The 138,948-nt window shown below is 40.4% G+C and overlaps 3 protein-coding genes across 6 annotated transcripts; all 3 read left to right on the top strand.

The window, feature by feature from the left end:
- The first annotated feature begins 3,192 nt into the window (after positions 1-3,192).
- Positions 3,193-10,202, top strand: LOC115587261 (E3 ubiquitin/ISG15 ligase TRIM25). Its single transcript, XM_030426997.1, has 7 exons — positions 3,193-3,613; positions 5,094-6,043; positions 6,165-6,260; positions 7,439-7,687; positions 7,791-7,813; positions 8,321-8,475; positions 8,645-10,202. The coding sequence occupies exons 1-7, from the start codon at positions 3,364-3,366 to the stop codon at positions 9,187-9,189; spliced, it is 2,268 nt and encodes a 755-aa protein (XP_030282857.1). The 5' UTR covers positions 3,193-3,363; the 3' UTR covers positions 9,190-10,202.
- Positions 10,203-32,716: 22,514 nt separating this feature from the next.
- Positions 32,717-76,042, top strand: LOC115586727 (tumor protein p53-inducible protein 11). Of its 4 annotated transcripts, none has more exons than XM_030426025.1 (8): positions 32,717-32,873; positions 39,595-39,683; positions 62,112-62,251; positions 67,429-67,487; positions 67,661-67,709; positions 68,825-68,921; positions 71,558-71,659; positions 73,437-76,042. In XM_030426025.1, the coding sequence occupies exons 3-8, from the start codon at positions 62,123-62,125 to the stop codon at positions 73,568-73,570; spliced, it is 570 nt and encodes a 189-aa protein (XP_030281885.1). In that variant the 5' UTR covers positions 32,717-32,873; positions 39,595-39,683; positions 62,112-62,122; the 3' UTR covers positions 73,571-76,042. The 4 variants fall into 4 exon arrangements, with proteins under 4 accessions (XP_030281885.1, XP_030281884.1, XP_030281886.1 ...); XM_030426024.1 differs by having other exon boundaries at positions 39,595-39,718; XM_030426026.1 differs by lacking the exon at positions 39,595-39,683 and having other exon boundaries at positions 32,726-32,873.
- A 2,223-nt stretch (positions 76,043-78,265) lies between these two features.
- cd82b (CD82 molecule b) lies at positions 78,266-102,602 on the top strand. The gene is made up of 9 exons (XM_030426522.1): positions 78,266-78,422; positions 84,194-84,266; positions 85,467-85,539; positions 91,685-91,809; positions 93,118-93,192; positions 95,352-95,450; positions 97,235-97,408; positions 99,382-99,465; positions 100,616-102,602. The coding sequence occupies exons 2-9, from the start codon at positions 84,204-84,206 to the stop codon at positions 100,691-100,693; spliced, it is 771 nt and encodes a 256-aa protein (XP_030282382.1). The 5' UTR covers positions 78,266-78,422; positions 84,194-84,203; the 3' UTR covers positions 100,694-102,602.
- Positions 102,603-138,948: the final 36,346 nt, after the last annotated feature.

Genomic DNA, 138,948 nt, shown 5'->3' with positions numbered 1-138,948 from the left:
TGCAGCATTTAACTTGGGAAAAAGTCTTTTTGGGTCAGTGTGCATCACATGATATTGTAATTACACTATGTGCTGTTCCTGGGGCTTGGAAGGGAGCTCCGAGAAAATTAAAGCTAGAGGGTTTCAAAAGAGATTGAGCTGCACTATGGGAAATGTGGGATCTTGTAGTTTTTAATATTCAGTATATACTATAGGCACTAAATGTCAGGGTATCTCAACCTGTTTTTCTGTCTCTTACGAGTTCTCTCACTTTATGGAGGTGCTTTACAAAATTGCTGGAGTGCCCCTTTAAAAGTCCAAATATGGTTATATTAGGTAGGACATTTGACAGTTATTGGGGACATAAATGATGATGATACTCCCTCTGCTATAGACGGTTTATACCAGGAATTAAAACAGGTCATTTGGAGCAATTGGTAACAATACACAAAACAGCTACATATGTACTATAAATATAAATACTATGTTTGACAGGCTGCAAGCTGGCTTCATGCTCATATATCTGCCGGCAAAGCCCACAACATACAGTTAAAAGTTCTACAAAGGCCAGTATGAGGACATTGAGTTTGAATATTTTCAAGGTCAGGAATAAATACACTTCCATGCCTAACAATGGTGCAGAGCAAATTGATGTATTTGTTGTAATAACAACATTCTTAGCATGACTGTTTGTTAAAATGTACGTAGCCTTAATGGGTTACAGAGAGATTACATAAGAAATTGGTGCACAACACTCAAAATGTGTTTGAGGGCAGAAGAGATGAAGAAAGAAGCAGAAGACAGCCAGCACACTTAACTGCTTGATGTTGCGCCTCTATTATGCAAGACAGGACGCTGGATGTTGCCACAGCCTGAAAGCTTTGAAAGAGCGGATTGCGGCTTTGAGAGGAAGAGTGGAGTCTTTTCTTCAGCTTAAAATAAAACAGAATTCTTTAATTTACCTTTCATTTTAATGCTAACCGTCACTGTGATGACGTTGAAAAATCAGAACATGAACTATTTAGAAGAGCTTACTTTTAGCCACCATTCTTATCTATTAGTGCCTGGAAACACGAGTAAGAGAGCACAGTTTCTTTGAGACAAAATTTGGTCTTTGAGATTATGAAAGATTAACATCTCACAATAGCCTTTTCATTCAAGTCACATGTCTCGACCACCATAAAGAAAAGAATGCTGTGGGGGAGAGAACCATGAGGGGGGAAAAAGGAAAACACCACACTGAGCAGTTTTCGTCTGCAGCTGATGCTTTAAGGCAAAAACAGCAGCAACCCATTTCTTGACGCTCAGATGCGTTTGTCATAAGGAACAGAAAAAGCATAGTTAGAAGCTGTGTGTGGTTCATGGTCCTCATGGGAGTCCTTTAGGGTATCCTGGGTGTCATACGAGGAAAAAATTCATTTTGTCTGACAGCATTTCATTGCCGCACAATGAGCAAGAGCGTGAAATCACAGCAGTATTTAAACTTGAGATTTGAAAGTGTTTGAAACTGTTATGCATCCTGTTTTTAATCACAATGGGTAAATGTAAAACAGGGCCCCATAGGACAAACCCATCACACAATGATGAAGTCATGACACAAAAGGGTACCTGGGAAAAGTAATATTCTAGCTCTAAACGCTGTTTTCCCCCGCTGCGTCTCTGATATCCTGACATTTTCACACCTAATGCGGTGAATTAAGGATTTGCTGTGCACAAAGTTGTTGATTATTGGATAAGTGGAAAAATAAAGTGGTTTGGGGAGTTTAATTTGGTTTTCCTGTTGAGTTTGAGGGAAGCATGATTAACGACAATCAAATGAAAGTTTCTGCAAATGGAGTCCGGTGGCTTTAAGCGAGAGCATTAAAGTCTGTTTCGAGTTCTAATTCTTTAACAAGAAGGTTTATCGCTCTGGGAAACCTTTCCATAATGTTGTCACACACTTAGAATAGCAGTATGAGCGCGTCAGTGGCAAAAAAAAGCAACAAGCATTAAATGGACGTCCTTTAACAGCAGCTAACATTAGCATTCCACCACTTTAACTAACAATACTGTCTGATAGTGTCACAAGGCATGATTGGAAATGCATGAATTTATTTTAAAAATATAAACACACATCTTGGACACGTATTAAAGCCTTGAGGTGAAATGCACTGGATGTAATCAAACGTTAAATGTTAGCTAGGATGTGGTCGAATGCTAATGTTAGCTGATGTCTAACAGTAGCTGATGGGTTATCAAAAATGTGGTTTTACCTTGAAATATGGCCATATGTCACTCCCAATTTCCACTATCCATTGCCTTTGCAGTCGACATTCAACCAGGAAGCTGTGAAATAGTAACAATCTGTTAGATTCCCTAAGTTTATATGACTTTCAACCTTGAACAAGGCAGTCATGGCATCAGAGGAAAATAGCCATGTGAACATGGTCTATTAATCACTTAGACTAAAAAAAAAATAGGGAAGTAAAGTGGTGTGGCGATGACGTATTTTTTTAGGCGAACCTTGAAGTTAGCATCACCTGGTTCCCTGACAAAAAGCCTATGAGATCTCTTAATTGGATTTTGGCAATATCACTGAAAATAAGCTCCGTGACATGCAAAAGTTTATGGTACTTACACCTTTATTCAGCAAGATAATCTACACTGATGAACCCCACCTTTGTGTTTTTTTCAATAAATTACATAATGAAACATAAATTGAATCGCTAGAAGTAAAAAGGTAACGTTAGGCTATAAACTGACTACGCTGCACTCGCATGACTTAAATGTCACCACCACTAAGTGTCTTACTACACAATTACTACACAGGTTTTCTGTAAATTGATCAATGTACACGTTGCACACATTGAATTAGAACAATTTGTAACTTAAGTTGCCTGTAAAGATGCAGAGAGTAGAAGAGTCTCTGTGCACGGTCTGTTGTCCCATTTAGTCAACTAAGACACTTAACTGTGTTAATATTCAATTGTGGGACATTTAATGATATATTTCAGAACAAAACACCTGAATATCTTAAGCCTGTGACCCCATCTCAAGATTTTAACCGAAGACCAATTCAAAAAACTCATTGAATTTGAGACAAGGGACAGATTTCTGGGTTTTTAGGACAACAAGCTAAAGCACTCTTTGGTCAACGCTGGACCAGTTACAGTACGTGTTGTCACCATTAGTCACATACACAAAAAATAGGGACCCAGTTTGAAAAATACCGAACTTAACCTTTAAATACTTCCTCTACCTGCCACTTCCAATTCCTCTCTTTAACAGGACTGTACCTTTAAGACGTGCACCGCGGGGGGGAGGAGGAGCGGGATTCAAACCGTCTAGCCCCGCCTCTGCTGTCTGTCATCGCGGAAACAGAAACTAAACATCAGCCAAAACAAAATGGGTGCATCGCTGGACACTCCGGCGAGGTGTCCCCTGTGCAACGAGCTGACAGGGTCCCCCGTCACCCTGAAATGCAACCACCGCTTCTGCCAACGATGTATCGGAGACTTGTGGAGCGTCACCCCGAACGGGCCGTACCACTGTCCGGAGTGGAGGTGTAAGACGGTGTACCAGACTCTGCCGTTTGATAGCAGCTTGATACGGCCGCACATCAGCAGTCAGCGTGCTCAGCCTCGGAGCACCGCAGGTAAACACAAACTACACTCTGTCAGTGTTGGACTGAAAAGTGGCCGAACACATGAAGGTGTAGCTAACTTAGCTAGTTAACGTTCGTGTGTTCACTCTCACGTGATAAGATATGTAAACCGTCTCGGGCTAACTTAGTACTTCACATCAAGGTTGGTGCTAATGCTAGCTAACGTGATTCTGTAGCTGTTTGGTTATTTGTGGTTGTCTGGCATCCTGACAAAACTTCCCCCCACGTCCTTAACGCTTTAGCATTGCATTCACATATTTAGAATATTTGTGTCTTTTTTTTAAAGGCCGCTCTTTCTCAGTATTATTGCAGTGGTGCTATATGTTTGTTTGCTTAAAATTTAACATCTAAATACGCCGAAAGTTTGTGGTTTGCTGTAATCAGTAAGGGCAAAGGTCGACCACTCTATGTCATGTGTTCATGTAGTTGTCCTGTTTGGCATAAATCATCAACACACTTTCTTCATTATATAATTTGTACTTCATAGCTGATGATGCCCAGGATCAGTATCTATGTTCATAATGACTGTATGATTAATTGCTCAATCGTTAGTCTATTAAATGTTAACAACAACAAAAAGTGAAAAATGCTCATCACAATGTCCCAGAGCCCAAAGCAATGTCTTCAAATTTAGTGATGAACGATTTACTACATACTGGTCCAATAAAAAATGGGTAATTATTGGTAATTGTGAAATTTTGCCAATGATATGAAGCCAAATTGTTTTCAGTGACTGAAAAATGTTGATCATCTACACTGAGATACAACGAATATACACCGAAGGAGAAAAGGAACAAGTGCAGATAGCTTTTGTCATGCTCATGACAGCACACAGTATAGACTAAAGCGATAAATATGTTATTGCCAGTGTTGGTGGACATCTTTTCCATCCTTTATTACCCTGAAATGTGCAGAAAGTATATGTTATGAATTTTTACCAAAATATGAATTTATCGGCGTTGGCCATGAGAAGTGGCCGATCATAGGTCATTGGTATCAGAAAATCGATATTGTTCATTCATATTCAAATCTTCTTTTGTTCAACCAATCCTCCAGAGCTTCACTCACAAAATGACTCCTCGTATACTATCATAACTAACAAGAAACAGCAGCAAGTCCTCACATTCAGCAAATATTGGAAATGTTTGCCCAACAAAATGCTTTAAAGGAATGATCAATTATTATTATTATAATAATTAATAGTTGGCACATTAATTTCCTTTCATTGTCTAATCAATTAATCGTCTCATTGTTGTAGCTTTGGCTTATAAGACATCATACTGTCTCATATTGCATCAAACAACCCAGATAGGCACTGTTTGACCCACCAAAAGTGAAACAGCTCTGTCGGCATTAAAAGTTGAGTGTAGACGTGATAAGCAAAAGGCAGCCAGTAAGTGTTTTTTTGTGCTAAGTGCTAAGTCAACATTCTCTCTGACCCATTTTCCTTTTGTTTATTCTATTTTAAAAGGTGCATCCAGTAACAATGAGGGAAACGCATCTGATCCAGCATTGAGGAGGCCCTCAATCACCAGCCGACTTCTCGGGAAGAGAAAGGCCAGTACACCCGCAGCAGAGCAACCTGACACAAAGCGTTCAACTGTGGAAGTGCCCCGGTCCAGTGAGCGGTCCAATGACACCGAGACCCCAACCACTTCATTCTCAAACTCCATCTCAGATAAACCCACGCAGCTGACTACTGTGGAGACTATGGAGATAGTAAACACAGAATCGACTCAGTCTGAGCGTGATGATGCCAAATCCTCCAGCAACAGCTCTGACAGCAAAGCAGCACCTGCAGGCGAAGTACCACGTGACGTCCCAGTCCAGCAGAATGAGCATAAACACAAAGAAGTTGTCACATTGGATGACTCTGACAGCTCTGATGAAGTAGATCTATGTGATGCACCTCCTCCTGCAACCCCCAAGAAAGACGCACAAGTGACAGAAGAATATGCAGCTGCAAAGACACGTGAATTACCTGCCAAGTCCTTTACTAGGGCCTCACCTCCAGGTAAAGAGAAGCCTCCTACGATGTCCACCAAACATTCTGCAGCTGCTTCAGGATCCCCAACACGTTTTGGCGTCTTCCACCGGTCGGAGAGCAAAAGTACCAGCCCCGTACCCTGCCATTACTGCCCTAAAGCTGGTTATCAGTCCGCTGTGAAGACTTGTCTGGTTTGCGGAGCTTCCATGTGTAAAGAGCACCTGCGTCCACACCTGGAATCCCCTGTCTTTCAGAATCACACCTTGGTCCCTCCAATGGAGGACATTTCTACATGGAGGTGTCAGGAGCACCAGGAGATAAACCGAATCTACTGCCGACAGTGTGGAGTGTGTGTGTGTACAGTGTGTACTGTCATCGGCTCGCACCGAGACCATGTCTGCATCAGCATCAGGGAGGCAGAGAGAGAGCTCAGGGTAAGTGGTGATTTTGCAGCACCATATATACTGTACATATACAGTACTTTATGTTAAAGTTGAGATGGATGTAAACAAAGCCTTGGCAATGAACAAGTGATTTTTAAACTTTTTTCCACAGGGGAATCTAAAAGAAGAGATCAAACAACTTCAGGAGGCTGAAGAGCAAATGAAGAACAGAGTGACTGAACTCACACAGAAGAAAGAGACCTTCAAAGTAAGAGAGTTACCTCCATACTTCCCAATAAGGCATGCATGTTTTTAGGTTAATTGCTTAGAATTAGGGCTGCAACTATAGATTATTTTCATTATCAGGTAATCGGCAGATTATTTCACGATTAAATTTTTAATCTATACAATGTCAAAACATTGTAAAAGATGCTCCCCACAATTTTCTAAAGTCCGAAGTGACGTCTTTGAATTTCTTCAGCCAGCAGTTCAAATGACTCAAATAAGTTAACCTTGAACCACTTTTACAGCAACAGGGTTGCAAAAGTTTTAAGTCCCTTTATGCTACATCAAAGAAAAACAAAACTTTTTCATAGAGTGGACTGATGATGATGAATTGAGTGGTCTCACAGCCTGAGGAATGAAGCTGCTCCGTAGTCTGGTGGTACAGCAGCTGATACTACTGTTTTTTCAGATGGCAGCAGAGTGAACCGACTGTGGCTGGTTGGGTTTTGTCTTTTAGCATCCATTTGGCTCCATGCAGTCATCTCTCAATTAATTATCATAAAAGATAAAGAAAAGAAAAGCAAATCCTTACATTTAAGAAGCTGTGACCAGCTAATGTTTGACGTTTACCCATAAAAATCGACATAAAATGTTCATTTATCAACTTAATAGAAGGAAACTAATTTTCTTTTGATGACTGATAGTTTAATCGACAATAATTACAGCTCTTCTTATAATTGCAGTATAAGAATTTTCAGTCCTGGCAACAGGATGCTAATTCTTTGTTGTATGTACAACTTATCATTTATTCATGAAGATCTAGGTTAGTGACTTAAGTGAACATTACTAACTTTTATTGTTGCTTAGCCTATAAGCTAATGATTCTAAAGCCTTGAAAGTGCCGCCCGTGTGACTTTTTTATGCTATTTCCAACAACTAGGTTTGATTAGCTTCAAATGGATAAGATATTCTGTGTATCAAGGCTTTGAAGACTTGTTCTCTTTGCATGCTTAGTCCTCAAAAAAAGAGTGGAATTTGATGAAAAGGTAGCCAACTTATTTTTAAGTTGATATATAGTTATCTCCACTGTATATCTTGAGTTGTTTTGCTTGAGGGAACATAATCTTAAATTCAGATTTTTACCTTTCTGTAATGTTGGTTGACTTTTAGTTATCAATATGATTGCATCACATGACATTGATTTACACTGTGTCTATCCAGGTGGTTTTAAGTGAGGCCCGAGCGGGGGTGCAGCAGCAGTACGGAGCCATCAGAGAGGCCCTGGAGCAGGAGGAGCAATCAGCTCTTCAGTGTGTGACAAAGGAGGAGAGCAGGGTTCTGGGGGGGCTAGAGGAGAAACTCGGCCACCTCAGGAGCTCCCTGCAGTCCATCCAGCAGGGCCTCCACACGCTGGAGGGGCTGGCTGATGCCAAAGGAGACAAACGCATTCAGGACCAGGCTTTCATTATGGTGTGTACGCTGTTAGGAGACAGACATGTTTGTTGATTTAAAAAAAGATTTACTGTCAGATTGTAGACATTAACACAATGAAATGTCTTTTTTCCCATGACAGGAATACAGCAAGACTGCCCAACTGTAAGTCATCTCTGAACTTCAAACTTAGTTGCATGTAAAGTTGGTATATGTTTTAAATGTCGATACCTAAATTAGTCACCAACAAAGCATCGCTTCAGTACACAGCCTGTGCAGTCTTACGGGTCAGTTCGCACCTGTTACAAATAAACGTATTTTCTCACCTACTCGCAGTGGTGTTATAAAGATTATGAGACATCTGAATTAGTGCCTCTGTTCCTCTCCGTAATCAACAGACCTCGCTGTGAATATATTTTCCTGGAATAACTTTCTTCTGTATTTTTTTCTAGATGAGTGACGTTATCATAGTGCTGTGTGATTTGATGATAAAAATAAATGATAAAATAAAAACATTTAAATATTACATTACAGCCCACAAACAAAACTACAATTAACCTTTATGTGTTTGGGTTGATGCATACATCTCAGAGATGGGACTAAAACTATCTACATGGATAGATGCCACAAGAGGTTAGAGAAAAATGGGTTATTGTCATTTTTCTTCACCAGGGCTAGTAACATGGGGAACTGCGTGGACCAGTTTGAGGCTCCAGAGGAAGTGGATCGGGCCCGGCTGAGATGTCTGCAGCGATGGACCGAGAAACGGCTGGACACGGTTGTCATCACCGTGCCAGGAAAAGACAGAGACCTCTACAGACTGCTTTGTGAGTGGGGTGTTTTATTTATACCGACACCTGTTTATTTTCTGTTCAATGGATGAATCGCAGCTAATTAAACCAAAGGACTAAAGGCCTCCTGTAGGCCCAAATGTGGCACAATCGAGTCTCAATGCTCTCATCTAAATTCTCCTTTAATTTCCTTTCCTGTGTTCAGATGGTAGCATCCCCTTCTTGGATCCAGATACAGCCCATCCCAAGCTGCAGCTGTCTGATAACAACAGAAAGGTGACCTACAGCGAAGTCCAGCAGGCCTATACAGACCACGAGGCTCGCTTCAGCTCCTTCCCACAGGTCCTGGCCTCCTGCGCCCTAGAAGGTGGTCGCTGGTACTGGGAAGTGAATGTGGCTGTGGATGAGGGTCGCTGGAAGGTGGGGCTGTGTGAGGGTCAGATGGAGAGGAAAGGCCAGAAGGACAACTCTCGTCTGGGATTCAACTCCTTTTCCTGGTGCCTGGCCTGTGACAGAAAGAAGGTGGAAGCTCTGCATAACAAGGTGGCAGCTCCTGTGGATGCAGACCAGCTGCAGAGGGTCGGAGTGTTCCTCGACTTTGAAGAGGGTATTTTATCATTCTTTAATGTGGCACCAGGGGGCAGTCTAGCTTTAATGCATTCCTTCAAGCACAGGTTTACTGATCCTCTTTACCCAGCCTTGTCTGTGTCTAAAACACACCTGGCCATCTGTGATCTGTTCCAGTCATAAACCATAAAATACTGGCATGTCAGTTCTGCTGAATATTAGAGAATACAGGAAAGCGCTGTGCCTTTTCATAACCCAGATTCCAAAAGAGTTGGGATGCTGTGTAAGACGTAAATAAAATAGGAAAGCAATCATTTGCAAACAGAATGTCAGAATCAGCATATATTGAAGTTCAAGTTGAAGTAAAATATAAATCATATTGTTTTTGTACTCTTCAAATACTTTATTCAAAAATAGATTAGCAAATGTCAGACCAGCAATGTTTTCCAGAGAAGGATTTTTAAGTTTTACTTGGCATGTCAGTGCAGAAAGTATTTGCATTTTAACAGGGCAACCTCATGAAGGTGTCTCTAACTCATGACATGCTTGTCTTGTGTGATGGTTTAAGAAACAACTGTAAATTCTGCTTCTTCTGAAGTACTACCAACGAGTAACTGCTAAGAAAATTCACTAATCTGGTGGCAAACACAAATCAGGAAAAGTGGGGTTTCACCTCACTTGTACCAACTCAAGAGAGGGTCCATCCTGGGCGTAACATGGCCCAAATCAAAAAACCCTAAATGTGTCCCTACTGTTTTTGGAATCAAGGTTATATATGTTAATATCATGTCATCAGCATCATTTCAAATGTGTCGATTTGTAAACTTCTCTGGGATTATACTTCTGTCGTGCACTGTACATAATGCTGTACTTTAAATGTGATTTTTATATGATAGAACTGGAATTGTACCATACCAGAAAGGCTGATCATTGTAAACTTTTTCATACTGCAACATTTTTATCAGTGGTCAATTTTTGGTATCAGGAATTTAACTTTTATATGTTTTTAATTTTAGGATGTCAGTGAACAAATGAGCAAGTTTTTACATTATAGCGAAGCTATCAGTGCAGATCAGTTAAGAGCAGATTTGTATCATGTTTCTGTTTTGATATTGTGTTAAAATGTGCTTTATATCCCCTTTTTGAAACCTCTTTCGCTCATAATAAAATGTTAAAGATTCAAAAGCAAAGGAAAACCAGCTTTACGTCTTTCCTTTATACTTCCTGTTTATTTAAACCGAAACGCAGGAGTACAAGTGCGTAGTGTATTTTCACTCATCTGGTGACAGTCGCTACCTTCGAACTTTTGCCCCCACAGCATCAGAGCTTTATCGACAACAAACACTGCCTTTGGCACAAACTCCATAAAGCACCACGGGTCGCTACTGTTGTTAAATGACCCTACTCCATGTGAGCTCTGAGGCTCATTTATTCTGACGGCAGTCTGTGTGGCTGACGTCACTGAGAGGGATCAAAGTGGCTTTTTACATAAACTCCTGGATGGCTGGTAGAGCACCTGCATGCCAGAGGTTAAGGGACAGCTGGCTGTGGATCAAGGTTGGTCCAAACTTTTAGGCTATTTAAGTAGCGGTCAATAGGCTATGTGGGAAGCAGGTTGATGGCTGTCAGCGAGACACTGAGAGAAATGGTAGTTCTGAGTATAGTGTATGTTGTAGTTGTGAGCATACTGAGCATATGAAGATACTCCAAGTGATGACATCACAAGAGATGACATCACAATCAGCAAAAAATAACAGTGCAATACAGTTTCTACTGCAGACTATCAAAAACGCCTCGGTACACTGCTTTAAAAAAACACTGAAATATGAATGGCGTTCAATTAAAAAAAAACAAAAACAAATGTTGAGTGATGAGAAATATTTTGTTCATGTTTCTACATTAAGACATTTTTTGGATCAATATGTTTTGATTTTTTATTCCATAAAATTTGAAAAATGTCAAATATTTAAAAAAATATATTTTACTTTTTTATTACATTATTTAACACTTTGACGGTTTATTAATCTTTTATCTTAGGTTGTACAGATTTTAGGTGAGGTGGAGAGTTTTTTGAAATAGGTTAGATTTGTGTTTTTATTCCATAAAGATTTGATGACATTTTTTGACAGAATTTCAATACTTTATAATTTATAATTATCAATATCCTTTAAGCTTAGGTTGTACAGGTTTCAGGGATATTAAACATTTGAAGATACTATAAATAACATCACAATAAGCAAAATTACTAATGCAGAAAAGTGGCAGAGTTCAAAGGGGTTAAAATCCGCAGGAACGACGGTAATAAATGGACTTGAAGTACTTTTGAACAGGCCTGAATAAAAAGTCTTGATTGAGCTTGTGCAAGAGGGCCTTGTAAGGTCCGTCCAACACCTGCAATTATTTTCTCATAGTTCAAAACTAATATCACCAGGATGTCCGCCCTTTTTCTGACAGGCTTTCATTTGGCATCATTTCAGACACACTTGCAGACACAGGTGCAACAGTCGACCATGGCAACAGTTTCGCACTTGCAGCAACAGGACAGTCGAGAGGTAGTCAGAAATCCTCCGCAGGTTGTCCTTTCTCTCTCTCTTCACGAAGGCGGGATACTAGACATGTCTTTGACGAGGGGAGCTTTAACAGTCAGAGTGATTAAATCCCCCTCTCGCTGTCCATCCAGTATTCTCTCTCTCAAAGTCAGATAGGCTCCTACAAGCTTCTTCCAGATGTGTTACCAGTAAATTAAATGCGCTAATGACTTATAGTATGTTGGCAGGGAACAATTTGTCACATATTTATTAAGGAATAAAATGTAGGCGATGAAGCACTGAGCTCTAGACAGCTACTGTACATTGGCTGCTAATGGGGCGTCACTAAATAAAGGTCCAGAGTCTTCATTAGTGATCCCAAGAGTCCCCGAAGGTATCTACTTGTCAAAATGTCCTGACGTGATAAGACGCCCCCTCCGGACTTTTTGTGCCGCTGTGGTGAGATCCACTGTGTCTAAGAGGGATAATGCAAAGAGTCAAATCCCTAAATTACCGTGTCAGAGGTATGGCAGTGTACAGTGATGAATCACTAGGAGGATGCGAGGCCTTGCCTTGTTGCTGAAAAGCCGCTGAATTACGGCGACAGTAAGCTTCTGGGGGGGGAATAACAGGTTGATTTACGGTAATATATTATTCAATTCCCGTGCTGCTCTCAAAGGCAAATAAACAGAGAGATTAGGAGGAGAGGGCCAGGCAATAGAGGGTACCATTTGCTTTTAAAATCAATACTTAATTAAGGAGAATCTGAACATATCCAACTATAAAAGCTAGTCCTACGTTCATCTTATTTGTTAGTGCAGCAAAGGCCTTTCTTCTCAGAGCAAGTAGGGCAAGTGGGTATTATTTGCCTTACAAAGCAGCACTCTCCTATAGATTGCGTGCTTTTATCTCTCATGATTGTCGTCAGGATGGAAAGTGGAGTGACATAAAATCGCAGAGGTCAGAGACGTTCGAGCAGATGGTTGGCAGCGAGCCTCCCACTCAGGCTTCTGTCTCTTTAATGCCACAAAATGTCACTCTTCTCCGGTTGGAGCTTTTTTGATTTTGTCTCTGACCTCATGTCAGGTTTAGCGATTTCGTGTTAGCTTTGAGATTTAGATACACTGCACAGTTTGATGCAGGCCGCAGACCATCAAAGCCTCATTTTCTGTATTTCTTGGAGGTAATGATGACTGCAGTTTTGCTCCCGGGCTAGGAACAGGCGCCAATTCAATCGCCATTCTTCCGTGTGAAAATCTGGCCCCAAGTCAACCTTTACATCCTGAGTCGAGATCAGCAAAATGCACTGATCTGAGCCCATTCAGCTCGTGAAATGCTGTATTTAAAGGCGATCAACAAGACCCAGTCAGTCGGTGTTTCAGCTCAAAATCTTTTGAGCTGATAACTCACTCAACGTTTACCATTTAAAAATGGTTAATGGGTGGTTTTTGTAATTCAAATTAAACAGCGTATCTCTTTTGTTTCAGACGTTTGGGGACCTGTGAAGTTAGATGTTAAATAAAAAATTAGATGTCGCCAAAAATCTGCCTTTTCATCCATCACATGCTCCTAATCTGCAGTTTTGAAAGATTAAACACACTGTTGAAACCACACACTCGAAAGAATATGTCACCAGTACAACAGTGACGGCTCCTTTAGGTGTTTTTTTAAATCATTTTTAGACAACACAGACCTGCTACGGCTGGTGCTCATCAGCTATATCAGTACTTCTCTGCGGGATAAAATCATAGCCGGTGTTGTTTTTTTGTCAGATTTGTTGATGATACGAAAGGATAAATAAGTAGTGTCACTTTTGTCTGGCTATAATAAAGCTGGAGCACACAGAGGATCACCTGGGATCTGCTGCTAGGATACTAATAGACATCCAATTCTCTTTTTAAAGAGGTTTGTATCCCCGTGTGTAAACTTCAGTAGTTAAGTATCAATAAATTGTTCATAAAAAAAGGATGGCAACTGCTCTACCTCTCAGAGCGGATAGTTGCGGTTAACACGTTTGTTATGCAGGAGCAGGAACCCCTCTGCTGCCTGCTGGCAAGCTGGCTAAGTGGACTGAGAGATGATTTCTGCCCTCTCTGGAGGAAGATGTCGTCCTGTCACACTGTTAATGAGTATATGCCTTTCTAATGAGCACAGGCCCAAATTAGAGTACAGACAATTACTTCACAGCTCAAGTTCCAGACTGTTCGACGACGATTAATGGAAGTAAATGCTTTTACTCAACTGTGTTGTGCTCTCTTGGTTTCACTAGAGAATTAAGCCACCCATCTTTCTATATAATTAGGTACGTGTTTGGGGTGATGTCATCCTTTTGTGAAGGCCGTGGTCCTAGTTTTGCACCACATTTCATCAAAATTTGTTTGTAAAAACATCTGGATTAGAAAAAACATTGTCCAACTACTTCCTCTTGAAAACAAATATGTAGGCCAAAGAAGGACCTGTGTCAGGGAAGGTCTCATTTTTTCATGCCACGTCACAATCTGCTCACATATGGCCAACAAAAGGTGATTAATACATGTACATTTCTACAAACAGTTACACAGAGCCCCTTAAACGTCATTCGATAGTCTTAAATGTTGCACTCATAACAATGTCACAAGTTCCAACCCAGTCAACGAGGTAAAATGTTGGCATCAACGTTTCTTGCAAATCACACGTATGTTCAAATTTGTATGTGTCAGAGGATATGTACTGTAGTGACATGTCGTATAACGTTCAAATTAAATGTATGTTACCTTTTTGGATGTGGACAACAAGGCTGCCAAGCCAGCAGTCACAGTTTCAAGACTTCATTTCAAGATTTGTAAGTATGACATCTAGTGTGACGACTGGCTATTTTTAAGACGACCTTTGGACAAATTCAAGCCGTGTTTGTGACAACAAAAAACTGATATTTTTGACGGGAAGCTGGGACACCTGCAGCTGTGTTTGTGGCGACGAAACAAGGTGTTTTTAACGAAATCTCAGAAAATCAGTGCAGGCATTGTTGCACAGTTTAGTATACACTGATACTGCACATGAGTGGACTTAGTCACTTTGGTGTGCGGTCTTTGATCTGACAGCAGCAGGAAGAGAGGAAGGAATCCTGTGCAAGTATTACCAGGTGTTGGCACAGTCTATACACACACACACGCACACACACACACACACATCCGTCATCCCCCCCGTAGGCATGGCAACAGTTGGCGAGCTCAGGTGAGCTGGGAGAGAGTCTCATGTGTCTGACCCAGTCACCTGCCAGGCCTGGAACAGTCTGTGGAAATCCGAGGAAGAAGAAGTGATGTGCCTATCGTTGAGTGACATGCCTATTCTTTTCCCTCACCTTTCCCCAGGCAATTCAATTTAGTCCCGAATGCTCGGCGGAAAACACCTCATGACTTTCCATGAAGCAGGTCTATCTCTGCTTCCGTCCGTCATTATCTGACACAGCGTACATGTGTTCTTGGGACTGTTCCGTCTCATGTGATTGAAAGAAAATGAAGCATTTTGAAGCTGATTGTGTGATTGAAAGGCACAGTTATGTTCTATATTGGTGTCTAATTGCCCGTCCCTGGCTGTTACTTGGTGGCGTTGCCCTTTTGTCAATCTAACACATCAGCACATTAGGATGAGGCTGAAATTGCAGCAGCATCTATTTCAAGCTCTCTCTATTGTCAGTTGTATGGTGCCTGTCCGTCTCCGCCTCCTCCTCCATCCCATGTACTGCCCCCCTTCACCAACACCACCACCCCCTCCCTTCCCTTTCTGTCATCTCTCCGAACGTCTGCAGTGTCTTTAGCATTATTTATTTATTTGTCCGCCCTCCTGCTCTTTTCACTTGGCCCCTCCGCAGGCAGGTCAGAGTGCAGGGTCAGTGGCAGAGACGGAGCCGCAGGAAGCGGCGGGGATTCAGTGTCTTGGTCAAGGACACGTTAGCTGAGGAGATTCTGGCTCTCATGAGAGAACAAGTCTTATAACAAAGTACAACACAAACATTATAACAACCAACCTCAGAATATTCTTAAGAGGGGATTGTTTATTTATTCAGCCTTACCCCGTCAGTGGATGAAAGGTTGAGTCACACGTTTGGTACAGTTCTGAACACATTCAGTCTTATTTTTACCATTTTTTATATATATATAAAACACAGCAGAATCCAATCTCTTCAATCTTTCGCTATTTATGGGTAATCCTAATTTATATCAAAATCAATTTACCGTTTACCTAAAGACATGCATCCTTTAAAGCGTACATGTGTTCTTGTGACTGTTCTGTCTCATGTGATTACAGTGTGCAGTGGAAACTGTGCAATCTAACACATCAGCATATTAGGATGAGGCTAAAATTGCAGCAGCATCTCCAGGCAAAAATTTCCTGAACCTCTCAGGCCTTAAGTGGAAAATTCATCTCTCCCTCTGTTTTTCAGTCCCTTTATTTTTTTAAAGGATAAGTTCACTCGGAAATATTTTTCTTTTAAAAAAAGGAACCGACAAGAAGATATTTATCAGTTTCATACAACTCGTCCAGCGTAATCCAAGTGTCTGGAAGCCTCCTGAGATCCTGACCTGATTTACAAAGACCTTACTTTTACCCTTTTTAAAGCTGAAATCTTCACTGCAGCTGCTAAGATAAAACCGTCCGCATGCACCCTGTCTGAGGAGGGTGAAGCTCCAGAAAATGTTTTGTGGAATTCAAAGCTTCTCTTACTGTGTGACCTTATCCTTCAGGGTAAGGGACTGAATCTATACTATAGATCACGTGACTGACTAATGAAGTGCAGGACCAAATTCAAAGATGAGGGAATGAAACATTGCTGAGTACAGCCTCAGTCAGGGAAAGTACCAGCGTCTGGATTCAAGGTTTTGTTTTTGTTTTTTATTGAGACACTGTTAAATTCAAGATATATTTAACATAAAAAAGTGTTATATTAGCTAGAATATGGGTTTCAATCTTACATAGTGTCGCCTCCACTGCCAGAGAATCTTCAGCGCAATGTAGCAACACAATCTAGTTTTTTAATCACCTCCTGTGATTCCATTTATTCCTCCTGTCGCTTCAGTGCCGAGATTCTGCAAAAGATAATTGTCTTTGTTTGGAGTCCCACATGTGCGATTTATTCCATGAGGGTACTTCAGATAGACTTAATTTAAATGCCATTTAATGAAGAGACTACTGGATTTTCTTCTTTTCTAAACTTTTTGGCTCCCTTTAGTTGTCTCTTGGCAGTCCTTTGTGACCTTTGCAGGATTCAATGAAATGGTATGAAATGGCTCTCGGCTCTGATCACCCGGCGCCTTGATTTCCAAGACAGACACAGTTGGGGCTTTTTTTTTTTAATCTTTCTGCTTTCACCTCTGAGGTTTTTGTCTGTTTCTTGCCAAAGTTTACAGGTTGCTCATCGCACCTACAATCACCAGGAGGAAAGATCCATCTCGTGTTTTTAATCATCTCTCGTCTCTTTCTGTTGTGCTCCTTTTCAGCTCAGAGCAGAATTTCACATCGTCTCACAGTTCGTTATTTCTGTCAAATCCGGTGACTCCTGTGACCCGCCTCAGAGTTTCTCCCACACAAACACATACAGTAGTCAGACCATGGAAGGACAGTCGCTGTATATTTACAGGTCCAATGTGTAGGATTAAGGAGCATCTTTTGGCAGAAATGGAATACAATATTCATTATTATATTTTCATGTGTGTATGAAATGAAGAATCATGTTTTTTGTTACCTTAGAATGAGCTTTAATATCTACAGAGGGAGCAGCCATGTTCCTTCAGTAACCCAGAAATAGCAAGCCAAACACCGCCTCTATGGAGGGCCTTTCGGGGTTTTCCTGCTTCGTCCACACTGCTTGATGCCACTAAATCCGACATGTTGGATCTTTAAAGGAATAGTTTGACATTATATAGAAATGCAAGTGAATAACAAGAGAGCTTAAAAAAGTAAAAATTCCAGCGTGCTTTTTTTCTCTGCTGCACAGCTGACCATTGTTCCATATTAGATTATTATGGAAAATAGCTGGAAATTGTCGGGGTCTCAGAAGCTGTTAAGCCATCTGACCCGCGATTTAACTAATCAACTAATCAACTAATGTTCTATCTTGTTGCTTTAATCCATAGGTGGATCCATTTCCCCATACACGAAACAAACACTTTTGTGTTTGGCATTCTTAAATTGCAGTTTTGACACTTCTACAAAACAGTGTGTTTCTCTGTGAGCTGTGGAGGTGCCTGTATGTGGAGTTTGTTGCTTTCAGGCATAACCCAGGTAACTTTTTTCCTATTCATGTTGAGCAGACTGATTAGAGTTGATCTTTTCATCTAGCTCCAGTGAGAAAAAAATAAAAAAGTGTGTCTCCTCATATCCCCCCGTAAAAGCTGAAAATTAGAGTTAAAATTGCAGTGAAAGTACTAAAAATCGTTCATGATAATGGGTGAAAATTAAGTAGAGTGGAGCCGTCTCCCATGAGAATCAACAAGCCAACATTTCCGGGGGAGACGGATGACTGCAGTCAAACAGGGGACCTTGGAGGTACAGATTTCTACAATCTGATTTGTGCAGTCAATCATGGGTTATTTTGCATTTGGTTTAATAATATTTCAGAGGGCCGCGGGGGGAAAAACATGCAGAGTAATGATCCATTTAGCAGGATCAGTTCAACAATCTGCCCCACTGTGTAGATTTCTTTATAGCTGGCGGCTATCAATGAAACAACCGAGACAGTTAACCTTAATTTATTAGGCATCATAAGTCTTAATGGTGATTCTGGGAGCTGTGTTTTCAGATTAGTCCAACACCATCAAAATGTCAGGCAGGAAGCCTTCTGACCCCGATGGCGGATACACAGGCGCTGAACTATTGTGTACGGGAAAATGTTTGGCATTTCCACACAAGGAGGCTTTGTGACCACGAGATGAAGGAAGCCAGCCGGAGACCATCAATGCAACCCAGTGCAATCAGGCCTTTTTCGGTGCAAAAGTATTGCATCCTTATTGTTGCCATTCAGCATTTTCATTTCCCCCTGCTTCCTCCTGAGCCCACTTTCAGCTGCCTGGAAGGTTTTTCTTTCACTGATGGAGGGGGGCGGGGGGTGGGTGTGTTTCTGTTTGCACCTGTGGATGGAAATATTCGATATGACTCGTGACGTTATTTCTGTTTTTATGAACACTAATGATATCGACGCACATATTGCGGTCAGGGCATCTCGTCTCCAAAAGCAACAAATCATTATTCTTGGGGTGTTTTCACTGTCTTTGTAATGAGCGGGTCGTTACTTGTAGCAGATGTTTCTTCTGTCTGAGGAAAAAACCTTGAAATTCTCTCTGCGCTTTTTTCTAACGAGTCCTCAGACCCCCCTAATGAAGCTTGCTCATTAAAATGAAATATTTACTCTTCTCGCCATTTTTCTTCATTTTTACTTGAACTTTCTTCGGTCCATTAAGAATTCCCACAGTTCGCTCTCTCTTTCTTCTCGCACTGTCATTCGTCTCCTCCTCGAGCTTTTGCTGGCTTGATTTATTCACATCTCGAATTCTCAGTCTCATGGGGTAATGTGAATCACGTCTGTGTCCCCGGGGCGGCTGGCACCTGAACACACTTCTCTTCTTCCCTGACAGTCTATTAAATCCTTATTTTACCTGAGCATGACCAAAACTCACCTCACTGGATGCAAACAAACATTGCACTTAACAGTAACGCTCCTGTATTCCAATCATTTTACAGACATATCAAAAAGTTTTTCCTGCAGCCTACTTTGTTAGAAGGTAGGTGTGCAGGTGGTGTGTGCCTCCATGGCCCTTTGAAACACCATGAGTGCCTTAACAATGCATTAGGCGGGATATCATACTTGAAAATATTTTACTTCACAAAGGACTTACCAAACAAAACACTTAACAACTTGAATCATAAAACAAAGCTGTGATAGAGAAGGGTGTTCTAGTATATCTCAGTGTAGGCGCTGTGCTGTAAATGTGCTACATGTTGGATACCTAAATAAAATTCAGCAGACTTCAAACGATGAAACAAAAAACCTCAGTCTTAAACATTAGCAAGCAGATATTTTATCAGAAGGGTTTTACTCACCACATTGTCCTTTCAGTATATTTCAGTGTAAAACAACAACAGCAATAGCAACCATGCTAGGTTAGCTAACTGCTAACTTGCCCACATTGACAATGCTAACATGCTGTACTCAGCAGGTAGCCCTGGTATTTTTGGTCACAAAGCAAATTGGACACATTCAAATAGTGACCTGATGATGGCGCTGCATGAAATGTTGTGGGTCAGTCAACAATATACTGTGTTTACATGGCTGCCATTTCCCCGTGACGTGACGCTCAGGGTGGGAAGCTCAAATGTCACACTGCTGTTTTCCAGGCTGCAAGCTGCATAGAAAAACTACATAAACAATATTATCATTCCAATGCAATCTATAGGGACATCAGGTCATAGTTCAAGTTAAAACAACATATTTTAATCATCCTGAGGGGGACATGAATGTCTGTACCAAATCAGATAGGGCTCAGAAACAAGTCGGCACACTTAAAAAGTAATTTCCTGTTTCTGTGTCATGTGGATTTTAGCTGCTGCCTGCTCCTTTAGGAGACTAGCGGCACATCCATCAGTTTATCACCGAAAATAGAGAAATCATTGTGACATTATCACAGATTCTTTGGCCCAAAAGTCACCAAACTAATTCTTGGACCAGGTACATATATTTGAAAACATCTGACACCTAAAAGGCCTTTTTCAGAGAGACAAACTGACAAGCCTGACCCTGTCTCTCATGACGCTAATCTGGAGATGTGGAGCTAGCATTTTTAGCTGGCAGACAAAAACCAGTGGCAAAATAATACTTAATACTGTATGTAGTGTTGTATAGACCGAATAACAGGCAGTTGATTCAGCAAACTTTCAGTTGTAACTGTAATATTTAAAGATATCTGGTAAAACACAGTGTTTCGACCGGTCTGATCTTTCCGCTGTGCTTATTTTATACTTTTATCCTTGCTAGCATCATTGATATCTACTTAACAGGAGTATCTCAGACTAACTTCTAGTTTGGGGTAAACACAGGCCTTAATTTTCTTTCTTTAAATTAGCTCTCCAGACTAATGTTAGTGTAAGTTTTGTTCCTGAGACATCAAATTTTGACAAATTGGATTTATAAACTTGAAATAAAATGAAAAAAGGCAGTTAAATTGTATGTAAGCAAACATTGTAATTGGTTCTTTTGTTTTGACATGGGCAAGCAACAGTCCATTTGTAATGCCTTAGTGTTAGGACGTGACAGGCGTCCGTGCCCATCTAAATGTCTTTACTACATTTCATGGCAATCCATTCAAAAGCTGTGGTGATGTTCCTCACAAAACCACAAATGCCCACCTCACGGTGGCACTTAAAGATTAGGAGATCAAGGAAGATTGTAGGATCCATCCTCTGGGAAACATAAATATGCGAACAATATCTCAGCAATAGTTGTTGAGATGTTTTAGTCTACAACAAACTGACTATTGATTTAGCTATAGCCAAAATACTGGTAAACATCAGTATGTACATTTCACCACATGCTTCATTATTGTTGTTGTGATGTTGACCGTATGTCTCACTGCCGGTAAAGTTCAGACAGTGACAGGTAAAAGTGAAAATCAGTTTAACAAACTTTTCCTGAAAAGCTGGAATATGTTTGTTTCTGTGAGGGTTCATACAAACTCAGAAGTATTTTCCACATACGGTTTGAGCCAGTGACGCTGAAGACATCGCTGGCCTGAAATAGCACTTTGAAGGAGCCGATCATATTGACTTTGCCTTTAGCTTTGACTGTGTTCCAAAGTAGGACACATCCTGATTGATAGATAAAGCACTGCGGGGAAGTGTAAGAGAAGTTGGCTGCCCCTCTGTGTCCCCAGAGAGCAAGGGCGAAAGCTTCAGTCAGACATGTATTATGTCGCGCTAGAATCAGCAGGTCAGCTTGGCTCCTTCAATACTGTCAGTCTGGCTCCTGTCTGTGTCTGAAGGCACACGCACCTGAAACAAAGTCAGTGGAAGAGCTTGTGTTGAAACCAAATACGCTGTGTATTTTCGCTTCAACCAGCAGCTCGTGATGGATGTTCAGTAAAATACAGACCAAACTAGTCATGGAAATTAGGATCATTGGAGGCGACACATTTCCATGTTTCATCTACTAGAGCGGACCCCTGTCCCCCGTGGCAATTACATGAATGTCGGTGAGACGCTATTCTCACCAGGCAGAGCAGAGACTTTGACAGTGTCAGTCGGGTCTAATTTCATCTTCTGTCGGGGTGGAAGGAAAGATGCAGTACCCTCAGTTCTTTGGGTGACGCGCCTGTCAGCGGGATACAGAACAAATCGATGTGTGCCTTTACATGAGAACGTCTTTGATGAGCTGAGGTCGCCAAGATATCAAGTCACGAGATCGGCCTGATGCAGACTCAGATGTGAATTCTGCTCTTAAATAACCACATTTTCAGTTTATTTACAACCCAAACTCAGCACATTTTTCATGTCCAATGCAAGTACATCATCATCATTAATACATTCAAGGAGTTAAAGGTCAGGAAGGCGAAATCCCAAAGCATCAGCATTTGAAGACCTGGGAATGAGATACGACAACCAACAGTCTTCCCTACCTCGAAAATCTGCCCGTTTTAAACTCCTTAACACTTGTATTTTTTCTTCCTCCTGTTTTTCCTGTGCCTGTGGGCCTCGGGCTGGGGTGTTTGCTGATGTGTGAACCTTGACAAAGACAGCCCTGTTCACTCACTTCCAGCCTCAGCTCTAATCTCTCAGCTTGCCGGAGATTCAGACCAAGAACTCTAAGTCTTCCTCCTTTATCACTGGCACCAAGCTGGACTCCTTTTAATCTGTTTTTCACATTCTGCTGCACACTTACAGAATATCTCCCCCATGGACCACGGCTCAAGATGTTCCCAAAATAAACGAATCATATATATTTTTACCCAGTCTCAATGTTGTAAGTGTTACAAGTAGTAAATATCACAATTTACTGGTACATGTATTGGACTAAACATAGTACAACCTACATGGAGCAAAGCAACTGCAGATGGAAGAGGAGATTCAGAGGCAGAAAGAGGCTGCTAGATGTGCAGTAGCAGTCTCTGAGGCAGAGCAGGGTCAGTGGGAAAGGGTAGGAAAGAGGAAACCTAGCTAGAGGGAAATGTGAGGCGTGGAAGTAGGCAGGATTAGATTAATGCTTATGATGTGCTTCCATCTCCCTAGTATCTTCGTAATTGGACAGGCAACGGCCCGACACGTCCCTTTTTTATCAGGTATCTCACCAGGAGAAATTACCAAGCGCTGCAGCCATTACTGAAGTAAATTCACTGGATGCAAAACGGAAACAGGACGGGATTTTGTTTGTCCGTGTGGGTAAAGGAGCCAGACAGCCGCCACTTTAAAACTGGCGTGTTGTATGGCAGTTGAAGGCAGGGAGGGGCTGCAAAATGAGGAGATGTAAGAAAACAGCTCACAGTCCCTCAGGAGATCCCCCCACCACTAATCTAAGAACAGATCTTGTGTTGTGGTCAGAAAAACACAGAGTGCAGTATTTTGTGGAGCTGGCAGTACCACGGGGAGGGAGCAGTGGAAATTGTGTCAGTACAAGTACAGAGTTAGTAACAGAGGCAAGAAACATCAGATCCACCCTTCGGAGGATAGCTGGGGGTTTTGTTGGCAAATCAGTTTCATCATGTTGTTGGTGTGATACAGAAGGATCACACTGGCTTTTCCTTTAAGTGATCATGAGAACGAGGCTGACAATTTTGTAAGCTAGAAGGTGGATAACATAATGCGGAGGTATATAAAAGATGAGGCTGCTGGGAATATTAACAATTTCAAATGTCAACAAATCAGAGGCCCATTTTTTTCTTCCTTCCATGCGCCCATTTCCTCTCTCAGCTTTTCCTGTCAACACTTAACCTTTCAGCCAATAAATAGCCGTTTGATATTGAAATGATGTGTTCATGTTGTGCCTACTTGACTGTGTGTTAACAGCACTGAGCCTTCAGCTGTGCTGGCGTCTCAGTAAAGGACAAGTGTGCCGTGTGTCTGCTCTCTGATTGGGTGAGCGCGGGAGTTAAAAGCAGCTTAAAGGTAAATTGGGTATGGGTGCTGGAGAAGGCCGCTCACATCAGGATGCTAACATGCTAAAAATTCTTGGCTGCCAGCGGACACAGATGGCAGCCACGTCGAGGGTACACGCTGTTATCTGAGATTCGAGGTAATTTCTGCTACCACACATTATAAATATCTCATTGAACACTCCAAGACTATGTTGTACTGGCAAGACAAAAGTTCCTCCATGAAATATTTAAGCTGTGTTCAGTTTTTATGCATGCGGCGGCGTGTTGGACTGTTTGTCTGCGAGGCTCACAGATGGAGAGGAGAAGCTAGCCTGCATCAGCTATGAAATTATTCACCTTCACCACTGAGCAGTTTTATTCCTTAATGATGAAAGACTATGTAAATATCATATGCAGGCGTGTGCAAGAAATAATACATTCATCCTGGAAGGGGGGGGGAGTATATTGATGCAGAGGGAAACATACAGCAGGGGATTTATACCCTCTGTGGTATACTGTTTATCATATAGATGTGGTGAGTGTGGGAGGTGATTTCAATTACACATTTATTGGTTTAAAAGGTTCAAACTCTGCTACTGTTTTAAAGTATATGTGCATCCAGTCTGCTGATGCAACAGTCAGCATCTCTTCTAATTTCAAACCAGAATTAATTAGAATGAATCTGTATTTAATGAAGTTATTAGCATTTCTTCTGGCTGAGACCCATTGGCACCTCATTTTAAAGCTCACAGGTTCCTATATATTTTATTTCTTCTATAACACCCTTTGGACATTTTTTCGGCGTGTGAAAGGTTTATGTTTAATACATGATATACAATCTGATTTGGTCCCTTACGAGTCGACTCCTGAGCCTCTTTTGTCAAATCTGGGGGTTAAAATGCCCCGAAATTTGAATTAAGCCTATGTTTGAGTTAATGATATCCTCCTACTTGGAACAAATAAGAGCCAGCTTACCAAAATAGCCCTCGGCTGAAGCAAAGAGGAAATTTAATTATACTTGAATGAACGGAAACAATTGTTCCCATAAGAAGAGCAGCTTAGGTGTTAAATATTTAGTTAGATCCCACATAGCAGCACAATGTGCTGAAAGCTTTTTTTTTAAAAACATTTCCGCTTGCTTAATCTTTTTAAATGTACCAAAGTGATAATCAGATAGACAACACCTCCACAAAGACATCACTTTGCTCCTGTTTTTCTAGTCTCGTGTCATTATTGTTTTTTGGATTAGTGGGTTCTCTAATTCTGTACAGGATCAGATAAAGAAAATAATGATTAATCTGGAGGTAAAGGATGAGCCAAGGAAATGATTAACTGGCTGTGCATTCGTCCAGTCTGGTGTAGGCCGGGTCAATAAGCCTGCGCGCAGACAGAGTGGAGGGGAGACAGGGATGGCATTTTAATAATAGTTGACCTTTGCTTCCATTTACTTTCGAGCAACAGTTGGGCTAAAGCTCATGGGAGACTCTCACTGATGAGTAAATAGCCAAGCCACAGCTGACTGCTGCTCGTCATGCACCCCCCATCGCACCCGCTCCATGGGACTCTCTCAAATCACCCCCTGCACCCTCTCCACAACCACTTCTAGGCGCCTCCATGTGTGCGTCCACCACATTAAGTTCCATCTAAAATCTACTAGCGAGGCGTGAAAGTGGGTCAAAAAACCCTCCAAGAGTGTGACGACATTGATGCTGCCACGTTTGTGTTCCTCTTGGAAGATGCTCCGTAGAGAAATTCAGTGCAGCTACTTGTACAAACATGAACTGCTCAAACTAAGATAGAAATGCAAGATTGTCATACAAACGTTGCTTGAAGGTTAAGTTGTATTTAAGATCAAATATACTCTTTTCACAGCTACCGTTAACAAGACTAGAAATTTTGTATGAGTGAAAAACAATGATATGAAAAAAACAAAACAAAGAAACGCTACTTTAGAACGATGCTGGCACACGATGAAACGATGAAAAGGTGAGAGACCTTGATAATTTATCACTCTGAAGTAAAAACTGACTGAGGACATTGTGCGCATATACATTGGTTCACTATAAATCTCGCTTCACTATGCTAATTGGTGTGCCATTGGGATGGATTTTTCCCAGAAAAACCAAGATCGAATTTCGGCACTGAGGAAGGTCGTCCGCCTGCCAAAACAGGAAGAGCCCCGCTGATGGAGGAGGCAAAGATGGCTGAAAAGGGATAGTGATGGTGTCATGTTACCTCTTACTACCGAGACTTGAGGTGCTTCAAAATCATCAGTCTTGCTTCTTGATTATTAAATTACAAAACCTGTCTGCTTATTAATATAACCAAGTGTCTGCCGTTTTAAAGCACTGAGACCAGAGTTTCCGAGTCAATTGGAATTGTTACGGTTGTTTTTTGCTTGCGGTAGCCACGTTGTTAATGCTGTCTTTGCGTCAGCAGCACCCACAGTGGTTTAGGGCGGCTTCATTCTGGGAGGGTGGAAGAGGGTCAAGTTTGAGAAAGGGCCCTCCTCCAACACATATGCACCTGCAATCATTGATCAGTACTCAACCAATCACTGATCATGATTTCAACTTTCTGCCCAAGAGATAACTTCATCCAGGATTAACAAATCAATGCTCAACCTGCTTTTAAAGGAGCACAGTGGCTGGATGAGACTTTCCATCGTTATTGAAGCCTCATCACAGCATGTTGGCCTGATCTAGTTGAAGAACAAGACCGTTGTACTCTTGACACAGTGGACTCACAGTGACTAACAGACATTTCCTTTACAGAACAGAAAGCTCCATCTCCCCTGTGTACTTGTTGAATCACCTCTCTTCTTCCTGTTGTCCTGTGTCTGCTTCAACACATCCTCTCACCTGCCATTATTGGCTGTGGACAGTATCGGCTGATTCCCGCTCTCTTCCAGGAAGTCACCGTCCCTCCTTGATCCCCCGCGGTCTTTCCTGTTGTGATTACTGTGGTTTCAGTTTTCTCTGCCCGCTGGCAAAAAGCCTAAATAATCCATTCCTTGAGATGAAAAAAAAATATCACAATCTTGCTCTTAAACAGCATATCCTGCTTTCTTGAGGCACGGGGGGGATTAAGGGGATGAGATTTTAATACATGTTTAAGGCCATATGATTACCATATGTAAAAGCTATCTCATGCGCTAAATAAAACATCCTAGAATCTGAGGATACAGAGTGAGACGTGGCACAGCAGGGGAATTTAAGACGCGTGCCTATAGGGCTGTCTAACATGATTAGCTGAAGAGGTGGGATGTCTGTAAGAGAGCTGATAACTAGACCGTAGTGTCACCAAGGTCCACTGAGGTGTTGAGTGTAGGGAGTTGGTCTGCGGCTTCTCTTAAAGGACAATTATTCATGGGGCAGATGATAACAAGACGGATATCACGTGGATCTCAGTGTCGCTGGTAATGACATTGAGTGGCCTTGACCGAGAACCCTAATTTCCTCATGTCACGTGAAATGTTTCAGTGGAGTGAAGGGATATTCTGTTTCCACCTACTGTTAATTTGTTTTTTCACATTCCCGCAGCAATAAAAAGACACTTTAGTCACTGTCATTGCCACCGTCACTGTTGTGGATCTCTCTGAGATGATATTCAAATGATAATTTACAACCAAAAGCTGCAGAATAATTAAGCATGAGGGCGCGCAGTGTAGGTTGTAATAGCTTCTTCTCCTCATCCATGAGAATGAAACCCCTCGTTACAGACAATTTCATCCAAGAAAGACTGAAGCAAGAGGATGGAAATGTTTTTTCATTTTTGTCATCCTGATACATGATTGGTCGCTTCGCGCTGGGGGTGGTAGAAGAGTGTTGTTTGTTTGACAGGTCTGAGTGTGGGTGAAGACAAAGCACACATGCCTCCCACATACCAGCCCCTTTTCTTAGAGCCCATATTTTCTTCCTCATTGCTCAGAGCACGCACAGTACATGTGCACGTTTCGGTGTCTGCAGGCTGAAGATGGCCAGTGCTGAAGAAGAATGTAACAATATACAGAATCAAAGTGAATACATCTCCGTCTCAGCTCGGCATGGCCCTCGACCCAAATCATACTAATCATGTCAGGACCGGAACATGGTGATATCATTTACAAATGTGGTCTACTTTTGTATCAGGAATCTCAAAATCAACTTCAACAAGATTTCAAGTTTTAAAGATTTATTTTTCCGACTATTTACTACTGGCGATTCATGCGCTGGCAATGGTTAGATAGATTTTAAAGGTTAACGTCAACTTTTTATTGGATTAAGATTTTATTTAGTGCAGGTTTTTATAAAACAGTGTTGCTGCGTCCCGCTTGTAGGTAGAAGTAGACAAGCTGCTTTTAATGCAGTGCTGCTAACCTCAGCTAAAGGAAAATGGAATTCATTTTGTAAAGGTGCAATAAGAAATGGCCACCTTTTGAATTCATACTCAAAACAAATACGGGGCAGCATATTACCATATGAACCGCTAGCTGCAGGGCTAACCGAGCTCTCATTGGATCGCCCTGTGTAAATAAAAAGGTCTTTTTCCTTTCAGTGCGCCTACACATCTTCGCTCTTCTCACACCAGTCTACCAGACCTCCTACCCTTTTCTATCTCTCGACAAATGGCCCCTGCCTGCCATTTTCCTGCATCCACCCACAGTTATTACCGGTCGCTCTTAAATGTCACTGTTTCCCTTGAATGCTTGAATGTCCAACATCTCGGAGGGTGGCTGTCATAATCATGCAGGTGGGGGAAAATGCCACTGAAATATAACCACAGTCCTCATTTCAAAATGTTCTCCATTATCCTGTCATAGGCTAGTTCCATGGCTGACATTATTAATAAACAGCAAGACCCATCTGTGTGTAAAAATAGATGTCTAAAGGTAACAGTGTACACTTTAAATGGAACTGGATTTCCTTGATAGTACCTAGATTTGGCTACATAATGAATACTTGGAGATATCACTATAACATCTACATCACGGCATTTCACCGGTCACCCTGTTGAGTCTGTTTTGTGTCAGTGGGTCCGTTCTATTAGAGATTCTTGACTCAGGAATGGCACATTATGATTTGCAGCTCAGATCCTGTTCGTGTAAGACTGTTCGCATTATGAATTACATCTGAATTACAGTCTTTTTACTGAGCTGCATGTGTAAAAGAACAGTACTAAAGAAAAATAACCACTGGTATTTTGTAAGATGTGGCCTGAATATTTGTTTAAAGTATTCAAAAATCATTCTGCAACAAGACACAACAGCGTTGACATTATGTGGGGGAAAAAAAAGAAAAGAGTATTTAATTTCTTAATATTTTGTGAGTTTATTTATACAGCATATCTTTATTTTCCTTACATAATAGAAAAATAAAACACCTTGTGATTTCAAGTTTCCCTCTTTTACTCAACATAAACTAAGTAAAGTTCAACTAAACAGTCTTGTTTTTTCTTTCCGCAATCACCTCTTATTTGGTCAAAATAAATCTTCAATTTACAGATAAGATGTAAAAAAAAAATCCAGCTCTGAACACTCTCTCTCTTGGTCACCCCCGCTGTAAATCACTTCGGTACTGTGTCCCCCTGACCTCAGTTGGCCTCGGAGGCTGTGTTCAGTCTCAGTTTGGTGTCCAGCTGTGTTCACACTCAGATCAGGCTGCTAAATACAGTTGAGCTCAGCCTTTTCGTCTGCAGTGACTCCCCCATGATCCGAGGTCTCGGCCCAGACAAACTCTTGGGCAAATGGCTCCAAGGCTAACTGAGCCATGAGCTAATTAGCTAATGTCAGCTAGCTACAGCCAAGGACAGCAAGCAAAGAGCAGCAGTTGTCGCTCACCCTGGTGATATTCCGAAGGAGAATCATGTAGTCACAGTGGCCCATAGAGCGGTTTATTGGATAAAATATTGTCCATTCCAATATGAAGTTGACAGTTTATCCAACCACAAAGACAGGAACTGTAAAATCAGAACAAGACACATAAGGGTAGAACTAACAAAATACAATAGGAAACCCTAAACCATGACCCTAGGTTAAAAATGTTGTTTATCTTAGAATGTGGCACGATACCCCTCTGGATTTTTCGCTATCCCTTGTCTTTTCAGTGGCTGATCAATCAGAAAGTGGTCAAATGATGACAACTGATGACAATCCCTGTGTTTATTGGACTTTCTGTGTGAATATGGTCTTTTGAAGCCACATTCATACTAATAATATAACATCTAATTGTTTCACTGCTGAACACATTCATTACAGCTTTCAATCTTCACTGAAGACAGACATCAGAATTCTGACATGCCTGTTCAGCAGCTTATGTGACAGACTCTGTATGACAGTATTCTGAATCAGGATGAGAGAATCACAGATTCAGTGTGATTTTCTTTCAGCCACAGTGTCAAAAATCCATCAGAAAAAGTTGAACTTGGCCGACTTCTTCCTACAGTGCAGTAGCCCGTGCAATGTTTCTTTCAGAGCGATGTGTTTACATTTTGTTACCATAATGCTATTCTTTTGAGTGTTTGCTACTCCATCTGGTTGCCAACCTCCGTGTACCTTTTCCCTCCCACACCTTTCATTCTGCATCTGCCAGGAAATCCTCAGAGGTCCTTCCTCCGACACTAATTTACCACCTCTATTCAAAGCTGAGGATCCTGTTATATTAGCACCTGCCTGTGTATCCTTGATGCTGTTGCACAGGCAATTAAATACAAATAACCCTGCCCCTTACAGTCAGGCTCTGGAGATAAAATGTGGAAATAGAAAGCTGTAACTATTTTGCAATATTACGAAAGGTTTACTGTTGAAACTCTTAAGTTTTAAGGAAGCACTACGACCATATGCTCACTCGCTGTTTATTATAGTGCCTGCAATATTCTCTACAGGCAGTAAAGGTCCTTTTTTTAGATGGCTGAAATGAGCATCGAGAAAAGCCATGCATTGACTGGATAGTAGGCACAGGGACACAACAGAATCTATTCGTAAACTCAGGTATGTACAGGATGTATTGGCGCCTCAGGGCCATTGCATATTTCTGACAGGAAGAACTTGTTCAAACCATTGCCTCTGTGTAAAAGCAAATAACTTTGTGATTGATGCCTTTGGCCAATCCTCTGTTGTGTTTTTCTCGATTGCCTTGACACGATTGTCAAACGAAGAGCACGGTTCTCAAACCACTGTGTGGAATTTTTAAAGCCTCTGCTAATTTTTGGTTCTTTTTTCATTGCATTCATTCTTTGTTCATCATGTCCATCTTGTCTTAAAACAATAGTTCGGCATGGGCATTTTAAAACAGACATAATGAATGATGAACAATTCTTTTTATTACATATTTCATGAGGTAAAGTACTTTGGTATTGCCATTAAAGGTATTATTATTATTATTATTATTATTATTATTATTAATAATAATATTATTATTATTATTTCAATGGGTGCTTCCTAAAATTCAGCCTTTGTTAATCAAGTAGGCCCATTTAACTGTGTGATTCCCAAACCAGAGGTCAAGTCAAGCCCCTTCAAAGGTCGCAAGGCAAGTGATTTGTAAGATAAAATGGGGCATAAAAGAAGGCATAACAGAAAGCAAAATCTAAATGGAACCTGTTCGTTCATATCCACATTGTATTTAATAAGCTTATCATCTATTAAGTAGCATGCAAGGGAAAAACAAAATTGTACTGAAGTACAGTTGAATGTATTTATTTATGAATTTGAACACCTGCCTGAACATATGGGCTAGAATCTTTTGTATTATTTAATAGAGGTACAATAGATATATTTTTTTAAATGGGCCATTCTGTACAAGGACATCACTTTGTGTTGAAAAATAGTGGGGACAAAAGGGCTCAGATGAAAACATATTTTAATATTTTTGGAAATTAGATTTTAGGTAATACGATAGGCTGTTAGGTACAAGGTAACTGAAACGGGAAAAATCTTGTCTAACCTAGAATCAGTATGGCATAGCCTATGATTGAAATTATGAAAATACTCAGCAATAGTTGAGTGCACAAATAGAAAGAGTTCACAAGAATCCATGACTCGAATTCAACCAATCATGCCTGACCCTAGGCATAAGGCCACTGGTTTTTCAATCCTAGAGAAGCACAAGTCGTTAATACAAAGGTTCCAACCCTCTGGGGCAAACAGTTGTGTTTTTACCAAAAAGGTCCCATGGGGCGAACTAGACCTGAGTTCAGCTTTCAATAGAGAGATTATATTTGTTTTTTTGGCATGACATTTTACAGAGAGATGAGGTCATAACCCTTCTTATGGACCCCATAGGACCCTATTTCAGAAAAACTTGAATGGAGAAAGACAAATAATTTTTTATTTTTTTGTGATCCCGCTTGAATAGTGCCATGAACTACACTTATTTAAATCGAGAGATACATATATATAGATTTGTTACCATGTCTACAAAAGAGAATGAGAAAGTCTTTTTTTTCTTTTTCTGTGTTGAGTTGGCGGCCACCTTGGTGTTGATGATGTCTGTTGAGCGAGACAATGTATCTCACTGCCTTTTTAAACACAGAGGTAGACGGTATTTTAATTACAACAAACTGTGACACTCTTGACTTAAATATATTCTAAATTGGAAAACATCATATGTGTAGTTCATGGTGCAACTCAAACTGGTTAAAAAAATTATTTGTCTCTTTCCATTCATTACCGTCAGGTTCCTCTGACTTTAGGTGTCAAAGGGCGGCCACTGGAGGGGGCGTAACTTCAGCTATCCATTAAAAACACTACCATCTAAATGATTTTGAAACTTTACTTAACGTAAAAGAAAAAGTAGTTACATAGTTTTGCTTTAAGGAAGGACTATATTTTGACACTCATAGATGTGTATGGAGCAAGAGATTGAACTTCTTCCTTCCTTATTTGTTTTCATAATCTCATAATTGTGCTTTGGCAACACATATAACACGTCATGCCTGTGAAACCTATTTAAATGAATTGAACTGAATAGAGTTTAGGGATGCCAGTACTCCTTACACCCATGATTAAAACGATCATCTTTGTTTTTTCTTTTTTTTTCCACTGCGTAATAAACCACATGATCTGTGTATTACGGTAGACAAGCTCCAACGTGCGCCTCCGTGTGAGCGCGGGTTATTACGGTACGGTTGCAGATCCCTCGGCTTGTTTGCTGCTGCTCCGGTTAGTGAAGCACGGAGCGTCCACACTCTCACTGTGACCACTGTCTGTAATGACGGCTAACATTTCACCCTGAAGCAAACTCTCGACACCTCTCCACTCCTCGCTGTGAGTTACACATTTATTCTGTGCTTTTTAAGAAACACCGTGACTACCGTCTTTTTCTTCGCAGTAACGTTACAGTTTTTTTTGTTTGTTTTTTTTTTACTTTAAGGTGCTTCAACCTGTGTTGTGTCCTCGTCTTTAAACGGCTAGCTAAAATGTAAGACACATTTCGCGCTCGGCTGTTTTATCCGGTGGTTAAGTTGTTGAGTTGTGGCAGAAGACATTGTGAATTTATCTTTTTTAATGTGTGGATAACAAAAGAAAAAGCTGGCGGGGAAGTGAAGTTGAGCGTGGTCGACAGCTCGAGTCAAAAAAGACGTTAAAAAAAAATAAACCGTAAAATTAATTCAGTTGGTTTTTAACTTTAGGAGAACGTTTATCTTAATCAGATGGTAAACCTGTTCATTTATCTCCGTACGACTGAGGTGCTTCACCCCACCCAGTTAAACTGTGAAGTTATTCAGCAGCCAACGGTTCACAACTAATTATTACTCAGTTCAAAGCCCTAAAACATGTGCTGCCATTATTAATTAAACGTGTGTGTTGCCTGAAAAGCCCTCAAAAATGTTAAGTTTTTCAAAGGGAGGTGGCAGAGTTGACAGCTTAATAGTTTAAAGTGGATTATTTAGCAGTGTGGTAGAGCCAAAACACACCCAATGTCTGGATGTTTGAGTGATCGAAAATTGCCCAATAAGGGCAGCACTTGGAATTATTATTGAGGAAAGAAATGCCCGTGTACAAGCTGTGTTTATCACAAGACAGAAGGGAGGCATACAGTGTGCTGCCATGTTTATATAAAAATGAAAGGGGTTTGTATCAGTGTTCATGTTTATGTGGCTGAATTTCCCTCCAGAAATTGAGATTAATTGTGTGTTGAAATAGTGGCTGTCTCTCCTGGCAGAGATTAATCACTCTGTGTGAGTCTGCAGACTTGCAGTTCAGGTTAGTGTCTGTGGTGTCGAGACTTGTCCCAAGTGCAGTTCAGCAACACTGCAGCCCTCCGAGACTAAGCAGTCGGTGTGTCAGTGCTGTGAAATGAGCCATTGCACAATGTTGGGCTGCAGGACATGGTCAAGAAATCATATTGTGACTATTTCTGCAGATACTGTGGTGTGATTTGTGCAGATGATTTCACCATTTAAAAAATCTAAATCATTAAGACCACAAAAGGGGCTCCAGACTGACTTGGGCTGGTGCTCCTAAGTTTTTTTTATTTAGGTGCATATGTTTGAATTCAGCTTCTTAATGCAATATTTACATCACTGTATACAGGAATAAAGTTGCAAATAAGCCTACATGTTTTTCTTCATCTAAATAACAGCATAAACTACAAGAGATTGTATATTTTAAACATGAATAAATTACTTAATTTCAGGCACACCAGTGCTACCACTGAAAATGTTTAGTCATACTCGACATATTATTGGCAGCATGTGTAGCCAAAATAGTTGCACCCTGGAGCCCTGCATGATGATGTGATGATGAAGTCTGTAAAAAAACAACAACAGTTTTCTTGCATCTGGAGAACAAGATTTGTAGGCGGGATTTGTAAAATTGTTACACATTTTACCTCTGTCATTAAATTTCAGCTTCTTGCAATTTGAATATTTCACTTAGCCCTTCTGCAATTAAGATTATACTGCGATTCCGTGTGCTACCGTAGCATTCTGTTTAGCAGCCTGCAGGGAAAGTCTCAGTCCCATTTCTCTTAAGGGTAGTTGATTGGTTGACAATATTAACTCATTTTGCAAGTAGGCATGGAAACTAGAATTGTGGCAGTGCGAAACTTTCTGCAAAAACAAAGGATAAATTAATGACGTTAACCCCAACTCCCTGCAGTTTCTCTCGTTTGGTATGCATATTATTAACCACATCCAATAAAGTGTCTTTTTGTGGTGGTCATTCTGCAATGAACAAGCCATGTCTTCAGCCATGGTGACAGGCTTAGCTAGACAGCCTTTTCAAGCCAACAATGTGAGGATATTCATGATTGTCTTGATTCAAAATTGGTGAAAATTCACCACGATCGACTTCTTGTAAGACTTTTTATTTTCACTTTTTCTAGCCAATTACTGAATTTGAAAGTGTTTTAAGAGGAAGAAGAGACAATAAACAGTAATATTTTACGTTTTTCCTTGAAATGATACCACTGCTGAATGAGGTATGCATCAGCATGACCATGTTTGTAAGACTTAAGGGTTTCACGATTTCGATTTTAAATTGAAATTAACCGAAATGAAGTTACAGTCTCGAACTCCGAATTAAAAAATGGAATCGTCGATGCTGCCACGCCACCATGTCACATAACACACGTGTTGAAGTGCTGTGAATCAACCTCCTCTAACTTAGCTACTAGCTAAGCCAGTAGCTATTAGCTACAGCCAGCCAAATGATAACATGGTGTTACACCATTCCTGTTCGGCTCCCGGACCGTGGTCGGGAAGCACAGGGGAGATGATTTCCTCCAGGGCTGTGGTTGTGTTAACCTTCGGGGTGAACCCCCTTTCACGTGTTAAGCTGGTCGGGAAATAATACCAGGGAGCTTTGCTGTATCTAGCCGTCGCCTTTATTCACAGCCAAACTGCAGCCTATATTGTACACTTTATTGCTGTTGCTACTCGTGCTAATCCTTTTGCTTCTCCTTCCTCTCCCATTCATTCACTAGTGTCCGCACGTATGCACGCTCCCTCACTCTCGCTCGCTCACTCACACCTTACGCACCTTTCGCACACACACCTCACGCAACACCCTATTCCTGAAAGGGGCTAACACCACTCTTACAACAATGGCAACTATTTCTACTATTTCTTCTATTTCTACTACTATTTCTACCAATGGCAACTATAATCTATTTTATCATTTATTTGTATTTTTTGTCTACTTTGATATTTTATTTTATTTTGATGTCTACTTTAATATTTTATTTTTATTTACATCTTCATCTTTATCGCTTGTTTCCATTCATGCTGTATTTCTATTTCTACTTTGCACGGAGCATTGGAACATAAAACTATTTCCCCCCAGGGATTAATAAAGTTTTCTGAATCTGAATCTGAATCCGAACTGCAGGAGACCCATCGACAGAACTTCAACCCCCTCCTCTTTCACTGAAGTCCCTGGTGTGAAAGTATTTTGGATTTCCAGTGAGTTATGTTGACAACGTTCGCGTTGTCAACAAAAAAGCCAGTTTGCAAGCACTGCAGAAACTAAATGGCAGGTTATTTTGTTTAAGTTTCCAATTGACTGAAGATGTACGTTATTATTACATTATTTTGTTAATAAATATTTTAAATTTGACAATGTAGTGTGGTACATTGCGAACAAAGGTCAGATATTATATTGCATAAAATTCTAGTCTAAAAATGGTATAGCAACCTGTGCTTTAAAAAAAAAAATTAAATTAAAGATCGAGAATCGAATCAAACTGTGACCTCAGAATTGAAAATGTAATCTAATCAAGGATTTGGAGAATCGTGAAACCCCTAGTAAGACTACAAGCATTACGACTCACAAGAAAACAGAAAAAGGAGCAGATTACCTAAAGCAACATGGTGGTTATTACATTCCTTATGTCTCAATATGAAAAATGTGACATGGAGACAGATGAGCTATTCTGCTCAGAATAAAGCCTGATGGATTGCTTCGTCTTTTTTATGAATCAAGCCTTATTCCTGTGGCAGCAGTCATACAGTTTTTTCTCTAATCGCCTTGTGATCAGGAATTAACCTGTCATCCTAGCTTTATGGGTGGGTGGGGGATTCTAACTGGCCAAGGAAAAAGGAAAGATGAAACTTGGCTTCCTCCTCTGTCCTTGAGCCCATAGTGACAAAGTTTTTAGCTTTGTGGGAAATTGATAAAATTGATGTGGCGTGGGCGGCATTGGATGTCTGTATAAGTTACTGTGGCAGTGCTGATGTAGCCGTCAGCAGTTTTTCTGGTTGGAGTTACGGGCTCAACAGCATCTCTGGCCTTTTAACCAAAGCGAGATAAACCATTAGATATTTCCACCATTTACCACGTAGAGCTCCACTTTCTGGATGCATGACTAGCTCTTGTTAATGGGTCGTATCTGGCCTGTTGACCTTTTAGACTGTTCTCTCTTTCCATGCTTGTGACTGCAGGTTTTCACCTCAGCCAATCTCAAAGACTCTTTCAGCTTTTGTTACAAGCTCTTCTCATTAATGGCTCTCATGCAGAACAACAGCACACCTCTTGTTGTCACCCTGAAGTGGTACACATGTCTTGCGTATTTTACACTTGTTTGACCCATGAAAATAAAACAATATATTGTGAACTCCTCATTTAGGTCAGATTCACTGCACGGGTACTGTTGGTGGAAGTAGCAATCTATTTTTTATAAAACCAAGTGGAAAAGGATATGTCTTTGCAAGTTTTGAATGTCCCCAGTGCGCTCCGTCAGACTAGATTGAGAGTTAACCTAGTCTCAGTGGAGACTAGGCCTCAGAGAGTTAGGCAGAAGCATATGTAGACATTTATGCTTCCCTGTATAGTTTCATGTGAAGAGGCACTGAGGCAGGCAGTGGCACAGAGGACAGCCCCGAGGCAATCCCACAGGTCCTTCACACACTCTTGGCACGCTGCATGCTGGGGAACCAAAGCAGATGGTGACCGCTTTTTTTTTTTTAACCCCTCAGTGATTAATTAACACTTAATAAATCACACAACAATCTGTAGTAATTGCAATTTGAATACTTATTTTATAGCTAAGCTCTTAAGGCACAGTTGCACAAATTGATTTATTTATTGGCAACTATTAAATTCATAGACACTGAGTCATTTTCTAAAAAATAAATTCAAGTCAAGATTCTCTGATTTCATCCTCTTAAATGTGAATGTGGTCTGGTTTGCTTCACCCATCTGTGACTGTAAACCGGATATCTTTTTGTTGTGGACAAAACAAGACCTTTAAGGAGGTGGGCAGCTGTGGCTCGAGGGTAGAGCCACCGTCTTGTTATTGGAAGGTCACTGGTTCGATACCTCTGGTCTGCATGTCAAAGTGTCCTTGGGCAAGATGCTGAATCCCAAACTGCACCTGATGTGCTAGTCAGCATCTTGACGGGGGGAGGAGACACGGACGGACGGACGGACGGACGGTCATCAACTCCGTCAGCCGGGGGATGGACGGATGCTCATCGCCGTCAGCCGGGAGCTCCTAGCCGTCAACCGGGGGACGGACGGACGGACGGACGGATGGATACACACTCGTCACCGTCATGCGCGGAGTATAGCGGCGCAGCGCCACTGTTCACACCGTCTGGGGAGAACCCTGCTTAGGCGGGAGGCAAAAATGCTTGGGCGCCGCGCCTAAGCCGTATAATGGCAGGGAAAACCCTGGAATATATGTAGGAATTGCTGTAAGTCGTTTTGGACAAAAGCGTCTGCTAAATATAATATCATCTTGGGCTTTGGAAAACAATCATCAACATCTTTTGACATTTTAAAGACCAAACAACTAATCGATTAATGCAGAAAATGATTTTCTATGAAGATAATAATTAGTTACAGCCCATGTGATTTTCCTTTTAAACACTGGCTGTAAAGGATCTTTATCACACAGTTTTGTTATCGTTCCTTTATTTAATGATCCTCAGAGAAAAGATCAGGCTTTTTAACAGAGAATGTAGATTCCTTTTAGTAGTGTTTGTTTGTCACTTTAATTCTTACAGCAACAGATGAGAATTAGCTCAGCAAAACGGTGGCTAGCTATATTTAGTTTTATCTCACTGTCCTGACTTCTGGTCTTTCTCAAGAGACTGTTGCTGTGTGCCGGCAATATTATGCTGTCAATAAGGATCCTTTTCTTCCTTTTGCTTTAAATTTCCTACTGTGTGGTGTGTCAGTGGGTTAGCCATTGGCTTTAATAAAGACACTACAGCAGATGTGCTTCTGTTTATTTCCAGTGGACAAGATTAGAGAAGCTAAGACCATATGCTGCTTTTCAGACTTTGTCGTTTTATGGCAGTGATCATCGGCTGCCCAACTCATTATTACATGTGGGGAAGACTGAAAAGCAATTCTATTGTTGAGTGCTGGCAATACATTGTAGACCATTTCTGTGTATATTTGGCAAGCCATTTTCCTCAGGCAGTTCCAGCTGTCCATATAAACTCAGCTCATTTTATTTAGAATTAATCTTCTTTGATAAACCATTCATTTTACGTTGTAATGGTTTGCATCTTGTGGTGCCATCTTTTGTTTGGCTTACTTGCATCCTCTTGTTTAGTCAAAGAATATTTCTGCAACTTTCATTCATTTCATTCATAGTATAATATATCAGGACTGCACAAATAATCGAAATACCATCTAAATTGCAATATTGTGCAATATTCAAATCGAGGGATGCAACAAAATGTGTGATTAAACAACATGAGGAAGAAGTGCTGTAGTGATGCAGAGCTGCCTCGTTCTACAAATCCTGTTCTCCAGATGCGAGAAAAAACACGTTTGTTTGGTACAGACCCCAACTAACTAATGCTACTTTATCATCTCATCTCTTATCTCTCTCGGAGATGAGATGAGACTTTATCATGATATTAATATTTTTTCTGTAAAAATGAAAATTGTGATACAGAAATAAGAAACTACTGGGATCATAAATCATATTGCAATCACAATTCCTTTGAAATAATCACAATAAGAATGTTGTTTTTTTTCTTACCATATCTTGTGGCTCTAAAATATATATTTGATTTTTAATTGACAGGTAAACATAAGTAGACCCTACAGGACATTTGGAAGAGCGGAGTATTGGCGGCAGCAGCTTCATCTTCTTCAACTGGGGTTAAGAGCAAAGTGTGTATTCCACATCTGATAATATATCGTATTCAGTTAGTAAAGGTTTTGCTTTTGTTTCACTTACCTGTTTCGTAATTGTGTAGTAACTGGTATGTTTGTAGTAATGATGAGGAATATGCCAGGCTGTGCTGGTCAGCTGTCCAAGAGTCATTCTGTGGAGACTGGTTGTTTGAGATCTGTATACATTCATGCTCACAGTGGAGCATTGTGATTGATTCGGCTGCTTGTGTGAGCGCTTTGAGGTTTTTTTTATAATATGGTTTCACATTTCTCCCTTGCCTTTTTGGACAAAGTCACCTTTCAATTTTCCTCAGCATCACGCCTAACATTTCCATCACTTGCTAAGTATGTCTGGTTTACTGACCTCCTAGCAACCTTTTCACCAGAAGGACTACACTCTCAAAATAGGATGAAAGAAATGCAAATCCCTCAGCTGCTTAATGTTAAGATTTAGGCAGCAGCTTTATCTCTCTATAGGCTCAGGCTATAACCTCACAGCCATCCACATTCAGGTTGCTTAATCCATTTCCTACAAGTGTTGTGTCTTTTTCATTTACTCACTGATTCCATTTAGACATCAGCAGCAGTTAACCACTGAAAAGTTGGTTCTCACTGTACTGACAACTGTGCCAGAGTACTGCATAATGGATCATTTAATGTTCTGGGTTCATCTAGAGGTCGCTTCTCTTAAATAGTTTCTCTATAAATTTAATAGCACATATCCTGTCAGACTTTCAGAAAGTAGATAATTTGAGTAATATAGAGCTCCAACAGTTATTATTTTCATTTTCTATCAAAAGGGCATGTGGGACTTCTGTGTTGTGCTGGAAGCCGGTCATTAATTTAAGTTTAGTGGACTAATGTTAGCTACTGTTGCTCCCTGTTAGCAGAGAGGAGGCGCTCAAAAATGTGCATGAAGTCACATCCTTTGGACTGTTGTGGAAAATCCAATCCAAGTCCTTGACAAAGAAATCAAGAGTCCAGTAGCATCAAATGACTCAATCTAGTTGTCCGCAGGCTTGTATAAGCAGTAGAAAGAGACGCAGAAGTTCTAATTTCTCACGTCACATTATAATCAGCTCACCTATGGCCACTAAGAAAGTGATTAATGTATGTACATTGCCACAAATTGTTAAATCGAGCCCCTTTAACATGTTGACTAGGTTCATTGTTTGGTTTAAAAAAAATATTAAAAACCGAAACCAATCTTCTACCATGAAAGATTTAAGAAAATAGTGGATATTCTAGCCCAGTCACCAGGATTAAATGTTGGCAGTTAAAGTTTCTGCAATACTGCATGTGCGTTCACATTTGTACTTGTCATGTCATGTTCACATTACACGTTTATGACCCGACTTTCATTTTGGCAAGTGGAGGGGATGGTGATGGAGTTAACCTAACGTGGGCATAAGCATAAGCTTGGCAAGATAAAATTGAAAATTATACCTAAAATATGTTATATTTAACATCCGTGGTTTGCAGAAACGTACATTGCCAACATTTAGTCAGGGGATTTTTGACAGAATCATTCACCATTCATTCATCTATCTGTCAACTAATTGATTAATAGTTACTATTTTCAGATGTTACTAAGACAGGTATGTAAAGAGGCAGAAAAATATCTAAAAGTTGGTCTAAATTATCATATAATGTTGACATTCAGCAACAGTTGTTTTCAGAAGAATGTATGTCCGTGGTCTAACATGGCATCCTTGGTTCAACAATGTCTTTTATCCGCTTTTTCTTGTTTTGTTAGTTTTTAGAGAAGGACAGCAATCTCAATCCTACGATGCTGTTTCAAAATACTTTTCATCTGTGTTTGGTATCTCTGGTATTATCATGCATACAGTACCAGTATGCAGGCTTCCATCCCAGGACACAATATCAGCTGACATCACTAGTTGCTGTCTTTATTGTTGCTCCTCTCTTATTTTGAACAGAACATTATTCTAGTTTAATAAATGAAAACTAGCTTACATTCATGGTAAAACCTGAAATCATCCCATGTTCAAATTTTGTGGATATTCCCCCAGTGAGTTGTTTTAACTAAACTGCATTTCAGGAGCTCAAATAAACATGATCATACTGGTTAATATCAGTACTGTGTATTTATGTAATTAACAGAATTCAATCAAGGTAGCTCAACAACAGGCGCTCCTGTTTTGTATACCCTTTCACACTTGACAAGCTGCGAAGAGGGATGCATGCTGGGACTTCGAGTACCAAGTGTCATGTATACCCGCATCACATACACTCTGAACAAACACGACCACTTGTAGGCAAAGGACTAATAGAAATAAATTACACTTCCTGTGCGATGAAGCATCTTCAATGCAAATGTATGCAAATGCATGCTAAAAACCTTGTAGCCCTGTTGTGCAAAATGATGATTGAAACCCAGGGTAAAATATAATTCAGCCTTGACGCCAGCCTTCCCCTTCCCTGCACGAAACACATAATAGACAGTCACACACTCACCCACAGTTACACACCTTTCCTCAGTTCTAGAGCTCACACAATGGTCAAAACATCATGCAGTTTATTATTATTTTCTCTTCTTCTTGATATCATATTGTTTTACTCAGTGACACCCCCCCCCCCCCCCCCCCAACTTCTCGATGCTGAAGTTTAATTTTCTTCTAAATAGGTTTAAATAATTCAATCGGACACAGGCTTTTGTCAAAGAAGTAAACTGAAGGTAATGGGGCCGCAAGTCAAATGCAACCTTTTTCCCTCATCATGCTCAACAGCAGCCATTCTGTGCAGACTCTACTTGCCACTGGCTAATGTTGATTCCTTCTTTTGTTTCTGTGTAAACTCAGCTGAGCCCTCGTGGCCTTTGTGGTGCTCAGTAAAAACCTGATTAGCAAGCTGCGTGGATGTGCTCACATTTACCAAGCGGTCACTGTGGCATGTGAGGATAGGTTAACAATATAGTGTGAGACAAAAATTGGCAGTAATGGCTTGGTGGCAGAGAACGCTTATCTGGATCTGAGTTGGAAAAATCTTTCACAGTAAGTGAAAGTTTCACATATGGAAAGCATAAACATAATTTAGTGACATGTTGATGAAGGTTCTTCGGTCATTTAGGGCATGGTAATTCTGAGCGCTGTATCATTGGCAACTTGACTTGCAACATGTAAAGTTGCCTACTATACAGCACTTAGAATTATTTAGTGACATATTTATCTCTGGCATGGCTGTACTGGTATTTTTTTCCCAGTATGGACGTAAAAAGTGATCTAATCATTTTTGGCTCTCTGTAGATTGCTGCTACTTTGGGCTATTGAGCAATTCTGCCCACAATTTTAGTAACAAGCTGTCTGAGCTATTTCTGGCAGTCTAATACGAATGTGTTTAAGGCAAAAGGGTGATTTCCCTACATCAAAGGCCTTACACACTCACACAACTGCCCAGATGGGGTTTGGGGACACTCTGAAGAGTTGGAACCCTTTGAAAAAAAATCCACTGCAATCTTTGGTTCAGATGAAACCAGTAGCCACTAGCTATAACATTTCCAAGAAGAGATAACTTCTTGAAGGAGATGACTGAAATTCCATTGTCTGTCATTTAATTATGATGAATGGTTAATAGATGTCCAATAGGGTTAAGCTGTATAACCTCATATTTAGATCCTTAAGAAGTGGCCAGACTTACAGGTTCCAAGTTTAAACTCTGTAATGACTGATCCTTGAGCTTGAGTTTTGAAGTGAGTTGTTGTGGGGACATTTCCATCAAAAGTAAAGTTAATCCACTGGGTCTTCACTTCCTGTGCTTGTTTTTGCAGACAACAATGGAGAAATGTGGGTTCTTTGTTGGATTGTTGTTCATGTTGGTCAACATGAGCAAGGAATGGTAATTAATGTCACCAGCTGTAACTCTAGTTCTATGATTATGTGAGTCAATTTAGTCTCTAGTTGAAGATTGCTTTGTATTTTTTTAAACAAACAAGAGAAAGGTTGAAGTCTGAGGGAGGTTATAACATGTCATGTTGAAAGTATTGATTTTCTGTCACTGAGAACCTTTATTATTTGGGCTCTGTCTGAAGTGTGGGAGAGTGATGGACAAACCAATCAGAGTCTGAATCGAAACAAGAATGGTACGTGCCTGTGTTTGCATGGATGCGGCTGTGTATATTGCACTGTTTGTGGAAGGTGCCCTGCTTACTAATAGGGGGAATCGACTCAAGCGTTTTATGTCATTGTATCAGAGCTGAGTAACACAGAAACAATGACAGGCTGATGAAATGTTATAATAAGGTTCTTTGTATTAGACAGGGGGGTGGCTATTAGCCACTAGGGTTGTCTCAGGAGAATATGCCTCATAAGAGAGGACATTCTGACCTACTGACCTGTGGCAGTAAATTACTTAGATATGTGGAGTAAATCAATCAGCTAGTGACTCTGTCTATTTAGCTATCTTGTGTTATTCGGCAAAGGTATAAAACTACTGTGTCTAGTTTTTATCACATTCTTGGTCAGTTTTGTTAGTGGCTGTTCAGACAGAAGAAAGCCCTGTTTTAAAACAACGCAAAGGTCTGCTTTGAACGGGTGAGAGTCGTTGTTTCAGGGTTACTGGTGAGACAATAAATCATAAACCAAGAAAGATGTTTTGAGTCATGATTACTGCTGCAGTGTGCGCTGTAGAACAAGATGATTTGTCATACTGAGTATTTGCCAAAATGTCAACTATATAAATTCTTGTTGCTCTTGAAACACAAAGCTTTAAAAAAAAAACAAAAGACAGTGTGCGGTGGATCTGTTATACTAGTTTCAATTTGTCCAAAAGAAAAGATCTCCCTCTCTTTCTGTGTTTGTATGCTGTTGTTGTAATGTTAGAATGTAAACTACCACTTTTTTTCTGAAAGCCAATCCTTTGTTCTGTACAAATAGCCATGTATCATGTACTGAGTGAGCCTATGTTGTTGCCCAATTTCAAGTGTGTGACACCAAGATGGAAGTAGTTGTGCCTCAGGCCTTGCACTAAAAAAGCTGACCAGCGCCGACACCTGCTAATGTAGATGATGTTTGCTCTACTGTGGAACCTTCTTGTAGGCTCATTTGAACCTTATAGGCAATAAACGTGTTTATTGCTGTAGTGACCTATGTACGTGTGTGCATTCATTACCTCCTCTGTGTCTGGATTGAAGAACAGAGGATTATAGTATAACAAGCTATCTTACACTTGTTCAGGAGAGGAAGTGATGCAGTAGAGGATAACATGACATTTGATGACATGAACTACATGTTATTAGAAGCCAATTTAAAAAAAACTACATGTTGGATGTTCGAGGATTTCTTTTTGAGCTTTCCAAAGCAATTAATTCCACACAGAGAGACCCTCAGTTACTCATATTGAGCCTTCAAATGAATGCTGTTCGTCATCCAGCAGGGCTGCCTAGCAACCAGGTAGCGCTTCAGCAAGCAGGCAAGCTGAGGAAGGAGGGACAAAGTCAAAGTCTTTAAATAGTCATATTGTGAAACCTCAGGAATCAGTCCTCTATGCACTTAACATTGTTTTGTCTATTGTGAAACACTCTTATTGATTTGTGCTAATGGCAATATATCAACATTCATAACCATGCCAAATTTGGTTTTCACAGTATGGCATGAAAACATAGAAAGAGTTTTCCATTCTACCGCTGATCACAGGAGGCTCCAGTAGGTAGACAGCCAGGAAGCTGTTTCATTTACTTTACCACTCACTTTTGTCAGTAAGAGAAAGTAAATGCCCCTTGCGCTGTGGGGCTCCCTAGAAACACAGAAACATGTCTTTTTCACTTTAAGTAATTGCACATTATCATATCCCCCCCCATTTTTTTCCCTGCACCACGGCCAACCAGATCAGAGAAAAGGGGGAAAAGGGAAGTCAGTAAAATCAGAAAAGAGTGAGATTGATAAAGGAAACTGATGGGAGTTTGCCTACGAGACATGTATTTCAGTTATATGGTAGATAGATAATAGACATCATGCCCTTAGGCCTAGATTTTAGGGTCAGAAACCAAGATCAAATGTGCACTTCTTCCCTTAATCTCTAAACCTACACCTCTGCAGCCCCAGGACTTATGTACTTGACTTTTGTGGTCCCCATACAGAGTTTCAGTCGATCATTCCTGAAATTGGTAGCAAAATAATATTTCGATCTACAGGCAGCAGTAGGCTGAATGCACGTAAATGTGCATTCCAAATGAAATCGATCTTAACCTTTGGATCGTGTTGATGAACTATCGTAGGGCCTGTTCTAGGGCCTAAATTGGTTTTATTTTTTCCCAAATTCCGTTTTATTCTTCCCAAAATTTTCCGATTTAATATTTTGGAATTCTGTTTTGTCCGTTTTAATTTTTGGGAATCCCATTTTTTTTTTTTACCTTTTACTCTTACTATACTGCCAAAAACTGTGTGTTTTTAATGTAAATGACTAAAATGTACACAAATTAAATAGAAATTACCTTAAATTTATTGAGGTGACAAGCACATTTCCTCAATACTGTACCGTACAGTAAATTAAAGTGCATCAAAAACATTTTGACTTCATCATGTCTTCATACAGTAGTATATTTTGTGTTTTTATTGGTTTCATTTGGGTTTCATTGAATAAAAGCTTGGTCAGCTCTCAGGCAGATCCAGTAAATGTTTGCATACCGAAATTGTTCTGAAAATGTAACTAGTAAATATAAAAAAAAATAGCATAGATGACCAACAAAATGAGAAATTATAACGTACTTGTGACGTTATGTCAATAACATACTAACCAGCTAGCAGTGAAAACACCAACCCTCCCCCTATCCTCTGAGCTCTCAGCCCAGGCAGAGTCAGCTAAGAGGGCTGTGGCTAATGGGGCTAACTAGCCAACAGCAGCTTCTGTTAGCAGCAGTTTACAGTCACTCTGGTATTATATGCCGATAATATAATAATATATCGGACAGGTGGCTAAATCTCACGCATTACGCCTTTACTTATGATTTCTCAGGTCTGCTTCTTTGCAAAACAACAGTTCATCTGACACATACAAGTCGTTCGGGAACTGCTCGGCTCTGTACTGAGGGGTTAATGTTGAGTTTCTCAGTTTCAATTTTCTCAGATTTGCTTCCCTCTGTGCAGTTTTCCTCAGACATACTTTCCTCTCCCACACGAAAACAGCGTTTCAGTGAAATTATGTCAAATTCCGTGATATCGCATTAAAAAATAGATTCTCTGTGATCGCGGAAATAATAGGGCCCTACTATCCCCAGGGAGAGACACGACACAAACTAACTCAAACAAAATAAAACGACGGAAAAGTGTCTCCCCACAGGATTATCATTTATAAGCTCCAGTCTCGTACCACCGCTGTGACTCCAAAATATCACCATTACTGATAATTACCCATTGCTATCCACTTACTAAACAAATGCTCACATTTCTTACAGCTCTTAGCAAGAAGGAATTTGTAGATACAAAACAACCCCATAATCATGATAATTCCTGTTATTCTCTCACGAAATAAATGCCGCTGGTACTTCCTGCATTTCACTGCTACGTAAGCCAAAATTCTCACTGTTACCCACAAGCAAAAATGTACAGCATTCTAGCACCATGATCTGAAATGTAACTCGCCTTCATCCACAAAGTGCACTAACACAACCCCTTTTACTGTCACATTGTTTTGTGTAGTGAAGGGTCTGTGGCCCCCTAGAAATGCCTGAAATCTCATTTAATATGCCAGCGGTCTTGAAGGGAAAATAATCTGGTGTGCAGAGATTTATCCACTAATAACCATTTGTTGTGCGTCATTAAAGCCTGCCTCATTCGATCATTTAATTAGTCTCGGCTCACAGTTACCCTGGACAACAAGCATTTGACATCTGGTATTTCCAGCTACCTGCGACTCCACTGCACCACCAGGGCCTTAATTTCTCCTAGATTGATAGACTACACAACAGAATCACTTTTCTGTATAATGCATTAGAACCACAAACATCATCCTCCAAATAACAGCTGACTTTAGTCTTGAATGTGAATGGGTACAATTGGCATTCACCCTCATGTCAAAAGAATCTGTAGTAATCATTGTTGTTTATTGGCTCAACACCATGGTGGACACCCAGATTTTTGCCCCTTGTCAGGCACCGTGTTTTGACGCGTGTTGATGTTAAGGACTCTTGGTAATACTTTTCCATCTGGCAGCTCTTGACCATCGTTCAGAGTTATAAAGAGAAACTGAAGTATAAACCTTTTTTTTAAAAAACATCTGAACATCTGTGCAACATCTATGCATGTAGTTTGAAAATTTAAATGTCCATCTTTCTTTGGGTGAAAGTCCTCTGAAAGTCTTGCAGCTTTAGATGATGTTTCATTACAATAATGAAACAGAACATCGATTTCTGCTTCCTAACCTGTGCAATTATATTTACTGTATCATTTAAAATCATAGTGACAGTGCAAAAATATGCTGCTTCAGAGATGAGGTAATCAACTACAACCCTGTCACTGTGCAACAGTAAAATGATAATTATATATAAGTAGTAATGATTACTGTTTGGCTGTTTTTCCCAGCAGTTTCTTAAAGTACAGTACAGACAAGCTCTGAAGCTTTACGTCAGCTTTGTTTTGCATGTGTAGATTGAAAGCATTCTCGTCTTCTGTTCTGTATGCTGGATCCCTGCTGAGCTTTGATGATTTTGCTCCTCGGAGGAGGATCATTCACCTCCCAGCTGTGTGTGTGTGCACCAAGTGTCAGCTCTGCTTTACCTCACCACATCTTTGTTGCTTCTACCTTGGATTCACATTGAGCCTGCCGTGTCAAGATGGCTCCGGAGATAGAAACACCAACCAATCACTACTGGAGGGCCCCCCTCATTTCATGGTAAAAATAACCCACCTGTCTTTCTTACACACCATTAAATTATACATTGTGTTGGTGCATTTGAGTTCAAAGCTGTGTTAAGCGTAAGCTGTCATTTGAAAGTGGGACATATCCAATGTCATTTTTTACAATAGAAGCTTCAATTGAGGTTTTTTGATTAAGTGGTTATAAAACAATTTCAGTTACATACTGATGCCTCTATATGACCTATACACGCAAAAGAGACCATCAGCAGTAAGACTGGCTATTTCTGTTTAATTGTTATAGTTATTTTTGATATCTATAATTGGGTCGGATTCTGACTTATCAGGGTTGGGTAAAACGTGAAAGTGAAACTATTTTTTATGGCTGAGTGCTGAGGATTAATTGAGGAGTCTCACAGCCATAGGAAAGAAGCTTCTGATGTAGTAACTTTGTTTCACCCTTCTCATCATTTATCTGAAGTGGGCCACTGAAATCAGCAACAGAATGTTCCTTGTAATAGCTTTTAATCAACTTAATTAATTTAATATAACTTGCATTATTTGACCGTTAATCAGAAGTGCAAGCCCTTTTTAGACTGCAGTGAAATGCTGTTTTTGAAAGGCTAAAAAAAATTGTAAAGAAGGACTGGTGGCCCAATCAAAACATATTAGGAATTTTGAAAATGATTACATCCATCTACATTTGATATATTTTGACTTTTGAACTTGAAAGTATTCTGGAGTTACTAATGTTTGGATTGCACAATTTGGAAACATCTCTATGCAACCACCCAGGAACCTAATTCTACAAATAGTATAATAATACTAGTATTAAGTGTAGCCAAATTTTAACTCCAAATGTGCTGAAAATCGGGAATAAACCAATTTAAGTAATATATTGAATCAGTGTGATGTCGTGCTATCAACAACAGTCACATCTGGGTAAGAAAATGGCAGTTGCAGAAATATGAGAAATTGGCAAACTTATTTCTACTCTTCTGCTCAAAATCGTACATTTATTCTGCAAAGATCTAGAGAGTTTTAACGCAAATATCAGATGCTTTTTTTCCCCCTGGAAATTAAATTTAAGTAAATGGAGGTTGTATAAAATTCTAAGGCTAGACATTTGCGCAACACTTTTTTAAAATGGGAAAGTACAGATTGAGCCTATCACTGGAGAGTGATGCATTATGGGTTGCTTGGAGCGTTAATGTTGCCAGTCTGGCGATTCCATGTCTAAAAGTGTTTAGGAATCCAGGTTTACTGTACAGGAATGTCTGATAGTGATGATTGTTACATGTTTGCTGCCATGGAATTCATCATAATTTTTCATAATTCATAATGAGTCATTAAAAACAAGTTTTTACCATTTTTACTTGTCATCTTAAACTCAGCCCTGAATAGTGTATTTACCAATCCAACCAGATTTACTATTTTTACTTCAGGCTGTGAACTCAGTCGTTATCGAGAATCCCTACTGCTATGTTTATAGGACAGTACTTGACATTGTTTTTCAGAAACGCACAAATGCTCTTGATATCCCACTTTATAAGGTGATTATAAGTAGCATTTAATTATGAATCTTATAATACTGAAACTGCGCTTTTTCAAAACATTTGCTTTGTTAAAAGGGCTTACAGATACAGTTATAACATCACATTTCAGTGAAAGTGACTCCTGGGATTGTTGGCTTTGTGTGTAATTGTGACTCTGCGAAGATCCACTCTAGAAACATTCTTACATAACAACGTTGGAGTAAGTCAGCCATCAAGAGGGTAATTTCCCTAGCTGCAGTGTGATGTAATAACTGAATATTAGGCAGGGAAACTCCAATTCCCAACAATCATTAGGACTAGTTCATTCCTTGGTGACTGCCCCCAGATGATTTAACAGTATTAATCAGTCCGACTCAGCACAATAATCCATTGATGCTGACTGAGAAGAAGTTCTCTTCTCAGACTGACTGCGTGTACAGTTTCCAGGGCATGCATTGATGGTCTGTTCCGTCTCAAGATAGGAATTCACTGCCTTCTTCATTGTTCTTTGTTGAACACGACTTTCTGTGTACATCTGCATTTCTCTGCCCTTTTGCCCCAACTGAACCTCATTCGTAGTTAACACTACATCAGATCCAGCATCTGTTAGGCGGGGAAACCATTACTTTAGGTGATTTGAAGAAATCTGAGTATCAACACCTCTAGACTACTATAGGATCTCTTTCTCCATTTACATGGTATCCCTGTTACCAGCACCTTGAACTTTGACTCAACAAATAAAATGTATATTGACACAGGACACAGACATTTGTTGCCCCTGTACAACGAGATGATGTCTTCAAATGTCCTGTTTTGTCCTCAACCCAAAGACACTCAGTTTACTGGCATAGAGGAGTAAAGAAACCAGAAAATATTAACATTTTAGAAGCTGGAAGCAGAACATTTTTACTTTTTGTTTTATCTTACAAAATTAGCCAAACTGATCAATCATTTGTTAACATTTTTGCGATTAAAAACAGGGGCCAAAGCTAAATTAGTAGGGTTCAATTTGAACTGCCATATGTTTCTATTGGAAACAAAACTAAAAATGAATGAATGTTCTTTAAATATGTAGGATCCCAAAATGTATTATATTTAAAAGATTTAAGCACGGCAGCAAATGTATTAGTTTGTGCAAAAAGTAAGTCATTTGGATTCTGTTTTGGCCAACCAAAGACAAATGTTTTAGCACCCTAGGTTTAGAGTATCCCCTACAAACCATGATGCACCAACATGAGGGATGTCGGGACATTATTAAAGCCCAGGTTTAAACACCTCATACGGACCTCAACGTGTTTTAATCTACTTCTTTCAGCAGTGCTTGGTTGGAGCTGTAATGACTTTGTTGATGCTGTAATGAGGTCTAGTCCTCCTTTGTGGTCTTAATTGACTGTTAATGCACACTAGTAAACAGTAAAAGCCTTCAACTAGTGCTTCTTTACATCCTTTGTTTTTCCAGCAGTGAAATGTAGAAACTAAATAGATGTACAAACTAAAGGCATTAGAGTAACATAAAATAAATGTTTTCTTTCCACCTGGGAAAGCCACAGAAAGCTAACTTTTTGCTTGAGAAAACTATTGATGTGTGAACATTGCTAAGTGCTTGTTTTGTATTGAATCAGCTCTGAACATTGCAGTGAGAAATTGACTTAATTGCAGCTCTGCTAGAGCACAGCTAAAAGGCAAGTGGATGAGAGTGCAGTTGAGGCTTTTATCTGTTACATGACTAGTTGGGACTGTAATGCAGGGACATAACAAAACTCAGGGTTACAGTATTCTCTGAGCAGTTTGTCATACAGGTTTGGTTTCTGAGCAAAAAAGTTGAAAAAGAGACTGAAGTAAGGCTTTTAGACAAACGGGGGTAGATTCACAGTTAAGGCCAGGACACAAATAATCAGGTGAACGATGCCTTTTTTAATGCTCTTCCTAATATATAGAAACAGTTAGGGATGTCCCGATCCAATCTGTAGGATCGGGATCGGAGCCGATCGGGGCATTTTCCTGCTGATCGGAATCGGCAATTTTGAACGTGGACCCAAGCCCGATTTTTTTCTCTTTTTTTTCTTTAAAACATCAGAGCACAATTTGTGGTAGAACGCAGGCACGCGCGTAACGTTACTCGGGCAAACCTGTGGATAAAATGTCTGCTGTGTGGAAATAACTTAAATAGAAAGCGAAAGCAGTCCAACGGTGACATGTAACATCTGCTATACGGCCGTTTCGCGGAGCTGCATATAATACTACTCAGTTGATACGGCATATACAAAATAAGAATACAGAATAAGAAGTAGCCATATGAAAGTATAGCTATACTTTGTTTCAACAAAATAGAAAACCTATTAAGGAACAGCTTGGATGCAGGTACTTTTTTTTCTTAATGCAGCTGTATTATCTAGGAAAAAATTAGTTAAGGCCAAGTCTCTGATCGGGACTCAGCATCGGCAGATACTAAATATTAAAGGACTCGGATCGGGATCGCGGTAAAAAAAAACCTGATCGGGACATCCCTAGAAACAGTGTTAACACCTTCACTTCTGCTCAGGATTGCTCATGCTGCCTCATGCCACATGGATCTCTCCAAACCATGATCTTGGAAGCACTCCCTGCTGGTTGTGGGAATTATTCAGGGTATCCAAGCTGAGTAGGTATCTGAGGTTGTTGTAGAAATGCTTAGCACTCACAGACTTCAAAGTGGAGTCCTACAGTAACCCAGCTCCCCTCACCTCAGGCAGTCATATTGGCATGCGTCAAGTAAAACTCATGTCTCAGTCTTCTCTAATAATCGGATGTTGGTCAAACACAAACAGCGATGTAATTATTTCATAACACAATTACAAATTGTTATCAGAGCAATTTTCCAGCCACTTTCCCAGTTATTTACAAGTGACATTTATAAGCTTCATTTGATGAGTTGTATTATTTTTATTACCTTGGAACCTCACTGCTAATGATTGTTCATTTGATCTTGAATTGTGAAGCCCTTTGAAAGTCTCTTTCAATATGAGCTCTATAGAATAATCATTGATTGACCCTCTGACGTTTAATAACGATAATTTAGATTTTACCCCGATGATGGTTTACAGGTCCATGTTTGGGTGTTATAAATGTCTTGCTGATAGACAGAATCAGCTGTACTTTTTCTTTGCTGTTCCCATTGACAGGTCCAAAGAGAGGTGGAGCAGGCTTAGGTATTGATGTGCAAATAGGTGTCTCTTCATCCATGTATAGATGATTGTGGGAGTAGAAATTAAGTTTGTGCACTGTTTTATACAATGATTGAGATATATAGAACAGAATCAGGCATATATGTACAGCTTTTTAAATCTGATAGTAAGACTTTGGATGCATATTTCTGTTGTTCACACAGAGTTTTAGTCTGGAATCTACTCAAAGTTTTATGCACCTTGACCTCTTAAACCTAAACGTAGACCTCATGATAGCACCTCATGAAACCAAAATCATGATACTACATCTTGGAACAATGCAAGTCTCTACACCAATGCACCAATCCATCACATGTAGTTATTTCATTGAATTAAGTCAAAACTTCAACCCACAAGAGCGAAAGTTGATGGGAATTATCTTCTGTGCACCATAGATATTTATACCAAATTTATGAAATTCAATAGTTCTTGAGACATTTAACCAAAACCAAAGATGAAAATCATGATGAACTTACAGAAAAAGAATATTTCAGTTGATGAACACAACAACGTTGCCTGCCTACAAAGTACTTCTCCACATCTCCAGATTCCTCTTCCCGGTTTACATGTCCAACCTCAGGATCAGAGGGACCAGCTCAGTGTGTTGCAACAGCAAGACAACACAAACAAGCAACACTTAACATTGTTAGGATATGTGGAATCCAATAATGTTCAGTGATGCTTGATCTTATTCCGTCAGATCACCAAAGACTGGATCTTCCTGTCCTTATCTTAAAGTTATGCAGAGCCGAACCTCCAGTACTCCTGAGGGAAATGAGAAATCCATACCATTAACACTAACCATGAGGGGTAAAACATTTACTAAAGGTCAGTAAATTATTGGGCACTGGAGACAGACATTTCATTGATGACTCACAGCTGGCAATTGTTTCTAGAGTCTGTTGAGGAGAGATTATCTAATCCTGGCATTACGTGGTGCTGTGATATGTCCTGAACATGGTGGTGAGGGGATTTAGAGGCATTTGGGTATTTGTGAGGGAAAGGAGGAGACGAGCAGGCTGTAGAGTCTGCTTTCTTATTTTGAGTAACACATTTGTTCACAGTTGCTCCTCCACACCCACACACTGCTTTGTTCATATGATACAATAATTTTTTGCAGAACATCTTTGTAGTCACTAACAGAAATCTCTCAAGGAGTTCACACCTTTCCCACAATATCTTCCTCCTATGTTTAGCAGCTTTTCGTTTGCACAGCACATGTTCTGTCACAAAATCCCAGTGAAGGATCAGAAATAGTATTTGTGACTCACATTATTGGTGGTACTAAACTCTCAGGTTTTCATTTAGGGCTGCACAATTAATCACGATATTATCACAAGTGCAATATTCAAATTGCAAGAGGCTTCAGTTTCTTGAAAAAGGTAAAATGTGTGACCAAACTATAATGAAGTACTGTAGTGTTGCAGAGATGCTTTGGCCTACAAATCTTGTTATCAGATGTAAGTGACATCTTAAGACCCCAACAAATATCACATCATGTTGTTGATGTTTTTATAGTGAATAAATAAACTGCAATGAAAACAATTATCACTCCCACTAATTACACATCACAATATCACTATCTATGAAAATCATCCTAATGTGAGTTTTGACCACATCATGAAGCCCCACTTTGGTTCTTTTTTCCCCTGCAGGTGGACTAACCTGTCCTTCCCACAAGACACATTGATTCATTTAAATGTTCTTCTGTGATAAGACTCTTTTCCCTTATGGTTTGTCCTGCAGGGAGGTAAAAGCATCAATGTTCTGCAGACATGCTCAATCACACTCACAGATAGTAAAATCCTGTCTCTTCAGTGTGCATCAATAGAAGGCTTCCCAGCACACAAATACATCTGCCATCTTTGAGGCAATTTTATTCATCTCATCTTTCAGCAATCTTTGGATGTACCTTTTTTCTTTTTGTATTTTACATAGAATCAAGGTTGGTGATGATGCTTGAGAGTCGTATTGCTGGAAATTGTTGAGTGGGTGTGCTCTATTTTAGTTAGGTTTTTTTTTTATTAACCATATCTTTAAATTCTTTCAACTAATGCACGCTTGAAACAGGAAATAGGATTTTCTGAATAGAAATGGCGTTGCCTTATTATACAGTTACTCCAGGAACATCTATGTCTTCTAGAAAATTATTCTTATAACACAGCACTGATTAGTTCTTGTCCTGCTGAGGCGACAAGTGTTCTGGAAGTATTTTTGGAGGCTGTTTTATTAGAATGTCTTAGATAATATTTCACCTGCCATTCTTCAATGCTCTTATCATTCATGACAGTTTGTTTTACACTCTACACTAATCTAATTAATGCTCCTCAGTTAAATGGTTCATGTAACATTAGCACGATTGAACATGACTATGTTAAGCATAATGTATATTACTTCAGGGCAGCATAATTGGTACCCTTCACCTTGATGAACGTACATTTAGGCCTGCAACTAACTTATTTTGGTTGTCGACTAATCTATCGATTATTTTTTCGATTAGTGATGATTATTTTGGCAGCATCTGTTTCGGCTTTGGTTTTACCTCATCTCAGAGCAAATTAAAAACCCATGAAACATGTTTTTGAAAACATAATAGTGTGAAACACAGATGTTTTTTTAAATTGTTATTTTAATGAAACATAAATTAACAAAATAATACATCAAAGTGCAAGTTGTGAAAACAAAAACATTAACAAATAACAACTAAAAATAGCAGCAGTTAACAGTAATAAAAAAGTATAAAAAGTCCATCCTTATAAATATTGCAGCCAAGTCCATAATTTTACATAAAGCCAGTAAATGTAAAATGAAATTAATTTCCAGCACAAATGACCGTATAACTGACAACTTCTTCAAGTTGCAGTGCAGGAATGTGAGCATATCAACATGCTCTAGTGTGAGGCTGGCTCTCTTCTTGTAGGTTATGTTCCCAGCAGCTGAGAACAGTCGCTCAGAAGGAGTAGAAGTAGCAGGAATGCACAAGAATGACCGGTCTAGTGATGCAAGATTTGGATACTTTGCTTCATTTGACTTCCACCAAGATAGGGGATTCTCTGTCTATGACAGAGGGTGCTCTCCAAAGTACATCAGTACCTGTAATAGGACAACAGATGAAAAATAGGCTTGTGAAAAAGTATGGCATGTTACAGTTGATGTTAAATGTTAAGAATTGTGTAACATTTATGAAGCTGAAATCTATGCATCATGTTTTATCACATTGTAATGCCTAATACTAATTATTACAGTTTTTAATTGATTACATATGAATTATTATTATGCTATAAATCATTGTATTAAGTGGAGGTTTACTATTCAGTGTTTTATCCAATTTATATTATTACTGTTTTGTACTGATATAATATCCTACACATGAATTATTACTGATATCGTTGCTGTCAGACAGAAACCTCTTACTTGCAATTCTGACTTATTTTTTCATAATCAATTTTACTGGCCACCCTTTATGTCCGTACATTATTAACCAATGAATGTATTCAAGAAGCTTGTCTCCAGCCGGCCTCTTGTCTGATGATACAAGGGGGAGCATGGGTTCAACCACAGTTCTTGTTGTCATTCAAGACCTGTTGCATTTTTAGTAACTATGAATTTTAATAAATTACTTCTTGTTTGCACACTAATGGATGAATATGTCTAAAAAAATGCAAATCCATTTTGGTTTGATTTGCTTGTAGGTTTGTAGGCTACTACAGTCACACGGAAATGTAATACCATATATTGAAGATAGGAGGGGTCACCCGACAGCAACGATATGCTCCAAACCATTACAAAACAGATAGGCTACGCTATAACCCACTGATAACTAAGACAAATAACTGTTGTCAGTTCAACTCGTGAGACTGCCGTCTGGCGTACATGCCACCATAGCTCCAGGGTGCTTACGTTTCAGGTGCTCATGCATGGCTGTAGTGCTGCCATGAAATCACAGCTATGTTTGACAAAGTTTGCACGTCACATGTTTCACAGTTTTATTTTCAAAATGTTCCCACACTTTGGACGTTGTTGGTCTTGTTTTCCTGCTCTCCTCAACATGTTCTGCCATCATTCATATTCTTCTTCTGCTGCTGCTACTTCTGCTTCTTCTACACCACACTGTGGTGCGCATTCTAGTAGTGGTGCTAAAGCAATTTGCTCTGGCTCAAATCTTTAAAAAAAAAATTGCGTCGACATAATCAATTATGCCGAATAATCGTTGCAGCCCTACACACATCATGATACATCTGATGTGAATGCTGACGATTTTCTCCCAGATGCCAAAAAAAAAAGATAAAAGAATGGGACTGCTGTCTATCTTGATCTGCTTCTATTTTCAGCTCCTCTTCATTCATCCTACCAAGCTCACTCAATAATTCATTGTTTGCACTACTTGTACTTTTCTCTCATCCAGGTAAAATGTGATCTGGTTCACACCTTAAACAAACTGCTAATCTGAAATAGTGAGCTTAATGGTTGCAGTGATTCACAGTTTCTTGGGATACCTAGTGTTAGTTATATTAGTTATATTAGTATTACAGTTATTAACCCTCATGTTGTGTTCGTTTCTTGTTAAACAATTTTGTGTTCCCGGTAAAAATTGCCGTTCCATTTAAACTCATCATAAAAACTGTATAATACATATATTATCACTACTTGTTGTGTTAGATCTTTTTATCAACTTCAGTTCTTTTGAACATTACAAGTTTTGAACTTCTATTTGTCATTTATGGCCTGTATACCTCACTGATCTGAGTGTATACATCTTGAATTTGAGTTCTAAAAAGCATCATTTCTGGATTATTTTGACTATAAAAAATGATAAGATGAAACATAGTATATTGTTTATCACAGACTACTTAGGGTAAAAGTTACCAAGGACATTTGTTTCGAAACCATTTAATTTTTTTATACAGTCACATAAAGTAACACTAGTCGTGTTCCCGGTCAAAGGGTTAGGTGGGTCTCAGGTGGGGATTATATTCTGTGTCGTCTTCATCTTATGACACTTCCTCCTCTAATCCATCCTCACTGTCAGTTTCCTGGGCTCTCTCCTCCTCACCAGTGTGGTGATCACATATGTAATCAATAGCCTCATTTATGGTATATCGACGTGCCATGGTGCTGCCACACAATGAACTGTGAGCAAGGCCTCAAAAAAAGCATTTATATAGGCTACCAAAGCTGCGAGAAAAGTTCAACATTATTGAAACAATGTTCCAACAACTTTCTGAGAACAGGTGTTGTTCCCGCGGGAGAGAGACTCCACTGGGCTAAGGTTCCCGTGGTGGTTGCCTGGGAACCAAGGGGTGTGTGTGTGTGTGTGTGTGTGTGTGTCCATATGAGGATGTACCTGAGATCAGTTTTTTACACTAATTGTAGTCTCCCCCATTCATTCCTAATGACTGGTCATTTTTGACCGGGAACACCAAGAGTGTACAAAAGTTGAATACAATACACAAAATTGTATGCAAATAAATACTATTTATTTTGTGTGTTGAAATCCTCTTTGTGGACAAAGTCATGGACTCTTAGGTCAGTCTGACCAAATTAAGTACATTTTTCAGAGATAAAACTTTTAAATCGGACAGATTTGACCGGAACACAACATAAGGGTTAAGACAGACTCTTTTTTTCAAGTTCATATCAAGTTTAGTGTCTGTCTAGACATAATATTTTTGGAAATTATAATATTATTTTTCAATATTTTCTATTTATAATGTATACAATGTAGGTATTTGTTCAATGAAAGAAACAGGTAATTGTTACTGATAATATTTGAAATAAAATTAATAATTAGGTTGTGTCATTAACTGTGAAAAATGTCATATAGTTGCAACCCTAATGAAGACTAAAAGTAAGTTCCTCTTTAGTAATTCATGCTGACTCAAAGCTTCACATTAGGAGCACATGTCTTCACTCCAGTTGACTGAACGCAGATCAAAGTGTCTTAATTTATCCTAACATAATACCTACAACAACAGAGTCATGATGAGTGACTCTCAGCAGAGACCTCATCATCAAAGGTGGCTTCAATCATGTAAGGTGTTTTCGATAATGATGAAGACATTCCTCCATTGGCAGTTGCTAGGCAACGCCATCAGCATTACTCTGGGAAGTAGAAGAGCACTGGTCGGGAGATTCAAAGGATGAGACGTGCAAGGTTATACAAGGATGTGGCTTACCAATGCATGCATTGAGGTGTTTCTTATTTACTGCTTTATCGCACATTCTGATGGTGTTTTGATGGTGGAGCCACAATTTCATTGCTGTAGTTCTTCATCATTTACAGGGATATAATGCAATGCATGCTTTCTCTGTTCTCCTCAGATGGGGCCAGTGATGTGGCAATGAAAGCAGGGAGAATGATTTGGTTATTTTTCTGTGAAGGTGGATATTCTTGAATACAATTGGTCACTTTACTGCATGAAACGAGACATGAATCGAGGGTGATTGTAGGGCCGAAAAATATATAATATATAATAATATAATATATATAAAATCTTAGCCTTTATATAACATTGATTGTAAGCATATGGATTGATCACATTTCACAAAAACAAAGAGGCAATCCTGTGTTTTCCCAATAAGATTCAGCCCTTACACTAAGGCCTGGTTGAAGCGCATCATCAGATTCTCTGTCCTTCTGGGGTGCCTCTTCCTGCTGATAGTTACAGAGAAGGGAAGGTCTAGAGCCTTGAGGCACTGTGTGGGAGTCTAAGTGGAATGTTTGACAACAGAAGCCTGAACACATGCTGAGTAACCTTCACTGACCTTTACAATCCTATGTATGCATGCCAGTACAAGGGAATGTAGTCAAATCTTCCCATATGACAAAAATGTACTTAGTTTAACACATTTAGTTCCCACCTGTCTGTCCCTTAAAACACATGGGAAGGAGAAACTTCCCACAAACTTAGAAGAAGATGTATGGCGTATGTGTGTGTTTACATTATTGTTTCAGCTTGTGTATAAAAAATGAACTTTGAACTGGTTGTGAAACAGTCAAGTTTAATACTGATGCAGACGGATATGGCCTACATAAGCAAACAAGGTAATTGGCGAGAAGATTGGCTATTTCTGTAGAGTTAGTATAATTATTTGAAATGCCTGTGAGTGTTACTGAGTTGCATTCTGACCTATCCTTGCCTGAGGAAGGAAGCTGCTATGTGGTCTGGAGGTATAGGATTAAAACAAAGTCTACTCTGTTTCACCCTCGACATATTACAGTTGTAATCTTATATAGACATAGATTATCCCCATGCATCCTGCAAACAGCTGCTCAAAAAAAGAAAAAAAACCTATTTAAGTATGTTACACTGGCTAAATTAAGATGTTCACCACAAGAGCTCATAACGCTTTTATTCACAGGGGCCCCCAGAATCAACAAAAAAGTTAAACTTCCTTGTAGCACTTTTAACTTAATTGATTTGCCATGGGACTTATACAATTCCACATTGTTTCTTACCAGCAGCAGTCAGACATCCCAAAGATATTAAATGCATTGTAATGTGAAAAAGAGAGAAGGAGCAAACCAACAACACTCAAACCAGCGAGTGCCTCGCAGTCATTTTTTTTAACTTGGTAATTTATTTATATGCGTTTGCCTCTAACTGTTTCCTGGTGCCGCTGATTGTTTTTTTTTTTTTGGTTTTGTTTTCCTTTCCTGAGGACAAAGCTCTCTTTTGGAGGTGCTGTCCTCATTCTCTAAAGTGAGGCTCAAAATTGATTCTGTTTAACTCCTCTAGAGAATTGCATCAATGTTTAGACGGGCAGTCCCTTTGTATGTGTGTGCACATGTGCGTGTTGCGTCCAGTTGAACCACTACCACTTCATTACTGAGTCGATGATGATCTCTCTTGATTCAACTGTTGCTTGTGCTCACTATTCGTTTACACTGATCAATAGGGCCACCGCAGTGTATTCTGCTATCAGAGTTCAAACAGACATAAACAGAATAATACAATAAATCGCATCTAAAAGTTTGCCTTTTAAAATATTTCTAATTTTAGGCATTCAATAAATTATTGTTTGAATATAAAGATAAGATTTTTAATTGTTTTAAGTTTTAAGCTACTAAAAACAATACAGGGATGACAGCTCTACGATTAACTTTCTGACTTATAAAGGGTAGGCAGAGATCTTTCTCAACTGTTCCTTGGTTATGAAATCTTTTTTGTATTACTTGAAAAACTAACAAAGCTGTCTGGCTGCCCAACAGTGAGGCTTTAGCCTCTTTTAATCACAGCAGCATGTGGGGATAAAAATAAGTCATGCTTACAGCTTATAGCGGGAAACTGTGACAAACAATACAGAAGGAAAAAAATCAGATGACAATATCATTGTTAGAAAAGAAACTGTTGAGTTTATTTCAAACGAGACAGAAATGTGTCTGTAGGTTTGATCATATTGCACTTGATGGGTCACATGTTGGACAGTGGAACTTGAGTGTGTGTGTGTGTGTGTGTGTGTGTGTGTGTGTGTCACGATCCATTGGCTCTAAGAGTGGGCACCTGCGTCTGTTGGCCTCTGAGCAGACCTGGAGGACATCTGGCTCCTGCTTCCATTCTGACTTAAGAGGAGGATTTTATGGGTTGCTTGTATTTGCTCGACCCGCGTTATGTAACTGTGTTGCATAAGTCAAGTCCCCAAGGGGATTATTGGTAGATTGGTAGATACCTCTTCCTGCCTGTGCTGCATAGAGGTATCCTCTTCAGAATAAGGGGTAATAACACAGGAAAACTGTATAATAGTATGAGAGCTCAAAATGAATCTTTCATTTTTTTCACAGCTTCTTTTGTACTCTTTTTTCTCAATTTAATGTATTACTTCCGACAAAACTGCCACGCACACCCTGCTTACCTACATCTATTTCCACTTCTCTGTCAGGTGTGTGCACCATGACGTCTAAACCTCATCCTCCTCTGATGAAGAAGCACAGTCAGACAGACCTGATAAGCCGCCTGAAGAGCCGGAAGATCCTTGGAGTTGGCGGCGAGGATGATGATGGGGAAGTGCACCGCTCAAAGGTCAGATAACATCACACAATGTTTTATTCATGATATTTTCATTCGCACTAATTCAGACAACAAAGGCAAGAAGCTAGTGAATTAGTGCAACAAACACATTTCTTATAAATGTAAGCTCATTTGTTAAACCATCATCACTCAAATGGATAATATTGCAGCAATGCATAAGCAACAATGGCTGTCAACCACAGAAGTGTTCATTAACTCAGAGAAGAGCTATGGATTGTTTTCAAAAGCCACACTAGGTTTTTAATTGGCCCATCACTCTCATAGTGTCCCATTGTGTGCATTTACTTCTTATGCTTCAATGAATCTAGATCACGTAATCCCATGAGTTCCCGCAGCTCCACTGAGATGTGACTGGCTCCTCTGGGAGACTCCCTGCATCTTACATCTCATGCATTATATTCCTGCATCACATGTATTTGCACATTTATACAGACAGTGCACAGTGATGTGTATACCACAAACACAACGGCACACATGCTGGTCATTCCAGGAGACACTTGTTATATGCATGCATGTTGAGCTGCACAGTTGCAGGCTGACAATGATTTCTTGTTCTTTTTCAGAGAGCTCAAATTTCAAGACTTTTTTTTTTTTTTTTAATCAGATTGCAGTCAAATGATAGGCAGAGCAAACCGTTCCTCACTGAAATATTAATCAGGCAAGTGGGAGATGGGAACAGAACAGAAGGGAACGGGCATACGGTGGCAGCTGATAGCTTGTGATGAGATGTAGGCCCCTTTTTCTCAGCCCTCCTGAGTGTTTGTTTTTCTCTCTCAATGTTTTAGCAAGAAGACTAACCCAGACATCTGCCACTCAGATCTCTTCCACAAAGCGCATTGATGGATACATATACTAAGAAAGAATAAGAAACACTGAATGCCTCAGCCCCCATACCAATTTGTCTTTAATTTGAGAAAGATTCCTGTGGTTAGATACTGTCTGTAATGACTGATGATCTAGCAGAAGACTATGCAAAATACACTAACACAATATTTTGGTTATCGTGGTTGAGGGTGGTGCAGGAATGAGTTGTGAACCCCGGAAATTAGTTCAAATTTTTTTTAAACTTCCAGGGAATGGGTTTTCAGTTAAATGCCTGAAATAAGGTTTGCTGTAACTACAAGCTTCAAAGATATTCAATATTTGTTCTATAATAAAATCAGTTTATACCACATGTTATAATGTCAATTATAAGGCATTAACTAATCCGTAGCAAAAATGGGGCATTGGCACCCCCAACACAGAGACTCATCTACTCACTAGTTCGTCTTTAAAGGTGGACTTTATTTGCAATTCTAACTTTACAACTTTAAATTGATCAATTCAAAGTAAGTGTGTTCATTATAGTGTAGTAAGAGTAGGGCTGGTGACATTGAAGTCATGTGACTGATATGTTGTTATTTTATAGCATTGCGATAGCTTTCTGCCGATTTCATTTTCACAATTAAAAGAGATGTTCACTTTATCTTGCCAAACAAAATGTATACGTTTTCATAAACATGTGTATGCCACAGAGCATTCCAAATTCCAATTGAAAAATTCCATAGGCTTTTTGTAGAGGGAGCCAGAGCGATGCTAACCTCTTGGTTTGCCTACAAAATTACCTCATCCCTGCAGCACTCTATTGTATTTGCCTTTATAAAATAGGTTTCCCTATTTAACTGTGGCATTGACCCTATTTTAGAAATGAAATTGTTTCTCTTACAATATTATTGTTAGCTTCTTCTACTGCATTGTGCTGTTGCTCTTGAGCTGTTCACTTATCCTTGCCACAAGTGTTTGTGGTAAAGAGACCCATGGGATCTAAAGTAAGGTTAGCCGCATAGCAGGAGTTGGTTTGGAGGGGAAACAGTTGAGTTTGGTAGTCCTTGTAAACAAAGGAGGGAAGTGCTCCTGTAGTCCGCTGACTGTCTCTTCCTGCTGGCTTAAAGATAAGAATACTGCTCCTGTTACTTACACCTCAGTGAGAGAGAGGCTTTGTTTTTGAGCTACCTTATGTGAGTGCAACTGTGCCAGAAGATATTGCCCATTGTGTCACTGTCAGCTTGTTTAACCTACCAGTACATTAACGTTGTGTTGCAGCAACTGGGCTCTGACAGCATGAACCCAGGCCTTCATAAATAAGGCATATCACAATGTTTTGAGTATATTTTGTGTCCCGCTGAAAGACATATCAAACTGTGATCACAATCCTCTTAATGAAAACATCCATCAGATGAGAAGCGCACATACTCAATGACACATTTTTAGTTTGGTGGTTGACAGACTTCTCCTGAATAAATTTCATGCTCTCTGGTTGAAAAGTTGCCCTTAGTTTACTGAATGTAGCTGACTGAGTGACTGCTGACAAGGCTAGGCCCCAGCAGCTGTGATTAAGCGTCACTCTCCACAAACGGCATTGTGCATTTCTTCCTTTTCCTGTTTCTCCTGCTCTCCCCAACTTGCATCCGCTCTATTCCAGCCCGAGCCAGCCCTGTGCCATCAGTTGACGCTTAGTTCCCTTTGAGTATTTCTCATGCCAGTCATGAATATTTATATGTTCCTGTCAAAAACAGCCCCACAACCATGGCACAGGAAGGCTGATTCACCTGGTCACGTGCTCACAGCTGGCACAGACGGATTCGTGTACAGGCACTTTAGCTGTAGTGCAAGGAGAGATGTACTGAGTCTAGTCTTTTATCTTAATATTTTTAGGAGTTTAACTTCAGGGATGTCTTTTTTTAAGTCTGTGCTTTCAGATCAAGGTGAGCAGCAACCATGCTTGAGAGAAAATGTTTCAGAAAATCAGAAAAAAGCAGCAACACAGCGATCCTTTTTTTCCATCCTTTTTTCTTCGGGCCTATTAAGACAGATTAAAGCTTTTCATATCTCCCTTGTTCTGTTTTTGACGTCTAAAAACGGCAGTTCTATGAAGCTTCTTAAAAGAGGCCTCTTGGCCCATTGGTATCACTCAATTCATGTTTGAGTGCATCATAGTACGCTGCCAGTACAAAGATGCAAGAACATCCCACTATACTTGTTTTAGATTTGTACACATAATGAATGTGTACTGTTTTTGAGTGACGCATATATCACTTGTGTGTATGTATATATGAAGGTGCTGTAACTTATGGAATACAAGCTTAAGTATTTTTACAACATAAATTTGATAAATTTGATAATAGATAGACAATAAACAACAAACTAATAGGACGTGGATCAGATGAATGATCGTGGATTGTTTTTGTTTTCTTTTGTGATTTTTATTTAACTTATTTTTTGTACCAGTGGAAATGCTGCTTCTGGTGTTTAACGTTATATATGATGGGGATTTTAAAAGAACAAACCCACAAGGGGCATATTTGCAAGGGGCATTGGTGCTACCAGTTATAACATTTAGTCACAATGTCTTCAAAAAATGGTTGCAGTCTGAAGCCCTATACCACTACTAAGACTACCACTATTCTATCAACTAGATGGAATACAGTTGTTTTCCAAACAGTTCCAGATACATGACTCATTTGCATGGTGGCAAAATCCTTGGAAACCCTTGTTTTGATCACTTAAAATCAAAATGTTTTGATCAATCCTGTATACGACATGCATCATTTTGAGAAAATGGCTTTCTGTTACCAAGTTCCCTGGAAATAAGACTAGTCAGAAACTGATTAATCCTCTCAGCTTCAGTGGTTTTCATGCTTCAACGTAGTTTTTAGTTTCGGTGATGTTGCATCTTACTGCAACACTAGAAGATATGTATAATAACAAGGGAACCAATTGATGTTAGGAGAGTGATAGGACCTGAAGGCTTTGGTTGAAGGAATTCCACTCTACAGCAAACAGTTGTACTTTATCGGTGGGTTGCTGTTTCTTCAGGCTGAAAATTGGGTTTATTTCTTTCCCTTGCCCTCTGTGGTTTGTCTGGGCCAGCTTGTTTACCTTCCTTCCCTTGTGTATTTTAAGGGTTAGGGTTAGGGAGTTAGGGTTAGGTTTGATTTCTAAATCAGATTTTTTTTTTCTGAGCTTATATCCTCCACACGCTCAACAAAAAGAGTAAATGTTCTTTCTCTATGAACTACCTCCTCTGTTTTTTCCCCATATATTTACAGACATATAGACACAGATACAGACAGATTCAGTATATAGCTATAACTCCTTTTAGGTATTTCCTTTCACCTGGAATCTGTTGGGTTTAGGATGCTTTAGATCTTAAAAAACATCACAATTCTTCTGAAATGCAGAATAATTTGTTTAGAGACCTTGCCAATTTATGGCATGTGCATGATTATTGTTAGTGCCAATTAATCTGTTCAATATTTTTGCATCAATTACAATTTTTTGTGTTCATGATGAAAATCTTAACTCATCAGAAAAATTCCAATTTCAGCAGTTCGAACCAGCAAATGTTTGACAAATGACGGCAGGCTGTTAATATCAGACTGAACAGTATTCTTGGATGCTGTTATGTTTGTGTTTCTTGGAGATTTTTATGTGAACATAGTAGTGCTTGATGGAGCAGAGTAAGACAGATGAGTTGCCAATTAGCAGCATTTGAGCATCCTCTAGCATCTGTGATAAGAGATTCCTATCCTGACAGATATTTCTTGGGTTTGTCTTCTCCATATTGCTGTTTGATAAGATCCATTCTGTTTAATGAAATATTAACTGTTTTTCTATTCAGCTGGAATGCACAAGTACCTTGAGTTTGTGGTAATTTTCTCCCACTAACTGCTCCTCAGGATTATAAATTTATAGAGTATTGCATGGTGCTCGTGTTGCTAGGATTAAGTTAATGTGTAGAAAATAAGGCTTTCCTTCTGGCGTAGACTTGGTTGTTGGTTATTCATCCAGTATTCACTGCAGGATTTTGTTATGACATACCCTCTTAATCGTCAGGGGGTGATTAAGGAGGTGAACACATTTACAGTCTCTAATTAACATCTTAATAGGTCCTTCTTTGACACTGAGCCTCTTTTCTTTTCTCTCTACTGCTTGTTTAATGTGCTTCTCTCCAGCAGCTTGCCACAGATGCACTGACAACACTGAATATATCTCGCTGAAAGGCACTTTATTCTTGGTTATGTGGCTTTTGTTGAAGGCTGTCATAATAGATACCTGTTAAGATGACGTGATTGCTTTTACATTTCTCTTCACATAACTCATTTCCTTTTTATTTTGTTCGCTCGCAGATCAGTCAGATGCTTGGAAATGAGATCAAGTTTACAGTGCGAGAGCCTACCGGACTGAGGTAAGACTTCCACCGCTCAGAACAGCTCACGGTTCACACGTCAGACTGTGTGAGGTCATCTGTGTTTCACTTCTTAGTCAGTTCAACATGTTGTAAACGCAAAGAAAACAAATGTACAATCAGTAGTGGTTGCAGGAAGGATGCAGTAAGTCATGTGATGTTTCTCTTTTTAGGGTGTGGATTCTCATTTCAGCTGTGGCTTTCACAGTTATGGCCCTGATGGTAAGTGTGACCTAAATTAGCAACACAGTGAAGATGTTGTTTCACATCCATGACTAAAAAGCTTTCATTCCATTTTAACGCAGACCCATTTTCGAGGAAATTGGGACCCTGTGTAAGGGCCCATGTCCACATAACGTTGCTTTCCAGCACTTGGGAGAGATTTGAGTGCTTGTGCACTGAGAGAAAAAATGCATGTTTGTTTTGATTGACATTAGCTAATGCTATGATAATGGAGGGCTGACTACATAGCTTATAACAAGCTTACAACAGGTAGGATGAGTACAACACTCACCCTAACCCAGCAACACTGTGTGTTTAAGTGTATGGATGATATACTCCCACAAATAGTCTTTGCTGTCTCTGTTATCATGTCTGTTGAAGTTTAAGGTAGACAGACATAGCCAGAACAAGATTCTTCTCCTTTTTCTTGGTTACCAGAGTGGAGGTTTCAGAAGGTGGAGCGCTAGGTCCAGTGTTTTTTTTGTAGGTAGCAACATGCTGCGCTTAGAAAAAAAGCATTATGTTGACAGAGGGCATAAAATGTAAATAGAATAGTTTACCTGTGGAGTGATCTGAGCAGGTATTTTTTGAGCATCCCACAGCTTCTCCAGTCTTTTGTTGCCTCTGTGCCAATTTGTTGGAAATGTGTTGCTGACATCAAATTCACAATAAGTATAACATCAATGATGCTGATAATGTTAAAACATTAGATATATTGTCTTTGTACTGTTTGTGTTGAGATTGTGTCATAAAGGATCAGGAAAACTGACTTTTTATTTTTATTTTTATGCAGCATCCCAGATTTTCCAACAGAGACTTTTGTACAGTTATAAAGAAGATAAAGCACTTGTTTTAGAAATATTTAAAAAAAAAACATGTCATGCAAACCCAGCAGTCGGTGACTGTAGATTGTTATCAGTGAGAGACATCTGGAAAAACAGCTACGTCTTTGTCAGCAACACCGCCTAAATGCTCAATATCCTCAGTGTTCACACAGTGATTCACAGACAGGAAGACTTTGTCACTGCTGCTACATTTGGGGGGCATTTGGGGAAGACAGAATGCTGTTGTGTTGATATGACAGAGTTGTGTTGTTCTTTTCTTTTCCTACACAGGCCCTGGTGTTTCCCAACCAGCTCTATGAGCTTGTTTTTGAGGAGGAGCTCTCCACGACTAACATATCCGTTCGCCTTTATGGAGGAGCACTGCTTAGTAAGTCTTCACTCCTTAGATGAAGAAAGACACACAGTTCATAAGTACATAAAACTATTCTTGATTCCTCATGCATAACTGCAGCACATTGAGTATACTGCAGCTACGCATGAGGGAGTTAATTCACTTTGGCTTCTAATGCATTCATTGCAGGTCACACACATTCAGATTATGTACAAAAAGCTTCCTTCTTGCTGCAAAATCTGTCCTTTAGGCCACAAACAAGCTGTATAATTTAATGCATTTCTGTGTATCTAAAGTTCACTGTGAGGGTTTGCTGGGTACAGACACCAATTCTCCTCAACTCACAGCAAAGGCTCCAGTCGCTTTTGTGTTGCCTCATATATCAGGTCTAAATCTGCTGCGAACAGTGAGGGGTGGCAGGAGAGTGTATTGTTGGGTGTGGGTGTGTGTGTGTGTGTGTGTGTGTGTGGTTTGGTGTGGATCTCAGAGAGAAGGCAGCACATTAGTGTACATTAGAAATGTTCATCTTGCTCACTCAAACACACATTAAATAGAGTTCTGCCACGCCACCCACACAATACAATCAATGCTCATAAATATGCCAGGTAATTAAGGCATTTGCGCTTTGCGTCCCTCTAATGAACAAATAATATTGGAGTTGGAGTGATCATTTTAATGGCCTTAATTTGAGAAAAGGCTGTCAGGCAAGTCGGTGAGTCAGTGAGTGATTGCAGGGTGAAGAGGCACAAAAAAGACAATATGGGAGTCAAGGTTTAGCATGTATTTCGTAAAATTTGCCAGGTTGTCATTTTTAGCTGAAGCAGACCATGACAGATGTCAGGAGGTCAGCACATATAGACCTCTATATTGACGTGGGGGCCCAAAATATTTCATCTATCAACAAGCCTGATTCCCAAAAGGCGGTATTAAAACATAAATAAAAGAGAATGAGATAGTTTGCAAACTATTTTCAACTTATTTTCAATTTAAAATGGAAGAAAAGGCAATATATTTCATGTTTTACCTCAGCAGTTACATCATTTTTTTTCGTCAAAAGATGCCAATTTGAATTTGATGCCAGCAAAGCCTTTCAAAGCCAAAAACACCTGTTTGCAACACTGCACAGATTGACATCTTAATTGGTGACAGGTGATACCAATTAACCAGCCTTGAAAGGCTCAGTCGTTTGCTCTGTGTGAAACACGATTGTATAAAAAAAGCACATGGGTATTTTTAGTGGACGACAAGCTCTCCTTTACAGTCCATTTTGAAACCTAGTAAAGAAAATAAAGGTTGAGCTTGATCTTTCTTTTTTAAATAAGGCTTGTTTTAACTTAGCCATGAAAACACTGGTACAGGCTACCTTCTCAAGTATACCTCTACACTTCACTGCCTTGATGCTTTGTATCACAGCGCTCTCTGTTTTTACAACTAACTCCTTGAACCGAACACATCACTGTGTACTTTACACACCTGGTTTCCATTAAGCCTAAGGAGACAACAGCATTGGTACACATTCATTTACAAAGCAATGCTAGGTATACTCCCGTCACATCTACGCAATCTCCTGACTAAACAACAGCTCTTATGAATTCTGCTTCAGTAGACGGCTGCTCTACAGGGTTTCCAGGATTTTTTTTTTTCGTTGTAGATTAAATTCTCCCTAAGAGAGTTCAAACATTGATTAAAAACTGTGTAACCAGAGAGTGCAGTTTCTATTCCTAAGATGGACCTCGTACTATATATCTGTCACCCCTTATCTATTTTTGAAAGTGTTCCTTTTTGACTTGTTCTATTCTATAACTATAGCTTTGTAATAATGTGCTGCCATGGGAAGGTGTCCCTCAAAAAATAGACAGACGGACAGATGGTCAGTTGGTTTTTTTAATTAGTGTTTTGTCAACTGTATTGGAATCTGTGTTTTAATATGTTCAGGTCCAAGATATTTATGGGAATACCAAAGAGAAACCTCACACTATACTTAAACCAACTGAATAAATATCTGTATCATGTTAAATCGGGGCAAATCAAAAATCTCCCTCTGTACCATTACTGCATCTCCTGAGAAAAGATATATCCTTCAACACATGGTACTACAGAGGAAGATATGAGTGAACCAGCTTTCAATCCCATAAGGCTAAAGTAAGATGGGCTTCTTCATTTTAAATGTCAACAGGGCTGTGGGGATTAGCAAAGACTGAGGGGGGATGTCTTACAAGAAAAGGAACGGTAAAGGGGTGAAGGATGAGGTCTCATCTGCCACACAGATGGAACCTGGCAGGGAGAGGATGTAGTCCATCAGCCCTTCCACCTCTCTGCCTACCCCTGCTTGTCTCCATAGCCTCACTAGTGTGTGTGTATGTGTGTGGGTAGTAGTGAAATGCACGGAAATTAACTGGAAGAATGGCAGGGAATAAACTGATTGAGCACAGGCTTTTATCAGAATCAATGAGTCAGAGCATTCAGCAGAATCAATAGGCCAATTATCAGCTTGTTCGCATGGCGTCACAGATTGCAGCTGCAAGGAAACTGTTCTCAGAGTAGTTTTGTTAATGGAATAGCTCTTAGTAGGAGCGAGTAGGAGTCTTCTTTCCTGAAACTCCTCTGTTTTTCTGTTTTCACTCCCATGCCCCTGAACCCATACATTTTCATTTTATCATGTCTTTCTCCAGGCCTGGCCCTCATCATGTGGAATGGTCTCTACACAGCGGAGAAGATCGTCATCCAGTGGACACTGCTCAGCGAAGCCTGCTATTTTGCCGTCCAGTTTCTAGGTGATTAAACTTGTCAATTATTTCACAGGTCTGTGTTTTTTCTCTGGCTGTTAGAATCCCAGCCATAGATATCTCCCTTTCTCCATTTCACTATGATAGTGACACAGTTGAGAAGAATCATTAGTCAGAATTGATTGTACCTGAGTTTCGCACGTGTTGATACTGCCCTCTTGTGTTCAGAGTGTGGAGTCACAGCCTTACCTTAAATTAATAGATTAGCATTCCTACTTTCAGTACTGGATGTGAAGACCCTCCTTCCTAAAGCAATTTAAAAAAATTACACAGAGCATTTTCTTCCTACTTTCTACGGAAGCCAGTACGACGCTTCAGCAGTCAAGAAATCAAGTTGGTTTCTTGCTGTCTTACCAAAGGGAGTATGAAGTTCTCTCTTTCTGTTATTATCCCTCTACCTCAGCTCAGCAAGAAAATGTTGTCCAAGGGAACACCAAAAGGGAATGTACTAAAAACTTTTAATGACTGTAACTTTTAATGACCGCTGACCATTTCAGTATACATGTGAGCATGTGAGTATTGTTTTAAGACGGAGTTATAGAAATGTGAACCTCCTTTATCCCATTAAGACCTAGGGCGGCCATTAAAAACGCATCGTGAACGTTCTCTAAAACCTTGAAATGAAAACCATTTAGGAGCTCAAGCTTAAACTGGAAATCACTGCCTTTGCTCTAATGTTCATTAACAAATTGCAATGCATTTCTTAAGTCACATGTCTTCAAAGGGAACACATTATCCAAAACACACTCACGTCACATCAGGCACCAAAGAGAGAAACAAAAAATCATTGCATCTGGTCTTAATTCGTTATGGTCTGCTTTCCTTAAGGGATGCACTGATTTATTAGCCAAACAGTGCCACCAGCTGATAGTCACCTTTTATTGATTGCTATCAGCCTATCAGCCATTTAGATGACAATCACCAACAGGCACATAAATGAGCTACTGGCTCTCTGTCAGGTTATAAGGCTACATAAGTACTGAAAAAATAATTGAGTAAAAAGAAAAGTACCGGTAGTTTCTTTTAAAAAAGAAATTCTCATGTGAAATGTAATGGAAGTTAATTGATTACGGTTAATTACTGAGTTGTGGAGCAGGGGTAGGATTAAATAAGTGTATACTTCTTCCTACTCATATTCGAGCATGTCAATGCTTGTTAATGGACTATGCTTTGAAATATGATTTTTTTTTTACACTTTTTTGTTTAACTTGTTTAACTTTTTTTTTTGGTGTGTTTTCACATGTCTGAAATACATTTGCATTCAATTCAGTTCCATTCAAAAAATAGTTATATTGAAGGTTATTTCATACAGCTCTGGTGGGTGTTCCTAAATCTTTGCTTGTGACTGAAGTTGACTGGGCCTTTGCAGTCAGAGCCTCCAGACTGTGGAACTACAAATAATGAAGGCTGCTTTGTCAATCTGTTCAGAAAAGTGTTTCCAACATGTTAAAGTAAAACAGTCACACCTAAAATCAATTAAATCTCGAACCACATTTTTGAATTGCCACATTGGTATTTTTTTTATTTTTTTTTTCATATAATGTAAATTTCTTTGGTATCCTGGCACAAAAGAGGGAATAGTTAAAAACAAAAGCAAAATAAACAGCAACAAAAACAACAGTGTAATTTGTTTGACAAATTGTTAATTTAAACATCGGTATCGGCTGAGAAGTTACATCCCTTCCCTTGAAGTTAATAAAGTTAGGAAAATCATGTGCACTGTGAAAATAATATTTTAAGTACTGAATGTTGCTCTGGGTTTCAGTGACATCTTTCACCTTAATGGAGATTGGCATCCTGCCCAACGCCGCCATGCTCCTGCTCCTCAGTCGAGTGCTCTTCCTGGTGGTCACCATGGCTTACTATTATCACTTGGGCCGTAAGCCGAAGAAGATCTGAGCTGATATTTCCAGGGAGAGGACAGCTGAGCACAGATCACAAATGTGGGGTCGGAAGGTTTTGAATAATTTTTGACAGGGGCTCGGAGGATTACCAGTGTATGCCCCCTGCCCTCGTCCAGTGGACCTAACCTATTACAACCCCCAGTATTCAACAGACAAGCACGGTGTCACATTCCAGATTGTACAACAAGAACGAGAAACCTCATAGTGCAAGTGAATTACTCTTTCACTGGGCTGTGAGGTCAAGCCCCTCTTGACACACATTCCTCCTTTGTTCAGTCTTGAGTGCTGGTATTATTCAGAAGGAGCTGTTTCTAGTGCATTGTGTTCTTATGTCAACTAGTTATATGATTTAATATGTACAGTACGGATTGATTCCATTCGACTTTATTCATGTACAGCAACATGATTTTCCAGATTTAGTGTTATCTGATAAAAACGGCTTAATAATCACACTGGAGGACCAAGAGTTTGTGTTACAATGTGTCTACTTTTTGATGCTGTTGATGTTAACTCACACTGTCTGTATTCCAAAGTGAAGCCTGAACATCTGTGCTCTTGCATGCTTCTCTGACAGCTCTCCAGTGAACACATTGAATGAAAAAAAGCATTAACTGTCCTTAGTGTACGATTCAGGTGCAGTCAGATAAGCTCAACTCCTAGAGGTCAGTTTTTACTCTGAAATCACACCCATCAATCACATTCATATTTAGACTACCCAATAAGAAATGCTGAATTTAAACATTTTTCAGGGACAACGTGATTTATTTTTTATTTTATTATTCCTTGAGGTCAAGAAGTTCTACCAAAGGTTGATGGGAATTGTTTTGTACAGAAAATTTACATTACAGTGGTTAATACATGTATACTGTTGATAAATGCACATGTAAGCTGAAGCAGCGTAGATCTCTCCTTGTTGTGTGCGCCGTCAGCGAGGACTTTAGCCTGAGCGAACTTAAAGAAAGAAAGTATTTAACATTCTGACTTTTACTGTAAAACTAGTGTCACACCTGAGCATGACAGTGTGCAGGTCAAACAAACCTGAGCTGGTTCCTCTTCAGTGATGTAGCACAGTATTTTTTTGACATGCACCATATCCTTAGCCTTGCCTTAAAACTACTTAACAGAAGAGTCATCAACACTGCATCCTACTTCTTGTGTACATATGTAAATAAAAGTATTTACTTTTATGTGGTGTTCTTGTGAACCGAACAGGGAACTTGTTCAGTATTAGTTAAATGATTTTCAAAGGTTGATCTTTCTCTTGGTGTGTGATATTTTGTACCTATTTAAGTGACATTTGTGTTTTTTGACATTATGCATGCAATATAATCCAGCAAAAGAAATAGCTCGAACTGTGTAGCAAGCTGCCACCGACTAGAACGCAAAAACAGACATTGATGGGGGAGAAGTGATGTTAAAAATGGCAAAGAGACGAAAAGGAGATTTTGATTTATAAGGCAGTTAAATGATTCGTCTGTTAACACAGATACGACCCAGCACATGACAGTTTTCACCCAATCGATAGATGAGATTTAATATATTTTCTACCTCCCAATACGTGGCACACCCTCAGGTACGTGACATCCCAGCTTAGTGTTTCAGAGCAGTGCCAGCCATGCTAATTTGTCAACCAATTCAGCACCTAAGGCCAGTCAAAGACACCCTAAAGATAGTTGACAAATTTTTGAATTAAACTTGAAACATTATTTTAAGTCGAACAAGAAAACATACCGTAGTTCTCCTCCAAAGGTGGTCCATAGTGTTGCAAATGACAATGTTCAGTCCTGCCCCAGAAGGGAGTGGTCCTGAGGTCGGAGTGATTGAGGGTTTGCAGCAGCAAGTCCGGCATTGAAGGCAGATGTGCTCGTTAGCTTGGGTGAGCTCTGGGCTCAGATAGGGAACGTGAAACATGGGTGAGGTCTCACGTATTCCTGAAAAGTTGTAATTATCTTTTTGCCAGTGTTTAATTAGATGCAGCTCTCCCGAGTGACATTGTGAGCCCCAACCTACTGCTCTGTCCTGACTAGCGTGGTAATTATGGAGTTCAAGAAAAATGTCGTTCCATTTCCGTCGATACTACAGGCCTCAAATCATCAGCCTGGTGAAATGAAAAAGGTCTGTGAAGCAGGTTATTTTAGGAGGGATGGGGCAGTTGTGAGGGGGATGGGCAGAAACAGGGAGGCAAAGAAATAGCTCTTTCATCCTCCTGGTTCTGTGATGTGAATTAGTCTAAAAACATCAGTAAGTCGTGTCCTTGAAACTTTAGAGAAATGGTTAGTTGAGCTATACATTCTCTTTTATGTAGATCCAACATATATTATACTGTTGTGAATAGCCTACCAGGTCAAACTGTTTCAAGTTGTAGCATTGTGTTTTTATGTATATATGTGCTATATTGTACCTCAGAAATAAATTGTTATGGATTTACACAATTTAGTTTGAAATAAAGGACATTATTGTTTATTTTGAAGGCCTCAAAAGTGATGTAATTTTTTTATATATTTCTTAATTAAATTTTTTGTCCATAAGGTGTCAGAAAATAGTGAAAAATCACAATTTCCTCAAGCCTAAGTGGTATCTTAAGTTGCTTGTTGCAGTCTGAAGGCCAAAGATATTCGGTTACTTTCACAAATAAAGGTTTTAAGATGATTAATTGGTCATTGTACAACACAGGATTATGCAGCAAAATGAAAGTTTGTAAACTCCTGCATTCTACACAAACACTGAACATATACAGCTAGTTATATACATAGTTTACACATAAAACATAGTCATTATTTTGAGTTTGCCACAGGGCGAGTGTAAAAAGCAGCAACGACATGGTGACGATAATGTGGTAAGCATCTTTACAAAGTTTGACATCTGGGAAATGCTGTCCATCCACTTTGACTGCATGTGAGCACCAAGCATCAATGGTCTAAACTTGGTACACTTCTCCTCATTGTGCGCTCTGACAGAAAAACATAGAATCCTTACTTTTGAGAAGCTACAACCACAAACCACTTTTGTGCTTGGAAAGTAACTCAAAACCAAAATAGTGGTTGATTAATCTTCTGCCGATCAACTAACAGTTGCTGCTTTAGAAATACAAATGATGTAAATGGGCCCTTATTAAGCGGCCACATGGACACTTGATTGTCTGCTGGACTGATTATGTATGTATTCATCATAGTTTAAAGGCCTTAAACTGAGTTAAAAGTTGACTTCTACTTCCAACAAAATGAAATACCAGAAATTAATGACTCATATTAGGAATCACAAGGTTAAGAAAAGGTTTCCATTCACTCAAAACATCTACTCTAACTCCACTCATCAAGTACGCTTCAAACTTGTATAATTGATGCCCAGCAGCAAGGGTGAGACTTGAGCATAGGTATCTCTCTAATTTGATAGCCGACAGCCTTTTGCCACCTTGAACAGGATGCCAATACTTTGCATTGAAAGTGGAGAGACTTCAGCAATATGTGATGTTAAATTCAACAAAGCATATCACTCCACAGAGCAGATCCAACCACTTTGTTCTAACATGTCTCTGCAGTGTTATGTAATCTCAACCTTTGTTTAGTGTTTTCTGTTTTGGAAGGCGTTGAACATGTCCTAACAGGATCATCCTCAGGTCCGCACGTAGATCTTCAGCCTAAATATTCCGGCCCAATTTTTCCCATCCCCAGCTCTCCCTGCTTCACTCACATATTGGGCTCAGGGTGAAAAGGGGGATTGTGTGGCACAGGAAGTGTGTGTGTGGTTCAGGGTTGTTTATAGGCAAAAAGCTCCCATGTGTCCACTGTGTACACATTCTCCCCATACTTTCCAGTTAATATATCGAGTGCTGGTGTATTTCTCAAGGCATGGTAGTAAACAGTATTTAAGATTGTTTACAACAGATCACTTGAGAGGCTGTTTTTAACATGTTTGGTTAACCCCAGCAACAGGTTACTATCCTCCAGTTGATGATTTTCTGGTAATAAAATATTTTTATGTTTTGTTTTCTCAGGAGCAAAGTTTAATTTTTTTGTGGTCTAAAAAGCGTCATTTCCTCATGATATAGAAACACGTTGAATAATCTCAGATAACCAAAACTGTCTTCATGTGATCATCAGATTAGAACTACTAAGTGCTCAGTTATCATTTACTCAAATGTAAATCTGAGATTTCAACTTTAGTCCAGAAACGTTTTTTTTTTGACTACCCAGCTCTCCATCAACATGAGGGCAAGTAGATAATGACTGAATTTTCATTTGTGGGTGAGCTTTTTCTTCGAATTGAGAGGATTTTCTGCTTTTGCCTATTAAGTCCACAGTATACTTCCTTCACCACTGGTTATTATAAGAAAATGCAACACCTGTGTGTCCTCTGGACCACGGTTGCCCAAAGTCGGTTATAAGGATCAATTAGCCTGTCAGCTGCTTCTGGTGAAAACATTTTTAAATCAATTCCAAATAATTAAAACAATGTTACTTTTATTTTTATATTGTATTCATTATTTTCGTTATTTGATCTTTATTCTTTGAGGAAATGCTCTTTAAATGTGAGGGATCCCGAATTATTAATAAGGGATCAATAATTAATGCGTCTTAGCATGTGGCTCATCTTTAAGTGCAAGTTTTGGCTCTCCAGGGGAATAAGTTTGTGCACCCCAGCTCCAGTCTATTGGCTTTACAGGACAGGAGAGGGTTAAACAGTCTGCTGCACGGTAGGGGTGTGAACACATACTCAGACACACACACACACATGCAGATAGACACGGACACACACGGCACTTGGTTCTCACCAGAGACGCTTTAGTCACACAGCAAGCAGGACAGAAGACGGTCAACCTCTCAGCCACCTCAGGAGACGAAGTCAAAGTAAGTTTTAGCAGTTAACTTACCGGTTTTACATATCTAACGTTAGCTCTTTACAATACCTACAAGATGAGCTAACTCAAACCAGAATTATAAACGTTAAAGTTAACGTTGTCTGTTCGCAGCTGCCTGGTTTGCCTGTAGAAAACTTCTAAAGTCTAGCTACAGGAAAGAAATAAATATATCATGACGAAGTTTCTGCTTATTCAACACAAAGCTAGCTAACATGTTAGAGTAGTCGGTTAACTTGGTTAGCTGTCTCGGCTAAAGTCACGTTAGTTGACAGATGACGTTAACGTAACATGACGTTAACGTTCTGTAAAGTCCGTGAGATGATTAATAGAGCTGGTTTGGTTTAACATTTGATAAACTTCGGTAATGTGTTGAAGACTCTGAAATAAGTTTGTATAAATTGGTCAGTTTCATTTTCAACTCACCATCTAGGCTCAGTGCGAGAGAGAACTTTCACCAGCCTGTACCTGTCCACCATGGTCAGTGGGCACTTCTCAACTTTTAGAGACGTTTTCTAGTTATGTGTTATCGCCCTTTTCCCTGTTTTGTGACATACATGTTGCGATTAATATTTTATGTGTTTAATTAAGTTCTATACTGTTGGCCTTAATCCCACAAGTAAACCGCGAATGTTAAAGCAGCTGTCTTATGCCCCCCCCCAGTATGAACGGACCTCCAGGATTAGCTTATTTAGCTTTACAGTTAGGGGTCCAGCATATGGTGTAATGGTGAAATGTCGTCTTTTGTTTTTCACCTAGTAGAGGTATAAACCAATTTTAAAGACTGTACAGTGTGCCAGAAAGACTGTTCTCATCACAGGGGGCCAGTGTCTCAGCTTTAAAGTGACTGATGGAGCCATCAGCTCAGAAAGTTCATAACCCAAATATTGCATATTATCTGCACTGGTACTCTGTGTGCATGGAATTTTAACTAATTTACTCAAGGTTAACTCGAGGTACTTTGAGACTTATATTCTACTTTTTACTCCACTTGCTTAATTTGACAATTAAGGTTACTAGTTACTTTTCGGTTACATTCTGCATCAGAGGAATATGAGTGCATGTTTAAATTCATTTATCGACAGACCAAAAACAACCCCCATTTATTTCAATAATCAGAACAAAATTCTCAATAATGGATCTGATAATTGGCCAGACCGATAATCGATCAACCCATAGTATACAGGATATGCATACATGTACATATATGCATCATTTACTTTTACTTTTGCTTTTGATACTTGATTACATTTGATATAATGTTTTTTTTTACATACATTTTTTTTTTTTAAACTCATGATGACTGTTGGGCATTTATACAACATTGCATGTATGTATGTATGTTGTATATTATGCTGTATTATTTACCAGAAGCCCTGAATGCGTATGGATATCTTATGTGACATTGGTACTCTGCACCATTCGATAACAACAAAGCTGTCGGGGAGATTTCAATGAAACACAAACTTATTTTCATTAGAATATGTGTATTTACTTGAGGCCTTGACAGGAAGGAGGTTGTGAGCCTTACAGACAAAGAAGTAAAGACGCAATGAGTAAGACCTGCACACCGCATTGAAGGCAACATCCCGTTGCCACAGTGTTTTGACGTAGAAGCTTTGTTGCAATATTGTGGGTTGTAAGCGGAAATTCATATCTCAGGAGACATTGGAGGAAGGCTATAACTAAATTAAGCTTCATATTTCTCATATTGGTTCTACTAATGATGTACACATTAAGCTTCAAGAGGTTAATGGTATTTCCACCACTTTTGATGCTGGTTGTGGCAGAAACACATGTTTTTTTTTCTGTGTTTTACATCAGTAGAAAACGAAAAAAATTGCCCTTGTTGCATCAAAGCCACATCCTTTTCTGTTTTCAGTTTTCATAAACTAAATCTCTGTTGAATAGTTCTGGCTGGACGAAAGTAATTTCGCCTCTGGTATGTAGTGATAAGTTTTATTGTGTCAAAGATGATCAGTAATATCTGGTAGTAGTTAGTAACACCTGTTATGCTCTGTTTAGTGTTGTTGCCACTGATGATTCATCAATTCCACTGGATGGTGGCACCGAACCCCTGTGAGGGATTTCACCCGTTGGGTCATACAGTAAGAGACCCAGTTGCTCAGTGGGAAATCCCCTCCATTCTACAGAATTTGTTTAAGCTCATCAACTGTTGAAGCAACTGAACAGATGAATTATTGTCTAGACTACAGATTTTGCATGACCCAGATGAATGAACATTTAAAGACATATACAAGATTTTGATGATGACAATTATTATTACAACTAGGCCTACTCCTCACCTTTTAAAAAATGGTATTAAAGTATCTCTGGTAATGCTGTTTTCTGTTACTCAGCCAAAAATGCCAATTGTTCTCTGTAGTTCTGTCACCATACAGTAGATGATGAGCTACATCCTGTCCTTACAGATGGATAAACAACATTGTTGCCTCTATTAAAGCAGGATTCTGGTATAGTATTAAGGGCTTTAGTACCAGGATGGTGTTGGCAGGTTCATGCCAGCCTGATGGCCTCACAGATGTGTAAATGGGTCATACATGAACTTGATAGGAAGTGGTAGATGGATGTTGGCGCATCGCCTGTCTTTTAGAGTACAAGAGAGCTGCAGTTGATCCATGCTGGGTCTATTACAGACACAGTCAATGCCATCTGCCACTAATGCTGTCTCCATAATCGTCTCTGTTCCCCATGCTTCTGCAGTGACTCTTTGTTCAATAAACAAACACTAATTTCAGTCGACTACCTCCTCTGCACTTGTTTGATAGTGATCACACCTTGTGTCAAACCACGGGAGGGAAACAGGGGGCTCAGGCGGGGAATACGAGGTCACGGACTTCAGAAAGTCCAGGTGACTCATTTGCAGCTTTCTTGGAGCAAGTTCTTTTTTTTTTTACACATGGGTTTTGCACCATCCAACAGAGATTACTCTCGTATGCTTCTGCTCTCTTATCATCTTTTACTGTCAGCAGCATTGTAAATACAAGCTTTTATAAAATGTTATAATGTCACTGGTACTTGGAATTGGTGTTTGGCTCTGCCTTGAATTTCCATCACAGTTTCCGCTCATTTTTTCACCTCGGAACAGATTTGTCATTCGCTTTTCAGGGAGTCCAGTGTGATTGGGGTTTTTTTGGTGGGTTAAGCAGAAATAAACCTATAAAATGCCTCCACAGTTTACAGTGTGTGCTCACTGTGAGAGCTTGCATGAAAATTCTGCAGAAACACTGAGCGTATTTATGATTTGGCTTGGCTGCTAACCTCAATATAGTCTGCTGGCTGCTTCAGAATAAACTGGACTGGGCCTGTTAGCCTATTTTTTTTTATTCTTTGAAAAATATAATAAGTAGCAGCATTGAGGCGTTGTTGGGAATTATTTTCAGATGGACAGGGCTCAGTCAACAAACAATGGTTGTCATAACTAAGCCTTTTTTAATCCACACTGCTGCTCACCATCTAGTCATAAACACCAGCAATCTCCTTCAAGGATTATCTACTTTGCAGGGCTATCTGCTATGTGGTTTGGACTTTATACTGTGTGCAGTTTTGTAAACATGATAGTGTTTTGGTTTGTAGGTTATCAAGTACATTAAATAGCCTTTAATAATAATGTTAATATTAGCTGTCTTTTTACAGGCCTGCGGTACAGACTGTTTTTAACATGAAGCTGAAACCCAGCCAAACATTTTGGATCAGAAAGATATACAATATTGAGTGCCCATGTTTGCATTTGTTTACTTGAAATAGCTTGTGCTCTTGTGACATTTCCTGGAAGTTCAAATTGTATTACTTTTGGATGTTAACTTTCATTTTTTAAACTTTTTATTTCAGACCAGTGAATCTAATTGGGAAGATTAGATTAGACAAAAACACAATATGACACTGTCCCTTTAGTCAGAAGGTAGAGGTAAAAGTAACACCATAGTTGGATAAAACAGCCTGATAGCATTTTTTAGATGGGTGTTGTTCTTATTAAATTCCCCTTTGTGTTCAAATTAGGCCACAGTTCATTACCATAATTTGTATAATTTCCTTGGATATTTTTTCCCCCTTTTTTCAATTGCATGTACACACAAACACACCACTAACGGATTGAAGAGTTAAATATGACTTAGAGATGTCTGCAAAGTTAATATATATTTGCAAATTACTCGAGTGTGTGTTTCAGAGGTACCTTGAAAGTAATTTAACTGGTAATAGAAACATGTCCCTGTAGAAAATGATATTTTGTTTAATAAAACATTAATTAAAAAAAAAAATTATTTACCCGTTCAGCCTGTCATCTGTCATAACACAAAAGTAATTTTCAGTGACACATGCCAACAAATCTCTAAACAAGAAATCCATCACGTCAAAAGAAAACAGTCAAAACAAAACGCTGCAAAATACGGGACCTTTTTTGAAGGTTTGACATAACTGTACCTTGTATATTCAGAGATTATACACAGTAAACATAAGGTCATGGGTTTCTGCTCCTAAAAGCAGCATGCACTGTTTAAAATGTAACTAAATACACACCATTATAGGCCTAGACATTGGAAAGGACCTACAGTTTTGATGTACAAGAGACAGGGAGAAGAGAACAGCTTGTCATCTGATACACAGGGAGTTGTCTTTGTAGGATATTTTCAGACTCCTCAAATAACCACAATGGCTGGTTGTATTTTCAGTTCTCCCACTGAAGGAAAAGGTCTGGTTGTGGTAAATATTTTCTTTGGACTCGTGGAGCCCAGGCTGATTCATGCTGCCAGAGAGTTTCATGAAGTGTCCCCACTGTGCTGTATGTGTGGTGCTGGCCTGACCTACAGGTGTTTCCTCAGAGGAACATGTTACTCACAGAAAAGTCACCGACCAGTCATATGTGTAGGCTTGTGCACTCATGATTACATCTGTGCACATGGGAATTACAAATACAGAAGAGTATTGCATAAACTGAATCATAAAATAATACAGACGTCAGTGTAACATGCCGAAACTTTAAATGTCAGACAGCTACAGTTCTCAGCCTGCTTCAAGGGACGGATTCACAACATTATGGTGTTGTCTGTTATGTGGTTATCCAGACCTGTTGAACACGGCTGGATATGGTTTTAAATGGGATGCTTTTGCTGTATGGTCGGCTTTAAGTAGTTCATAAAAAATGACTGTAAAACTCTACGTCTAACCAGTTTTTTTGCCGCTAGTAAACACAGTTGTAGATGGGCCTGGCTTCCTTCTGCTTGTGATGACAATAGCATGCCTAACCCCATGCTGTCATGGGCTCCACACAGTCATCATGATGTCACCAGTTGCTTTAGTGGTGGTCTTCCCTCCAATCCATCTCACCAGGGTAGCTCCTCTTGTTTGTCAAGAATAAAACAATATTTGTTCACAGGCTTGCTTTCAAACGCGTACACCACCATCATAAATCTAGTACTCTCAGACAAATGGCCAATTGTTGGTGTTATAAAAGTGGGGACTAGAGCAGTTTGGGCACTTTAATACTTGAGAAACGTGACTGTTGAAAATGATTCAGGCGGATGTTGTTGCTTTGAAGATTAAAGCTGTTTAATCAGGAACCCAACTGTGCACATTTTCCTGTGTGTTCTGTGGCTCTTTTATTATACTATTAAAGCAATGCTTTTCAACAGGCTAGCCATCTTTGTTTCTTTTCTCCGTCTACTCTATTTGACCCACCCACACTATACTGTGATTAACCATCTGATGTTTAATTTAACCTATAAATTCTGTTATGTCTTCCAGAGGCGCAGACATGGGGAAAGGATGCATCACAGTCACCAAGTACTTTCTATTCCTCTTCAACCTCCTCTTCTTTGTAAGTAATCAATTTCACATCATCACTGTGTAGTGGCCATGCTGCCTTAGCTGCAGGAGCATAGCGTGCCCTGTCAGAATCATGTCACATGACTTCCACTTTGTCAGAAGCCTTGTGTACCCAAGATAAAAAAGATAGGTTTGCTTTGCTGAATCAGACAGTCATGACATATAGAGAGTCATCTGATACCTTTCAGCACTCTTCATTTGAATAAGCATTCTTATATAAATGGCACACGAGATTAGGGGAGATACACAGGGAAATGTGTCTGTCCCTGTGGCGGGACACTTTACAGAATACCTCAGAAGTACCAGGTCTAAACAGCAACAGATGGTTTCTGTTTGTTTCCTCCTCTCTCACACCGGCCACAACATGAAGTCCAAGGGGTTGATATTACCCCAGACTCCTTAAACTGCCTCTGCGATGATGTCCAGACCCTTCCAATGAGACTGCGGCTGTTAACCTGACGCAGACCGTTTGATGTGAACACTCGACTCTAATAGGAAGCGTGTGTGTCTGTGTCAGTGTTTGTCCATGTGGACAGATTAGACTAGTGGAGGCTAGGGGAAGCCAGGAAGTGGTGGGCTAATGATGGCTGCTGGGAGCATAACAGTCACCCTAAATGAACAGTTCTTACCCAGGGCTCTAATGACTGTTGTAGAGTTGGGGAGGGGTGGCAGTCCAAGGGGGGAAGCTGGCGAATCAGCAGCCTCTCATCTATGGATATTGCCCCCACTGCAGCGCCCCACAACGTCTAAACAAAATCCTTCATAATTACATAGAGTTCTGCTCTTCATAACCTCATTACAAGGGTACATGAGGTAAAACTTATCATTTTTGGAGGCTTTCAGACGCCAGAGACAAAATGTTCCGGTCTAGAGGTGATGATTCTTCTAATTTCTTTTCTTCCTTATCCTCACTTACCACTGTTCAGTTTGCTGCCCTGAATGGGATATCACAGACTGAGTATGACTAATAGATCTGTAGCTGGCTTGGTGTTAATTGTGAGAAAAACGAGTAGAGTGGGTCTCTTGATCCTCTCCACATCCTCATTCCCTCTGTACGTCACTGTGTGAGAAAGGGACATAGAGAAGAGTTAGGAACTGATTAATCCCAGATGTGACAGACTGAGGAAGCAGAAATAAAGATCTCTGTTTTACTTTCATACGAGATTTATTCTCTCTGTTTCCCCTTTCACAGATCTTCGGAGCACTGATCATGGGCTTTGGCCTTTGGGTCCTCTTTGATAACCAGAGCTTCATTGCTGTTCTACGTAAGTGTTAAAACACTCACACACACCCCCCCGCAGTCCAGCTGCCATGTCCTTTAGTGATAAGGCTCATGGTGGCAAACATTCAGTACTTTTGACCCATGTCAGTTCAGCTGTCCTTAGCACAGTTGAAGTGGAAATAGAGATTGGAGAGTGTGCTTGTCAAATCGTAAAAACTCTTGCTCTACTCTGTGCAGTTTATGTGAAATTTATCCCATAGGACTCATTCCCCAAGGAACCACAAAGGGATGTTCGCACCAAACCAAAAATGTGACTCACAGATGAAATTTAATGACTTCCTCAGCCACTCAGAAAGCTACCCGGTAGACATACAGACAAACACACAGATACACACATGTGTGCAGATCCAGGGGAGTAGGTTAGTCGGGGGGAGGTGACAGACTGATGATTATTAAGCCATCCCAAGTTGTTTCATCTTATGGTGGAAAACAGCAACTTTATGTTCCCCACAGTTTCCACTGAGTTGTACTTTGAAGCCCCGATGGCAGAGGTGCACAGAAACATGTTCCCACCCTTACATTTTTTGTCACAGATCTTTTTTTAGACACTGTGAAGTGAAAAAGGAACCAAGCCTCCAAAATAAGGCTAAGTTATCAGTGTTGTCATAGACAACACTATGTCTAACTTTGGTTATCTATTGGGAAGCGAGGGTAATGAATCCCAGCTCAAGCCTTGCCTGAAAAGTGCAGGGAACCACGGATGGAAACTCTTAGTTGCCATAAATCTTGTAATAAATGTTTTCAGTGTATTCATCCCAGATGGAGCATTGCCGAGAGCAGCAGTGGAGTTTTCTCCCAGCATCAGTCTATAAAGAAGAATTCTTTCAATTTATTATCTGCCAACTGAATGTAAGTGTTAGAAGTCAAATATAGCATTTATTTCAGTGAGATTACCCTTTCTAATGGGAGGTGAGCATATGACGTGGGTCACATAGTTATGTCTGATAATGAGTGTTAACAGATCATTCACATGTGGTAATAGCGTGCATCAATGTGCCAATCAACAACTATGGATTTTTAATGAAATATTTCAAAAGGGACTAACTTTATTCAGGCTGCAACTATTATTTGATTAAATTACAACAAACATTTTAGGTTTTTCTTCAAGCAAAATGCTCTGGTTCCAGTTTCTCAAATGTGAGGATTTGCTGTTTCTGACTGGTTTATATAATCATGAAAATGTGTTGGTTTTGGACTGTTTGTCGGGCAAAACAAACAAGATATCTGAAGACATCATCTCGACCTCTGGGATTTTGTGGTTTTCACTATTGTTCTGAAATCTAAAAGACATAACAACAAACTCATTAAACAAGAAAATAAGCGTAAGTTTCAGCCTGAAATTCTTTAAGCTTGGGTTTACAGTTGATGAAATGAGAATGGCTGATCTCTGAGGGCTGAGCAGAGCTGGAGAAATCTATATTTGGCTGGCGGTCTGTGCTGCTTAGGCTGCTGGATGGTGAAAACACTGGAGTTTTGACGAAGACCAGCAAGAACTGACCTTGGGTCTTAAACTAGTCAGACAAAGCCGTGTCTTTCTCCAGCTCATATTTCAGCTTTGGAGGTCAATACTCAGGGTGCAATCGCTTCAAGGTTATTATTGAGCGGAGTTTGCTTATCTCCAGTCAGGCCTCCAGAACATAAAGGCCAGTACAGTATCCATCATATCTGCCAGCCCCAGTGCTATTGTTATGATAATCCAGCTGTTCCTCCAGAGATAGCAGAGATCCTGCTTCACTGATACCCTGAGGATATCCCTTCCTATGTTGGGCTCGATGACCTTCTCTCCTCCATGTATTTTTGTTCCCTTTACCAAGGATAGGTCAACCTCAACTCCTCCCTAGGCCCATGGATTTCTAAACTCACTGGAAATGTATTTGCACCCTGTAGAGGAACAAAAGCCAATGCTGCAAGCAGCTCTGTTTATTGACTCTTCGTGTTCCTCTCAGAAGTCATACCATTGCTTGACCATAAACAGGATCTGTGTGTTTTCAGTTTCCATTCTTTATGAGTTGTATTAATAGAGGCTGTCTGCAGCTGTTCCAATGACTTCAGGCAAGGGAACTTAGGGAATGTTTTGCTTTTGGGTCCCTTGTTTTTCAGTTAAAAGGGGATCTTCCCCTCAATGGACACCCTTCTGTATCAACACAATGCTGTTAATACTTTACTTCAGTGATTTGATGCCTTGAGTTCATCTTGCTAGCACTTGAAAAAACACAGCCTGCCTTATGTTTAAACAAAAGTCAGCCTCGGAAAAGGAGGTCTGTGCGCCAGAGCAGAGTTTGGAAATATTCTGCAGATTAATTCAGAAACTTTCCAAAGTCATGAAGACAGAAAGGAGAGGGAATGCTTAAGTGGCGGAGCTGCTTAATCTCTAGAAATTCCACACAAAGTCGATCTACTAATGTTTACCTTTTAAATTTGTATATAATGCCAACCATGACTTTTCTTCAGCTCTGTGCAAGCTAAATGTGTGACTCCGGTCATGTTTACAGAAGGACCTGCAAACAGTCCCGCCTCCTCCCTCTGCAGCTTTCTTGTAGGCCACCATAATTCTTGCCTCTTTAAATGGAAAGTTCCATGGAAAACACCCAAAGAACTATTTTAGAATATCTTTCAGTGACCCACATGGAAACTTGCCATGTTACACGACAGAGCGGAGAAGTAACCTGGGGAACACATGCTGACTTCAGGATAAGGTGTGAAATTACAGCAGAACACAGACGCTAGCTCTGCAGCAGTACAATTGTACAATGTCTGTTGTTCCAAAACCTTTATACACCTGGCAGATGGTCTGAGAGGAACCACTTTTCTTCAGTTTAAAACATTTTTATTTTTAAGAATTGAAATAGCAACTAAAAGATGAAAGTCCCCCTGAATATGTTCCGTGTTAGCTACTGATCCTAGATGATGGCCAAATGTTAGATGTACAGCCAAGAATATTAGAAAACTGCTTTGGTTATAACTTTAGAAGTGGTCACAGCAGAGAATAGTTTTGAGGTTGCATTAGTGTTGCATGATTTCTCCTCTAACTCCAGGGTGTGCGTTTTCACTGGAACAAGTGTTCACTTAATCGCTGGGCTGCAGGGAAACCGCACAAAAACATCAATCTCTATTACATCCCACAATTAATAATCAGGCAAAACTGGCTTATGATCTACGTGGAAATATAATTTTTGAATGCTCCACCAAATATATCAGTGTTACGCTGACTAAATATGCCACAAGTCCAGCGTAACAGTTTTGTTCCTTTCAGCAAACACTGAGTTTGATACCTCTAATATTAGTAGCCGCTAGACGCTAACACATGCGTCACTGCTTTCTCTGTTTTGTCTCTGCTCTAGATATTGATCTGTTATGCCACTGTGAGACAACGAGCAGTGTCTCTCAAATTCTGGTTTTGCATGCTCAGTGTATTATGACGGTCTAACTTAATCTTTTGACCAGTCACAAAGGAGGCATTTTAAATCTTCCCAAAAGTCCTCAGGTAATTCCTGTTTTTAAGAAACCTGTGGACATCTGTTCAGGGTTCGTACGGGTGCTTGAAATCCTTGAAAGTGCTTGAATTTCAAAGTTGTGTTTTCAAGGTCTGAAAAGTGCTTGGATTTTAGTTTAAGTGCTTGAAAGTGCTTGACATTATAACTGTGTCTTTTACAAAATTGGGATCAGACTGAATAATTAATTTCTGAAGTTTTTGCTATTATAGAATATAATTTTAGATGTTTACAGCATAATACAATGTACATAATTGTGATAAAAAGTGAAGAAAAAAAACAAAAGTATATATATTCCTTTAGATACGTATTTTTCCCCAGCAGTAAGGTGCTGGAAAATCTTAAAAATGACCCTTAAAAGTGCTTGAAAAGTGCTCGAATTTGACATTGAAAAATGTGTACGAACCCTGTCTGTTGCTTTTGATGCTTTGTATGTGTGTGTTTGAGAGAGCGTAACAGAGAGCGACTGGAATAACGTGCTTCAACAGATTGCTAGATATGGAACATACAGCATGCTTGTCTGCCTCCTTTTAAATGCTGCCCTGTAGCCACATGAACACTCTGCATATGTTGAAGTACTTTAAGCTTTCAATTATTGTCAAACCACCTCAACATGCACTGCTCTGGTAAACCATGAACAGTCAGTGTTTCTACATACATATAATGATGTCCTTGTGCAAACTTGCGTACGTCGCGTCTGTGTTGTAAATTAGATTTCTCTAAAGTAATCTGGTGACTCAGTACAAGATGTACAAGATACGAATGGCTGAAACTAACATTTGCTTTCATTTTTTTTATCATTCTGCCGATTATTTCCTTTAGTATATGAACGTGTGTGTGAATGTGGCAAGTGTTATTAAGCGCTTTGAGCGGTCAGTAGACTGGAAAAGCACTGTAAAAATGCAAGACCATTTACCTTTTTAGATGTTTTTCTGGCCTATAAAATTTAGAAAATAATGATGATGATAATAATAATCATAATAATGATAAACTTTATTTGTATAGAACCTTTTAGAAACAGAGTTTACAAAGTGCTTGACAATCAAGTAAAAAGCAATACACTCAGGAAGACTGAATAAGCACTCACCAGTCGAGCCAAACACAAGGAAGTCTGGTCTAAGGTTTGTTAAAAAAAGAAGGCAAAACACTAAATATCAAAATTAGTTACTAAGTAAATGCAAATTGAGTAAAAATGTCAGAGTCCAAGGTGAGTCCATTAGTTGTCTTGCATTTTTCCAAAACAGTCCAGCAAATTCTCACTTTGGAGAAGCATAAACTCAAGAATGGTTGAAGTTTTTGCTTGAAAAATTACTGAAATTATTAATTGATTAAACAATGAACAAAGTTGTCAGTAAAAATTTGTTAATTGATTTATTGCCTTTTCAACTCTTAGAATAATGAGTAACATGTCAAATATATTAACCTGTTACATAAGAATAAGAAGTTGTTGTTGTTGTTGTTGGTTTCCGTGATTGAGTGAAGTAGCGTATTCCAAAGAATTGGGGCTTTGTAGGAAAATACTCTGCCTCCCTTCAGATTGCTTATTTATCTTTGGGATAATGATACAGCCTGCATCCTGTGATAATGAGTGTCCGTGATGGAATATAAATACTGAGAAGCTCTGTAAACTAAAGTGGTGCTTAAACACAAGCAGCAACTTACAGTTTGACTTTCACTTGTTCTTACTGTCTGTGGGATAAATTCAAAATCATCGCACATCTGCCAGAGTGTGAACTGTATACGACTGCATGAAGCAGCAGCAGCTAATATGATAAGGGACTTTGGAGCTGCATCTATTCAGCTTCCTAACGAGAGAGCCAAGAAGCAATGGAGGAGCTGCTGTGTCTGTCAGCTTCTTCAGCAAATGGATGGGAGGGAGTTATCTGATCGCTCTGGCTGGTTCTCTTGGCCCAGGAATCTTTAGGAGTTGGAGCCGTTTCACAGAGCTGCGATTCTGGCTTCGTCTGCAGACCGAGCTCTGAATCTCTGGAGCTCCTCCAGCCGCAGATAACACACAGCCACATAATGGCTCCAGTTTATCTCCTCTCCAACCTTCCAATCTTCCATTTCAGTCCCTGCACCCCTCTCCTCCAGGAGCTCTCCTGCTCCACATACCAAAGAGGGAAATCAATTAATCTCGCCCCACACATTGACTTGTTTTGGTCCAACTCTCTCTGGTGGCCTATTAAAATAATCTTTTGTGGGAGAAAAGCAATTGAATGCTCTGAGTTTAGAGAAGTAAAAGGTTTGCGCTGTTAATCATTTTTGGCATGCTGTAACCATCTGTATGGAAATGGTTTTTGCATGTGAACGAGGCCTTCCTCTGAGCTGCATTTGTTTGCAGGCAGACACACACACACGCACACAAACACACAGTGGTAAAAGAAGAAAAACAATAGCAGAGATCAGGGCCCTACATCTGCTATTCTATTAATTGAGATGCGTGTCAGTGCATTTTTTGTGCTAGGTGGTTGTGTTTTCTGTTTAAAAAGGAGCTGAGTTCAACTTAAGATCTGAATTTAACTGCAAATTGCTCCTATAAAGCTGCTTTAGCCGGTGTATAGTTTTCAGTGCCCATATAAGTTGCAGTGGTTCTATGTTTGTTGAACTCTTCTTGTGTCTTTTTTGTCTGTTCAGAAGAATCTTCAGACACAGTCAAAGTGGCTTCCTACATCCTCATTGGAGTGGGCTCCTTGTCAATGGCCATGGGCTTCTTCGGCTGCATTGGAGCCATCTACGAAATCCGTTGTCTGCTGGGTCTGGTGAGGAATGACATTCACTTTAAGCCCTAATGCTAACACCTCCAGCAATTTTCTAAGAGGCAGACGTAGGGTTAACACCGCCACTGTGGTGTGATACGGAAGCTTTATCTCATGAAAGATCGTACATACTACAGCTCAGTTATTACCACACAGGAAACGAAAGGTTCTGTTTTATGACAGAGAATACATTTCCTGTCTCTCTTTAATATTTAGTCTCTCATAAAGGCATATAATACCCCAGAACAATACATATTATCAGCAGTTTTTGCCTCTAATCAACCAGAGTAGTTTTTCTGCTAACTATATGTTTGAAGTTATTGCAGACTGACTCTTTTTTTTGGCAAGAAACATTTGCCTAAAAAGCTCCTGCTTGAGATCTCAAACTCAGCTAAGAACACATGATAGATTCCTGCTGACAGTAAAGCCCTTTCGCATTTCTGCTTATGTGTGGGGCTGGGTGGCTCACAGCATGTGTGGATTTATAGAGGGGAGGGGGTTGACAGGGATAAAGCCAGTGAGATGTAGGGGGTACAGCAAGAGTGGGGATGGGTGCATGACCTCGACAGCATTAAACCTGCTAGGGGTTAACTGAAGAACTGCTGTGACCTACTTCTCCCACTGACAGTGACCAGCTGGTGCAAGACCCCATTCACACACCCAAACACCCAGACACACAGATAGACCACCTTTACACTAAGGAAGGATCTTCATGTCTTACATTACTCTTGCAGAAGTTTTGAGAGATTTTGTCTAATATTCTTAAATTTCAGATTAATGACTGATTAAAGCCAACATGTCTACCCAAGAGTGTTCTTCATTTCCGCTTGATTTATTACATAATGTGGGATTTTTCTTAAACTTGCCGCAGAAACAAGCTGTAAACACAACATTGATACACCATCATCTTTTGGGTTAAAATAGCAAATTTGTTTGCAAACAATTGCTTGTTTACACATCCAACAATTACAGAGCAACATTAACATTGATTTGGAGACATGTTTCTGTCCACATGATGAATGTAAATCCAATATTCACTCTCCTGTGTTTGGTCTCTACCAACTCCCAAGGGACATATCTGGCTCTTTAGCTTCTAAATGCTCTGCTGGCTTGTAACTAACTGTTGTCTGTCTGCTGCCAGGTAAGTAGGTGTCATTTAGTAGATTCGATTACAGCCACTAAATTTTTCTTATTTATTTATTTTCTTAAATTGTGTAAGAGGAGAATATTGATTTTTTTCAGTTTAGTCAGTGTTTTAAAAGTTGTAATTGTAAATATTTTAATAGGAACATTTTCCTTAACCCCCCACAGTACTTCACCTGCCTCCTCCTCATCCTCATCGCCCAGGTCACTGCTGGAGTTCTCATTTACTTCCAAAGAGATCGGGTAAGACACTACATCTACTTTTCTCCTTTACTAAATTTCCCTTCTTTATAAATTGTCATCCAGTATGTTTTGTAGTTTTGTAGTTTTCCTTCTTCTTCTTCACCTTTTAACCCTCTTCCTCCCACAACCTTTCTTCCCGCTGGCACAGCTGAGGCCTACTGGGTGTTTGTGCTTCCCCTCTTCACAGCTGTGGCTGACTGCATGTAGGTCTTAGCTAAAGCTGTTAGGAGCCCCCTGCATCCTGTGATGTAACACATGTTCCTACCTCAGTGAATGGAAAGTGACAGAATGGTAGTTTGGTTGAAAGTAAGATGAAGCAGGTGGAATTTAGGAGATGTGTGACAGAGGAAGTAGGGAGCGAGAAAGTTTCCATAGTCGTCTCAGTTCCCCTTCTGGGTGGGTGTTTTGTGTAAGTAGTAGAGGGCACACAAACTCATGATGAATGAGAGTTACTAAAGCTAAGCTGTTTTGACATTTTAAATTGTTATGTCTATCACGACCCCATCTAAGGCAGTAATTATGACCCCAGGGACAGAAACCGCTATCTACTGAAGTCTTTGATGAAACAGTGCCCCCTAAAGGTGGCATCAATAACTCACCAAGGTTGATTAAATGTTTAATTATTGTCAGACTGTGATGGGAAGAAAAACAGAAGTGTGAGAATGTTTACAGCCTTTGATAGATAGATTTATAAGCCCTGGGGAAAAACTTTAGTCAACACTCAGGAAAGCACGTTACAGAAAACCACATATTGTCAGTGTTCAAAATGGATGATTTTGAATATTCTGGGTAAACTGAACTAAATTCTGCTATATCTTCGGCTAAATGAACAATGTAAAAACCTACTTTATTATTTAAAACAAGCTAAAAGCAAAGTGACAAAGCTGAAAACAAAATAGGTTTTCTCACTCTAAGGTTACATTATTGTTTCCAGAGGGAAACAAGACAAAAATTACATTGATAGGAGCGCATGTGCAAAGCATGCTTAAGATAAAAACAACAGAGCTATATGGTCCTTAAGGCAGACACATGGTTAAAACTTACAAAATTGGTATTCTTCTTAGAACATTACAATCTTTCTACATAAAATAAAAACCACAACACAACTTACTTTTAGTTTACATGCTTATAAAAAAGACAGCATTAGGCCCAATCTTCAGTTATCTGAGTCTTAAATGAGTCATAGGTTAAAAAAGACAAATCACAAGTGATGCACCTTTAACAGCCTGATGTCAAGAATACATCCAATATTACAAAATACATCAGAATATCACATATTGTTAATGAGTTTTACATCTGTGGAGCATTTGGGCATCTTTAGGCTCACTTATCACACTTACAAAATGCAGCATAAATGTTGGTAACCATCCAACAGAGGGAAGGTTTGAACTCTCGTCCAGGGTTTTTCCTCTTTAACTTTTGAATCTGAGGTCAAACAAAAGAATCAGCCATGTTTGTTTGCACTGTGTGTGTCAAGGGAGTGTTGTGTTTGGACACACCCACCTCTCGGACCAGTTCAGACTCTGAACATATCCATTCCTTCCCAGGACTTAAAAAGCCTTTCCCTTGATAGACCTCACACCTGTAGCACTCAGGATAGGTAGAGGCTGATGTCGCTTTTTCAGCTGTTAGCCCTCAAGCTTGTGTTTGTGTGTATCTCTGAGAGCACGTGTGTATCTGTAGCTTAAGACACACTCCCTGTGTTTAAGGCTTACCACAGGGCAGGGTGGTGCTCTTTCCCAGAATAGGGTGAGGCAGTCGCTCGTCTCCTGCAGAACTCTGTAGATACGTCGCTGCCACCGCTCTGTGGTTTTACACACATAAACACACAGTCATGCCTCTACCAAGCTGTGTTTGTACAGTGTTTCAGCCCAGCTTGAGACTTCACAGGGACATACCACCCGAGGTGTTGCCCTAAGAAACATTAAGTTCAGATGTTGGTAGGCAGTTTTAGAAAAAGATTTAGTGTGGCTGTGTTTGCTTTTTTTCAACTCTATCTCTCTACTCTGCTTCAAAGATTGATTTCTCTGTGGGTGATCTGTTGACTCTGTATATGGATGACGTACAAACATGCACGCAGCTATTTGTGGTATTTGTATCAACTTAAAACAAGATGTAAGTTGATTATTGTTGAGAATGTATTCTTATCTCACTCACAGTTGAAATATGAGATGTCCAACATCATAAAGGGCATGATAGTCAACTACACAGGTCAGAACAGAACCACAGAGCACACCTGGGACTACATTCAGAAGACGGTGAGTTGACTCTTCAACACACACAAAAGTCTAATGGAATCAAAACTATAGAAATCCATTTTCTTCATGTGGTTTTTTAATCAACATCAGGTCTTTACATCTTCTACAAACAATGAACAAGGAATTAACTAAATGCATCAGAACAAGTGTGTTGTATTAAAGTGTCTGTTTGCATTGCTGGTTCCATTAATCCCCCTTTACTGCTCTTGACGCTGGCTGTGCCGTAAGAGCATTTATTTATAGACTGGGTGTCTCCAGTGTGAATTGAGTTGTTGACCCTTCACTATAGTCGCATGTTCTTTTCATTGTAATGTTGCAGTGAACACAAGGTCAACAGAATGGGAAGAACAGGAAAACTAACCTTTACTCCACATGGTTTAGGGGTCAAAGCTAACCTTTTAGTTTGTTAACAAATTAAAACAAATGCAAACAAACCAAGTATAGCTCCTTTTTTAAATTAAGTCAATCGAATATCAGTATAATTTTTATTTTTTTATTTTTTTATTTGGCTGTTACTACTAGTGGTGGTTTGCAGTTTGTAGTTCTTTGACCAGGTGGGGGAAACATTCAAACATTTCTAGTACCTCTGATTAGGGAAAACAACTGGGAGGCTGATGTGAATGGTTACTTGTAATTATGGTCAAAGCAATTAAACATAAACTCACTATACAGGGCCAGTTCAACAAAAATAGTCGACAACATGACAACAGCACTGTTTTTGTTTTTTTTATCTATAAAGCAAATCTGGGTAAACTTTTAAAATACATGTGTCCCCAGCTACACCCTCCAAGAAGTAGTTGTTTTTTAATGTACCCAGGGTTTGGTGAAGGAGGCATGTTGTCATTTTTCTAGAGACACCACTGTCTTTGAATACCTGTTCCTCCTTTGTGGATTTTTTTTTACATCATATTCTATATGTTGCATTTTATTGTTAAAAAATGTTTGTACGCCTGGTACCTTGCTTGACCTGCGCTCTTGTCAAAAAGATCTTGATGTCCATAGAACTTGCTGGTAAAATAAAGATGAAATAAAAACCTGTTTTCTTTTTGTATCTAGCACAATATAAGTGATGTGCTGGGTGCTCAGAACATTGAAAACTTAATAAATAAATAAAATAAAAAAACAGCAACTTTGTCTAACCTTCACTCGAATCCTTTTTTAAATTATTTTTCTATTCTCTCATGAAGAAAGCATTATCCTTAGAAACTGAGACACTGTTTCAATAAAAGCATGTTGCTGTTGAGTTTATTACATTTAAAGTTACACTGCTCTGAGGAGAACAAACAACATTCCATTCACTGCTTACGTTTTGGGCTGGCAGCAGTTTCAGTTTCAGAGGAGGATATCTTGGAATCACAGCCCATAAAAACTGAAACCCTTTGCATGATCAAACACTGAAAGGATAAGGGAGAAAATATGTTTTGTTTTTGTTTTTTGTGCATTGGATGAAGTGACTCATTAAACTTATTAGCCCATAGCTAATAATAACAAGTCTGAACTTGAAGTAAGCTGAAGTCAGACTGTTCCGTGATCTGACATGTTCTTCACTATCTCCTTCCTCCTTCTCTCTTTATCTTTCCTGCCAAGCCTCTTTCCCCCGGATTGGTCTCAAGCACCACAAAAGAAATACTATTTCAGTGAGCCAATGGATTTGCCAATGTAGTTTTGCTTTCAAATGATTTATTTCACCATTAATTTCTGGCTCTCAGGTTTTTTGTTTTCACACCTTCCTCTTTTCATCCTAATCGCTTGACTCATATCCTCCCTCTCCTTCATATCACCAGATGAAGTGCTGTGGATGGACTGGTCCAGGAAACTGGACTGAGAACATTGTGATCAGGAACAGCAGTCAGAGGCTCTACCCTTGTTCCTGTCGCAACGAGTCCCTGCCTGGACCGGATATCAAGCTGGTCGGCCTCTGTGAGCACCTGTCCCCAGATCCACCCATCTATGAAACGGTAAATCATTCAAATCTGCCACGTTTTCTCTGCACCTAACGTTGGAAGTAATTTTGAAAATCAGAATTGTGAATTTACTCATGAAGCCAACAGCTATTCATCCTCTTTTTTCCATCTGAGGCTGGCATGGCAGTATGAGAATAAATCTTTGTTATAAAGAAGCATAATTCTGTCATTGGTTGTAAAATCATTCCAGCTTGGTTCATCATTTTTGCGATTACTCAGTCACACAGGCAGCATGTGAAACTGCTGTGTAGAGCAGCTGCAGTCAGCTGCACTGATGAACTAACTGCTTTTTAACAGGGGACTTTTCACCTATGCAGGCTTTTCCTCTATCGTCGATGTTTTAATTTTGGCTGGTGATCAGTGATGATTAATTCACCACGCAGACATGTCAGATATCACACATCTGTTTTTGGTTTCCTGGCAATATCTTGCAAAACATGTCTTGAGTTTTAATTAAGTGTAATCATTTTTCTGCTTATTAAGTCTTTATGGTAATGTTTGCATTATCATACAGTATGTAATTGCTAAAACATTCACAAATCATCATTCACAATGTCATTGAACATCCGTGCATCATACTTTTAAACTCACCTCTTAGTGGTCGGAAGCAATATTGAGATCTTTTACTTAAATATGTTTAAGACCTACATAAGCAAACAAGAAGACCATCAGTGAGAAGATTGGCTATTTGTTTATTGTTAAAATAGTTATTCCTAGTACCTCTCCCTGGGTCATATACTGACGTATCCAGGATTGATAAATCATAAAAATAGTATTATTGTAGTATGAAAAAAGTATTTCGTATGGCGGAGCGGTGAGAATGAATTAATGAAAGCAGGATAGTATTTTTTTTTTATATTTCTTGAGTTATTAATTACAAAAAGTAGTAATACTACACAATATAGAAGTGCTGCATTTAATGTCATATTTGAGTAAACATACAAAAGCGATAAAAATTCTTGCACATGCAAGAATCAAATAATAATAATAATAATACATTTTATTTGTTTGATGGCGCCTTTCAAGTCACCCAAGGTCACCTTACATAGGATAAAAGCATAAAATCACAGAATAACATCACAGAATATTAAAAACAAACATTGACATAAAAAGAAAAAGAAAAGAAAAGTGTAGTGCACAGTTTTTTTTATAGTACATATAAAAAAATGTCTCCATTTTATATATACTATGAGAGTAAATTACTTATTCATTTAAGTTTACATGAAAAAAGCATTTTTATGAAGTGAAGGAACAGCAATGTTTATACTGTTGGGTAGTTAAATCATTAAAATGTGATTAATTCATTATAGACTAATTATATGCCTGCTCAAGATCACGATTTATAAACTATATCTAGTTAAAGTAAGTATAAAGTAAAACATAGAAGGTACAGTACTACTAAGTTTAACTTCTAAAGTAAAGTACATGTACTTCAGAATGTCCTGTCACTACTGACACCTCTCCTGACACCTTGATAAATAATAAATGCCACGCAGCCCCCCTGAGTTTTACATAAACATTTAAACCCTGATACCTCAGCTACAGCAGCCTGCATTGTTCTGATAAACCTCACACCTTTACACATTACATAAGTCATTTTGACTCCCTCTGCCAGCTTGGTGTGGCAGTGTGGTCCTACCTAATCAGCACGGTGAACACCGACAGCTGAGGCGTGTTGTTTGTGTTGTGTGATTTGTTCAAACACCAGGAAAGCTCCATTGTTCTGTTATTTGGTCTGCCTGTTTCAGAAACTTTATGCTCTCTCACAGTTTTCCTCAGCTCAGCTAAGCCGTGTTTTTCTTCCCCTCACTGATTCGATCCAAAGCCAACAGTTGTGTTTTGAAAAGGCTCTGTTCATGTCCGGCTGGGATCACGAAGCCATTCATCTCTCCTCGGCGCGTTGGCCTGAAACCCCCCTCTTTCTATGTCTCTCTTAACCTCGCTCTCCTCTCTGTTTGCTCCTCCAGGGCTGTATAACCAGTGTGGAGAAATGGCTTCTGGACAACTGTGGAGTTATTCTGGGAATCTGTGTCGGTGTGGCAGTCGTGGAGGTATCTATCTTTTTTCCAGACTAGCCTTAAAGGATGAGTTGTGCTTTTAGTTTTAAAAACTATCATGATACAATACTCAGACACCATATGTATTGAACATTGAGATAGTTTGGTCACTCTAATCGTTCCTCTTGTTCATACTGGCCATGAATCGATCCCTCGCTGACTGAACTTCATCATTAAAGATGGGAAAGTAAATGAACCATTCTTAGTTTAAACAAAGCTAATATAAGGCTTCATTGGTCTTGGTCTCTCAGGACTAAAAAGAAACAGTAAACCTACACTTGGAGTGCAGTTTTTAAGATTACAACAAAAATAGAGAAATGAAATTAGTTGACAAAATAATGGGTACCTGTTTTAATAATCAGTTTAATAGCTTGTCCTTTCTCTAGCAAACAAGCCCAACATCCTCTTGTCCCAACATCCAAAATATGAGTATATGCTGCTTTCTTTGTCAACATAATTTCCGTTTTTTGAATAACTGTTGTTGGACTGACTCGAAGCTGACTGTTCAACCGCAAAAGGTAGATATAGGGCAAGAAATCTAGCTTCTCTGTGGTGTTTGATTAGTCTCTATACGGTAATGACAGGTGATATGAATCACAGAGGAGTATCTGTAACGAGCCTCAAAAATGGCATTATGACAAAATTAATAAATGATATTTTCCTTTACCTCAGGAAATTTTGACTGGCATTTTTTATCATCTTCTGGGTCTCTATGGACCAAGAGTAGAATAATCTTACAGCACAGCTTAATGATTTTCACCAGTTTGTTATTGTTTTTAATACAAAGACTGCCACATCAAAGAAAAAGAAAGGCCAGACTCAATCACAATTCAAATTCAAATTAAGCAATCCGGCATCTTGTTCCACAAAGCTTTATGGTGCTTGACTGAAGATTTAGCTCTACACACTGTGTATCTCGATGAACCAGCAGCTATCATTCATACAGCTGCAGTAGATGGAAATGCAGACATAAATTTCGATTTTCTTGTGCTGATTTGCTGGGAATTGGGTTAAAATCTGCTCTAGATTTGGATGGAAGCCATGTCTTTTTAAATGATTGGTTTCAACATCTATGTGATTGAGTGATCGCTTCACATGTCAGTTTCAACTCTGATAATTAAGCTGACAACTCCATTTCCTCCAGCTCCTCGGAATGATCCTCTCCATGTGTCTGTGCAAGAGTGTCGTCCAGGAGGATTATACCAAAGTACCAAAGTACTGAGCTGAAGACGGAGCCAGCTTCACACCACACACAGATGGACTGACTCTTTTCTTCTCTCTCGCTCTCCTTGTCTCACATTCTTACGAACACACACACAAATTAAGACAGCTGTCTCCACCACTTGAGCTTCTCCTGCCACAACAGCTGTGCAGATTTCTCACGCTCCATATGTCCCACACGCATAAACACACACACCTCTCAATCAAGCTTGACACACTTGTTGGACTCCACAAGTTACCAGTGTTGTCTTATCATTTCGTTTATGATGTCTCTGTAATATTTTAATGGTGAAAGCCTGAGAACTTGTGCCGTTTGATACTATGCAAATGTTCATTAATGTGTTGTTTTTGTTTTCCTTGGCTGACCTCAGTGAAGCGCTTATCATAGTAGTAGAGAGAGCACTTTAGTGACATTTGGTGTGCTGAGAGCCGGAGCGTCTTCTGACTCTGGGGCTCGGAGATGAGCGGGAGACTGGGAGAGTGTGGGTGGCTGTGTGGTAGATGCTTTTCAAGGATTAATGCCACTGTGTGATCCTGCAGCTGGTATTTTTGGTGCAGAGGGTGGAGGAGAGGCCCAGGGCAGAGCCAGGGCAGGGCTGCTGTGGTGGAGGTTTTGGCTTTTTTCATCAGTTCCTTGTACCCAGTAGCCCTGATATTAACCTCCGTTTACACCCACTGCCACCGCCTCCTCCTCGCTCCCGCAATCCATCTGTTAGCATCTCTAAATAACGTCCTTGCGGGTGTGTCTGACTGGTAACCAGTAGCTTTTCCAAAATGACTAGTTTTGCATGAAGTAAATGTGTGTATGATGTGTTGAGTGAGTATTTTAATTTCCTTTTATTCTTTTTTTTGTTATATTCTCTGTTATATGTCATTTTTTACAACTGTACATAAGATTCGGTAAGGGATTGTGGCACTTTAGTGCTTGGTCAGCATTTTAAATGGTAAAGGTGTCACCCACATGCTCTTGTTTAAGAGTCCTATTGTTCTTAGTTTCCTGTCTGTTGTTTATGATGTATAGAATGTGGCTACCACAGCAGCTCGTCGGCACTATTTAGGTCTGAATCAGAGAAATCGGAACTCTTTCGAGTGAATCTGTCATCGCCCTTGAAGCTATATTTTCATTTCTTCAGCACAGCGTGAGTTTGCGAACAGCCAACCTACCATAGCATCTTTATTTAAGCTCCTCACGCTTCCTCCATTTTGAAAAAGCACGTTTTTCACAATCATAGCAGCTGTGTGACCACAATGTACTTTCCCTTCTCTGCAGGGGAATTGTTTGTTTTCCAAGAAGCCAATTTGCCTGGTTTATATTATTGGTAACAAGAGCAGAGAAAATGTGCGAAGCCAGCAGTGATTGCGTATTTCAGATTGATTTTGTACTGCTGTGAGCAGAAAAATAGTGTTCATCAACTTGTGCCATCTTTGCTGGAAATGTTGTTACAGGTTTCCTCATTTAACTTTATCCATCTCGTCGTGTCAGTCCCTCAGCTTCCCTTCAAACACACTATCATGGATGAATTTATGATTATTTCAGCGGTTACATTGCACTTTTTTGTTGTTGGTATTTTTTCATGCCTCACGAGTCATTTCAAAATCATGTTCATCATGCTGCAATTACACAAGAGGGAGGAGACCGGTCGTTAAAAGAAAAAAGAAAAAAGATGTTATGTCTGTTAGAATTAAATTCAGCTTCTGTTTTCTGACCTGCCAAATTGAAAGATTAATTTAAGTTAAAAAGAGATGAAGGCTTTTTACTGTTTGTTTTAAGATATTTTTACGCTTTTTACAAAAAAATGAATGAGTCAGTGTAGTAGGAAAAAACATTTTGTGGACCTGTATGCCATGTTTGAAACCTTTTTGTTATTGAGAACTATTAAATAAACCTGAACATTGGTAACACACCTTGACATGCAGACTGATATTTTGTCTTTCCAGTGGGCCACTGTCAGGTTTTATACCTAAAGCAACCAGAAGATGGCAGTATATAATCAACAGTGTCACAGCATTTGGACCAGAGGAGTAAAATTAGTATGTTATGGCGTTTTTCTTGTATACAATAAAAGATTATTCATCAGTGGATTAATTATGTTTTAAAAACCTGATTTGTGGAAGCTGCAGCTTTGATTAAGGCTTCACACTGATTTGAAAGAAATGACTTATTTCACTACCTCCCCAGTTTCTCAGTCCTACACCTCTAAGCTAATTCATTTCTCCTTTCTTGTGTGTTTTTTGGATTATTTCCCAATTTAGCCTTTGTGTTTTCTGGTTAATTTGGTCTGACTACCCTGTGGCTGAACGGAACAAAGAGCTCCACTTCCATTCATTTCCGTCTGATAACAGGATTTTTTTTCGTCTGCCGTAAATACAAAAAAGCTCCTCTCGTAAGATTTAAGTGCAATGACTCTTATCAAGGAAAGGGGAGACTTGTGATGTCATGTCGTGCCCGGAGCTAATGCCTCACCACTGACTCAAGCAAAACAGAGCAATCACAGCACGGACCCTCCTGCTCTAATCCACTGTCGTCTAAGACACTTAACCTCGGTTTAATGAGTACAGCTTTGTGTTCTCTCCAGAGATTGTTTTCAAGTATTTCAGCAGAGCCACGGCTCATCGGGGAGCTCTGTCCATGCTGTATGATTCGAGAACAACAACTGTGGGCTACGAGAAGGCGAGGATCCACAAACTGGATGAAAGCTCCAACAATGTTGTAGGACTGAAAAAGACAACATTTTGGCTCCACCGGATATTCAGCAGGCAAACGGCCGACACGACACAGAACAAAGTTTATTTTAGCACAAAACCGATTACATCCTGTTGACATCAGGGTCAAGTCATGGCTTAGTATCGTCATAACCAACAACACTTACAATATGAACACATTTCAGAACTTATGAAGAATAATTGTGTGACTAAGAGGAGAAATGATGGGGAGGAATGTCCAACAATATGTTCTGTCTCTGGATTGGCCTGCTCAAGTCCTACTGCATTAGTGTTTTACCATGTAGAGGTCAAAAATGTGCACAGTACTGCTCAAACAAGGTCATAAAATCGGCGAATATCAAAAATCAAGAGCATAGTAGTCGATACTCGATACTGCTTCTTCCTGTTTTTAATCAGTGTGAAGTGAATGCATTTCCTTTCTGGACGGTTTATAGAACAAATCAAGCTATCTGAAGATGTCGCCTTGGACTCTAAGGTATGGTGACAGTAATTTTTCACTATTTTCTGACATTTTATAGACAAAACTATTATAAATTCATCAAGAATAAATGTATTCAACATTACACTACACAAATATGTCTAAAGAAATGATAATGGTAGACTGTTTATCCTCCTCGGAAAAACAATTTGCATGAATGGGATAATAAATCATCAAGTCATGATGATAAAATAAACATTTCAATTCAGCTAATGAAGCAACATTATGTAGAAATTGGCATTTTGTGTGATTTGGCGCCCCCCACAGCTTCTGAGTGCCACACCACTGTCGTCAATACAACTAACTACAAACAAAACTCTATACATTATAATCGTTGTGTGTTGAAAACTTGTATGTTGATGTAAACATGTATGTGACGCTGTGATCCGTCCCTCTCATTGAAGTTACAGAGACACCAGTCACCCTGTTACAAGACACTGAACCGTCAACATGATTATGAAGCTGTTATTTTCAGGTAAAAAGTTACATAATGCTGCTTAAAACGATGAAAACAATCTTTATTTGCAGCGCTAATGGATAAGTCGAAAAACGAACCCTCAGATTAACTCTAAATCTAAAAAAATAGTTCCAGCTGTGCACATTATATGGAATTTTTTTTCTTTGTATATAGTCTGTGGAAAAGTAAGCCGGGCCTACAGGCAGGATGGTGTGCTGCTGCTGGGCTCATCAGATTACACACACACGCACACACACACACACACACACACACACACACACACACACACACACACACACACACACACACACACACACACACCAAGCACAATAAGGAAGGAAAGCTTCCCCTGTTTTTTTCCACATTGCTGTCAGTCAGTGAGTCGGGGGGCAGAGGAAGTGGGACGGATGACGATCCCACCGAGACCGAATGAAATAAAAAACGGATGAATAACGAAGATGTCAAGTCCACGTGTTTCAGTGAGATCAGAGTAACCTGGAGTGAAATCTAAAGAATATGCTGATCTGGAAAACATCTCTCGAGGGCGACGCCCTCCTTCCTTAACGTGAGGCGCACGTGTACTTTACACCACTGCGAGAAGATCATGCATACAAATGAGACGTGTGTTTACTGGATCTGTTTGCCTCCCTATCAGTGTGTGTTCTTTTAGAGAACTCTCTGCTCCGATGGTGCTCATCCACCACGGATGATGGCGGCGGTTCTCGCGTGTCGTGAAACACGTTCAGGCAGCACCCCCACTGAAGGACCCCACCACCTCCACCTGCAGACTGTCCCTGGTCCCGTTCTCCAGCACTTTCCCCTCTCCTGCTTTCCTGTTTTCCTGTTTTGAACCTCTCTCAGGGATCGTACACAAACAAACCATGTGCTCTCAGCTCGCTTGCACGTATCCGTCTGATAGATATGTATAATAACATAACTAGCCTGGTCTATCCCCCCCACGTCTGGTTCAGATTACTCTTAAGCCCGAGGAGCTCTAATCAGAAATGAGCGGTGTGAGTCACAGTGCCTCTGTATGAGATGGAAAGAGGATCAGCCCACTTCCATTAGCTGTTTAAATTGTTTCTGTGATAGTCCGTGAGGCGGCAAGTGGCTACAGGTCAGTGGGTGTCCTCTGCCTCATTTCCTGCCCAGCGGCTTGTAGAATCCAGCATCAGAGAGGAATGATACACTGAGTCACCCCTCAGGGCCACCTTCCTTTCTCTCTCTTCATCCTCACACACCTCCCTCTCTCTCTCTCTTATTCCTCTCGTGGCCTTGTCCATTGTGATAAGGGCAAGCTCTCCTCTCCATGAGGGCTCTTTGGCCCCTCGGAGAGAAATAAAAAAAAAAGTAACATTTGAAATAGCTCTACTGCAGCTCTTCTCCTTCGTCAAACACCAGCGAACGTCAGCGATATGACTCTGAAAACGCTGTTTCCACTCCTGTCCAGTGAGATGGAGAGATGGGCTTAAGGAGAGACTCCCGGCGACAAGTGTGGACTGAGAGAGAGACAAAAACTGCAAACAGGCACCAGTTCACCGACACAAATTCAGGCGGATAGCAGGATATACTTTTCTGCCAAAGATTTCACACTGTTCCACTGAAACGACAGGAAGTGGTAAACAACCAACAAACCCAATCAATATACCAACAAAGGCAGGGAAGAAGAAGTCTGCCAGGAAGTTAACTTTGAAGTGAGGCTGCAGAATGAGTGGTCTGGTGGCTTAAACTGGAATAATGCTTCTCCATTGATACCTGAACACATCTATGCTAATAAGGGCGTTACGGGTTGCAGAGGCTCCTGAGTAGCCGACACGCACGCCTCCCAAATCTCAACAAGTCGTTGAGCAGACCTCCCTGCCAAGCGGTCTCATTTGTGTATTCAACCCCTGTGCAGTCATGCTGCTAACGCTGTACACACGCTAGTTAGCTTGACAGATTGATAGCAGGTTGCTGGTAGCTGGTATCTTTGCATGCTGCATTCACACCATGTCTGCAGAATGGGAAGAACAAAAGCCTTTTTATTCTGACTCTAAACAATATCACACGAACCCATCATTATCACCAGGAGTTTGTGTATGTCTGCGTTGCTTCCGAGGCTGAGCTAGATGAGGAAAGATTGTTGGTTTGATGGGCTAACGCGTGCTGCTAGTTTAGCTCAGCTTGCTAACTGTTTGATGGTAGCAAGCATGTTTGTAGCGGACGCTGTTAGCTGGTAATGGTCACATACGCCTCCAGTGATGGCAACATGCTAGTTAGTTTAACTTGAATACAAAACTATAACCTGTAATAGTGTTTTTTTTTTTGTTTCTTTGTTTCTTACACTTTCATGGGGTAATCAAAGTCCATTAAAGTCCATCTTCTTAGCCTGTCAGAAGAGAATAATCGTTAAGAGCACTGGACTTCTGAAGACGTCCCTTTGAATTCAGGTAAACTGAAAAAAGTCTGACATTTTGTAGAATTTTCTGACATTTACAAGATGCTTTTAAATATATGTCTGAGTAATAGATAGTTAAAATAACAGTACAAACGACTGCGTGGATGTTTCTTGATCAGATTTGAAAGAACAGTGGCGTCTCCCTGGTGACACGAGCGAAAAAACCTAGCAACCATTATAACTTTCTAACTGCTGTATATATTAATGCTTGCTGGTGCATGGAAACACATGACATCATGACTTCTTTTCTTTTTTTTTCCATTAGAGCCTTTGAACTTGAGCAAAGCGACAAAACACAAATACAAAAAGCTCTCATGTGAAACCCATTGTTGGCTCGTGTAGTCACTGTAACTCTTAATAAGATTATGATTGAGGAGAAAATGCCTTCAGGGCCTTTGAGTATCTACAACCGCTGTCTTTCTCCGCAGATTACAGACTGCAGCTGTAGTTAACATCTTTCTGACTATCACACCTGAAGGCTGACTGCCTCAGGTGCTAATTATGCCTCTTTGTGTCCATAAATACCTCGTAGTCGCTCTCTTATCTTCTGTACAGAATCACAATATTGTTGAATCAGTGCACCCCACAAGCTATAATTCCCTGCATCGACTTCTTGAGGATGTTTGTGTCTTTACCTGTGCTGTATGTGCTGGTGGAGTGTACACACCTGTGTGTGTGCGCCTGCGAGTGTGTGCACTCAGTTCCTGAGTGGGAGTTTATGTCTGATCTGATTGATGGAGATGGTATTGGAGGCAGCGCTCCCCTGATTGAAGCTACAGGCAGCACTAGGCTTCTCATTAACCTATGATAATGCACCTGTCACCCTGATACGAAAGCCTCGCAGCACATTTGTTGCGGATGGCTGTTCTCGCCTCTTCTTTGCTTTTTCTTTTTTTGTGTTTGCTCCGCCTGGCTTCCCTCCCCGCTCCGTCTCTCTGCTTCTGTTTCTCCTTTCTCTCTAAATTTCCTCGGCGCTCGTAAGCACACACACAAAGTAAGCTCCATCGTTTGGAGAATCTCGCTGACTCTGTGCCAAAGCTGACCGCAGCAGATGGAGGTTGGTGCATGTGTGTGTTCCCCCCCCCCGACCCTCCTTCCTCCTCCTCGGATGAATGCGGCAGCTAACAGTATTTAAGAGGATCTGTGTTCGTTAACCCACCAGGACGAGGGTGGATAGGGGATCCACTGTTAAAGGTTTTCATGGCTGTGTTTGTGCAAGGCGTACAAATGTGGCAGTGCGTCCAAAATGACCAAGTGCCATCACACAACATAACACCCCCGAATCGACTCATGGTTACTGGCTGACAGAGACGTGATCTCTCCTCATGGTCAGTGGTTCGTTTTTATCTCACCGTGAGACGATTGTTTCGATTTAAAAGCGCAAGGACAGTAAGTCACCTGCCGCAGTGCATCTCATACTTTAAACAAAACCTGCACCATTGCTTTATAGCAGCAGTTAACATGGTCAATAGATGTGAAGCCAGAATTGTCCCTGTTTTTTTATTTCATACATAATAACATTAAGTATTTTAATGATATGTTGACTGCTGGACTGGAAATGTCCCCTGGTTCTATTTCAGAAAGAGGTCACCTTATCATAATGCACACATACCGTATATAATAATTACGACTATTATTATTATTTTGTTGGCTTGTTATCACTGATGCATTTATGTGTAAGCAGTGTTTTTACTATAGAGGGCTGTACTAATTAACAATGCATCATATATTCAAATAAATGTTCTGAAGTGCATTCCACCACCTCCAGTTACTGGGTGTAAATATTTAATAGCTAATCCCAGCAAACAGCGGCTGAGGTGGAACGCATATGAAGAATGGGTGTAACTGGCTCCAGTAGTCCAACGGTCCTATCGTAATATCTTTCTATAAGTCATTTTTCTGCTCACCAGAAAGGCTCCAGCTCCTCCGCCAGATGTCTTCTTTATTCCCCGTGGCCCGTTCCAGTCCGTTTCTCTGCTCTCCAGAGGGCCTGTGTGTGATTTATATATCCTATCTGTGCGTTCAGTGCCAGGAACACACCCTGAGAGCACACAGGACTATGGGAACGCTGCCCCGAGCCGCCGGAGAGAGTGTAGAGAAAGGGAAAGGACTCAGGGACGGATAGTAAATCAGTCCGGACCTGAAGATGTATGTCAGAACTGTTGCATGTAAAGTCTGGGCTGCCTCAGAAGACATAAAGGAGGGAGACTTGGAGTCTACGAGTGAGTGTTTAGGTTTGGGGTTTTCTTGGGGGTGGAGTGGAGCGTCAGTAGCTCCCATTAGTCACTCTGTCAGAAGTTAGGGAGATAGACGAAAGCTTCGCTGGTCCCGCTTGATGCCGAACAGCCTTTGGAATTCAGATTTCCCAATATTGGCAGGACTTGATCATGATTAAAGAATGAGCATGTGTGGTGTTGGGAATGTCTCTGGCATGACTCTCCGCTCCCAACCTCTAATCTCCTCCGTTTCATCTTATGCCACGCAAATCTCTCCAAGGGCAATCAAATATTACTGCTTCGATGTGTCTGGACAATAACCGCAGTTTGTTTTCGTTGGATACCAGCTGCTCTCATTAAGGAAAAGTGTGGGGCAAATAAAAAAAAAAAAAAAGAGGAACACCTTTTCAGGGGGTCAGACCTTCCTGTTTAACAAGCAGCCGGCTTCCTATTGGGGGCCCCGTCATGTGACACGCGCGACACCTCTTTGTTCATCCTCGACCTTCAGGGGGAAAAACCTGCTCTGCGATGTGGAAATGGAAACATCCTGCCTTCCTTTTGCTTTTTCGCGCTCGCATGAAATAATTGACAAGCACTGCTATTAAGTGGTGTCAAGCAAATTGAAGATAACAGCAAGAGGACTCTTGTCGACGTCTCAGGAATTACTGTACCACGTTAGAGCAACCCCAAATTTTTTTGTGTCAGCGTGAGCGGGCGTTTGGAAGTAATTTGTCTGTGTTTATCTGGTGAGCTGTCTTTTGGAAAAGACAGACTTTTCAGCATGAGTGCCCATTTATTTCCACTGCTTACTGAGTGGGGCTGAAATGGTGGAAAACAAGCCTCTCCTGAGTGCAGAGTGGATCTCCTTAACCATGGCAGCCTGCTGTGTTTCACATGTAAAGACGCAGCGGACGCAGAGAAATACACAAGTTTTTGAATTGGACTCCTTAAAGAAAAAACGGGGAGGAAAATAATGGCTGAATTTATGCACCAGTGTAATGAAAATGAGAGGAAGGAGGTGGCAAGGGGAGCGGATGGCCTTCAGTGGAATATTCTGGGATTCTGATTAGAGAAGCCTTGTTAATGAGATTCATTGACAGTCTAATACGGAGAACAGCATGCCCCCTGCTGTGGCTGTCTGCGCCGTCCCTTTTCACGCGGTCCCCTTCCTCGTCTCATATTTTAGTCCTTTTTTTTCACGTTTCTTCCTCTCGGCCTGTCTCTTCCTCGCAGTGGGAGCCGTGTTTACAGCGGACTAAGGCAGCAGGGGATCCGGCCCTTTTCCTCTAAACTCTGTGATGATCGCAGTCGTGAAGTCGTACCTTTAACACCACACACCTCGCACAGCACTTCTATTTCATCTTCCTAAGTGGGAGGAGCAGCCATCCACCACAGACACACACACACACACACGCGGCATCTTGGGATTTGAGTACGGGTGACGACGCCACGTGACAGGCAGGCAGCTGGCCCACATTAACAGGAGTAATGACGAACGGGCCGCTGCTGTTGGTTTCTTCACCTATAAGCAGTGCATCATAGCCTGTCAGGTGCTGTCACTCAACAGAGGGCTTCAGTGTCTGTGTGTGTGTGTGTGTGTGTGTGTGTGTGTGTGTGTGTGTGTGTGTGTAGACTGTATATGTGTGTTGCCCACCAGCCAAATCCTGAAGGAGCCTTCGATGTGCTCGGTGAGAAAGCTGTGCAGAGAAAGTAGGAGGCCCAGATGTTTTAGCTCAGTCATCTTAAGGATGAGTTCATGGCGAGAACATCTGAGGCTTTCAGCTCCGTTGACCCCAGGAAGAAACTCTTAATCCGGCCATTTTGAGGACATATGTGTACATATCCTTTTCATACGAGGGAAAGCTGGAGGAGCAAGGATTGTGCAAGCACTTTGCTTCAGATAAACTGCGACCTAATTACTTTTTTTGGCATGCAAGCACTTCAAAACAAAGATGGAAGGGTAAAACATCGGCCAGATGCAGAAACAGAAACAAATGTGTTGGAATGCCTGTGGGGTGTGTGTGTGTGTGTGTGTGTGTGTGTGTGAGTGGGTGAAAGTGTGTGAGGGTGGGGGAGATAGAGAGGGAGGAAGTTTAAAGAAATAGTTGAGACTGTGACTGTGGACAGCAGGAAGGGGGGCCGGAGGTGTTTGCAACCAGACTAAAGTGGCCCCTATTAGGCAGAAGTGTGTCTGTGTGTGTAGGTGATCCTGTTTCAGTCCCGGTGCTAATGGCCTCCCCCAGGCCACACACTTCCTCAGTCCATGTTAGCTGAGCGGCTGCAGCCTCGGCTTCGTGACAGCGAGGGAGAGGTCGGCAGAGGTCAGATGGAGGGATGGATCCCAGGGTGCTGCATTTGCACTCTGGTCTCAGCAGCCAACCTCTCCCCAGCTGAGGGAAAACAAAACAGAAAAACCACAAGCAATCCAGAGAAAAGTCCCCCACACATTACTGTACACAGCTTCTGTGGTCGCACTTTGACTGTTTCGCAACAATTCGTGCATACCGTCATTCAGAGGTTTGTCATAAAGGTTTATTTACCCTCTACAACAAACCGTTGTCCGTGTCTTTTTTTTTTCCCAATTTGCACTTTGCTTTAACTTGTTGGCTGGTTGTATTCATTCTGTCCACTGCCTGATGTGTCTGATGTCTGTTTAGACGTTCCTGTTGCTGCAGAGCAACAAGCCAAATGTCCCGCTCGGGACAATGAAGAACTGAACTTAGTGAACTTGAATGGACTCGCTTCTACTCAAAACACAGTATTCAATGGCTTTCTGTTCCAGATGGGTAAACCAAAGTTTGAGACATTTCAAAAGTTTGCTTCAAATTCGCCTGACAGTGAGATGGAAACACAGCTAGCATCGTATGTGGCTGACGATGACATGTTTAAATAAAGAAATAAAAAAAATGGGGTTAACTGTCTCATGAATCTTAAAACATGACTCATTGCACAGCAGCAGCCTCTGTGATATTGTCTTTTCTACTCCATGTATTCTTCTTTTTTGTCAATACCTGGCGCCGACGTTTCCCACGACGCACCTCAAGCTTTAACATTCTGGTCATCGATCCAGTTGTGTGTGAGCTGCCAGCCTCAGGCTAAATGAGGAACGGACGTCTTGGAAAGAAGTGAAACTGGCGCTGGGGCGCCGGAAGCATTTAAAATGCGTATGGGATGATTTTAATGGAGGTTTGGGGGTTCTCTCCTAGAAAATGTTTTGATAGAGTAGATGTCATTTCATGTACTTCGGTGCCTTTTAACAGGTGGTGGCTGTAGTAGCATAAGAAAAATGAGCAGTAGGTCTATATTTTGCAATTTCATCCAGAGGAAGTGCCCCAGATCACGTATTTCAATATATTAAGCAGCCAAAGTGTGTAAATTGATTCAATTACTCATTTATAGCTTTGTGCCACAGACTTATGATATTTCAAATAGAACATAACTTAAAATTCAATACATAGTTTAAAATAAATATATAAATTAACATGACACATTCATCAACAAACAGTGACTGTTGCTGTTTTCTGTTTCATAAATTCCAGAACATCAGACCAGAACAAAGTGCTCAGTTGTATCATGTAATGTAAAGGTGTCACTGCAGTAACAGTTAAAATATTCAAATAATACAAAATAAAAGCTCACTTCACTTGTTCCTTCTTCACCTTTTTTCAGTTCATCCCTTTCTTTCTCTCCCTCTGTTTTAGTCTCATTTGCCATCTGCCTTTCGTCTTTCCTGTCATGTTTCCCTTCTTGGATTTAATAGCTAATGAAGCACAACTGAATCTCCAACCGCACTGATGTAGGTTTGGTTGCATTGGGAGTAATGTTGACACCAGGTGTTGATAAAGGAGAAGCATGCATGGAATAAAAAAAGAAGGTATCTCTGGTACCATTGCATTGACATTAGCATTTTAAGATTCCTGAGATGGTTAAAGCCCCTGTACGGAGTTTTTAACTGGATATAGAAAAGTCTCTGGTTTCTGCTGATGTGTCTCTGTTACCTACAACAGCAAATGAGCCCATCAGCGTGAAGATACGCTTTTTCTAAGTAGTATAATTCTATACCTCTGAAAGGCCTTGGTCGGGTCGGACCACTGACGAAACGATTTACGGCAGTCAGACCGGAACTGACGACATTCAGGATACGGCATAGCTGTTTTGTTGCTACGCTAGCCAGTGCTAACCGAGCTAAAACTTTTGTCAGGGCTGATAATGAGACAAAGAAAAGAAAAAGAATTCGAACCGAAGACCAACGAAAGGCCAAGAGGGAATCCGATCGAGCTAGGGCTAAAACACGGATAAACATTGGCGATTCCTTCCAGAGATGGAGAGAGTTGCGGGGCTTGAAGGGAGGGTCGGATCCAGAATTTGCCCGATTCCTCCTAGACAGGTTTGTACATTTTATTTCATTTATGAAATGTAATGCGGGACGTAGTTTACAGCAATACATGAATTTATGTTGTTACAACAAAGCTGGCTAACGTTACCACTAGATTAGCTCTAGATACTACACTCGTGAAAACGACAACAAACGTCTTAGATCACGCATCCATTTCAGCTGTGTGTATCAGCCCAGCCGACCTGCAACGATGCATCGGTAATATCCTCTGTCATTATAAATGATTCAGTTTCTTACTTAGAACAAAACATCCATCACAATCACTGTGACTTTGCTGTAACGCTAGCTCTGTAGCACCGTGGGTAATATATATAGCTGGGAAATTGCAGTGCAACAGCAGCATTACTTTGTTTCACCGGCGGCATATTATATTAAGTAGAAATACAAATAGACACATTACCTCGTCCATATGCACGCTGCAGGTAGCTGCTAAAAAAAAATAATAATAAAAAAAAAAGTTTTCAAAGCAAGTCCCGTCGTCTTTCCGACGTTTCCAAAACAAATCTACACGCGCCGGTCAGACAAACGTCTTCACGACAGTGGGCGCCAGAGCTCATGGGAAATGCAGTCTCCATTCCGGCAAAACACTACCGCTTTCGTCCAGCGGGGCCGCCAAAATCAACACTAAATGAAAAGTCTGTACTGGGGCTTTAATTACATTTCTTAGTAATATCTAAACATTTGTCTCTCACAGATTGGCCCAGCTGACAGTGGACAGGATGAGCGCTGCAGTGAAACACCTTTGTCCTTTACGGAGTTTCCGTCCAATCATATCGCGTGCTGCCAAGGATTCAGCCAATCAATGCGCCAGTGGACAGAGCGAGTCATGTGAGACCACTTAAGTCTTTTATGAGGCCATACCAGACAGACAGGGGGGAATGGGACAGAGGAACACTGTCTTTTATGGGTTATTGGGGATAGTGTGCTTCCATCTCAAGGCTGTTAAAGGTCTCCCCAGCATGAAGTCTCTCACAGCCTGGGGGTAGGACACGGCGCACCTGGGTCCTGGATGGAAAAAGAAGCTTAACCCCTTCTCACCTCAGTCGAGCTGTTTCCGTGCTTCACGTTTCCATCTCACCTCTTCTATATGTATTTCCCTTTCGCTGTGCTGTATTTCCAATGACCTGGTGGTTCTGATGATTCTCGTTCTTCTCGAGGCAGCAGAAATTCAGCGGCGAAGGCGAGCAGTATGTATATATAAAGATTACTTTACCCTCTTGAGGTTAGCTTGTGGTTCTGGTTAGTTTTATACTCTACAGGCAGCTGCAGGGATAAGTGAACGCACTCGACTTTAACTGACCTCTCTCGTCTCCGCTGACAGGCCTTTATGATGCACATGTGCGGCCACAAAAAGTGAAAGCCTGTATCACTGGGAAGAGCACTAGAGCCGTAAACCAGGATGTGATTAACTCCACCACGGGGAATACGGGGTGGGTTTGTAGATGCTGCACACCTAACTGAATTTTACTTTTTTAAATTGAGCTCACAATTTCCACCCCGGCTTGTTCTCCTGCATCCGCCCATCCAGAGAGCTGAGCCGCTTGCAGCCAGCCATAGAGAATTTTTTGCTAGATTGGCTTTGTCATTTTGATTCATGTGGGGCTCGCTAGTGAGTGTGTTATCGCGCGGTCCTGAGCCTGTTCTCCTGCCGCACCATGCTCTCCTCCCTGTGTTATTAACTTAGCATCTTAGATGTGCCCTGTAAAAGAGCAGAGCAGTCACAAGGGGGGAACTTGGAAAATGATAAATTGTTGGGGAAAGTTCCCCCCCCCCCTCACTTCCTAAATCTTGCTGCTGATTGAATTCTCACTATCTTCACTTATTGTACCTACTGCTGTGAGCTGAAGGTGGGCGCATGACAGTGGGAACACAGAGGAGGAAGTAGAAGATAGAATGGGAAAGAGAAGAAATATTGAAATGGCTTGATTTGGCGTGCAGGCAGACATATTCAGGTTCTTCACTGAAGTAAAAGTAGCGATGCCACACTGTGAAAATACCCTGCAGCTTTAAGCCTTCATTAAAAATTCATACTTGGGTAAAAGTTTTTAAGTATTATCAGCTGAATTAATCAAAGTATTAAAAGTAAATTAATCATGTTTGGATTAATATAACTGTTGCATCAATGTGTATGTTGCATTTTACAGCTAGGTTGAGTTAATTTAACTAGTTTATATACTCTTGAGTAGTTTATTAACAGCAGTGCATCCATTGTTTGTAGTTTGACCGTTCTTTGAGAACTCATGAGAGCAACAGCCCTGATTTCAGCTTTGGAACAGGTCATAATAATTCCAAACAATTCCCAGGGATTTTATTTAGCTTTAGAGAGCTAGGTCGTAGTAATGGGTTTTCCCAACCTATAACAGAACACTTACTCCTTTTATTTATCAGGAAAAAAATCACAACATCACAAAAATTTGAGTTGCTCTCAGTCTGCCATGGATAAATGAAGAGCTGCAGGTTTGTGCCAGTTTGACCGAGGGGTGGGGCTGAGCTACAGACACACACACACACACTCAGGCAGAGTAGAGAGGTAAACAGCAGACAGGATGAAGTGTGTGCTTTGGCAGCATTCACACAAAATCCATAAATGCACTACTGACCTGCAGGTGTGGGAGTGCTTACTTGTGTTATACAATGTATAACAGCATAACGGCGACCAGCACATAACATTTTATTTCCTCGATTGACAGCTTCGTTCACGCAATTGCCTCTCTCTCCTCCCTCTCTCTGTCTTGTTTGTTGAGTATTACTTTAAGTCTGATAATTTATTTTTATTTTTTAAGATTTTATTTTGAGGCATAGACACCTTTATTTGACAGTGGATAGAGAAGAAATGGATGAGAGATGGGGGTGTGACATGTAGCAAAGGTCCTCTGGCCGGGATTCAAACCAGGTGGGTATGTGGCATGCGCTCTTTACCACTCAACTATCAGAGCAACTAAGTCAGATAATTTTGAGTCAAAAACTCTAAACTGTCATTCAAAAAAAGGAAAAGAAAAAAACAATTTTCAGCTATCTCCGGCCCTCTGCCAAGCGTCCTGTTTATCTTTTCCCCTTTCTTTCCTTCTTCTTCCCCCCTCTACCTCGCTGCAGTCTGGACTTGTTTGTCATGTGCTTCTTGGCCTGTGGATAAGAGAGTGAAAGTGACAGGGCGGGACGGCAACCATCCCCAGAGGGACGTGATGTCCTTCTGCCTCAGCAGTGAGCGAGAGTCAGCCAGTCCTAAATGAAAGCCTCGGCCCAAACCCACCATGACAGAGTGGAAGGAGCCTCAGCTCAACCATGATGGCGACTGAATGCTTAGTCTGGTCTGATCGGGAGCCACATTTACATGCAACACTGAAAAAGTACCTTCAGGATGTTGGAAATCCACATCCATCCATAAAAAGTGAACATTATGTGAAACGGCTTTGATACTGCCGTATCTTCAACAGGTGCCATGCGTCTGGCTCCGAGCCATTGCCCAATAGTCTGTGGCTCCGAGATACAAGATGACAGCAGCAAAGCCATCAAGTGTCATTGTAAATCAGTCATAGAGGAGTTTTACTGGCTCGTCGGCTGCAGTGCATATGCAGACGTGCTGGTAAACCTCAGAAGTCTGCCCTGTGATTGGACAGAGAAATGATGGGCCTCTCAGTTAATGGGGAAAGCAAACGACAGAGGAAGCCTGTGTTTTTCTAGCTCATCTGGCTTGGATTAGCGCACGCCTGCACTCCAGTGTCACAGTGAGAGTGGAGAGGAGATAGAAGCATTAAGATATGAAGAGAGCAGAGAGCGAGGAGGGAGGGGAACAAGGGGAGGGAGGGAGAAAGAGGAGAGGGAGGGAGAAAGAGAGGAGGGGAGGGGGGGGAGTAAAAAAAACAATAATAAAGGCAGAAAGCAGCGAGGAAAAAGAAGAGGCATTTGCAGAGGGTTTTAGGATTTGCAATGAGCTCTGGCTCTGTCACCCCGAGTGCTTAGCACAAGTCAGAGGCATAAACCCTTTAGATAGGCCTTGTGTAACAATGGAGGAATAAAAAGCTCTTAAGATGAGACCATGAATGAAAGTAGAGGATCTGGGCTCAGGGAACGGAGCCAAACACGACTGCTTGCCCCTGGCATGTCCTTGCCCGCTAACTGAGAGCACATGGCTGGCACAGGAGGACAACTTTCACCCTCCTCACCTTCAGAACATCCTCCTCCTCCTCCTCCTCCTCCTCCTCCTCCTCCTCCTAATGCTAATGCACTCAACATGGCCCTTAAGACTCGTGAAAGTTGCTCCCTGCATTCTATATGACGGAAAGAAAAGCGCAGAGACAAAAAGGTATTGGTATCCATATCACTCGCGGCAGGTTAGCTCTGTTTACATGGTTTGCCAGCTTCCCCCGCAACATGTCCTACCTGCAGAGTCACAGAAACAAGTCACAGACATGCTGGAACTAATTGTCTCCTCTGTTGACAACTGCATGGAGAGCACTTTTCAAAGGCTTTGAATTAGCTGCCTAATTTCAGCACTGGTTCACCGCCGATTCGCCTTTTTGTCCCACAACATGCTGTGTTTATGTGTCTCTCTGCATGTTACTGCATCAGTCTCGGGGTTGATTTTTCAGTGGCATTTTCAGGCGTGCGTGTGTATTGTCTCATAAATGTGTGCGTGTTTATATGTGTGTGAGTTAATCCAGGCTTTTAGACAGTGAGCTGAGTGGAGGGATTTGGAGGCCCATCAGTCTGTTTCAGCTTGTTGTGTGTAGCTTTCGTGCAGACAGGCTTTCTGGGTCAGGCCTAATTGACGACCTGTATTAATAACAGTGAGTGGCATGTGTGGATGTGTGTGCGTAATTCCTGTCCTGGATTTTGCTGTCTCACTGTCCTCAGGCACAGCTGAGACCACCCCTGTCACCCCCCGCCCCAAATAAAAACCCACCCTCTCATCCTCCACCCTGCTCTCCCTGCTCCCTGGGGTTCCTGCTGTTTTGGGGGATATCACAGAGGGATGGACTGTGTGTGTGTGTGTGTGTGTGTGTGTGTGTGGGAACGTCCTGCTGTCACTGCAGGCAGGGGAGTCTTCGTCCACACCCTCGTCTATTTTGTCTCTACATGAGGTCTCTCTCTCTCTCGCCCACTCAAACAGCAGTGGGGGATGTTTGGGTCGCAGTCTGAACAAATAACATCACCTCTGATGGGTAGACGGCGTGTTGAGTGACAGGCATATTTTCCAGTGGACGCCGGGTGTAAAGCTGAAGTTTCATGTCAGAAAAAGGGGGCTCATCCAGATCTCCAGCGAGGTGCATAACTGCTCTAAAAGTCCCATCTCATCCTGAATCTGCAGCCACTGTTTTAACAAGAAACATCAAAATTCAATTTTAGGTTTCAATTCCTCAAAATCAACAAGTAGAGTAGACTTATCATTGTTGTTAAACTTTTTTGCTCATACAACAACATTTTAATAGTCATTAGTCATTAGTCAATATTAATTCTGGGGTCATCAGTTTCCTGACATTTTTTAAAGTAACTTTTAAAACTGTCGTATCAACACTGGGCTCACAACAGATCTTGGAACACACCAGCTGCTTAGCCAAATGTATTTAGACAAGAGCACTGAGGCGGACTGTTACATTATTAACCCAGGCAAATCTGTTTCAAATATCAATCGCAGTTCCTGGTTTAACTCCGACACACAGTACATTCTAATTAGAAGATCTTATTCAGGAAAAGGAAGCATTAAAAAACAAAAAAAAACAATCAAAGTGGGATACACGCCTTACCAGAAATACACAAGTCTCCATTACAAGGTGGTGTCCTTAAAATATCTGCCTGTTTGAGGTTTTCATCATTTGTACCATTACTGTCCATATTGAGTCCAACTGTGTTATGGGAATGCAATTTTAGACCAGTGGACTGCTTTTTAAATCCTTGCACCTTCATCACCCACAATGCAATTTGCATGGCGCTTCCTCTGGAGTCACATAAAGCTTTATACTAATTTTTTTCACATATGCAGTAGTACTCCCCCCAAGACCTGTAAACACACTTTAATGTGTAAAATTGTTGTACTTACCCTTAAATGGTCTAGCGTGTAAAATTTAGTCGCATCTAGCCGTGAGGTTGAAGACTGCTACCAACTGAATCCCCCTCGCCCTGTACCGCAGTGGCCACTCAAAGTGAGAACAATGTGAAAGGTTCTCTCTAGTGTTTGGTTTGTCCATTCTGGGCTACTGTAGACACATGTGATTGTGAAGTAAACCCAAACTTGTGATTTTGTGACTCGTGACTTCCTTTAGGAACAGGAGTAATGTGCTCAGCTGCTCAGCTTCCTCTTCGTCTGCTGCAGCTTTCTGGTGGCCACTTTTGGGGAAATCCATTTTGGAGAAGATGTAATAACCTGAAAATATCCTTTAAATCATTATACTGGCTTCCATATAGTTAGTAGAACATATTTAAAGAGCTGTTGCTAGTTCATAAAACACTGTTTTGGTCTAAGGCCAAAATACATTTCTAATTTGCTTGAAGACTGTAAACCAAGTACAGGCTTTTGACAGTATCTTTAGTAAGCAGTCAACTGGAGCTTCAAACCAAAAGCACGAGGCTCATGTAGTTACTACACGCAAATTATCAAAATCTAAATTAAAATGTGTTTCATTGCCTGTAGCTCTGATTGACATGTTTATTCTTTGACAGTTTCTATTTTTATTTTCTTTTTTTTTTCATTCCTCTAATTTGATTTTCTCAGTGTTTGAAAGTTTAAATAAACTCGCTTCGACTCTCACGAGGTCATCTCTCTGCTGGAAAGTGAAAGTCTCTGAGGACAGCTTGAGGGGACAGACCCTTGTCATGACAAAGGAACACTCGTCATTGGGAAAATGATTAACTGTATGATGTAAACCTTCACCTCAAAGACATTTTTTCATTGGGACAAAACTCAACCTTTCCAGCTCTGTCTTCTGGTGGCAGATATTTTCTTCACACAATGAGCAAACTTCCTTGTTAATCTTGCTGGATGCACTTTGAGCCCGAGCTTGCACGAATGCTGAGTCTGGGAGTGAAAGCTGCGCTACCTTGAAAGCAGAAAGTCAGTGAGCTGTTCTCTCTGGAGCAAATCGCTCCTGCTGCTCGGCCTCCTAATCCCTCACGGAGCTGCTGTGTTCGACACACACTCCAATAACACTCCGCGTCTGTTTTCTGACACACGCCTCAGCTTTATCTGTGCTTCCTGTCTTTCATTTGTTTCTCATCCGAGAGCTGTAGCTGGACTGACCCCCCTTCATTCTACATCCATCTTCTACCCCAGAACCGTCGCTGCTCCCAGAGGAGATGTCAGTGCAAAGAGAAATCATGTCTGTGATCACAAAACTCCAGTTCTCTGACAGGCTAAAAGCGCAGCGCTACAGGGAGTGCATGTGTTTGAGTGAGAGAGATGGAAGGAAGTTGAGTCAAGGGTGAGATTATTAGTTGGTTTATGAGTGAATGTGTTCATATGTATAATGATTATTTTGAAATTCCCCCATTGACTAACATCTGACAGCAGGAGGACAATAAATCTCAGGCTCTTTGTTAAGACAATATTTTGGACTTGGATTCAGGCACACATTGGTCTGTGGAATGTGAATGTGATAGCTTGTAATTCTTCACATCTGCTTTCCTCATAAGCATTCACATCTTTATATGGTCAAAGTATTCTGTGTCTCCTGCTGTTTGGTAACAATGTCTAGAAATGGCCTGAGATCATCTAATCACATCCATGTTTTGACATCTGTGATGTAGCCTATTCAAAGAGGCAGCGTTGAGGCGTGTTGTGCACTCTCTCTCTCCTGTGCACACACACACACACACACTCTCATGTCCTTGTGATGTTTAAGTAACTACAAGTTATCATTAACATGCATATTGCTGCTGGAGCACACTCAACTTAACATTGTTTCGCCTCTCTGTGAGAATCGTGATACTTTTGTCTGAGCAGACCGGCGAGGCCAAGTCCTGCTTCGGCTCGCTTGCTGAACTCCGTTGTCATGGCGACAGAGACGTTGTGGCAGTTGGAGTGCATCTCCTGCGAAAAATAAGACCAGCGCGGAGCATTATGCATCTACTCGTGCTGCCTCTTTACTATTAATGGACATAAATATTTATATGGTTTGGAAGATATTTTCACGGCGGAGGGGAGTCGGTGGCCTGTGGTGGGCAGAGACATGAGCTGATGAAGTGGTCTGTGTCAGACATTTGTGACTCTGCGCTCATGTGTGGATGCACAAGTGCATCTCTCAGCACACTTTAATCTCACATGGTTATACAATAAGAATAATGATGTGATGTGGGAGTTTAATGCAACAAAGGGACAGGGACTTTATTGTGTTTTAAATGCAGTTAAAATCTCACTCATCTCCTGCAATCGCTTCATTTTGAATCATTAATCTCTGCTGCGGAGCTCTGATACCAAACATCCACTGACTGGAACTTCATTAATGTGATGATTAACTGTTTTACTCTTTATTATCATTGTAAAAAATAAAATTATAAATTATTGATGATAAACTCAAAATGGTCATCTTGGTTAGATTTGTTGATTAAAGCCGTTTTAAACAAGTAGAGCATGTTAAACAAAAGGAATAATCTGAAAAATATTAAACTTGAGCCAAGACAGAAAGCTACCATAGCATAAAGACCAGAAAAGAACTTGAAGACTGTAGGAAGTCACTGCTCCCCGCCAAGAAATAGTCCAGGCCATAATCTCTCAAATAACTTTTTGGTTTTACACTTATAGATAGAGATATATATAGATTATATATCTCTTATACAAGACATAACGTGTTATTCAGAGAAACTTAAAGGGTGCTGGTTGGTGGATTTTTTTGTATTTGGACATAGCCAGGCTAGCTATTTCCCTCTGTTCCAGTCTTTATGCTAAGCTAAGCTAACTGCCCTTCTGATTAGTTGATATCGACTCAACGTTTTTATTACGTTACATTTCTTGATTTAGAAAAAAAACTGTTTTAAAAACTGATGCCATATATTTAATAAAGGGAGTCATTGTAAAATATGAAGCTGGAGCCAAAAGATGGTTAGCCTAGCTTAGCACAAGCTAACATTCTGAGAATGACTCAAAGAGGTCATTGCTTCTGGCCATGAAATAGTCTGACACATAATCCCTCTAATAACCTGTTATAACATGGTGTTATATGGATTAGATATTGTAATACGTGTCAGTTTTAAAATGTACGGGTTGTTAGAGGTTGTGGTAGTTGGATTCTGGACACATCCTGACTTGCTGTCTCACTCTTTTTCTAGTCTTTATGTGCTCTCTAACTCTGCAAGAAAGTGAATAAACCCAAAATGAACTATGCCTTCAAAATAAACTTGGATGTCATAATTCTAATTTTTCTCTGACGGATACTGTCTTCAGGGCCAGACAGGAAAGTAGTTTAACTCTCATTGTGAAAGGGATTTTTACAGAGTCTGGATTTAGTCCAGCCACCTTGCAATATGCATAAACCAAACAATGTAGAGTGGGAGAGAGACAGCAGGGAGAGTGATGCAGGCTTACATTAAGTACAACCTAACTATCTGCATTTCCTTTTGCCTTTCATGGCTTTTCATAAATGGCACTCTCTGTCTGCAAGGTCACCTCTTCACTTGGATGTGACGTTTGAGATCTATATTTTATTGGCTTCTGTGCTGCCTGTGTTTCCACACTCCTTGTCATTTCTCTCTCCAGCTTTGTTCTCTAGCACACACATATTCTTTTGTCTCGCCTCTTTCTCCTCAGATTCTCTGAAATCTGTAACATTATTTCTGGTTAAAGTGTAGCATTGAGGCTCCTCCTCGAGGGCTTCCCACAGTGGGCTCAGCTTTTATAGCAGATTAAATCATAAGTAGAGCCTGTGGAATCTGCAGACGGAACGAAGAAAAATCATCCCTTTTTTTGTATTTCATTTGCATGCTCTTCCCTCATCTTTGCTCCGGGGCCTTTTGGTTAACGTGACCTACCTCCCATGGCAGTCTCACAATCTATCCTCTCCATGATGACTAATTTAAATGGCTTTGATAATCCGTTAGTACTATGAATTAAATAGCCATTAGAAGAGGCTTCACAGGGAATGAGGTGAGGGGAGGATGTGGCCTGAGTCTCGTCTCTATCTCTCTTCTCACTCTGAAGAAAAACGGCTTTCACTGATTTAAAGCTTTGGATGAAAACAAAAGGAGCTCCGGCAAAAGGCTCAAATATTTTCCTTTCATTAAAGACAGCCCTTCATGTTCTATTTATTCTTTAAAGAGTTTAGATATCAGTAATGTGAGCAATCATTCAAGTGTTTTCAAACACAACCACACCACAATCCATGTCTTTGTCGGTCGGTCATAGCCTGAGGTACAGTGTGACTCGAGTCTAACTTTTTCATCGCCATTTGCAATCGATTTGTCATACTGTATGTAAGGGCTATTATATGGGCTTGTTTCAGCCTTAAAGAGTAATTTGATGTACTTCATGATTACATATTTTTGCTATTTCACAGCAGCCAGAAAGAGTATGTGTGAAAATATATCTTAAATCTGCATTGTGTACATCTTTAGGTACGTATCCCCACACAAGTAAATTGGATTTCCATTAGTTTTTTGCTTCTACCTTCCCTTAAAACTGTGTAACCCATGAAAAAATGAGAATAGTCCCTCGTCTTTCCGAGGTACCACCGGCACCGAAACTGCTGTGAGGCCTTATTAAATGTTTAAAAGATGCAAATTTTTCTCCAATGAAATTTTTTTCACCTACGTCTGCTAATACTTTTGTGGCAACCTACAGATAAATGTTCCCACATCTTCGCCTTGATAATTGCATTCAGTGATAGTTCCAACTTTCCTTTCACATGGAAAGTATATTCTGCTAACATTCTAATAAATGTGAAAAATAGATGTTTTACTAGGTGCGAATACAAAAAAAGAGAAATACTTAATAATGGGAAAACGCTTTTGTTGTCAAGAGTTGGATGAGATGAACAATATCACTGTTATATCTCAAAAAATGGAAGAGTGGGAGCACCTCCTGGACTCACAATAAGTTTTTGAGAGGTGCTGTTTAGATAGACATAAAAATCACAAGAACACTCAGAAAACACTCTCTTTTAAAATATTAATATTCCTCTAGTGTCACACCATGGACATGTAGTTTGTTTAGTCTAACATGATCATACTGTGATATAAAAGACGTTTTAATTGTTTAAAAGAGTTGTCATTGGCAATTGTATGTTGCTGTTATGCCTTTATAGTAAATATGAAGGTATCAACACTAGTCAGACTCACCAGATGTAGACTGTTGATGGAACCAATTGTAAACAAGCTGGAGCATCTTTACAGTACACTAAGCTAGGCTAAAATGTTTCTTCCAGTCTAGCCCAAAGTAAATTTAAAAGTGTTGTTGAACCACTTGGAGTGCAGTAACCTGCATCATTGCCAAGGTTAGGCCTTACAACACCCACGAAAATGATATATCTTCTGACTGGCTACATGATGCATCAATCATCCAGTGACTGACATGTAAGGGGCTCAGGAAGAGGGGATGGAACAAGTGGTCTCTAGGCAATTGCTCATTGGCTGTTGTTGGCTATAGGGCGGACTTACCAGTACAAGCTTATAACTGGTCAAATGAGGTGTCAATCAAACAATGTTCAGCTTGGGTATCTCTGGTTATGCCCTTAATGGCATTTTCAACCGATTAAAGCATGAAAAGGCATCCGCTATTACAGTTTGTCGCTTTGTTATGTGGTGTTATCTTGAAATAGTTTGCATGAATCCAATCACAAGAATCAAAGCCTTATAATGAGCCGGACAGACCGAAACCTATTAACTGTACAGATTTGAAGATGGCATCGATCTTATCTCGCTCTTGCCATGTTAGAGAATAAAAACTCCTAAAGTGTCTGTTCTATTTTTATTTATCTTTTAATAAAATGCTGCTAAAAAGCGTTTTCAACGTTATCTCGACACTAGGAGACGGCACACATTGGTTTTGGAGCTCAAAGAAAGATATGATTCCACTGGCTGACATGAAGTCACTGGCTGATTACAATCAACCCTTTCTCTACCTGCCGGATGAAACCATTATCCCACATACTGTAGAAGAGAGGAAGTCTGCCACATCCAGTTTTTCTGCCGTTTAAACTTCTGATGATGTAAATTATAGATGAAAGTCATAAATAAAAACTTACTTTTTACTCTGAGTTTGACTCATGGGTGGTATCTTCTGACCAATGGTGGCCTAAAAGAAAAATAGGCACTAATTTGCTCCAGTGATCAGTAGTGTGCTTCCCTGCCAGAAGAGAGGAAAATGCTTTCATTATTACACAAAGCCCTCCGGCAGTGAACATCTGTATTGTTAGCAGTAATTAACAATGCGCTTTCCTTCAGGTCTAATAAAAAAACGTAAAGCATCTGAGTTGGAAGCTCCTGACAAAAATAAGTGGTCGAAGCAGATTCCTTCACAGGGAGATCTGTTGTGAATTGCAACTTGTTTTCTTCACTGAGGAAAAATTGACAGCGGTAGCTCGTGTTTTTATATGAGCAGCAGTCTCTGAATCCACATCTATTGTCAAAGTTTCATGTACCTGTCACCTTCTGAGTGGTATCACGGAGTCAGAGCAAATTGAACACTCATCCTGTGGGAATATAAATATCACGTTAAAGAATCCGATCCTGGTTTATTGAGAATATGTACACTGCCAACTGACAAAGGCATCAATTCTCCCCTGATGGACCAGAGCTCTTGGATTTATGATTTAAAAATGAGCTTCAATATGAAACTCGGCAGCCAGGTTTTTCCCCCTGAAACCGCCTGCTGGGTTTTGACATGATGAAGAAAATCAGAGCCACCTCTGCTTTGCTTTTCCTATTTGCTTTTTTTTTTCATCCCTCGTTGCTTTCCCTTTTCATTAAGCCCTCCATCTCATATGGTGTGAGACACGTGTCCCATTTATTCTTTGAAGTGGGACTTTGATGTGGCAATATTTCTCACAACTGATACTGTGAGCTCACTGGCTGAGCTTTGAATCACCGGTGATGGTGAAGCGAGGTTAAACGTTCAATCAGACTCTCCACCTTCACCTCGCCTCGTCCTTGTATAGAAATAATTACACCACTGTGCCTCAGTTTCTCATGATGGACCGTTCCAATCTATCACCTGGATTATCTTTGGACGCTGATCACATCTTCAAATAATGAAAGTGAGATCCATCGGTAAATTAATGTGTCACATCGCTCAGACGTGATGAGTCTCACTTTTGCCCTTTTGAACAAATAACGGTCCATGTTCTTGTCCATCGCTCCACTTTCTTTGACAGCAATGTTGGGGACATGACCTTTACAGCCAATGTAGATGACCAAGCCATAATTACTGTCTTAATCTCATCCGAACTTGTTTAAGTAATCCTGAAATTATTATTGATGACACATGCAGTCATTCTTTTAAATGTATTGTGTATTGGTCGTGAAGAATGGTGTGAATTCAGCAGACGCAGCAGCTGGGTGTTGTTGTAAGAAGAATCTTGGGGTAAGGTTATACTTTACTGTTTTTTTTTCAACACCAACAGAAGCTCCTCTCTCCCACAGGAAACACTGCTCCTGAAACACCTCATCAGTAGCCCCGGCTTTAATTCTGTGACTTTGTGACATCACACTACGCTGTATAATTTATGCCTAGCAACTAGTTTGGCATGTAAGAGCTGATTCAACACAGCTGCTCTGTTGTTGTTTGCGATGCTTGCTCAGGCGTGTGTGAGCTGACAAATCAGAGCAGACTAGGTATTCGTTAGGGGTGATCTTAAAAGAGACAGGAGCTATAACAGAGCGTTTCAGACAGAAGGCGGAATTCAGTGCTGCTACTCAACAATATGAGAAAACTGATGTGTTTTTTTGCAAGCAAACATTTCTTGTAGTCATGCTTGTGTCAACATGATATAATGATTCCATGTTCACTCTCTTCCAGCTCTTTGGTCTCCATCAACTCCTGAGATAAACGGCAGGTGCTTTAGCAGCTAAATGCTCCATTATGTTGCCCAGCTTGTCGCTCACTTTGTCATTCCGCTGTCTGAAGCTCAGCAGGTGGTGTAGGCTTGGTTTTGTGAGTGTTTTTGCTGAACACAACTGCCTGTGAGAAAACACTGCTGTAAGAGAACCAAATAGTATAATAGTAGTATAATATAACGGTAAAACACTCCATAAAAACAGGTGTAAATTTTCTGTGGTTTCATCATTATGAGCAGCCTCTTTCACATTAGTGTTATTCAATCCTCTTTTAATCTAAAATGGTAATCGTAGCAGTTTTTTTAAACACACAATAAAAGAAAGCATTTCAAACAACACAAACAATTGGATGTCGATTAAGTGTACACATTTTCAGTTTACGTTACAACTGAAGGCTGCCTTTGAGCGAAATGCTATTTGCTGCATGGATTTTCAAAGGAGGAAAAGCCTTTGCTGCCGACCTTGTGTTACCATTAGGGGCTGATGATGGAGCCCACTTACAGTAAATTCTGTATGGGGAGGGGGATCAATACAGAAAAATACAGTGTTTATATTACTTTCACTCCTGTGATTCTATAGGAAGTTTCAGATATGTATTATCTGGAAAACAAAAACACCATGACATCACCTTTTCTCCAGCCTGATGTGTCTATGCATTTATCCACGGAAACAAGGCGGTAATAAACATCCATCCAAGTGCAGTAGGTTTTGTTTTGGACACTGATTTTCGGGTAGTTCTTTACTTATTTGTTTTGTCAATGGAGGCACGACTGCAGCACTCTTACATGTAGAGACAGGTTGGCGCACACTGCTGTCACAGGAGGAGCATCTGATTTCTGTTTTAAGGTCTCAAATGAAATTATGCATGCAAGTTCTGGCACTTTGAACATGTTTGAGCAATTTTCATTTTTCTCAGGGAGCCGTGTTTACATCTGTATCAGACGACATCTGGAGTATGATGAGGAAAAAAATCCTCTGTATGCTCAGATATCTGCACAGAGTATTGGACAGGTGTTTCCAAGGATGAGGCCTGTTCTCCTTATTGGCCACACTATGCACACACACACACACACACACACACACGTAAGTCCCTGATGGCCGTCCTGCAGGCCTGGTGGATCTCACATTGAGCAGGCAGTAATGAGAAAAAGGATAACTGTGTTCCATCAACAGCTGAGCCCTGCAGCTCCTGTCAGCATTAAATGCACATATATAGCCGCTGGCCATGCAGTTGCTAAGGAAGTGTTGGTATCCAAGCAGGAGTTGGCAGGGAAACATCCCCAAAGTTGATTCAAGAGATTGGATGCCGCTGGAGTTGATTTCAAGCTGCATCCATATTTCATTTATGTATGCTAGTGCTCTGAGGGGAAGGAGGGAATTTACCTGGGCATCTGTAAAAAGGCTGCAGCGTTAAGTGTAGCAGGTCCAAAATAAACTCTGCGAACGTCATTATCGGCTTTTGGACATGAAAATACAGCGTTAGCGGTGGGATGGGACGGTAGCAGGAGTTATGGTTCACAAAGCCTCCAGCTCAAACTGTATTAACAGGTCTCCACATTAATCTTGGTGAGAGGGGACTCCAGCAGGCTGGAGGCAGAAAATAATAGTGACCACCATGACAGTGTTGACTCCACACCTGGTTACTGCTCTCCAGTTAAAAGCTCTGGAAACAAGACATCCAGGCCTCTGCAGACGTTCCACCAAAATACACTATAAAACATCATACAGAAAAATTTACAAACATGAACTCCTGTGGCTGGAAGTTTCTCAGTATTTTAGTTTCTGCGGCATATTAGCAGACTGCCAGCATGCTTATTTTAGAGTGAATGCTTCGGAGACAGAAAGCAATGTGTTTTTTTGTGTGTAGCACTGATTCTGGCTGTCTTCAGCTCAATAGTGACCTTTAGTCTGCTGCTTGTTAAAGCTGTTATGTTCAGTTCAGTATGTTCAGTTCAGTTTATAAAGGTGTTTTCATAAAAAAAATTATTGCCATTGAGGCTGCAGCAGGGCGCAACACCACCACAACAAATCCCAACCAGCCCCCATAATACATGCTGCAGTGATTTATATGGTATAATGTTGTTACAGAGCTAAATGAGCAGGTTGTTGCTTAAAATAGAGGAAACTGCCATCAGTGTGACATTATAAATACAGCAGATCTGCTACCTAATATAAACATTATTTATTGGTTCGATTCAAAAGCCTTCCTTCCTCACACCAATACCATTCGTCTTCATCAATCCCATGAAGAGGTGTGTAATGCAGTTATCAGTTCAATTAGCTCCTTTATCGTTTCCTCACTGTGGTTATGATGGGTGCCATAGTCACATGGCAAACTGCAACTGCACGTTGATAAAGGTGAATCATCATCAGCTCTGAAAGCAATACATTGGAAAAAACAGACGTGGCAGTTTATACCACTCATTGTTACCACATCTTGATTCTTTCTATGGCTGCTGGAGTGTTTTGTTTTGTGCTTTGAGGGGAGCTCAAGTTTGTTAATTGATAAAGAACAGTCTGCACAGTCAGTAAGCAGTAAGAGTCCTTTTTACTTCTACTAAACACTTGTTTCTCTTTTGTGCTTTTAGGTTTAACCAGCTTGCGATGTTTTACAGTGCACAGTGCCACATCGCCTCAATCCACAAATCATTATTCATTTTTCAAAATCTTTTATATCCCACAGTTCCACCTTCCAAGACTCCCAGACCAGAAAATGTGTCTGGGGTAGACCAATAACCACAGAGCTCCATACTTGTGCTGCACATACAACCACAGTCCCCTGACAGAAGAAGTGGCTCAGGTCTGTTTGAATTAATCTAAACCGTGATGTCTTGTCAAGACACACACAGACGCACACAATGTATGGAACACCTACAGCAACTGACTGAATACAGAAAGTAAATCCACAGCGTTAAAAATGCATGTTCTGTCCGAGGTAGATGAAATCCCCGAATGAAACAGAGGAGAAGGGAAATTCTGTGCGACAGACAAATGGATATTTCCCCTTCCGTGAATCAAATTTCCAGAGGAGGAGGAGGAGGGGATGCAGCGGTGGCTCCCCTGGCCTACTTTCCTCCATTCACCAGCCAATTCATCCTCCTGGGAGCACTAGAGGTACAGTATATGGAGGGAGTTCAGCCACGCTTGGCCTGTCACCGCAAGACAGCAAAGAAATGGCTGCACTCGGGGGGGGGGGGGGGGGGGGGGGGGAGGAAGAGGGAACAAGGGCTAAAATGGTCCAGTCATTCCTTGTATCCATCTTTACACTCTCCATTTACTCTCACTCTACAGCCTTGTGTGCGTGTGTGTGTTTTTTTGCTGCTTGGCTAAGCTGAGATCCAGCAGATGTTTCTGTTGTGTGAATTCCTGAAAGAAGATGCAGGTATGGAGAGGCAGACTGACATATCTCTACACTTTTCTCTTACTTTCCCTCCCACTCGTTCTCTCTCCCCCTCTCGTATCCTCTGGGCTCCTGTCAGTGACTGAGCTACACCAGGTATTCATCCGTAATTATTAAGGTGGAGGGAAGTCTTACACTACAGTGCCCACAGGTGTTTTGTTTTTTTTATGCGGAGGAATGCACACAGACACAGAGAAAAGTAGAAATGAGAACACAGATCAGTCTAAAAGCTTTCTAATTTCAGATTCAGCGTGTTAATGCTCCTATGTTCTACTTAAGCCTCTTCCTACGGATTTGTCCAATTACTCCTCTAAACAGCGACGGGGGCTTGTTGCCATGGTACAACCAGGTAACACACGCCATTACCACAGGAACTGTTAAGATGAAGGTGTTTCCAAATAAAGATGATTCATTAGCTTCAAGCTTGCGAGTCGTCTCTATATTGTCACCTTCCTCAACCCCTTCTCCGTCAGCCTGGCTATGTGACAGACGCAGACAGGCTCGCTAAGCCAGATGGAGATGCATGAGTTCACAGATGATTCCATGTGAAAGCACACTGATTTTGAATGGTGTTGCAGACAAATTTTCTGGGGGAAAAATGTTTTGCCACTTGCCTCATGAGGACGTTTTCTGCTTAAATATCTAGGTTAAGAAGAAAGGTTTGCCTCAAGAAAAATGACAAATTCTATGACTCAGACAATAAAATGGAAGAATTAAGCACTGCGGGCCTGTTCAGCAGTAGTGTTACTGTGTTTATGTGCCCCTAAAGGGCATCCAGGAGATGAGTCTTGCCTGTCTACACCCCGTCTCACAGTTTGATCCTGGTCCTGCAGTCACGGAGGGCGCAGGAAGCCATGAGGCATGGCATGTTTCCCCTGGGTGCTGTCTGATGCCCCCTGACAGATTGAGGCTACAAGGATGTGTTCAACGTCTTCGTGTTTGCATCTGTGTTTATGTATCTGTGTGTGTGTGTGTTTTAAGGAAGTTACATTATCAAAATAATGGGAGGCAAATGGCACAGCTGGAGAGAAGACTTCCATGGCCTTGTTGTTTTGTTCAAAAAAATTAAATCAAAATCGGGAATAAATGAATCATAAAAGCTATTATCAGTGCCTTGTGACTAATCCTCCTGCTGTGATTTATGATCTGTTTATTTCGTTTAAAATTGCAAAATAACGTTTTTAATTGCCTTTATTGCAAATTAGCCTAATCTGAACAGTTCATGTTTGGTGACTGATTCTGTTTCTGATGTCCCCAGAAAATGTACATTTAAAAGGAGCAGTTTGACATAAAACTGTCGAAACACCCCGATGCGAGCTTGTGGCAAGAAGATTGTTGTTGGTTCAATCTTGCAGACCGTCAGGATCTGGGTGGGGAGAGTGAAAGGCAGCACTTACACCTCATTACCGCCGCTAAGGTGCCCTTTAGACCATAACCCCAACTGCTCCAACGGAGCTGCTAAGTGGCCAAAGGATCAGACTGTGGTTGAAGCAGCTGAAAGGCTTCCACGTGTGAAAAAAAGAAGAGGAAGTTGTTATGTATCACATACAATCACACAATGTGTAATGTAGTGAAACTGGTTCTCTGAATTTAACCGATCCCGAGGGAGCAGTTGGTAGCCAACCTGCAGCGCCCAGGGACCATCTGCAGATCTCAGCCAGTGCCTCGGTCAAGGACACTGACTGGAGAGTTAACCTAATTAACTGTACTGCAACTGTAATGTGCAACTGTGTGAATGTGAGACGGGTCTTCTCCTGAGATGCCCAAACTAAACAGTGGAGACTCCAAGATGACACTCCATTTGGCTGATCTCAAAGAAACAGTTCCAGCTTGTACCTCCCTGTAAAGATACATCTTGTCGTATTTGCATTTCTGTTTGTGTATTTATCAAACACACAAGATATTGTACACTGCAACTTGTTGGATTTTTTTTTTAGTTTTGGAGAGAACCAAGCTAGCTGTTTCCCCTCTGCTTTGAGACTTCATGCTAAGCTAAGCTAATAGCCTCCTGGTTCTAGTTACATCTTTTCAGCATTGTAAAAGATAAGTCCATCGGCAGACAGCTATTTTGATAAGCAATATGTTCTTCAACTTGGGGATTTGCTGATTTTCACAATTTTTTTACTCTCTGAAGATTTTTACACTCTGAAGATGTCACCAAGGGCTCTGACAATTGTGACAGGCTTTTTCACTATTTTCTAACATTTATGAACTAAAGATTAATTGATTATCGCAACATGAATTGATAATGTGCGTAAGTGTTTGTTGTAGCTGAACCAGAATCGTTTCATCCAAATATTGTGTGTCTTTCCATAAATATCGATCTATCCTTTGGCGTTACACAGTATGCATGTCAGCACAGAGGCAAGAGAAGCTTCACAGCTGCAATGGAAAAAGAGCTTTCATGCATTTCAAACGTGCACAATATAAATCATGTTTCAACACGGGGAAGAGACAGTTTTATCTCCGTGCACCAACCACAGAACAGCGTGCTGAAATTACAACCTGTGTTTTAATATTTACATATTTAAAAAAAAACACTTAAAGACAAAGCAATCCAACATCACATTACCAAAGAAATTGCAATATTAAATTACTGTTACGCTGTTGCCGGGGTAATTCCTTAAGAGTACATCCCCTGTGTGCTTCTGTGTGTGCTTCTGTGTGTGTGTGTGTGTGTGTGTGTGTGTGTGTGTGTGTGTGTGTGTGTGTGTGCGCGCATAACAAAAACGTCTACTTTGTGAGCGCTTGTGAAGCATGTCCACAGCCTGTTTAATGAGATAGCATGTGGTGTGATGCTATGTGTGTGAAATTGAAGCGCGGGCTGTGTAAATTGAATTAAATGGGTTTGTGTGCGATAAGAATGTGCATGTGAGGAACGGCCTTTAAGCTAGCCTAGTCTGCCTATCAGTGTGTGCGTGTGTGTGTGTGTGTGTGTTATGTGATTAACATGGACAAGAGTAAATTTTATTGCCAGCAGCTTGGATGTAGGAGGAACAAGTAGCCTGTACACCAAATCACACCAGCAAAAAATGGGTTTCAAGATGATTTTCGCACATGTAATGAACAGAGCGTGCAATCCAAATTCCCCGAGGTTTAACATCCGCATGGCTTCATCGGAAAAAGCTTTCGCTAAAATAAATAGTTGGTTCTACTTGTCCCCCTGCAGCAGCAAAACCTTCCACCTCATCTGAGTCCCTTCAAATGTCATTACTCAGAGTTTGGAAACCAAATTTTATCCTTTACCTTCTCTTTTATATTAGCTGCCAATTTTGTAAAAGCCTCTCTCGAATGAGTTTAATGTTTGAGTCTAATTCCTTATTTTCCTGCAAAGTGACTTAGACCATCACTGAAAAATCTAAACTTGAGACTGTAAACTGTTTTTGACTGGTGTACTACATCCCCAGGGCCACAGATCCCTACATGTGTTCATCAATCACTGATTAGTTAAGAACAACAAATAATGGCTGAACCAAACTGTGTCAGGGCCTGAAGAGAGGACCTCTCCCCGACACTAGTGATCCATGCGAGAGCTCAAAGGCGAGGCGGAGGTATAGTCAGTGATTCACCTCAGCCTTTCTTTACACTCTGAGCCCTATGAAAATACCCAAGGAGCCAAAAAGAAAATACCTCACAGCTGTTCTCTGTGCAGCCAAGCCATTCCTGTGATACTTTTCTTACACAGGCGGAGGCCCTGCGTCTGACCCAACTCCTGAAGAGCCGTCCAGTCCAACCTTTCCACAGGCTAATCTCCGGCCTTGTTTTAAACTTCGCTTTGAGCCGCCGATTGTCCTTTATTGTTGACTTCAAAAAATGCTCTTAAAATTGCAGAATTCCTAAGCGCCAATAAGAAAGGGATCAGGAGAAAACACGAGGTGACTGGGGGTTGGAAGTATCACGTATGCCACTGGGAATGTCAGTGTCACGACCTTAGAGGAGAAGGCAAAAAGATCAGTCTCTGGAGCGCTTATCTTGCTCTCCATCTGTAGTAGATTTTGTGACACGAGGAGCACAGAGGGATAGAAAACACTTCAGGCCCCTCTGTTACCCCCTCCAAACCCAAAACAAAAGCACTCCTCTAGTTTTCTGGCTGTGAGAGTGGAACACAGCATGAATAATTAACAAGGGACAAACAATAACTATCAGCTGCCTATCTGAGAGTTGTCACTTATCTGTTGCTGGAATCAAAAACAGTGTTAAGCCCCTATTCTCAAGAAGGCAATACTCTTTACTTCTCCAAAGATAATACTACTTTATCCCTTAGCATACTCTCTAGAAGCAGCAATTTTTTATTTTTTTTCTCTTTCTGTTTTTTTCATTAACTTTCCCCACAAGCAGTGACAGCATCTTGAGTCATCTGTCCAAATAAAATGTTGACTTCTTCCATCACGTCTCTGTGTGTAAAAGATCATCAGGACAAACACAATGATGTGCCTGTTTATTCTGTGTAAGTCCTGTATTTCCAAACCAAAGGAAATTCCTCACTGAGACAACAAAACTGTGGGGGAAAAAATTAAAACACAAAAAAAGATTTGGAGAAACATCTGAATTCAAAGAAAAAGTCAAAATTCTGCTTAAATTGTATTTATGCTGCAACTCAAGCAAGAACTGAATGAGTCAATGTATGTATATGTATTTTGTAATATATATGTAAACTGCATATGAGTGTGTATATTAAATTATGAGTTCAACAAAGAGTAGTTACTACTATGTAGTTGTGGTAAAGAAGTTTTAATCAGAAGAGAAAGATCTTCATTGACTGTTTTTTTTAATGGCTAAACAAACTCAATAAACAAACTCTTCGTTTTTATGACTGCATAAACTGAATAAACAAACTGACCTTAAAGGACAACACGATTTCCTTCTGTATTACTTTGTTTATATTTGGTGGACCCTGCCACCTTTCTAGCTTCAAACAGTGTCCTGGGGACCTTATTTTCCTCTGAGAACAGCTCGTTTATTCAGTTATGGAAAAAAAGGTTATGAAAGTCAGCCTATAAAGACGGACTCATGAGTAGATGAGCCTCCGTGTTCGACATGATGACGTTGAATGTCCATGACAAAGTCTGTAGTGTCCTTTAGGCACTTTTTAGAAACTGCCCTTTTTAAGAAGCGTAGGCACTTTATAATTATATTGTGCGACATTTAATGATGTATTTCATGTCGTAGAACAAAACGTGTAAATATCTTAAGCCTGTGGTAACCAGGACGCCAACTCAGCTCAGAAACAAGACCCCAGGAAGTGGTTCACATTGTGAAAGAAGGGGCTACAAAATGGTGGATACATATTCTTGAGTGTCACAACCCCCGTGAAATGACTCGTTCCACTGTCATCATTTGAGCCATTCGGCCTGATAACATTTAAATTAAATACAATTACATGATTTTATCCTCACTCAAGTAAGCCGCACCATTAATCAGGAAGTCAGCCAGCTAGCTGGGCAGAAGTCCCTAATGCGCACAACGCGACCAGAACACTAGTTATAGGTCCATGCCCAGAAAAGGTACAAAAACAGATGAAAATCACAATAAATCTGGTCATATGGACAGCTGCAATTATGTGAAAGGGTAGTTTGTCAGTTTTGTGGCCATATAGCTAATACACAGGAGCAGCTCCACAATGTTATGGGTTTTGGTGGTGACCGATGACATCACTAATGTGACTGTCGGCTGGTTTAGTCCATATAATTACGTATTTTGACATTCTTATATTTCATTAGTTTTAAGACAAACTGCGACTTTTAGTCTTTTAAATTCACAAACACCATATGTGTAATACAGGGCACAATTCAAACATGATCAAATAAAAAATGTGTCTCCATTCACTACTACACATACTTTTTCTGAAATAAGGTCCTATGGGGAAAACGGACAGAGAAATCTATGTCCTGGTTTAAGGACTACAAACAAACAAAACCATAATTTTTGTGATGTCCTTAAAGTGAAACTCGCGCCAAAATGCAACTTAGGCTTTTTTTGTGAATGTATATGAGCCAAACCTTCATGTAAAAGCATAACTGCAATGAAAGATTTACCGTATTTTCGTTTTCGGGTCAAACTCATTTTCAATGGGAGTGCTTGGGGCACTTTAGCGATAGCATCAAAATGGCTATTTTTAAAACATTAAGAAGGCTCGACACAACATGAAACTTTGCTCGTAGCATCACCAGGGTTTCTACACATGAACACGAGCATTGAAAACATTGTTTGTGTACACAGAGTTTACTAAAAAGTATGTTTTTGAACAACTCACCTTAGCAGTAGCTTGTTCCGCTAGCCACCGTCATGGCAGCCGAACAGTATCGATCTCCGAATGCGACATGACCTGGAAGACAGTTAAGGTGGTCCGCTACTGTCTTCCGGCAACAACTCCACGCGATATCTCACCTGACTTTTCCGGCTTTTGATTTTAGTATTGTTTCTTATATGAGCCACCTTTATAAACTTCAAGGTCAATATTGTTTTTCGCTAACAACAAAACAATGAATTATCCGTGCATTTATATGGAACTAAGCTTTAGGAGCGGTCCACCTTAACTGTCCACCAGGTTACGCGCATTTGGAGATCTACACTTCTCACTGGCAGGACGGCAGCAAGCGGAGGAAACATCTGCTAACGTGAGTTGTCCAAAAACTCTCTTTTTAGTAAACTTTGTGTACACAAACAATGTTCTTGTCAGGTCGGGGTAAAAAGGGAAAACTAAGGAGATATAGGAGTTGGACCCAAACGCAGATAATCAGAGGACAAGAGGCAGCAATGAGGGGAACAAAAGGCGAGCTTTAATAAAACTAAAGCTGAAGTACAAAAACCAAAAAGGAGCAAGACCAAAAACGAGACAAAAGCAAAGTAGCAACCAAGAGAGCTAAACAAAGTGCAAACAAAAGGACAAAGTACAAAATCAAAAATGCAGATTGCAAAACTCAAAATCCAACACATACCATGAGACACGAGAGGAGGCAAGGCAGGAACATGGACATGAACAGACACTGGCAGAGACAATGAACGGACAAGGAGTGCAGGGGATTCACAGACTAAATACACAGACTAATGACCAGACAAGGAACAGGTGAGGAGAGAGGAGCCCAGGTGAGGTAACGAGAGGGAGGAGCATGGAGGACAAAACACTGACAGACAGAGGGAGACAGACTGCAACTAGGAAAATACACAGGAGAACTTAAAGAACACATGACACAAGAGGGCATGGAAAATCAAAACATGAGACACAAGACACACAACACAAGAATACAGAGACATAAACCCAGAGTCATGACAGTTCTCAATGCTCGTGTTCATGTGTAGAGACTCTGGTGATACTACGTGCAAAGTTCCAGTTGTGTCGAGCCGTCTTAGTGTTTTAAAAATAGCAATTTTGATGCTATCGCTAAAGTGCCCCAAGCACTCCCATTTAAAATGAGTTTGACCCGAAAATGAAAATACGGTAAATCTTCAAAGTGCCTCTTTCGTAGTAATTATGCTTTTACATGAAGGTTTGACTCACATACATTCACAAAAAAAGCCTAGGTTGCATTTTGCCGAGAGTTCACTTTAAAGAGCAACTAAACCCCTCAGTTTTGGATGACGTGCTCTAAGCTGGAAATTCAAAAAATGCCTTGATTATGGGCGGGGCTCCAGGAGTACTCTCCGATTCCCCCCTCCCCCCTCCCCCCTAACCGTCACCACACTCACACGCGCAGAAAAAAAAAAATCATAAACACAAACATCGACATTTATGCTAGCTAGCTATCTGATCATGAGTGACTCTGACAGTAGCACGGACACTTTCGCTACAGAGAGGTCCTTTGAGGTGGAGGACTTGTCGCCTCCAGAGTCTCCAACCGGAGACTCTGATACGGCTGATACGGCTCTGGACCACGGTAACTACTAGAATACAAAAAACTAAACAAGCTAACTAATCTAAAATTGCTAAATAAGTACTAAATACTATAAACTAACAGACGTAATAACTAAAATCTCCCAAAAACAATCTATGCTATGCTAACTACCTACTCAATAATTACTATGCCTCTCTATTCGCAATTCTCTCAATCCAACCTACTCGCCACAGATTCCAGATTGGCAGGTGCTAGTTTTTATAGGAGGGGGCGGAGCTAACCGTGGTGGACCGTGACGAAAGCTGCCTCCGAAACGTCATCTGCCTCCATCTCAGCCAA

The sequence above is a fragment of the Sparus aurata genome, chromosome 8, assembly GCF_900880675.1.
Source record: "Sparus aurata chromosome 8, fSpaAur1.1, whole genome shotgun sequence".
In the NCBI taxonomy this organism is placed as follows: Eukaryota; Metazoa; Chordata; class Actinopteri; order Spariformes; family Sparidae; genus Sparus; species Sparus aurata.
This window is presented reverse-complemented; position numbering and strand designations above follow the sequence as displayed.

Coding starts and splice junctions, on each gene's coding strand:
- LOC115587261 (XM_030426997.1), top strand. CDS start 3,364: ATGGGTGCATCGCTGGACACTCCGGCGAGGTGTCCCCTGTGCAACGAG. Junction 3,614..5,093: donor TCAGCCTCGGAGCACCGCAG/GTAAACACAAAC, acceptor CTATTTTAAAAG/GTGCATCCAGTAACAATGAG. Junction 8,476..8,644: donor AGACCTCTACAGACTGCTTT/GTGAGTGGGGTG, acceptor TCCTGTGTTCAG/ATGGTAGCATCCCCTTCTTG.
- LOC115586727 (XM_030426025.1), top strand. CDS start 62,123: ATGACGTCTAAACCTCATCCTCCTCTGATGAAGAAGCACAGTCAGACA. Junction 68,922..71,557: donor TTATGGAGGAGCACTGCTTA/GTAAGTCTTCAC, acceptor GTCTTTCTCCAG/GCCTGGCCCTCATCATGTGG. Junction 71,660..73,436: donor TTTTGCCGTCCAGTTTCTAG/GTGATTAAACTT, acceptor TCTGGGTTTCAG/TGACATCTTTCACCTTAATG.
- cd82b (XM_030426522.1), top strand. CDS start 84,204: ATGGGGAAAGGATGCATCACAGTCACCAAGTACTTTCTATTCCTCTTC. Junction 91,810..93,117: donor TCCGTTGTCTGCTGGGTCTG/GTGAGGAATGAC, acceptor AACCCCCCACAG/TACTTCACCTGCCTCCTCCT. Junction 93,193..95,351: donor TTTACTTCCAAAGAGATCGG/GTAAGACACTAC, acceptor TCTCACTCACAG/TTGAAATATGAGATGTCCAA.